Genomic DNA, 143,760 nt, shown 5'->3' on the forward strand with positions numbered 1-143,760 from the left:
ACGGCCAGAGAACCGGTGCATTGGTGCGCGCCCGGGATCCAAACCCGGGCCGCCAGCAGTGGAGTGCACGCACTTAACCACTAAGCCATGGGGCCAGCCCTGAAATGTTCCTTTTTGAGTGTCTGCAGAAAGCCACGGCCTTTCTGATATTTCCAGAGGTGAGGTTTAACCACGTCATTGTAACAGAGAATGAGGGAGACTGCAGAGCTCTAGAGAGGTGTAGCCTGAGGCGGGTGGGAAACTCAGTAGTGTTTAGGGATGGGTGTTAGGGATTAAAGGGGACCTTTGAGATGGTGCCTTAGTGGTAGGATCTGCCTGGACAAATGTGATCACGCTGTGCAGAACAAGTTTAGATTGAGACGTAGATTATTAGCCTGAAAGAAACTGGGTGAACTCTTGGGGTCTTGACCCAACATTGCCTGTGAAGCCCTGGACAGGTGACCATCCTGGTGCCATTTCCCCGTTGACAGGATGAGAGACTGAATTAAAACTTACAATAATGAGTTCACAAATTTGTGAGTTCTGGTGGTCTGTGTCCTTTTGTGGCTGGTCCCCTCTGCCCTCCGCTCCATCAGGTCAGCTTGAGACAGCCAGGCACAAGGACTGTGGATGAATGAGTCCGTGGAAAAACCATGAGGTCCCCTGTCCCCACAAGGGTGGCTTTGGAGGGCGGTGCTCTGAGATGCTGGGGTGGCGTGCAGGGTTGTAGGGACCTCAGAAGGCATCTCTGCAGGGGGAGGACGGCTGGAGATCAGACAGGAGCATGCTCTGGTCCTGTTACGCCTCCCAGCGTGAGATTCGGGTAGGTCATCTCGTTCCAAGCCCTCCCTCTAGACAGAGGGCAGATTATTGGGGGATATAAGCTGTGGGAGCTAAGGTTTCCCGAGCACGTGGTCTGTGTCTGGTGGTGGGCTCCTGGCTGCACACAGACCTCTGGCTTTTCTTTCCTTCTGTGAGTTCGTCTCCTTGCTGTCCTGGCTGGGTCACCAGCGCTGTCCCCCGAGCTGGCCTTCCCGGCAGTTTCTAGGGGTGGGTGGGTAATGAAGCAGCAAGGATTAACATTCCTGATAATGAGGTGCATGTTTTACTGCTTTATTATTAATAATATGTCATATGGCTGCTAATAGAGGGTGGATGGTTTGCTCCCGTCAGTCAGAATCCTAACACCTTACCTAAATGAAAATCCAGACCTCCATGGAGGCTACTCAGCAGGCAGCCGTGGAATGTCTACCGTTTATTATAAATGCGTAGATGCTGGTGTTACAATGACGATGAGGCTACAGGAGGAACCTGGGAAAGAGATGGAAACACGTGATAGCTGCACAATGTAGTTGGTGCTATGACAGCTGTACAGACTATGCACGGGGACAGAAGGACTGCAGACCCAGCTTAGGAGAAACCCTGTAGTTTTGTGCTCGATTTTGAAAGTATTCTATTTCCTTGATTCCCAAATACCAGTGATTTTTAAGATGCATTGTTGATTTAATAACTTTTGCCAAAAAAAAGCAAAACCCAAGCTATTAAAGATTCTCTGGGGTGGTAGGATGTTTCCTGATTTCAGAAACACAAAAACGTGAACAATTGTGCATCTTGGAATCAAGGAAAACGGGTAATTTACCTGTCTACCTTCACAAGCATTAGAAAATGCATGACTTTGATATTGTACCTTCTGTCCTCTTGGTCATTTCTGATTTCTTTTCATTGTCTGACTTTTGTAACTTTCTTCCCTCTACTGACAAAAATTTCACAATGTCTAATGGTGGACTATGTATTGAAAATCCCCAGTGTTTGGAATTGTCTGTACCCATGAGAACGAGTTAATGAGTGAGTTGAGGGTGGCTGTGTCATTACGTGGTTTACCGGTTCAAGGGCTTCATTTAGCGATTTGACTTTCCTCGTGTCTTAGTGGAAAGTCAGGCGAAGATGTGATGAAACCAGTGTGTCTCAGAAGACGGTGGCCATGAGAGCGAGTCTGTAAATTCTTAGAGAATTTGAGATGATGAGAATCTGCCCAAGCTTATATACGTTTGCTACTTGGGCTGTAAAATGCATTTTTCCCTCTAAGGGAAAAAAGTGACATATTCGTGTAGATAATTAGAAGGTACAGAAAAGAACATAGAAGGAAATGAAAATCACTTATAATTGGACTATGCAGAGATTACTATTAAGACTTTGGTATAGGGCCGGCCCTGTGGCTTGGTGGTTAAGTGCGCGCACTGCAATGCTGGTGGCCCGGGTTCGGATCCCGGGTGCACATCGAGGCACCACTTCTCCGTCCATCCTGAGGCCGAGTCCCACATACAGCAACTAGAAGGATGTGCAGCTATGACATACAACTATCTACTGGGGCTTTGGGGGGAAAAAATTAAATAAATAAAATCTTTAAAAAAAAAAAAAAGACTTTGGTATATATTCCTCCAGTTCTTTTTATATACACACACGCATATGTGTGTATATGTGTGTGCTTATCTGTGTATACACACACGTGTTTGTATATATTTCAAAATTTTATGAAAAATGGATATTTGTGTATATATTGTATCATATTGTATATATATTGTTTTATAAAGTTTTTAACTTGAAAGGTTTCCTGAATATACTGTCGGTCAGTATATAGCTGTGTATTTATTGCACACTGTATACTTATTGGCTGCATAGAGTGAGATCCAATGGGTAGTTTGTAATTGATTTAATCCCTGTGTTAATTGGGTTTATATGTATTCATAGGCATGTGACTGTAATGCAGTGAGATTACTGTTTTCTAGTCTCTCCTCATGCATTTCATCATGAAAATAAATAGCAGCCCGACTGTAATTTGGATAGCTGCACTGAAGAAATCACCAGAATATAGAGGAGTTGCTAATTTTGGCCTTAAACCCGAGTAAGAACCTTGTACGTTGGTTCAGTGACGCACAGCCGGGCGGATGGTCAGGCTGCAGCTTCCTCTGGCTCTGAAGTTCTGTGATGCGGGAGGAGATGAATTCCGGGGGAATCAGGGCGGGAGGAGTGCAGATGCCATCAGAGGCACGTCTTGAGGATGAGCTGACAGTAGCGTCCTTCCCTGTGCGTAGACACAGATTTTCCTCTCAGGCTGCGCTTCATTCTTTTCCCTCTCGGTCCTGCTCCTTCCAACAACTCCCTCTTCCTCCTCCAAGTGGACGTAACGTGCTCCCCTTCTGAATTTCATTTGTGCCTCTCACAGAGGATCAAGCTCGTTCATTGTTTTAAACGACTCTCGTTGATGTGGAGTAAACTGCACGTGCGGTTGACACACGTGTGCACCGTGACACCACCGCCACCTTCAGGACAACGGACCCCTCCACGTCCTCTCCTGCTCTTGTCAGCCTTTTTGATGTTAGCCGTTCTGATAGTTGTGAAGTGCTGTTTCATTGTGGTTTTAGTCTCTGTTTCGTTAATGCCTAATGACGTTGAGCATCTTTTATGTGCTTAGTTTCCCGTCTGTATATGTTCTTTGGTGAATCTTTTGTGGGTCTTTTTTTATTGAGTTCTTTCCTTTTTGTTGAGTTTTGAGCGCTCTTTATAAACTCTTGATCAAGGTCCTTTATTGGATATGTGCTTTGCAGATATTTTCTACCGGATTGCGGCTTGTCTTTTCATTCTCTTAACAGTGTCTTTTATGGAGCGAAAGTTTTGAATTTTGATCAAGTCCAATTTATCAATTGTTTCTTGTGTGGATTATGTTTTTGGTGATGGATCTAAACATTTTAACCCTAGATTGCAAAATTTTTCTCTGATGTTTTCTTCTAAAAGTTTTAAAGGTTTTACACCTTCCCTTTAGGTCCATGACCCATTTTGCGTTAGTTTTTGTATGAGGTGAAAGACGTAGGTGGAAGGTTTTTGTTTTGCATGTGGATGTCCAGCTGTTCAGGACTGTTTTTTGAGCAGATGATCCTTTCTCCATTGAGTTGCCCTTGCAAATTTATAAAAACCAGTTGACCGTATTGTGCAGGCCTACTTCTGGACTCTGCTCTGTCCCATTGATCTGTGTGACTATCCTCTTGCCGATTCCACGGTCTTGATTACTGTAGCTTTAGACTAAGGCTTGAAATCAGATGCTGTGCATCCTCCAGCTTTGTTCTTTTCCAAAATGGTTTTGGCTGTTCTAGTCCCTTTCCCTTTCCGTGTAAATTTTAGAATCAGCTTGTTAATATCTACAAAAAATTATGCTGAGACTTTGATTGGGATTCGTTGAATTTATAGATCAATTTGGGAAGAATTAACATCTTAACAATGTAGTATCTTCCAGGCCATGAACTGGGTATATCTCATGGTTTCCTTTTGTTTCTCAATTTTTTTTGTGGTATAATACACATAACATAAAATTTACCGTCATAACCATCTTTAAGTGCACAGTTCAGTGGTATTAAATACATTCACACTGCTGTGCAGCGATTATCACCATCTGTCTCCATAGCTCTTTTCCTCTTGCAAACCCCAATCTGTGACCCCATTAAACACTAACTCCCCATCCCCTCCCCCAGCCCCTGGCACCCACCATCCTATTCTCTGTCTCTATGATTATAAATACTCTAAGTACTCAGAATCATGCAGTATTTGTCTTTTTGTGAGTGGCTCATTTCACTGACCATAATGTCCTCAAGGTTCATTCATGCTGTAGCATATTGCAGGATTTCTTCCCTTTTTAAAGCCGAGTAATATTCCGTTGTATGGATGGACCACATTTTGCTTATTCCTTCATCTGTTGATGGACAGTTGGGTTCTTCTATGTTTTAGCTACTGTAAATAATGGCACTATGAACACGGGTGTGCAAATATCTCTTCAAGGCCCTGCCTTCAATTCTTTGAGGAATATACCCAGAAGAATTGTTGGATCATATGGCACTTCTACTTTTAATTTTTTGAGGAACTGCCAGTCTGCTTTCCACAGTGGCTGTACAATTTTACATTCCCACCAACAGTGTACAAGGGCCCCACTTTCTCCACATCCTCATCAACACTTGTTATTTTCTGTTCTTTTGTTTGTTCGTTTTAATAGTAGCCATCGTATTGGGTATGAGGTGGTATTTCATTGTAGTTTTGATTTACATTTCCCTAGTAATTAGTGATGTTGAGCATCTTTCCATGTGCTTATTGGTTACTCATATATCTGCTTTGGAGAAATGTCTATTTAAGTCCTTTGCCCTTTTTTGAATCAGATTGTTTTTTTTGTTGTTGAGTTGAGGAGTTCTCCATATTTTCTGGATGTTAATCCCTTATCAGATGTATGATTTGCAAATATTTTCTCCCATTCCGTAGGTTGCCTTTTCACTCTGTGGATAGTGTCTCTTGGTGAGCAAAATGTTTCAATTTTCATGAAGTCCAGTTTGTCTATATTTTCTTTTGTTGCCTGTGCCTTTGGTTACGTATCCAAGAAATCTTTCCCAAGTCAAATGTTGTGAAGCTTTTGTCTTCTGTTTTCTTGTAAGAGTTTTATTGTTTTAGGTCTTCCATTTATGTCATTGATCCATTTTGAGTTAATTTTTGTACATGGTGTTAGGTAAGAGTCCAACTTCATTCTTTTGCATGTGGATTTCCAGTTTTCCCAGCACCATTGGTTGAAAAGACTGTCATTGTCCCATTGAATGGTCTTGGCACCCTTATAAAAAATCATTTGACCATATATGCGAGGGTTTGTTTCTGGGGTGTCTGTTCTATTCCCTTCATCTATATGTCTCTCTTTATATCAATACCACACTGCTGTGATTACTGTAGCTTTGTAGTAAGTTTTGAAATCAGGAAGTGTGAGTCCTCCAGCTTTGTTTTTCTTTTTCAAGGTAGTCTTAGCTATTTGGGGTCCCTTGAGATTCCATATGAATTTTAGGATGAGTTTTTTCTATTTCTGCAAAAAACGTGATTGGGATGTTGGTGGGGATTGCATTGAATCTGCAGATTGCTTTGGGTAGTATTGACATTTTAACAATGTTAAGTCTTCTGAACTATGAATATACGGTGTATTGCCACTTATTTATGTCTTTTTTAATTTCTTTCTGAAATGTTTTGTAGTTTCCATTGTACAAGTCTTTCACCACCTTGGTTAAGTTAATTCCTAAGTATTTTACTCTTTTTGATGCTATTGTAAATGGAATTGTTTTTGTAATTTCCTTTTCAGAGATTTCATGGTTTGTGTATAGAAATGCAACTGATTTTTGTGTGTTGACTTTGTATCCTGCTACTTTGCTGAACCCAGTTCTTCGTTCCAGTAGTTTTTTTTGTGGAATCTTTAGGGTTTTCTACATATAAGATCATATCATCTGCAAACAGATAATTTTATTTCTCCCTTTCCAGTTTGGATGATTATTTCTTTTTCTTGCCTAGTTGCTTTGGCCAGGACTTCCAGTACTGTGCTGAATAGAAGTGGTGAAGGTGGGCATCCTTGTCCTGTTCCTGATCTCAGAGGAAAAGCCTTCAGCCTTCCACCTCTGAGGATGATGTTCGCTGTGGGTTTTTCGTGTATGGCTTTTATCATGTGGAGGTAGTTTCCTTCTATTCCTAGTTTCTTTTAGTGTTTTTATCATGAAAGGGTGTTGAATTTTGTCAAATGCTTTTTCTGCATCAATTGACATGATCTTGTGTTTTTTTCCCTAATTTTGTTGATGTGGCATATTACATTGATTGATTTCATGTGTTGAAACATTCTTGCGTTCCAGGAATAAATCCCACTTGGTCATGGTGTATAATCCTTCGATATGCTGCTGAATCCTGTTTGCTAGTATTTTATTGAGGATATTGCATAGATGTTCATAAAGTTTATTGGTCTATAGTTTTCTTGTAGTGCCTTTGGCTTTAGTGTCAGGGTAATGCTGGCTTCATAGAATGAGTTAGGAAGTTTCTCCGCCTCTTCACTTTTTGGAAAAGTTTGAGTATTGGTATTACTTCTTCTTTAAATGTTTGCTGGAATTCATCCGTGAAGCCATCAGGTCCGGGGCTTCTCTTTTTGGGAGATTTTTGATTACTAATTCAATATCCTGCTACTTCTAGGCCTATTCAGATTTTCTGCTTCTTTGTGATTTAGTCTTGTAGGTTTTGTGTTTCTAGGAATTTGTCCATTTCATCTAAGTTATCCCATTTGTTCGCGTACAGTTAGTTCATAGTACTCTCTTATAATCGTTTTACTTCTGTAGAATTGGTACTAATGTCTCCACTTTCATTTCTGATTTTAGTAATTTGAGTCTTCCCTCTTTTGTCTTTTGTCCATCTCGCTAAAGGTTTGTCAACTTTGTTGATCTTTTCAAAGAACCAACTTTTGGTTTTGTTGATTTTTCTCTATTGTTTTTCTGTTCTCTGTTTCGTCTATCTCTGCTCTAATCTTTATTATTTCTTTCTTTTTGCTAGCTTTGGACTTAGTTTGGATTTAGTGCCCAGTGCAGGGACGCAGGGATGTGGTGCTGCAGACCACAGAGACGGCCCTTGTGGACACACGGCGTCAGTGACTCCAGATGGCGGGCAGGGAGTGTTGGGTCAGAGGGCACGTGGCCCCGGTTCTTCTGCTGTGTGCTTGCTGGCCCTCACACACGAGCTGCAGGCTGCTGGGGAAGGTCACGTTCCCATCAGGCGTGACCCTGGTTTCTGCCGGGTCTGACCCTAGCTTTCACTGTGACCCCCAGTTCTGCTATCTCCTCACATGACCCCTGGTTCTGGTGTCTCTGCTGTGACCCCCCTAGTTCCGCCATCTCTGTGCATGACCCTCGGTTCTGCCCCGGGGGTGGTTGCACAACTCTGACTAGACAGAGCACCACGGAGTTTTGTACTTTAACTGGGTGAATTGTATGGTGTGTGAATTACTCTGAGTAAAGCTGTCGTCAAAGGTAAAAGCCGGCGGCTCGCAGGCCCGCCGGCAGAGCCTGACCCGGGGTGTGGGCTGCGCAGGACCTGCGTGTCCAGGCCTGCTGTGCCCTCCGAGGGCGCCTCACGCAGTTCTCCTGGGGGCCTTGGTCACGTGGGGGCCGTGCTGTGTAGACCTCAGCCAGCGAGGCTGGACGGCGGCCTTGCCGTCCTCTCTCAGGGGCGACGGCATCGTCCCCATGGGGGGAGGTCACTCGCTGAGCCCGTCTTTCTTCACGTTTCTTCTTGCTCCCCCAGGGCTGGTGACGGCCGAGTGGTACCCGGGCGGCCACGGTGAGAGCACGGTGCACAGAGTGACCAGGGGTTCCACCAGGTGGGGGCTCTGCGAGTCGGGGGCCCAGGGGCTCTCCTGAGCGCCGCCGCCCTGGGGCCTGCCGCGGGAGTTTGGTGTGGGTCGTGGGGGTGCAGGCAGCTCAGGGGCCCCTCTTGGTAGAGACCGTTCTCCTTGCCTCCGTGGGAGAAGGGCCTTCTCATACGTGGTGGGAAGACCCCTTATTTTATAAAGAAAAGTTGTAAACTGTAATTATTATTAGAAATTATATTGTATAGACGTAAAGAATAGTTATAAAGGAGTAATTGCACAGCCGTCGTCCGGGTCAAGAGACGGGACGTGACTAGTGAGCCCCTGGAAGGGCACCTCCCTCGAGGAGCCTCCTCCCGCCATGAGATACCGTCCTCCTGTTCGTGTGGTAACCGTCTCCTCGCCCTCGTGGGCCCCCACGAACGCATCCTTCAGTAACGTGGCCCGGCCATGCCTGGTTGTGACCTCCGCACACGGACGTCCCGGTGCGTTCTGGTTGGCTCATTATCTGTGTGAGATTCTCCCATTCTGTACATATACTTTTGTAAAATAACGTTTTAATGTCTAATAATTTTGAACACCAGTCTGTTGTGTTGCCGTGGAATGTTGCGTCGTGTGAGTGTGCACGGTTCATTCCTCTGTTCTGCTCTTCATGGCATTCGGCTTGATTTCAGGTTTTGGCTCCTTGTGGGTGTGAGTCTCCTTGTCCGCACGTCTGGTGCACGTGTTCACGCACATGTGTGACGGGGGTCAGAGTAGGTGCACCTTTCACGTCGCTGTTGACGCCAGTTGTTTCCAGCAGCAGTTGTAGCCCCACCCGTGTATTAGACTGTGTATTGCTGTGCATCCCGCTAGTATTTGATGCTGTGTTTTCAATTGTTGCCAGTTGGGTAGGCGTGTGCATGGTATTTCCTTGCAGTTTTAGTTCCCCGGGATTATTGGTGAAGTCGAGCACCTTATTGCATTTATGGACTATTTATTTCCTCCTGTTCAAAAAAAATTTGTCTTACATTGTCGTGAAATACATGTAACATAAAATTTACCATCTTAGCCATTTTCAAGTGCACAGTTTGGTGACATTAAGCACATTCACATTGTTGTGCAACCATCCCATCCATCCGTCTCAGAACTTTCCATCTTCCCAAACTGAAACTCTGTCCCCGTTAAACACTAACTCCCCATCCCCTCCCCCAGCCCCGGGGCCCCACCATCTACTTTCTGTCTCTACGGATCTGACTCCTCTAGGGACCCCACAGAAGTGGAATCATAATATTTGTGCTTTTGTGACTGGCTTATTTCATTGAGCACCACCACGTCTAGGTCCATCACGTTATAGCAGGTGTCAGAATTTCCTTCCTTTTCAAGGCTGAATAATAATCCATTGTATGGATGGACCACATTTTCTTTGTTCATTGGTGGACAGATGTAATATCTACATTAATTTCTCACATCTTAAAATATTTATGGAATATCTTCAGAAAGTCCTATGAATAAAAAGTCATTTACTTTTACTTTCTATTTTGAAAAACATCAAACCTAAGAAAAAGGGAAAAATACATAGAACCTTCACCCGTGTTTTACCATTAATGCTTTGTGGTGCTCACTTTATTCCCTGTGTGTGTGCATATGTGTGCAGTGCGTGCGTGTGTGTGTGCATGTGCATATGTTGGTGTGTGTACTCTGTGTGTTTGCTGGAACCACTGGCACACGTTGGTTGCAGTCTGAATCAGGTGCTAGAAACATCCCCGCGCACCCCCTACAGATCGTCCTATGTAGCCACATCACCGTCATCGACTGTGGGCATCTACACGGATGGAGTGCGATGTCCTCGCGTGGGGTCTGTGCTCTGTCGCCATCACTGTGTCAGACACGTCCCTCACGCTTTGTCTGAGCCCCATTCAGGGTGCAGCCAGGGACCCCGTTACATTTAGTCGTCCTGTCCCGGGTTCCCTTCACGCGACAGGGTTGGCGGTTTGGAGGGCCCAGGCCTGTGGTTGTGGGGGCCCCTCCCTTTCCGTGCCCCCGAACACTCTGTGTGGCCCCGACTCTCGGATCGGGCTGGTGTCCCTTTCTGCAGAGGGTCCTGTCACCCGGTAGGGCCTCCTGTTCACTGTCCCCCGACCTCAGCAGCAGGAGTCGGGGTTGCCAGCCTCCCACCCTGCCTGCCTCGTGGGAGACCCTGCGCTTCTCACAGAGCGGGTGCCGACACGTCGGGGTGTGGTAGAGCGCGGCCCGCAGTGGGCAGGTGGGCACGCACGGCACGGCAGGTAGCCTCGTGGAGGAGGGTCTAGGAGAGTGAGAGGCGTCTAGAAGGAGCCGTCAGCCCCCGCGGACGCGGAGTGAAGGTGCACGTGGTCCTGTCGTATGGAGAGCGCTGCTCTCGGCAGCCCCGAGCGGGACGGCCTATGGTGGCCTGAGTCCGGCTCTCGACACCCTGGACGGTGCAGTCTCTCCCGCCCATCCAGTGTGGCCGCCTCCCACGAGGAGCCTGGATGCACGGCGGGTGCGGGGACGCTGGACTTCACTGGACTTCTCGTCCAGCAGTGCAGGAGACCGGGCTGCACTACGGGAAGTCCCTGGCTGACCCCTGGATCTGGACCATCGCAGGGCCGGAGAAACGGGTAACGTCTTGTTTTGCATCTTGAGTGTTTCAACGACGGGACCATCTTGTTTAGTTTCGTGACGTGGGTAGAGGGTGGACGCTGATTTATTCTCAAGTGCGGTTGACGTGCTGGTCTCTGCACAGGGGAGAGCCCTCTGCTCATGGGGGAGGGACCCCCGAGTGTGACCTGGGGCCCCAGGGAAGCGGCGCTGAGTTTAAACCTGACCGAGTTCTGTCTACACAGGGCAGATTTAGACCTCACTGTGTCCTGTCTACACTGAGTACATGTAGACCTGACACTGTTCTGTCTACACTGGGAGCTTTAGACCGTGACCCTTGTTCTCTCTACACTGAGTACTTTACCTAACTGAGGTGTCTACACTGGGACATTTACACATGAACATGGTTATCTACATTGGATATATGTAGACCTGACCTTGTTCTGTCTACACTGAGTACATTTAGATCTGACCATAATCTGTCTACACTGGGACACATAGACCTGAGAGTGTTCTGTTTATACTGAGTACAGAAGACTCGACAGTATTATGGCTACACTGAGCACATTTATACCTGGCTACATTCGGTTTACACTGGAATGTTTAGACCTGACCGTGTTCTGGCTACACTGAGTACGTGTAGACCTGACACTGTTCTGTCTACACTGGGTGTATTTAAACCTGACCATGTTCTGTCTACACTTGGACATTTAGACCTGACCATGTCTTTCTACAGTGAGCACAATTAGACTGTACTGTTTCTGTGTACACTGGGACATTTAGACCTGATTGTGTCCTATCTATACTGAGTACATTTATACTGGACTGTCCTGTCTACTCTGAATCCGTTTATACTTGACGGTGTCTGCTTTACATTGAGTAAATTTACCTGACTGTGATCTGTCTACAGTGGGACATTTAGACCTGACCCTGTTGTATCCTGGTTAGACCTGGCCCATCCTCAGTGTTGGGATCTTCAGGATTGATCTTGGGGACCTGGGTGGAGACCTGGCCCATCCTCAATGTTGGGATCTTCAGGATGGACCTTGGGGACCTGGGTGGAGACCTGGCCCAGCCTCAGTGTTGGGATCTTCAGGATGGACCTTGGGGACCTGGGTGGAGACCTGGCCCATCCTCAGTCTTGGGATCTTCAGTATGGACCTTGGGGACCTGGGTGGAGACCTGGCCCATCCTCAGTGTTGGGATCTTCAGGATGGGTCTTGGGGACCTGGGTGGAGACCTGGCCCATCCTCAGTCTTGGGATCTTCAGTATGGACCCAGGGGACCTGGGTGGGGACCTGGGTAGAGACCTGTCCCAGCCTCAGTGTTGGGATCTTCAGGATGGACCTTGGGGACCTGGGTGGAGACATGGCACAGCCTCCGTGTTGGGATCTTCAGGATGGACCTTGGGGACCTGGGTGGAGACATGGCACAGCCTCCGTGTTGGGATCTTCAGGATGGACCTTGGGGACCTGGGTGGAGACCTGGCCCAGCCTAAGTGTTGGGATCTTCAGGATGGGTCTTGGGGACCTGGGTGGAGACCTGGCCCAGCCTCAGTGTTGGGATCTTCAGGATGGATCCTGGGGACCTGGGTGGAGACCTGGCCCAGCCTAAGTGTTGGGATCTTCAGGATGGGTCTTGGGGACCTGAGTGGAGACCTGACCCATCCTCAGTGTTGGAATCTTCAGGATGGGTCTTGGGGACCTGAGTGGAGACCTGGCCCATCCTCAGTCTTGGGATCTTCAGGATGGGTCTTGGGGACCTGAGTGGAGACCTGGCCCATCCTCAGTGTTGGAATCTTCAGGCTGCGTCTTGGGGACCTGAGTGGAGACCTGACCCATCCTCAGTGTTGGAATCTTCAGGATGGGTCTTGGGGACCTGAGTGGAGACCTGACCCATCCTCAGTGTTGGAATCTTCAGGATGGGTCTTGGGGACCTGAGTGGAGACCTGGCCCATCCTCAGTCTTGGGATCTTCAGGATGGGTCTTGGGGACCTGAGTGGAGACCTGGCCCATCCTCAGTGTTGGAATCTTCAGGCTGCGTCTTGGGGACCTGAGTGGAGACCTGACCCATCCTCAGTGTTGGAATCTTCAGGATGGGTCTTGGGGACCTGAGTGGAGACCTGGCCCATCCTCAGTGTTGGAATCTTCAGGATGAGTCTTGGGGTCCTGGGTGGAGACCTGGCCCATCCTCAGTCTTGGGATCTTCAGGATGGGTCTTGGGGACCTGAGTGGAGACCTGGCCCAGCCTCAGTGTTGGAATCTTCAGGATGGGTCTTGGGGACCTGAGTGGAGACCTGGCCCATCCTCAGTCTTGGGATCTTCAGGATGGGTCTTGGGGACCTGAGTGGAGACCTGGCCCATCCTCAGTGTTGGAATCTTCAGGATGAGTCTTGGGGACCTGAGTGGAGACCTGGCCCAGCCTCAGTGTTGGGATCTTCATGATGAGTCTTGGGGACCTGAGTGGAGACCTGGCCCAGCTTCAGTGTTGGGATCTTCAGGATAGGTCTTGGGGGCCTGGGTGGAGACCTGGCCCATCCTCAGTGTTGGGATCTTCAGGATGGGTCTTGGGGACCTGGGTGGAGACCTGGCCCATCCTCAGTGTTGGAATCTTCAGGATGAGTCTTGGGGACCTGAGTGGAGATTGGTCCAGCCTCAGTGTTGGTTTCTTCCAGGATGAGTCTTGGGGGCCTGGGTGGAGACCTGGCCCAGCCTCAGTGTTGGGAGCTTCAGGATGGACCCTGGGGACCTGGTGAGAGACGTGGTCCTGGTTCCCTGCTGGCATCCCCATGGGGATCCTTCCCAGTGTTTCCTGGGGTCAGACAGTTGGACCTCCACCCTGAGTGGCTCAGTTCAGTCTGCATTCCTATTTTTATTCTGTTCGATTTCTTTTAATATGTAGACAGTTATTTTATGAGACGCATCTACCTCTTCATCCACGATGCTTCTAAGCGCCCCGCCTCCTTAGTTTCCTGGTTGCTGGGGACGTGTGCTCACAGTGGCCGCCTGGGCTTGGTTGTCCCCTCGGTTTCTGGGGTTGAAATGCTCTTGGAGAGAGAGAAGCGTGCCCAGATGCAAAGTCCCCGTGCCCGCCGGGGCTCTCGCCTCCTGATGAACTGCCTTTCACCCCTCACCCCTCACTCGTCACCTCTCACCCCTCACCCGCCCCTTGTGGTACCTCGTGGACAGAAGAGGAAAGAGGTCCAGGGATCCCAGGGACGTGCAGCCTTGTGGATGTGCATCCCACACACGTGTGTGCTTGGGCATGTGGTGTGTGCACTGTGGGTGTGTGCTTGCACATGTGTTTGTGCATGCAAGTCTGTGTGCACGCACATGTGTGTCTGTGTGCTCACACTGTGCATTGCACGAGCGTGTGTGTTTATACACTTGTGTGGACTCGCAGATTGTGGGTGTGTGTGCATGTGTGTGGGTGTGTGCACAGGTGTGTGGTGCATGTGCCCGTGTGTGTGTAACAACACGGTGCGCTGAGGTCAGCACAGACAGGAGGTCCGGCAGCCGCCGTGGTAGCAGCGTCCTCAGCGTGGGGGCCGTGGACGGGCAGGAAGCCGTGAGCTCCCGGGAGCTGTGTCTGGGCCTCCGCGCACCCCCGGCTGCGGCCTCGGGGCCCCAGCACCCGCCCCTAACGCCCTGTGCCTTGTCGTCTTGCCGCTCCAGGACGAGCCGCTGGCCGTCGACAGCATCATCTGTGAGCTCTTCACAAGGACGTTTCTGCCTCGCTGCCGGGAAGGCCTTGTCGTCGATGCCGAACGCTTTCCCAAGTTTATCTCCCGACTTGGTTGCGTCTCACTCTCCTTAGTTGTGCTTTGCTGCTCGCCCCCGGTCATGTTGATGATGGTGCTCGGCTGTTGTTTGACGTCCCCCGTCATTTTCTCAGGGACGAAAGCTCGGACGTCTGGGTGATCTGCGTGGGGGCGCTCGGCTGCTGGATACAGCTGTACCTGAACCTGTTCCCAGAGCCCAGAGAAACTTTTATGTTTGTCCCTTTGCCTAATTTTCACTTTCGATTCCCTGAGGTTCTTTGAGAACCATAAACGTGAGAGATACGAGTGTCTGTGTGCCCGCAGGATCCTGAAAGCGCTCACCACACCCCTCATTTGCCTCATTCCTTCCTGTTGTATAGTTTGTGGTGGCCTCATTCTCCTGTCACTGTGGGGAAATGGGGACCCTGCTCTCACGCCTTCCCCGACCCTTACACCATGAGGCCCCGTCCGCGGGTCCCGAGTCCCCGAGACCCCATGCGGCTCAACACGATGCCGAGCTCTCGAGTCGCGTGGCTGTAAATCTCACTCCTCAGACCCCAGCGCAGTAAACGTCGGACGCCGGGGGTGCCGACGCCTGCAGTTCCCATCAGCTGTGACAGGCGTAAACGGATAAAAGTCAGGTCTCCCAAACAGACGTGTTCATTGAAACTGAACGTGACGACACCCTCAGGCTGGTTGTGACGGCCCCGCGGCCACGTTTCACGTTTTGGGAGCTGATGGTCACGTTTTCCCTTCCTCCTGATTCCGAGCAGGGGCTGTGGGCTTCCTCGTGACCCGGCACTGAAGCGAACGGTGTGGGGGCAGCGAAATCACGCCCTCGCTCTGTCCCGCGGAGCCGCGGGGTTGCTTAAAGCCCCGAGTGAGGCTTCAGATCGTCTGGATTTCTAGAACTTGGCGTCGTGTCTCCTGCTGTTAAGACAGACGGTGCGTTTGCGGGAGACACGTCGTCTGGGGGGATGTGGGTCACGGGACGGCGGTTGTCGCCTTTCGTCGTCGGTCTTGGGTTGTGAGTGAAGATGGGGGTCTTTCCCCCAACAAGGGGTGAGAGGGTTGGGACTCTCAATCATGTTTTAGCCCATTGGGGGTTGTCGCAGGCCATCGGGGGCTGATAAACAGCAGACATTGATTTCCGCCGGTTCTGAGGCTGGAATCTGAGATCTGGGTGCTGCCGTGCCGGGTTCTGGAGAGAAGTCTTCCTGGTTCACAGACGGCATCTTCTCGCTGTGTCCTCACGTGGTGGAGGGGACGAGGGGGCTCTCTGGCGTGTCTTTATCAGGACACTGTTCCCATCCCTGGGGCTCCACCCTCGTGACCTGATCGCCCCCAAAGGCCCCACCTCCCAACACCATGCCACTGAGGGCCAAGATTCAACATGTGCGTTGGGGGCAGAGGCGTCGGTGATAGCAGAGGTTTCCTGCTTGTCCCTTGTAGGGGAGGGAAGAGCCGGCACAGCGACCTCCTGGGGTCTCGGGGTCTGCTCTGCGCTTGGCCGGGGGAGCCCCTGTGCCCGAGGGAGGGGAGACGGGTCTGGGCACCTGCGGCGGGTCTGGGGCCTCGGGGGTCTGCAGTCGTGGGCAGACGTGAGAAGGAGACGGGGCCCCATAAGGCCGCGTGCCCGCCTGGGGTCTGGATATGGTTTTCCCTATTATAAAAAGGAGAGCGTTGCTGTAAACGCGGGACAAGGTCCCTGAGAAGATATGTAGGTCGCTAACTCCACGTGTGTGGAGGCTGGAACCCGAGTCCCGGGTGTCACAGGGCTGGTTCCTCCTGAGGCCTCTCTCCTTGGCGTGTAGACGCCGTCTTCTCCCCGTGTCCTCACGTGGTCGTCCCTCTGTGTGTCTGTGTCCTCATCTCCTCTTCTCATAAGGACCCCAGTCCTATTGTCCTTATGACCTCATGTTACCTTCCTCACCTCCTTAATGACCCATCTCCACATACAGCCCCATCCTGAGGTCCTGGGGTTCAGGGCTCCAACAGGTGAATTTGGGGGACACCGTTTGGTCCATAACGGGCGTTTTTCTGAAAAGGATGGGAGTTGTAAAACCCCGTGTCCCACCTACAGTGTTTTAGATGCTGGTTGGTCATGGGACGAGGCTGACTTGGGTCGTCCTGGACACAGAGGCCGTTTCTGCCCACTTGCCGGGAGGCTGGACGCGGGCGGGGAGGCCACCCTGGCCTGCGGTAACGCGCGCCCCGTTTCTCTGTCCGACAGGATGCGAGCGTGCAGGTGAGGTGCCTCCTGGCCCCGGAGGCTCCCCGAGAAGAGGGGGTCCGCTCTGAAGTTGGGTCTTATCTTCTATAAATTTGAGGTGAGTGCATTCTCGTGTTTCAGCCATGGCCCGTCCGTGGGCCGCTGTCCGGCCTCGGTGTCCTCGAAGCTTCCGTGGACTCGTGGAAGTCGGGCTGGGTCAGTGTTGGCCCCAGGTCGCTGGTCACCTCTTGGCCTGGCGCTCAGGGCTGCTGTGCATCTGAAGGTGAACTGGAACCTTCTCTGAGTGTCCGACCCCAGTGCCGAGCCGCCCCAGCCGCCCCACCTCGGCCACGGCATTCTCCACAGGAGAACCCCCTTCCAGCTTCCGTGTCCACAAGGGGTCAGGGTGGAGGGCAGGGGTGCCCCACGGTCAGTCAGTCTAGGACATGGACCCAGTACCCTCGGTCAGCCAGGAGCAGGGGCCGGGCCACGGAGGTGCTGTACAAACGTGGTTGAGGTCAGGCCGTCCTGGTTGTAGGGGGGGAAGAGTGGTCCTCGACCCTCTTAGATCCGAACAGTAAACTGACAGATGACGGACAGAAGAGCAGACACGGTTATTTAATGAAAGTTGTACGTGACACGGGGGCCTCTGTAAGAAGGTGAAGACTCCACAGGATGGTTACACCGAGGGCTTTCCCACCAGGGCTGATGAGCGGGCGGCCATGGAAAGATTTGAGAGGACGGGCTGTGTGTGTGCACGTGTGTGTGTGCACATGTGTGCACGTGTGTGTGCATCTCCTTCCCTGGACGGCGGCTCCTCGGGTGGCCAAGCAGCCCCCTGTCCCAGGCCCCCGCACAGTGCATCCGTGTCCGAGCCGTATGCCCCCTCTCCGCGGCGCCGGTGAGCATCGCGCTCTCCGTGACTTTGCGTGACCAGCAGGGCTGGTGGGGTGACCCAATGGTTGACGCACCAGACCCGGGAGATTTAAGGGGCACCGGGCCCTCCAGCCTCACCCGGGGCGCCCCCAGGAATGGAGCTCTTTCTCATGACCTGTCTAGACCAGTGGCTCTCCCCTGGGGACACCGGGCAGTGTCTGGGGACAGTTGTGGTCGTCATAATTGGGGGGCTACAGCCTCTGGTGGGTGCAGACCAGGGATGCTGCTCCACACCCCACGGTGCACGGGGCAGCCCCCAGAGTCACCCGGCCCCGAATGTCCGTGGTGCCGAGGGGGAGCCTGCCCGGCCTGAGGGGGACTCGAACTGGGGACTGGCTGTGCTCGGGGGTGGCAGGGAGGGGCCGGAGCCTGGTCTGCCTGGGGTCCTGGCGCTCACCGCCCCGAGCCTCGAGGGGCAGACTCAGCACGGGCCGCGGCTGTTGGACCCGCGATGGGGCTGTGGGGCCGCGCGTGGGCCGACGGACGTGGGACGCCGTGTCGCCTCCGAGAGGTTGCCGTCAATTCTGCTGCCATCAGAGGCACGCACCGGCCTGTTATTCAAATGACGACTGGAACGAAGCACGTTCGTTTTTAACTGTTGCTTTGCTTCCACCAGAAACGAGTTTTGTCGGGGCCCCGGGACAGGCAGCCGGAAGCCGCGTCCGAGTGTGTGCCTCCCGAGCCTCGTGTCTGAGTGAGTGACCTCGCTCCCAGGAACGCACCTCAGGCTCCAGTGGCCCCGGGCCGCGTGTACGTGGAGTCAACCTCGTGTGGCTGGACACGGGCCGCGGTGACATGGGAGACGCGGACGAGTTGTGTGTCGCTGGGTCGGTTCCCGAGGGTCTCTGTGCTGAACTGGACAACGCGAACGTCAGGTGAACGCTCGCGGTCGACCTCCACTCTGTCGTGTGGTCGTGAGAGCTCTCGCACGGCTTTGGTCCTCACGGTTCGAGGCGCGGTGCTCGTCGGGGTCACGGGGTCCCCGCTGCAGCCAGAACGTCGTGCACGAGTCCCCCCTCCTTTCTCTCACGCACCCCAGGTTTGGAATTCCCTCCGGGGTCCTTGGTCTCACCGCGTCCCCATGCAGTAAACTCAGAGATGCTGAAAACGAGAAGGTTCTGCAGGGGCCGGAGAGTGCGGGGTCAGGGGGCGGCTGCCGCCCGGCCGGCCAGCAGAACCTTCTGGAAGCCAGGGGTCCCTGTGACCATTTGGGCCAGGATGAGGGGCTCTCGTTCACCGGGATGACTGCTCACGTTGGGGATGCGGCCTCCTCGTTACATTGAGTCGAGTGTTGGTGTCGACGTGAACACGTCACTGGAGCTGGAGCCGATGACGCGGGCGACGTGACGGCCCGGGGCCCCGTTAATGCTCCTTCCTGCTCCGGGCGCCGTCGGGCATCTCGTGCCCCCGAAGGCCGGGTGTCTGCGTGGTGACGCTCGCAGCTCTGCGGCTCTGACACACGGGGTGGGAGCCACCCAGGCAGGCATGTGGCCAGGGTGTCCAGTCCCCCACGGCCGCCGCCCCTGCAGAGACCCCGGGACACGCCAGGAGCTGACCGGTGGGCAGCAGGAGGGGGTGCTCGCACCGGGGCGTGAGAGGGGCTGGTGCAGTGGTTAGGGATTGCCCAACCCCAGCCGAGTTGCCCTGGGGTGGGTGCCGTCGGGAGGTGGGGGTTGTTCTGTGATGGGTGGGGTCTTTCGTGGCGGTGGGGGGTCTCCTCTGTGCTCAGCCTGCATTCTGAGGCGGCCTCGCCATGTCTCATGTACCCGGGTCTCTGAGTGCCCCACCGAGGTCTGTGTCCTCCAAGGGGAGTGTCGACCAATCGAGCAGCGGGCCTGGCTGTGGGGTCCAGCCAGCCCCAGGGCAGGGGCCTCTGCTGTCCTGCTCCCCGTGGAGGCCAGGGTGCTCCAGGGAAACAGGACCAAGAGGAGACGTGTATGTACACGTATCTAGAAAGAGATTTATTGCAGAAGTGGCTCATGTGCTCACGGAGGCTGAGAAGTTCCAGGATTTCCCATCTGTAAGTGGGAGATCCAGGAGAGCCAGTGCTGTACTCTGAAGGTCTGGGAGCTGGAGGGCCGAGAGCAGGAGAAGACGGATGTCCCAGCTCAAACAGTCAGGCAGAGAGCAAATTCTGCCTTCCCCCACCTTTTGTTTCACTCTATGCTTCAACTGATTAGACCAGGCCCACCCACACTGGGGAGGGCAATCTGCTTTACTCAGTCCATTACTTCAAATGCTAATCTCCCGTGGAGACGCCCTCACAGACACTCCCAGAATCCTGTTAAATCTGGGTGCCCTGTGGCCAGTCAGGTCGACACAGAATCAACCATTGCCGCTTCTTTATGCAAGTGTCTGGCCTCCCACCACTGGCTTGTCATAGTCACTGACGTGAGTGAGCTGGAGACGTCGTTTCACCAAATGAAAGTAGACTGCTGCTTGTGCTCTGCAGCCCCGAGCGTCTCTGGGTCTCCCGTTGCAGTGGAGCTGTCCGATCTGTGAGGAGAAGAGATGTCTGAACCCCACACCCCAAACCCAGCCATGTCATCTCCCAGATGCTTTGGTAACCCTGGAGCGTCTGTGGGGACTGACGGGGAGAACTGGGCACGTGTGGGCTGCCTTGGGTTTGGACCACCTTCCTGTGTGGGCTCTGCCGTCCCGCTCACAGACTTTCTGAGGCGACGGGCCCTGCTGACATGGCGTCTTTCCGTGTCCCCTGGTCTGAGGTGGCCGTGTGGCGGGTGAGTTGATCACTGTTCGTGTCCTGGGGGCTCCCGCTCCCGTGGCAGTTCTGGTTGAGCACCGGCAGGTGCTCCCTGAGTGTCCATCGAAGGGGCATTAGCGGTGGGTGCTGCTGGTCACATCAGGGGAGGTCGCCGGTGCAGGTACGGGGTGCAGTTGTAGGTGTGGGTACAGCTGTAGGTGCAGGTGCACATACACGTGCAGGTACAGGTGCAGCTGTAGATGGGAGTACAGGTGTAGGTGCAGGTGCAGGTGTAGGTGTGGGTACAGCTGTAGGTGCAGGTGCACGTACACGTGCAGGTACAGCTGTAGATGAGAGTATAGGTGCAGGTGTAGGTGCAGGCGCAGGTGCAGGTACAGGTGTAGGTGCAGGTGCAGGTGTATTTACAGGTAGGCACGAGTCTGCGTGCACCCACCCTGCTTCGCGCTGCTTCACGCAGCTCTCTCATGTCCCTGCTCCAGCCTGTAGCCTCCAAGGCTCCCTGGGCTCCTGTAGGACTGCAGTGAGAGGTGACGGTACACAGGCGTTTACTACCTGTCACTTGTCACGGCTTCGGTGTCGCCATGTGTGGCGATGGTCCAGCACATGGGTGCGCCCACAGCACACGCGTGTCGTCAGCACACGCAACAGGTACGCACAAGTCCAGGGCAGCTTGTGTTCCTCTGTGTCTCAGTGCTGGGTCCATCCCCATGTTGGGGCTGCCTCGTGACCCCTGACCTGGCCAGGCTCGACCCAGGCACCCTGAGGGCCGGGGGGACAGAACCTGCTGGTGAGGAGGTGGGTCGCAGAGGTGAAACCGCCACCTGCTCGGGAGCCGTGTGAGCTGCCAGGACGTAGAGAGGTGTCCTCCGCCCCCAGCCCCGTGGGAGGTCTGTGTGCCTCTCACTGGCCCCCGTGCGGTGGGCCGGGCCCCTGAGTAAGACCCAGGCTCACGGACGGACGGGAGAAACGGGGCCAAGAAGCCAAAATGGACGGTCCCTGAACCCAGCGTGGGAGCCGTGGCCGCGTGTGGGGCAAGTGCGTTTCTGATGGGACTTCTGTTTCTCCAGCCCTTGAGAACGGTCCTCAGGGTGACCGTGGAACCACAGAGCCAGGGAGGGTGGGTGCTGGGGCCCACGGGCAGTGCTGGGACCAGTGAGAATTCACGCAGAAATGTCGCTCCTACGTGCAGACTTTATTTCCCCCACCACCAGGGCTCACCCACAAATTTCCTGCCCCGATGGCCTACTGCACATTGTAAACCCTGTCTCGAGTGGTCACTGTGCCCTGCTCCTCACCTGACCCCACGGAAAGACCCAGGAGTCTTGTACAACCACGGTCCTGGGGGCTGTGGCTACCTGGTTAAATTGACCTTCTGCAAGAGTTATGAGAAAAACCAGTTTATTTAGAGACTGACCCAACACACACTACACCCTCTGCACGTTGATTCCGGCTTTTATACCATCACAGGATCGGGACAGGATGAAACGTGGAATTCCGGGGGGGGGTCTTCTTAATGTGGAGGATCCACCACGAGGAGCCTTATATACACAATGGAAAATCTCTGCAGTGGTCGAGGGGCTTCATGTCAGGCCCGTAATCTCTATTCAGGTGGGTTCCACCCCCTAACTATGCCAAAATCCCACCATAAGAGGAGCCAGAGCTGATAGACAGGACCCCTCTCTCAGGTCAGATCCCTCCCCACACTCCCAGGACAGTGATAATGGACAGGACCCCTCTCTCAGGTCAGACCCCTCCCCACACTCACAGGACAGAGCTCATGGAGAGGACCCCTCCTGTGGGGTCGGGGTGGCTGGTGGTCGTCCTGAACCGTTGCTTTCCCGGCATCTGCCCCGGCAGAGGAGGCTGTGACGTTGACCCCAGAGGAGAGGATCCAGGAGCGGAGAGCACAGCGTGGCCCCTCCACATGCCCACCGTGCCTGCAATCCCTCCCAGTGTAGGGGACTTGGCCCTAAATCCCACGTGCTGGTCTTTAGACTGTGCCTCGGCCTGGGCAGGGCGCAGGCGGTGTCCCCGAGACCCTAGAGGCCTGGCTGGTGTGGCACACCGTTGTTGGCCTCACCCCACAACCCAGGCGGCTCTCACAGTGCGGCCCGCTGGGTCGTCTTGGACTTGGGAAGCTTATTGTGAAGGTCCTTTATTTCCCCGGAAAGTTCTTCTGCCCCCGAGGGGTTAGTGGGGCCGTGTGGACACCACGTGCTCACCTCTCGGTTGGAGTTGGCGTGTCTGGTGTTTAGGGTCTGCGGTCCGCTGTGCTCTGGGCTACAGAGGGAGGGACGTGGTCGTCCTCCCCTTGGTGGATTTAACACCGGGGCCTGTGGTCTGTGGTGTGTGTAGCCCACTGCTCTCTCCCTCCACGCGGCCTGAGCGGCAGGGACACAGGGGACTGTTGAGGGCGTTGTCCCCTTCTCCTCTGGGTCGGATCGTCATCCCCAGGGGCTGTTCGCAAGGGTCCCTTCCTCTAGGTTGGACTCGGGCAGGGGGCCGGGCAGCCCATGTGGACGTGTGTCAGGGGGGTCAGGACGCATGGACCTGTGTCCCTCACGAGCAGGTGGGACCTCACAGGGTCCCCGGGAAGACACACGGAGACCTCACTGCCTCTCAGGCTCCTGCAGAGTCTACACGGAGGAAGACGCACGCGGGCGAGCTGGACGAGCTGGTCGGGAGGAGGGCCATGCCAGCCGTATTCTGTAAGCTGACTGCCAGGCGCTGCAGATGCAGGTGGCTGAGATAGTCCAGCTCTACCTGGACGTCCCCGCTCAGCCCTCAGCCTCCCTCCAGTCCTGACTTCACCCCTCCTTCTGTGTCATCTCTCCCCTGCATAAAATACAGACTCGTGGTCAAAGGTTCCACAAGGACGGTGAACGTGAATTAGCCGCAGTCTCACAGGGTCACCTGCTGTCAAACCTGTTCTCCTCTGTCTGTTCTCGTCACGCCTCCCCTGAGGACGAAGGCCCTCTGTGTTCTCGTGAACTGCGTCTCCCGTTAAACCTCCTCCCAAACTTAACTCCTCATGCACATTTCCATTTAGGACATCACATCCGTCATTTGTGCCATCTTGTGAAGGGGACAGGGTCGTCGTCTCAGTTTCATCCTTTCATTACTATTGGAATTGAATGCAAGGTCTGTGAGGGCAGGAACTGGATTTTTGGGGTCTGATTTGATCCTTGTTTAGGTCAGTGCCAGGCATTGACAGGAGCTCAAAAAAGTTTTAATGGATGATGGGGTGGTGGGAGAGGGGGATGGATGGGTGGGTGGACTAGTGGGTGTGTATGTGGGTGGATGGATGCATGGGTGGGTGGATGAGTGGACAGATAGACGGGTGGGTGGGCAGATGGGTGGATGGGTGGACAGATGGGTGGACTGATGGGTGGACGGATGTGTGGACAGGTGGGTGGATAGATAGATGGATGGGTGCATAGGTGGGTGGATGAGTGGACAGATGGATGGGTGGGTGGGTAGATGGATGGATGGATGGGTGCATGGGTGGGCAGATGGGTGGATGGGTGGGTGGGTAGGTGGGTGGATGGATGGATGGATGGATGGGTGGACGGACAGATGGGTGGATGGCTGGAGGATGGATAGATGGATGGGTGCATGGGTGGGTGGATGAGTGGACAGATGGACGGGTGGGTGGGCAGATGGGTGGATGGGTGGACTGATGGGCAGACGGATGTGTGGATAGGTGGGTGGATGGATGGATGGATGGATGGGTGCATGGGTGGGTGGATGAGTGGACAGATGGACGGGTGGGTGGGCAGATGGGTGGATGGGTGGACTGATGGGTGGACGGATGTGTGGACAGGTGGGTGGATGGATAGATGGATGGGTGCGTGGGTGGGTGGATGAGTGGACAGATGGGTGGGTGGGTAGATGGATGGATGGATACGTGCATGGGTGGGCAGAAGGGTGGATGGGTAGACTGATGGGTGGACGGATGTGTGGATAGGTGGGTGGGTGGATGGATGGATGGATGGGTGGACAGATGGGTGGATGGATGGATGGGTGGGTGGATGAATGGGTGGACGGGTGGGTGGATGGGTGGACAGATGGACGGGTGGGTGGGCAGATGGGTGGATGGGTGGACTGATGGGTGGACGGATGTGCGGATAGGTGGGTGGATGGATGGATGGGTGGGTGCAGGGGTGGACAGGTGGATAGATAGACGGACAGGTGGATGGGGGGACAGATGGTGTCCTTTCCTCTCCTAGGAAGGGGCATGTGAAGACTCCTCTTGGTGTGTCCCCGTCTCGTAATACAAGGAAGATGTTAGTCCTTTATCTGTTGCCAATACTTTCCCTCGACTGCCTTTTGGGTGTTTATTTTTATGATGTGTTCTTTTGTCTTTTCTTTTTTTGACCTTAACCCCCCTGAACTTTTCAGCGTGGCTGTAAGGGCACCGTCTCACCTGGTTTTCTCTCCACCCCCTGTTCCCCAGGTCGGTCCTCTCATAGGACACGACTGCCTTTTAAACAGCTGTGCACTGAGCCTCTGTACATCCTGGAGGCCGCGTCTGGGACCCGCTTGTCGTCTGACACGTGGCCGGCTCTCGCGGCTCTGCGCTCCCTCCCACCCTCCCTCCCTCGGCCCCAAGGCAGAACGACAGGCTCCAATACGCCCTGTCTCGTCTCCTCTGCCTGCAGCAGGTGAGTGGGCTGTTCCGGAAGGTCTGACGATGCCCCGCGGCTGCTCCCCTGCGACACTGAGCCTGGGTCACGGGCACTGCTGTTCCTCTGCCTTCTCCTTCGAAAGTACGCCCCCGCGTTAGCGCTGTGTCTGCAGTTGCTCATGACGACAGCGCGTCCTGGCGTCTCGGCTCTGGCGGCCGTAACAACGGAACAGACGGGGCGGCTTAAACAACAGACCTGTGTTTCTCCCAGTTCTGTCCCCCAGGCCTCACTGGGGGGGATTCAGCATATGGATTTGGGGGGACACACACATTCAGTCCCTCACACCTGGCCAGGGAGCGGCCGTGGTTCTGTGCTGGGCTGGATCATCCCGTGGGGCGGCTTTTCTAGCTGAGCCCAGGGACGTTCGTGCCCCCTGAGCCGCTGTGTGGACCCGGGTGAATCACACGCATTCTGTACGTGGCTGGGGGTGGGTCCCACTTAGCTGCAGGTGTTTCTGCCCACGGGGCCGTGTCTGCCCGTGTTGGCAACGGGCGTCCCTCACCCTGTGTGTCTGTGCAGGTTCCCGCACCCTCTCTGTTCTGTTTAAACTGCAGACGATCCACAGACCTGCCCCGCACTTCTGACGGTGGCCCGTCCTGTCATAGGGATCCCCCGGGTGCCAGTGTGGACTCCATGCGTGTCCTTCATTGGTGAGGTGGGCGTCACGCACCCCACAGCGACTTGAGGGCGTCTCTCCCCTGGTCTCTCAGGGCGGATGTTTCCAAAAGGAGAGATTGTATATAATCCTCGTGGAAGACAGCTTATCCCGACACGTGGAGTCCACGACAGTGACACGTGGTGTCCACGGCTGGGAGGCGTGGCCGGTGTTCTGCTCTGTGTGGTGCCTTGTTCTGTTTTCCAGACGGATCTGTCTGCCCTCAGTATCACAAGTGGTTACTTAGAGGGCTCGGGAGACTCGCATAAGCCCCCATTGAATCGGGCACCAACGTGGTCCTGGAACTGAACAGTGTCTGTTGGAGGAGGTGGCGCTCTCCCTTCTCTCCCCCTTGTCCTGGCTTTGTCACCCCGTCTGGGGCCACACACCGTCTTGAGCTCTCTGGAAGACCCGCCTTCAGCCCTCTGTGCTGCGGGTCCGTCCACGCCCACCTGCAGACTCACCACTTCCAGGACTGCATCCTCATGAGGCCAAACGAGGGGGCCCAGGGGGAGGAGGAGCCCACTGCCAACCCGTTTCACACCACGAGCAAACAGAGCAAGCATCTGTTTGCAAGCAAGCTTCATCCTGAAGGTGGGGGATGGGCCCCCTACGTGGGGGGTGTCCTGGGGTAGGAGGTGTCCTGGGCTGAGGGAGGTTCATCCTCAAGGTGGGGGAGGGGCCCCCTAGGTGGGGGGTGTCCTGGGGTAGGAGGTGTCCTGGGCTGAGGGAGCTTCATCCTCAAGGTGGGAGAGGGGCCTCCTAGGTGGGGGGTGTCCTGGGGTAGGCGGTGTCCTGGGCTGAGGGAGCTTCATTCTCAAGGTGGGGGAGGAGCCCCCAAGGTGGGGGAGGGGCCTCGGTGTGGCCCCATGGCTGACTGCTCCTGGCCCTGCAGACTTGCCCACGGGGACATGCTCCGCCTGGACACCCTGGCCAGCTCTGCACGGCTCACAGAGAACCGAGAAACCCGTCCAGGGGCTGTAAGTCCAAGAGGCAAGGCTGTCTCCTTCATGTTGGGCACAGGGTCCGCGTTCGGGGACAGCCTGTCCAGAATCTGCCGGCCCATCTCTGCATTGTCAGCCTCACGGGTTTTTCCAACCACCTCTCAAAGATCGAGCTTGAGGGTGGCCGCAGTCCCCGAGTTGGGCTGGCTGTTCAGGGACGCTGGTCAGATGGGGTCCTGCCTGGGTCTGGGAGGTGGAGGGGCTGCACCACCGGTGGCCAGATGTGCAGAGACCGTGCTGTCCTGGTGGAATGTGCTTCAGGGGCAGCGAGGGGGCACTTCCCACCTCCCCTGACGGCCCAGGACTGCCTGTGGCTCAAGAGGGGACGTGACGGAGTGTCAGAGATGCCACTGGGTGCTCACGTCCTGGGGCTGAGCCTACTCCATCTGTCTCCACCAGTCTCATCTCCTTCTCCATCTGTCTCCGCGTCCTCCTCCATGAGACTCTATCTCCTCCTCTGTCTCCATCTCCTCCTCCATCAGACTCCATGTCCTCCTCCATGAGACTCCATCTCCTCCTCCGTCTCCATCTCCTCCTCCATCAGACTCCCATCTCCTCCTCCATGAGACTCCATCTCCTCCTCCGTCTCCATCTCCTCCTCCATCAGACTCCATGTCCTCCTCCATCAGACTCCATCTCCTCCTCCATCAGACTCCATGTCCTCCTCCATCAGACTCCATCTCCTCCTCCATCAGACTCCATTTCCTCCTCCATGAGACTCCATCTCCTCCTCCGTCTCCATCTCCTCCTCCATCAGACTCCCATCTCCTCCTCCATGAGACTCCATCTCCTCCTCCGTCTCCATCTCCTCCTCCATGAGACTCCATCTCCTCCTCCATCAGACTCCATGTCCTCCTCCATCAGACTCCATGTCCTCCTCCATGAGACTCCATCTCCTCCTCCATCAGGCCCCATCTCCTCCTCCATCAGACTCCATGTCCTCCTCCATGAGGCTCCATCTCCTCCTCCATCAGACTCCATCTCCTCCTCCATGAGACTCCATCTTCTCCGTCTCCACGTCCTCCTCCATGAGACTCCATGTCCTCCTCCATGAGACTCCATCTCCTCCACGAGACTCCATCTCCTCCTCCATCAGGCTCCATCTCCTCCTCCATGAGACTCCATCTCGTCCTCCATCAGACTCCATGTCCTCCTCCATCTGACTCCATCTCCTCCGTCTCCATATCCTCCTCCATTAGACTCCATCAGACTCCGTCTTCTCCTCCACGAGACTCCATCTCTCCTTCTGTCTCCATTTTTTTCTTCAGACTCCATCTCCTCCTCCATGAGGCTCCATCTCCTCCTCCATGAGGCTCCATCTCCTCCTCCATGAGGCTCCATCTCCTCCTCCATGAGACTCCATCTTCTCCTCCGTCTCCGTCTCCTCCTCCATGAGGCTCCATCTCCTCCTCCATGCGACTCCATCTCCTCCTCTGTCTCCGTCTCCTCCTCCATGAGATTCCATCTCCTTTCCATCTGCCTCCATCTTCTTCTTCAGACTCCATCCCTCCTCCATGAGACTCCATCTCTTCTTTCATTTTCCCACGGCCGTCCAGGCCTGTCCCCTCCAGGGCTCCTGCCCACCTGGTCTCCCACCTCAGTCTCTCAACAAGGATCAAGGCTCTAGACGAGGCTGGGTCCCTCAGGGAACTGCTGGGGGTGTGTCCTGCTCCTGGCTTGCTGGTGGCTGACAGAGAGTGGAGGACTGACTGGCCGCCCTCTCTCCTCTGCAGGGACATCTTTGATGTTAACACCCTATCTTCTGAGGACGCTTCCAGTGAAGACATCGATGTGGAGTGTGTCCCTGCCCAGGGGGTATGTCCCAGGCTAGGCCTTTGGGTGGTGGCCACGTGGGGCATTGATGGGGCTGGAGAGGATGCTGACTGGGCCGTGTAGGGCATTGACTGGGTGCCACGTGGGAGCTGCCTTCTCCTGCCCCTGCCCCCAGGCCCTGGGTCAGGGAGAAGCAGGAGACCCCATCTGATGGGGTCTCCCCGGGGACATCACAACCTCTGTGCCCAGTGTGGGGTATGGGAGCAGGGTCCTTTGCAGGTCCAGTACCAGGGATTCTGGCCCTAGTCAGAGTGACCCGGGGCTGCCCTGTGGGTGGATTACATGGGGCTCCCTGTGTGAACAGAACACCCAGGTGCCTGCCGTGCAGACGGGTCGCTGGGTGCCTGCTGTGTGGATGATCACCTGGGGGGCTGGCCCGACTGTCTGGGGGCCCAGGCCCTGAGTCATCCCGGGGGCTCTGACTAGGGTGTGGCCTCTAGGCTCGTGCGGGGTGCTCGGGTGCCCAAGGCTGGCAGGGTGTGGTCCCCATGCCCCAGCCTGTGTGGCTCAGGACACTAGGTTTCGGAGGGCCCTGGCACCCTCGGTGTCTCTCTTGGCTCCTGCCTGGCTGCCCCCGATCCCGGAGGCATAGATCCCAAACTGACCGGTGACTGCCGTGGAGGGCGCCCAGGCCATACCACGTGTCCGTGTATTTGTCCATCTGTCCTGTGCCCATCCATCGGGTCCTGAGTGTCCTGTCTGTCCCCAGGAGGTGTCTGACTGAAGATGGCCCACACCCCGGGTGGGACCCACGTCCAGAGCTCCTCCTGCATCACCACGTTGTGTCCATAGCCGGCTGGTCCCGGGTTGGGTGGCCTGTGGCCTCCGACTGCGGATGACCTGGGCCCTCGGGGCCTCCAGGCTGCGGGTGGATGGTGGTGACCCTGCCATCTGCTCCCACAGAGCCGGCCCCCTGTACACGGGGCAGGGCCACGCAACCCTCGACTGGGGACCCTCAGGGTGCCCACCTACCCAGGTGTCTACCTGCCCGCGGCTTCCTCGCAGGGCCCCGGCTGAGCACTGTGCTCAGCTCGGCTGGCAGGTCCCAGAACCAGCTTTGCTCCCCTGTAGAGCTTGGTGCCGGCTCCCTTGTCTGGGTGGTCCCGCTCTGCATGGGCCGCTGGCTCCTCCTCTCACGGCCCAGGGCCCTGTTGGCGCGTTTCGTGGTGTCCAGTGCCTTGGGCCCAGCTGCAGGAGAAGGAGAGTGCGGCACGGTCTGGGCAGCACCAAGATGCTTTAAACTGGCTGCACCTGACGTGGTGGAGGTGGGAGCGGCCTGAGGCCCGCAGCCCGGGTGGGGGATGCCCGTGGGGTGTCCCTGAGGGCCACTCATTGGCACTGCTCCCCACGGACACCTGGGGTGTGGCCACTCCCACCCTTGAAATCTCGTGTTGGTGCCAAACCACAGAGGCTCCCGGACACCAGAGGGGGACGACCCCGTACAGCCGACCCCCGTGCACACGTGGAGAGTGGATTTCGGGGGGGTCTCCCCATTTCTGTCTGTAGGGAAGGATTCCCCTCCCTCTGTTGTGCACACACAAGAACAAGTCTGCACGTCCCGGCATGGGCCTTGGCCTGGGCGCTCAGGGTCCAGGCCCCTGGAACAGCCTGCCCCCACACGAGGCCACGTTCTGCAAGCCTCTCCGCAAATGGTGGGCTTGGAGGTCGAGGCCTCAGGCGGAGCATCTGTGCAGTCGAGTCGTCTCTCCTCCCCTCTCCAGACTTTGGAAGCCACCCGTGGGGGAAAACCCCCTGGGCATGGTGTCAAGACCAGCCGAGGGGGGTCAGAGGAGGGACACGCTGCTGGGAGCTGTCAATCCCCAGGACCTGTGACCCGTGCTGACCCAGCTTCCTGCCCCCGAGGGCCATCCCCACCCGGCAATGTGGCCACGTCTCCCCTTGGTGACATTCCTGTGTGTCCCCAGTAGCGCTGCTGTCACCTTTGCAGACTGGGTATCACGGGCTGGGTGAGCTGAGCCCTTGATTGAAAATCTTTAAATTCTTTATTTGAAAATACAAACGTGATCTCATAAAACATTTTTAAACCGTTCTACACAGCAAATAAAAGTTAACTTTACATACTTTGTACATTTACAACATGAAAACATTCAAATAACTCGAGTGGGCCCTCCGTCCCGCACCCTGCGGGGAGGGCTGTGCCCGGGGACACTTGTTCCGGAAGGTTCCAGTGCTGCTGCAGCGCCGGGGTCCTGGAATGCTCCGACTACTTGAGAAGAACAACACACGGCCATCCGACGCCCAGAAGTCAGTGCCTGCCACGCGACACTGAGGCAGATCCCTTTGGAGCAGAAACCGGTTGCCGGCCAGGACCGGGTAAGTCTCGAAACGCCTGGACCCTGAAGCTAGAGGGAGGCCGTCCCGATTTTCCTGGATGCCCTAGAGCATTTCTCCCGGGGTGTGCGTGTCTTCCCGCCAGGCCCGGCCAGGGGTTCCTGGACATGCGCTGGCCCCTCCAGGAGGGGTGGGCACACACGCGTCAATGACCATCTCCGACCAGCTTCCGTGCTGAATAAATAAAAGTGTATCATTCCATACAAACGCACTTCATTTTCTGTAAAAGACAGCTCAACCATCAAACACAGTTTTGTTGTTTTTTACACAAAAGCCGCTGCATCCAGCAGGCCACCACAGACAGTCCCTCCCGGGCACGGTCACGAGGGCTGCAGGTCATCGTCCCCGCACTCGTACTCGTAGAGGTCGACCGCGCCCAGGGAGGAGGGTGCCTCGAAGAAGGGCCTCTGGGCCAGGGGAGACCGCAGCGCACACAGCTTCTGGTCCACGGGGCTGAGCTCGGCCTCGTACCTGCAAGGAGGGGCTGAGTGAAGACACAGGAGGGGCCCCGACACGGCGGCCCAGAGCAGTCAGACCCGCGGGCTTGGTTTCTGACATGGCCTGCGAGGCACCGCCGGCTGCTCCCCTGACGAGTGCACCTCGGGCGGCTGCAAACTCTGGGCACACAAAACTCCAGGCCCAGAGGCATCAGGGTGAGTTCCACCAAAGGGAAGAAATAGCGCGTCGTCTACACAAACGCTCCCAGAGAACAGAAGGAAGAGGCACGCTCTCCACTATTCTACGAGGCCAGCATTACCCCAATACCGAAACAAGATTGTGTCACAAGATAAAAAACTACAAATAATCCTTGCAGATGGAAGCCGGATAAATAAAAAGGATAACACATCATGACCACATAGGGTTATCCTGGGAATGCAAGGCTGGTTCAACCATCGAAAATCAATATAACTCACTATGTCCACAGACCACAGAAGAGAAACCATTTTACCAAAAGCATCTGACAGAATTCAGAGTCTCAGCACATGGCAGTAAAAGGGCATTTGCTCCAGGTGATAAAGGATGTCTACAAAAAACCCCACAGCTAACACGCTTCATGGTGCACGATGCCTACTTTGCACCTCAGACTGGGAACAAGGCAAGGGCGTCTCCCCTCACCACGTCTATGCAGCATTGTACTGGACATTCTAGGAGCTGCAACAGACGAGGAGAAGAAAGGAAATAAAACTGTCCTATTCACAGACAGAGTGACCGTCACTGTAGAAAATCCCAAAGAACCTATAGGAAAGCTTACAGAATCAGTGCATTTATAAAGTTGCCAAATACAAGATCAACAATATGTCTATATTCTACCAATGAACAACTGAAACTTTACCTTTTTAATACCAAAGATTATGAAGTACAAATCTCAAAATATGCATAGGATCCGTACACTGAAAACTGCAAAATACTGATGAAGAAAATCAGAGAAGACCTAAATAAATGGAGAGAGAAAGCGTGTTTGTGGATTAGGAAACTATATCATTAAGATATCGACTGTGGCCACGATGATTATTCATTCATCAAAATCTCAAAGTTTCAGCAGAATATTTTGCAAAAGCAGGGACGCTTACTCTTAAATTTACACGTGAAGGCAGAGGAACCAGAATACCCAAGGCAATGTCGAAAAAGAAGGAAAATGTTGGTGGATGTTAGCACACAGCCCCAGAAATCCAGACAAGGTGGGTGGGGGAGGACAGTCACAGATCAGGGGACAGACAGTCCTGAAATCCATCCTTGCAGACAGACAGCGTGGCCACGGTGTCGACTCTGACCGTGCAGAGACGGCACAGTCAATCAACGTCCCCGCAGGACTGTTCGTGGGGAGCGACAGGCTGATTCTACAATACACCCGGGCAGGCAGAGCAACTCAAGTGGCCCAAACAATCTGAACAAGACCACAGATGGAGGCCTCGTGCCCCATGATTCCAGCGCCCACCCTGAAGCTACAGTGGTCGAAACAGTGTCGTAGTGGTGAATGGACAGAGAGATATACAGAACAGAATAAGGTTCAGAACGAGACCACGTACACGGTCAGTTGATTTTCAGGAAAGACGCCAACTGGATGGCTTTGCATAAAAATGGTGTTGGAGGAACCGGACACCCCCATGCATAAAAGAACCTGGATCCAGACCTCACACCCCACGGGGAAATTTACTCAGAACGGCTCACAGACCTAAATGTAAAACAGGAAAACTTCCAGCAGAAAACCTTTATGGGTTTGGGTTAGGCAATGGTTTTGTAGATCTGACACCAAAAGCATAGTCTTTAAAAACAACAAATCGATAAATCATCAAAATTAAGAACCTCTCCTCTCTGAGACACACACTTTAGGAGAATGAAAAGATATGCCACAAATTGGAAGAAAATGTTAAGAAATCATGTATCTAATAAATGAATTGTATCCAGAAGATATAAAGAGCCCTGAAGACTCAATAATAAGAGAAGAAATAATCCAAAATGGAGAATGGGCAAAAGATAAGGCCCTGCACCCAAAAGGACACATGGAGGGCCGACGAGGACAGAGCGATGAAAACCACGATGCGACAGTATTACATGGCTCACAGAATGGCTAAACCTAAAAAAGAAACCCCCAACCGTCACCGCGTGGGCGAGGGTGTGGAGCAGGGGGAACTCTCCTCCCCCGCTGGTGGGCGCGCAACGTGGGGCAGCTTCTCACACAGGAAAACGTACGTCTACCGCGGGACCCGGAACCTCGCTCCCGGTATGGAGCCGAGAGAATGAAGCTGCCGTCCACACGAACACCAGCGGGAGAGCTTACGGTGGCCTCACTCTCACTTGCCCAAAACTGGAGCTGACAGAGACGGCCAGACGCCCATCACCTGTGAGTGAGCACACCGCGGTCACCGGAACCACGGGACAGCGCTCAGCGCTCACGGAACAGACTCCTGAGGCGCCCAGAGATGGGCATGGATCTCAGGTGCCTGGGGCTCAGTGAAGAGGCCAGTCTGAGAGAAGGGCGGCAGTCCATTTCTGGAACATTCTGGAAAGTCCTGGACCAAAAACAGCAGCACGTGCCCAGGGCCGCAGGGTGGGGGGGCTCAGGGGTGAAGGAAGTGCTGACCCTCCTGCCCACTTTGAAACTCCCTGGGGGGTGGTCTGAGGACCCCCGAGCAGGCAGCGCTGTTGTCACCGCCGGGAGGTCCCCCCTCCCCAGAGGCGGACGGTGACTCAAACCACATGTGGAAACACGCCTGACCCTGCACCTGGGGACCGAGCAGGTGTGACGGGGGGGGATGGGAACACGCATGTGTGCATGCTTGAGCCCATGAGGGGTGCACGCATGGATGCCTGACCCTCCACACCGACTGGCCACTTCCCAGCCCCGCCGTCCAGCCCGCTGTTGGCCATGGGACAGAGAGGCAAACCTGCCTTGATGCCAGTCTCCCCTCTTGTCAGCCTGACTTCCCAACCAAACCACAACGAGGTCTGCAGACGGGAGTGACCCCACGAGGGTCTATCGGGTCCTGGCTCCTGAGCCGGGCTCTCTAGGCCCCCCTCTCCCACGTCCAGGACCCCGGCCCTGTGGTGTCTGCAGCCCCTGAAGCCCCTCGCTAGGTCTCCACCCAGCCGTACGGGGACGCGGCCAGGACCCTCTGCAGTGTGAGGGGAGGGACTGTCTCAGCAGGAAGACTTCCCCGGGTTTCTGGTGGAGACCAAGGGTCAGGGCAGAGTGAAGTCAGAGCAGATGGGCCTGGGCCGTTGTGAGGGGCAGCGTGGGGTGAAGGGGTGTGGGGTGAGGAGAGGGCCTGCTCTGGGCTGCGGGCCTGGGTCACACGCGTACCTGGCACGGCCTGCTCCAAGGCCTCCAGGGGTGGAGCAGCAGGATGGGGAAGGGGAGCCCGGCCTGCCTGCGCTGACACCCCGGGGGTGTCCTGACCATGGTCACGGGGGCTCGGCCTGGGGTCTCAGGACCCTGGGCCCTGCACGCTCCGTGGCCCACGTGACACTGGGGGAAGCCTGATCACAGGCCTGCAGGGTTCCTTTGGGGCTGTGTGTGCAGGTAGCAGGCCCCCGGCGGCCAGCGCGTGTCCAGCCTGGCACAGACCTGAAACCTCCGGCGCAGCTCCAGGCAGAGACGTGAGACTCTCCTGAGAGTCTGAGAGCTGCCTTGTGCACTCAGGACACTCACCACCGTCTTTTCGTCCCCACCTGGGGGCGGGGGGGTCCCACACACTTGTCGCTCAAATGTCGCAGACGTCCCCAGGAAGTGGGAGAGCAGCCCCACGTGCTGTCTGTGGCCCAGACCCCGTCCGAGGGGCTTTCAGGGTCAGCCAGACACAGCAAAGGAGGCGCCCATGGGCCATCCCTGTGCCCCTTGTCCCCACACTCACCCGTCCTCCCACGGCTCCCCCGCAGCCTCCTCGGCCACCAGGATGTCGTACTCCTCGGCAGCGTACTTCTCCCAGTCGGAGAGCTCGGGGCCTTCGCTCTCGCTCTCCTAGAGGACACACGCGCGTCACCCGGGGTGGACACGGCCGGCGGCCAGCCTGCCCGCCCACGTGCTGCCCGCCCCACTCACCCGCAGCAGGGAGACCTGCTCTCTCTGCTCGTGGTCGAGGTACTTCTCGACGTTGAAGAACGTGTCGAAGAAGACGTTGGCGAGTTTGCACTTCTTGAGATCGTGGAGTGTGATTTTCCCTGCAGGAAGATGAAGCGCGTTCAAGACAGAATTAGTCCTGGGGGCACCTTCAGAAGCCTGTCGTTGTGTGTGTGCCTAAAAACATGCCTTGAAAAACGGCACAATGCTAAGGTTTCTCATGCAATTTGACTGATGTAGAAAAACACCTATGAGATAATTCCAGGCATGGAGGGAAGACTGGAAGGGGATTCGGTGGTGGGGAAAGGGGCTGAGCAGCCCTGCAGTCCTGTGCGCCTGGGGGTATGGAAGCGGATGCCGAGTGCATGAATGGATAGAAACTCTGGCCGCCAGGGGGCACCCGCGCACATGTCATCTGAGCGGCCAGGCACAGGAACACACTGAGCACGAGGAAACCCCGCGGTCGGGGAGAGCCGGGCCCCGGCCACAGTGGCCCCAGGACGATCCAAAGTCACAATACCCTGAGACCAGGATTATAAACCATGGGAACACAACACTAATTGAGGAGTCACTTTGACCTTGGAAGGGGTCCTGGGGTCCCTCTGTGGGCCAATGTCAGCCTCCCCTTAGACAAAGCCTTCTCAGGTGAGGAGGGTCAGGTCGCCTCCGGTGGGTCCCCTGGCTCCCAGGTCAACCAAACACACCCCTGGGGGTCATGGCACTGGGAGGAGGGATGGCACGGGGCTGGGACTCAAGCTGCTTGGGGACGAGGGGGAGAGTGGAGGGGCAGGTGAGCCTCAGCACTGCCCACAGCAGGGGTCCTGGGCTAGGTCTCCCCAAGTTGGGAAATCGTGGAGCACAGGCAGAGGGACACGCATGTGGGGTCGGGACATTCACCTTCCTGACCCTGGGGGAATATGTATGCTCACCCAACAGGACAGGGCCCGTCACAGGTGAGGGCTCAGGGGGACCTCGAAAACTGAGGGGAAACTTGGGGGATGAGGGGAGGGCCAGACACACCTGCACTGTGTTGACACTTAGTGACCGGCCACTGGACAAAGGTGCTGATGTCACACGTGAGGACACTCACTTGCCCTGCCCTGCACACTGTCTCTAGTGACACATGGTTGGTACCGGCTCTCCCCAGGGCCCTGCTCACCCTTGTCACCAACTTAGAGCGGGGACGGCCATTCCCTGAGTGAGCGTCACTTCACACAGCGATGTCCTATCACACAAGAGTTGTCACATCTCACACTGGGGCATCCCTTCACACTGGGATGTCACGTCTTATAGGGGGATATCACCTCACACTAGGGTGTCCTCACACAGGGCAATCACATCTCACAGGAGGGAATGTCCCCTCACATAGGGACATCACATCTCACACTGGAGCGTCCCGTCACACAGGGACATCACTTCTCACAGGAATTGTCGCATCTCACACTAGGGCATCCTCACACACGGCCATGTCACATCTCACAGTTGTCACATCTCATAGGAGGGAATCTCCCCTGACACAGAGACGTCACTTCTTACAGGAATTGTCACATCTCACATTGGGGCGTCCCCTCACACGGGGACATCACATCTCACAAGAGTTGTGCCATCTCACACTGGGGCGTCCCCTCACACAGAGATGTCACATCTCATAGGAGTTGTCCCATGTCACACAGGGTGTCCCCTCACACGAGGATGTCACATCTCACAGGAGATGTCCCATCTCACATGGGGCGTCCCCTCACACCGGAACGTCCCATGTCCCTGGGCGTCCCCTCGCACGGGGCATTACCTTCATTCTGGGGCTTCACCAGGTCCAGCATCTGGCAGAGGCAGTCCTCGAAGGGCAGGGCCTCGATGGCCATGCTGTCCAGCCTGCGGCACTGCTCCTCATAGAAGTACTCAAGCTCGAACATGGACAGTGCCCCGTCGCCATCGAGGTCCATGCAGCGGAACCAGTACTCGATGCTGCGGTCACGGTGGGTCAGGGTGGGCCTCGGTCAGCCTGGCCGCCTGGGACAGACCCCACCTGGGATGGACCCTGCTCAGCATCGACCCCACCCGGGACGGACCCCACGAGGACGACCTTGCCCAGCGTGGACCCTGCCTGGGAAGGACCTCCCCCAGCATGGACCCCGGGTGGTGCTCTTGCTCAGGGATGACCACTAGGCTTCCAACTGCCCCACCAGGTGCAGCACAGAATAGCTGCTCAACACCCACCTGGTCGGCGTTTTCTTGTCTTCTTCCGAGATCAAGAACCAGACAAAGTCAGCGTAGCTGATTTTCCCCTCCTTCTGGACCTTTCTGCCTCTGGGTTCAGGGCCAGAGTGAGAGACAAAGTCTGTGTCAGGGAGAAGCAGCACAAGGAGGGAGCTCCCTACCCCTCCCGCTGGGGAGCGGAGCCCTGGGTTTGGCCCAGCCCGACACTGGGTTCCCACTAGGGAGGGGCCTCCGAGATCACGCGATGGCCAAGTCCCCCTAGGACCCAGGTGGAGCTGCTTCGGCCTTCATCACAGCTGCCCCGTGGCCTCAGACGCCTCAACTCCACGGCTCGCTCAGATGCCCAGGGCCTAACACGGACCACTGATACGGGGCGTGTCCCCCCTTATTTATGTCCTCAGGTGACAATGGCACGTGTCCCCCTTATGACCTCAGGGGACAAGGCGTGTGTCCCCCTTACTTATGCCCTCATGTGGCAACGGCACTCGTTCTCAAAACACAACAAGCTCACATGAGGGAGTGAATGAGGCAGAACTGGACTCACACATGGAAAACTGGCCAAAATCATCAGGAGAAAAACGGAGAAGCAACGAGTGTGAGACGTACCTCGTCACTGCTCCTGAGAAGATCCTCTCAATCATCTTGGTGGATATGGCTGCAAAAGAAGAACTGGATGTGAGCTGCCCTCACAGCAGTCGCCACCCAATGTCGGGCCCCTCTGAGTGAGCCAGGCGGGGTCCCGAATCTCCCGCACAGGCCCTCCCCGCGTCCTGTCCAGCGCCTTCCAGCCTCAGTGGCCTGAGCCCAAATCCAAGCCACAGGAGTGAAAAGCTGACCCAGAGGCTGCAAGACAGAAGTGGATTCTAAAGAGCAGAACACATTTATATTCACACTCGCATCCTGATTGTGATTAGAAGTCAAGTGCATTTAACTAAACTCGATTGATAAGAAGTAAAATTGAACAGCACTGTATGAGTCTGCGTGGGCTGCCCTAACAAAGGACCTCAGACGGGGCGGCTTAAACCACAGACACTTATCGTCTCCCAGTCCTGGAGGCTGGAGTCTGAGATCCAGGTGTCACAGGGCTGGTTCCTCCTGAGGCCTCTCTCCTTGGCGTGTAGACGCCGTCTTCTCCCCGTGTCCTCACGTGGTCGTCCCTCTGTGTGTCTGTGTGCTCATCTCCTCTTCTCATAAGGACGCCAGTCCTACTGGATCAGGACCCACCCTCATGACCTCACGTTACCTTCATCACCTCTTTAGACCCATCTCCACATACAGCCCCATCCTGAGGTCCTGGGGGTCAGGGCTCCAACATGTGGATTTGGGGGGGACACAATTCAGCTCGTACCAAACAAGCACTACACCCACAGATGGAGAAGTGAAGTCAAAGTCTCTCCCATCCCCCAATTTATCCTGCCTCAATGACAGTCACCCCCGATGCGGAATGACAGGATGGTGTTATATGCTGAATTGTGTCTCCAAAATAGACATCCACATCCTGACTCATGGAACCTAGGAACAGGACCTTATTTGGAAATAGGGTCTTTACAGATGTGATTAGGTGAAGGATGGACATGAGGCCATCCTGGATGAGGGTGGCCCTAAATCCAATGACAGTGTCCTCATCAGAGACAGAAGAGGAGACACAGACACAGAGGAGAAGCCACGTGGAGACAGAGGCAGAGATGGAGGGAGGCGGCCACCAGCCCAGGGACGCCTGGAGCCCCAGAAGCTGGAAGAGGCAGGAAGGACCCTCCCCCGGAGCCTCCGGAGGGAGCGCAGCCCTGTGACCCCTTCATCTCAGACGTCTGGTCTCCAGGACTGGGGGAGGAGGAATTTTAAGCCCCTGGTTTGTGGTTATTTGTCACGGCTGCCTCAGGAAACTCCTCCACACCCTGCCTGGGTGGTGGTCCTGTATCAACTCCTTGATTTTGGACTTCTGGCCTCCAGAACAGAGAGAGGATAATTTCCTGTTGTTTTCAGCCCCCAGTCTGTAGCCCTGTGTTACGGCAGCCCCAGGGGACACTCGGACCCTCAAATCCAGCAATCTGAAGACATGACGCATCAACGGAAACCCACTTCTGTGGGCTGCAGGGCGCAGGGTCAGCTTGGACCCCCTCCGCCCGCTCCTTTTCACGACATAAGGATGATCCCTGCTGCTGCTCACTGAGAAACCCCTTTTAGGTTTTGAAAGTGGCACATGAAAGGGAAGGACTCGATGGACAGACAGGAGGCCAACTCCCAACCTGGACACGTGCTGGCCACCACGAGCCCACCCTGGACCCTAGGCCCACCGAATTTACAGCAGTGGGGGCAGAGTTGAGACGACGCCTTGAATTTAGGACTGGAGCTGAGAAAGACCCTACGTCCACTCAGCTGTCCATGCACCAGCATTTGCAGGACAGAGGCCATCACAAGTGAGCAGGGCAGACAGCATCCAGGGGACCCTCCCGTCCCCGCAACCACAAACAAAACAGACACCGAGAGAATTCAGAAATACTCTCACGCACGTAGTTATCTGAAAAAACTATTATGTTAAAAGGGATGAAGGGCTCCCACACGCTGCACAGCTGCAGGACCCACATGTCCCGTGTGTGTCCCTGTCTCCCCGTGTGTCACGTGTGTCACGCTGCGGGGAGCTGTGTGTCCCATACACCCTGTGTGTGTCCCATGTGTGTCCATCTCCCTGTGTCCCATGTGTGTCACGCTGCAGGGAGCTGTGTGTTCCATACACCCTGTGTGTGTCCCGTGTATGTCCCTGTCTCCCCGTGTCCCATGTGTGTCACGCTGCAGGGAGCTGTGTGCCCCATACACTGTGCGTGTCCCTGTCTCCCCCTGTCCCACGTGTGTCACGTTGCAGGGAGCTGTGTGCCCCATACACCGTGTGTGTCCCTGTCTCTCCGTGTGTCACGCTGCAGGGAGCTATGTGCCCCATACACCGTGTGTGTCCCTGTCTCCCCGTGTGTCATGTGTGTTACGCTGCAGGGAGCTATGTGTCCCATACACCCTGTGTGTGTCCCATGTGTGTCCTTGTCTCCCCATGTGTCACGGTGCAGGGAGCTGTGTGTCCCATACACCCTGTGTCTCATGTGTGTCCCCGTGTGTCACGCTGCAGGGAGCTGTGTGTCCCATACACCTTGTGTATGTCCCGTGTGTGTCCTTGTCTCCCCGTGTGTCATGTGTGTCACACTGCAGGGAGCTGTGTGTCCCATACACCCTGTGTGTGTCCCGTGTATGTCCTTGTCTCCCCATGTGTCACGGTGCAGGGAGCTGTGTGTCCCATACACCCTGTGTGTGTCCCGTGTGTGTCCTTGTCTCCCCGTGTGTCACGGTGCAGGGAGCTGTCTGTCCCATACACCCTGTGTCTCATGTGTGTCCCCATGTGTCACACTGCAGGGAACTGTGTGTCCCATACACCTTGTGTATGTCCCGTGTGTGTCCCTGTGTCCCCGTGTGTCATGTGTGTCACACTGCAGGGAGCTGTGTGTCCCATACACCCTGTGTCTCATGTGTGTCCCCGTGTGTCACACTGCAGGGAGCTGTGTGTCCCATACACCCTGTGTGTGTCACATGTGTGTCCTCAATGAAAGGCCACTCTTGGAGGGGGCGTGAAGGGGGAGACAGGGAGGGGTGCGAGGGATCAGGCCACCAGGCTCAAGGAGGCAGTCGTGGCTGGTTACAGTGGAGAGGGCGGGGCGCCTGAGGGGCTGCCCAGCACGTGTGTCCCCCAACGGGCCGCGTCCTCACCGTGGTCGTTGTGCCGGGCCAGGTCCTGTGGGTCGATGAGGAGGTCGTGGTCCGTGTCGAGCTCCCAGAACTTGCAGTAAATCACGTAGAAGTGTTCGTAGGAGAAGTACTCTGTCAGCTGGTTGATGTCCACCTCCTCCTCCAGGAGCGCCACGTTCTGCCAAGACAAACCGGGAGAAACCGCTGCACGACGGGCGGGCAGTTTCCATAGGAGACGGCCTCCAGGGGGCCCCTACAGCAGGCTCACATTATGAGGGTGGAGGGCTCAGAGCTGGTCGAGACTGGCTCGAGGGTCGGGAGCACAGCGCCCGGGTCAGGGGTGCACCCAGGTCAGGGCTGTGCCTGAGACCCGGCCTGCCCACCCGCCAGCAATGCGGAGCAGCACAGTGAGCACAAACGCTCTCACAGGAGGGCCTCCTGACGTGGGCAGGTCAGCACCCCCGGTGCCCAGATGGATGGATGGTGGATGGTGGACGGTGGATGAGTGGATGGAAGGATGGGTGGATGGAAGGATGTGTGCTGGATGGATGGAGGGCTGGGTGGATGGGTGAGTAGATGGTGGGTGGTGGGTGGTGGATGGTGGATGGAAGGATGGGTGGATGGGTGAGTAGATGGCGGATGGTGCACAGAAGGATGGATGGAAGATGGATGGACAGGTGGATGTTGGATGGATGGATGGAAGTATGATGGATGGGTGGGTGGATGGCAGATGACGGGTGGATGGAAAGACGGTGGGTGCATAGGTAGGTGGATGGCTGGGTGGTAAATGGATGGGCAGGTGCATGTTCAGAGGTCCTGTGCCCCACCAGCCGGCCGCCTACCTGCAGGAACGTGCTTCTCCGTAGCTCTGCACAGGTGATCCTCCCCGACCAGGACCTGTTGACCGTGTAGAAGATCCTCTGTATGACCTGTGGGAGGAGGACTGTCAACCGAGCCCCAGGATGCCGGGGGCTGCAGGTCCTCAAATGTGACCCCACATGTGAGCCCGCCCGTGACCCCTCCTGGGACCTGTGTCTGACCTCAAGTCTGCACTCCCAAGGGACTCAGGATGCCTGGGCTGCAGAAGCCCTCGTCGCCAGCAGAGGGCGCCCGCCCCACACACATCAGACAGTGGCTCAGGGACAAGGTCCAGCCTCGGGCAGCAGGGAGGCCCCCAGGTGACCGGGAGGGGCTACCTGTCTGCCCAGTAGGAGTATCTGCGTCTGCCACACTCAGGTGGGCCTGTGCACAAGATGGACACACCTGAGCTGGGATGGGGCCGTGGACAGGAGTTCCCAAAAGGCTGGAAGTCCATGTCACGGTGCGGTTTGGTGAGAAAAACCCGGCTCTGAACACTTCCACACACACTTAACCCACCACTGGAGGGAAAGCAACAACTTAAGGCTGGAGAGGGACACTTCCTCTAAACAGTGAGGCTGACCGTGCACACAGGGCTCGGCTCGGGTTCCATTCGAGGACGGCCCCTCACCTGTCCTCCTCCTAGGATGTCCCCTCACCTGTCCTCCTCCCGGGACATCGCCTCACCTGTCCCCGTCCTAAGATGTCCCCTCACCTGTCCTCCTCCCGGGACATCGCCTCACCTGTCCCCGTTCTATGATGTCCCCTCACCTGTCCTCCTCCTGGGACATCGCCTCACCTGTCCTCCTCCCGGGACATCGCCTCACCTGTCCCCGTCCTAAGATGTCCCCTCACCTGTCCTCCTCCCGGGACATCGCCTCACCTGTCCCTGTCCTAAGATGTCCCCTCACCTGTCCTCCTCCCGGGACATCGCCTCACCTGTCCCCGTCCTATGATGTCCCCTCACCTGTCCTCCTCCCGGGACATCACCTCACCTGTCCTCCTCCCGGGACATCGCCTCACCTGTCCCTGTCCTAAGATGTCCCCTTACCTGTCCTCCTCCTAGAACATCCCTTCACCTGTCCCTGCACAGTGGGGACAGGATGTATGTGAGGAGCACCCCCCATGAAGCCCTGCTGATGTTCAGCACTCAATGTTCTTCGTATAAACACACGATCCTGATCATCATTCCTCCTAACGCCCCCTGTGAAGGTGACCATGGCCCTGATGAGGAGGCTGTGGCATACACCAGCCCACACGGAATCCACGCACGTGCACTGCATGTACAGGACCAACGCCGGCTCCCTGCAGGCGTGCTCAGAGCAGACATGTGGGGGCCAAGGCCATTTCCCCTCAGTCTGGAGCTGGGGCGGAGACGGACGCCCCCGGGGAGGAGAGGGCGGGCGGGAGAGACCCGTCCTCCTCAGGCTGCTCTCTGAGAGTGTTGGAGGGTGAGGGGCAGGGCTGGGGCCGTGCCGTCCACTGATCCCGGGGCTGGCCGGCACCCAGGTCACGATGCTGCGGGAATGCCATGCTTCAAGGACGGGGCGCATCCGCTCTCCTAAAGCTAAGACGCTGTCTCAGGGGAGCAGCCCAAGGCCCACCCTTTCCTGCTGGGGGAGGGTGAACACAGGGGACTTTGGAACGTGAACCTGAGTGCACCCGACTGGGGCTGGAGTCTGAGTGCTGGACAGCTGACCAGAACCGACCGCTCTCGCAGAGCTCGCGTGCTTCCTGCCCGGGTACGAGGCGCCCACCTCCCACCGAGCCCTCGCAGGAGCCCCACAGAGCAGCAACTACTGAGACCTCATTCACGGGGGAGGAGCCAGGATCTGCGAGGGCGATCCTCGCACTCCTCTATGGTCGGGACTGGAGCCCAGGTGCCCACGGGAGGCAGGGAGGCCACCGGCCGCGCTGGGTACTCACGGTGGTGATGTAGCGGGAGTGGAACTCCGACGCCTCCTTCAGGAAGGCCAGCCCGGGGTGCGTGTTCACCACGTCCTGCACACGGACACAAGATACTGCCCTGGGACCCGCGGTCAGCCCGCCTGCGCGCGATGCCCACTTCTCTCATAAACCACCGCACGCACCTGCTTCTGCACCGAGCGGGCCACTGGTTACGAAACACCCAACCACACGGCCGCTCGCGTAAAATCCCATCAGATATGCGACCATGTAAATCATCTGTCCACAAGCCAAGAGGCCACAGGACAGGTCAAACGAAAGCTATCGGTGTCACATCTCACCATCCAATGCCATTCAACACATACAGACATACGGGGAACGACATGTAAGTCCGCTGGACATCTTGAGAAAGAATTTTGAAATATCCTCGTTTTACGAAGAACTACAAGCATATGAACGCTTTAAACCACATCTAGTCCAATTGTTCTGGTCATTCAGTTACTCAGAACGTTCACACGGACCATCCAGGAACGTGTAACTACGATTCATCTCTGTCTTCCACAGTCTGTAAAATGAGCACCAAACTGTTTTAAAGGAACTAGCACGGCATCCGGGAAACAAACGTCCTGCAACAGCGTGGCCTGCCTCACACAGAGACACCCAACGGTGCTATCCCCTCGTCTCCGTGACTCCGCTTCACAGGCTCAGGGCGAGGGAAATGTCTGCACCGTCCCGCACGCACACAGGACTGAAGTGGTGCTCTCAGAACCAGCTTTGTGGGAGGAGGAAGTACCCCGAGGGAAGGGAGACAGACTCCAAGCTCGTGTGCAGTGTAGACACAGGGCTGCATCTGTGACAAGGGGTGAGGGTGTGTGTGGTGTGGACACACCTGTGAGGGGGTGAGGGTGCATGTGGTGTGGACACGCCTGTGAGGGGGTGAGGGTGCATGTGGTGTGGACACACCTGTGAGGGGGTGAGGGTGCATGTGGTGTGGACACGCCTGTGAGGGGGTGAGGGTGCGTGCGGTGTGGACACGCCTGTGAGGGGGTGAGGGTGTGTGCGGTGTAGACACACCTGTGAGGGGTGAGGGTGTGTGTGGTGTGGACACACCTGTGAGGGGGTGAGGGTGCCTGTGGTGTGGACACACCTGTGAGGGGGTGAGGGTGTATGTGGTGTGGACACGCCTGTGAGGGGGTGAGGGTGTGTGTGGTGTGGACACGCCTGTGAGGGGGGGAGGGTGTAAGTGGTGTGGACACACCTGTGAGAGATGAGGGTGCATGTGGTGTGGACACACCTGTGAGGGGGTGAGGGTGTGTGCAGTGTGGACACACCTGTGAGGGGGTGAGGGTGTGTGCAGTGTAGACACCCCTGTGAGGGGGTGAGGGTGCCTGCGGTGTGGACACGCCTGTGAGGTGGTGAGGGTGCGTGTGGTGTGGACACGCCTGTGAGAGGGTGAGGGTGCCTGTGAGAGGGTGAGGGTGCATGTGGTGTGGACACGCCTGTGAGGGGGTGAGGGTGCGCGCGGTGTGGACACGCCTGTGAGGGGGTGAGGGTGCGCGCGGTGTGGACACGCCTGTGAGGGGGTGAGGGTGCGCGCGGTGTGGACACGCCTGTGAGGGGGTGAGGGTGCGCGCGGTGTGGACACGCCTGTGAGGGGGTGAGGGTGCGCATGTGTGGACACGCCTGTGAGGGGGTGAGGGTGCGCTGTGTGGACACGCCTGTGAGGGGGTGAGGGTGCGCGGTGTGGACACGCCTGTGAGGGGTGAGGGTGCCTGTGGTGTGGACACACCTGTGAGGGGTGAGGGTGTGTGTGGTGTGGACACGCCTGTGAGGGGGTGAGGGTGTGTGTGGTGTGGACACGCCTGTGAGGGGGTGAGGGTGTGTGCGGTGTGGACACGCCTGTGAGGGGGTGAGGGTGCATGTGGTGTGGACACGCCTGTGAGGGGGTGAGGGTGCGTGTGGTGTGGACACGCCTGTGAGGGGGTGAGGGTGTGTGCGGTGTGGACGCAGGGCGGTACCTGCAGGAAGGGGATGAAGTCCTCCTGCACCAGGTAATTGCAGCCAGGGTTCATGAGCAGGTGGACGAACTTGGCCGCGTCGTCGTGACAGTTCTGGAGGATCCTGGAAGACAGAGCACGTCCGAGCGCCCTCCGCGGACGCGGGGGCGGGGGGCTCTGCCGGGACGGGTGTGAACAGGACGCGGCCCGAGGGGACAGGACGGCCCGCCAGGCGCCCCGCACGTCAGCTTCCTTGTGTTGCTGTCACGGCCGCAGAAGGACGAGCGGGGACAGAGGGACGGCCCTGGCACTGACAGGACCCAGGACGCCCTCCCCTCCCCTCCTGCCCACTCCCTGTGCCCGGCCCGGACTCACTTTCTCCACATGGCGACGAACTTGTGGACGGAGACGGAGCCCGTGCGCTCTCCCCCGGCCCCGCAGAAAAGCGGCCCCTTCCAGTACAGCGGGCAGCCGCAGGCCTGCAGCAGAGAGGGCACAACCAGGCAGTTAGCGCGTCCCGGGCACCCACCGAGCTCCCCGGGACGCGGCAAAGGGCTGCTGCAGAAAGACGACCTGACTCAAAACCAGTCAGTACTGCAGGGGAGTGTGCCAGTGTTCCTGCAAAATGTGGGTTCATGCCCTGCACCTGCTCACCCCGCTGTCACAGGGGCTGAGGGAACAGGGCTCAGGAGGACGGGGGACACACCGCCGCCCCTGACTGGGCCACCACCAGGCACAACTGTCACAGCGGACAACCAGCAGGTCCCCCAACTCCAGAAATTAACCAGCACACTTCCGATAACCCACGACGGAGAGGATAAACGACCACGTAAATTAGGAGATAGCTTGAAAGAGACAATAAGGAAAATATTACATTTCAAAACTGAGGAGGCAGCAGTGACCAGGGGTAACATTTACAGCTTCAAATACACGTACCAGGAATGTGGCTGAAAATCATCCATCTAAGCTTCTGTCTCAAGACAGAAGGAAGAAACCTTCTGTCTTGTAAACCTCAAGTAAAAACAGAAGGAAGAAAACCATAAAGGGCAGAGATGAAGGAAAAAGAAAGCAAATATCCAGTAGAGAAAATCAACAAAACCAAAACTCAGTTCTTCGAAAAGATTTTAAACAATTAATCACCCCTTTGCAAAACTCCTCAAGAACAAAAGAGAGAAAACACAAATTACCGATGTCGGGGGTCACTACAGTCCCACAGCATGACAAGGACAGGCAGTGCACACGAGGAATAATTTTGTGCCAATAAACACGACCACTGAGCTGAAACAGACAAGTGATGTGACTGAGGCATCTAACCAAACGTGACATGACAGCAAATCTGAACAGTCCTACACTTCTTCAAGAAGGTGAAGCTTAAACTTAAAATTTCCCACGAAGAAAATTCCAGACCCAGAGGGCTCTGCCGGTGAATCCTTCCAGACACTCAGGGAAGAAACCCTACCGATCGTATGCAAAGTGTTGCAGAGAATAAAACTCAGGGACATGTCCCCTTCTTGTTATGAGGCCGGCACATTCCGGATACTGAAACCCCTCAAGGACACAGGGAAATTGGAGGCCAGTCATCTCTCCTGAACACAGATGCAAATCCTACACAAAATCCACGTTAGCAAGTTGAACTCAGCAACAAAAATCACAGACCAGGACACTAAGAACAGACAGGAACATCCTATTGCTAGGAAGGGTGCCAGAGAAAACCCACAGCTCACACCAGACGCGATGGTGACACATGAAGGCTCCCCCCTGAGCTGGGACAGGAGGAGGGCACCACCACCACACCACATCACGAGAGGGGGCCCAGCCAGTGTGGCAGGTGTGAGAAGAGTAACAGACACAGAGGTCGGAAAGGAAGACGCAAAAACTGATGGAATTCACAAACATGACACAGCACGCAGAAAACCAAAAAGATGTACAAAATAGTAGAATTAGCAAGTAACTTTCACAAAGTTGCTGGATCCAAGCACAATATACAAAAAGCAATTGTATTTCAATATACTAACGACAAACAATTAGCAAATGAAATTCTTAACAGCGCCATCTATCAAAAGCATTAAAAAAATCAACCTATAAGTAAATCAAATGAAAACCATGTGAGATCTCTACAGAGCAAACTACAGAACGTTGTTGGGAGGAATTAAAGACCCGCAAAATGGAGGGACATCCCGTATTCCTGGACTGGAGGACTTGTTGTTAAAACGTCAGGTGTCCCCCAAATGACCCACAGATTCAACACAAAGCCAGTCAACATGGAAGAGGGTGTTTGTGTGCAGAAATAGACAAGCTCGTTCTACAGCTCATGGAAACGCAGGACTCCGCAGACTCGCTGTAGAATCACATCAGTGCAGACTGGGTGACGGCAGGAGGGACGGACCCATCGGGGGAGGGAGCAGAGCTGAGGAACAGACCCCACACACTGTGAGCTGACTCGGGACACAGGCCTGCCCGCAGCTCAGGGGGAAACGGGAGTCCTCAGTGAGGGCCCCGGGTCGACGGGAACCCCACTTCACACCGCGCACAATTAACATGTGATGGCTCACCGCCCTAAAGGGAACAGGAAACCAGTAAACTTGCTGGAGGAAAATATGAGGGAAGAGCCCCCCGATTTGGGAGTAGCAAAGACTCCTTAAGCAGGACACAAAACACCGTTAACCCTGAAAAAAAAGACCAGAAACGGAACTGCTTCACCATTAACTACTGCTCATCGGAAGACGCTGTTAAGAGAATGAAAACACAGCCACGGCCCGGGAAAGATATCTGCAATGCCCGTGTCTGATGAAGGACTCACACAGAATTCTAAAGAACTGCCGTCAACAAGTGAGAGGCAAACACCACGGAGCAACAGCCGTGGATGGCACTCCAGAGAAAAGAGCACACGAGGCCAGTGAGCCGTAAACACATGCCCACCACCAGTGCTTGGGAGGGAGGGAGATGTAAATTCTAAGTATAACGAGGTATCAACAGAAACGCTCACGTGAAGGGCTCACACCAAGAGGACTGAAAATACCAGGCTGGCAAGGACGCCCACGGCCGGTGGAACGGAAGTGGTGCAGAGCCCAGGAGAACGGTCTGGCAAGACCTACTGAGAGCGGACCCCGCACACCCTCCACGGCCATGAGCTGTCGTCCAGGGAGTAAACCCAGAGATGACAGTACACCAACAACAGTAAACCAACCGAGACGAGGTCACGCCCACAAAGACTCGACTAGAATGTTCCCAGGGGCTTTATTCATATGCCCCCAGACGGAAACACCCAGCTGTCCGTGGGCACCAGGCTGCAGGAACAAACTGCGGGAGACTCACGACAGCGGGGTGCTGACATAAACGGGGGCCTGAGGCGACTGCTGGGGGAAGGCTCAAGCCATCTCAGCAGACTGAGATGCAGCGATGGGAAGCACAGTCTGTCGCTGCACGCAGGTGTGGATGAGTCTCATGGCAGGACACGGGGCTGGGGACGCCGGGCCAGAGTCCTGATGCCCGAGTCCACGAGATGTTCAGAACATGGGCTGGTGACCTGGAGGGGCTGACCTGGCAGTGGGCAAAGGCGAACTACTGGGTGCCAGAAACATCTCACTCGGGGTGATGGCACGTGGGTGTGTAAAAGCCCACTTTTCACTAGGACTAGGACTTGGGGGTGACGACTCTGGTGTCCACACCCAGCGGTCTGTGCACGTTAAGGTCTGTGCACTTGCCTGTACGGGGCGACCCTCCAGTGATGAGTTCCCAGAACGTGTGGTAAGCCTACAATTCCAAACCCATCCACCCCACAGGCCAGCTGAAAGGTTAGTCCTAATGCTTTAATGGTGACCTAAAGTACCTGTCACGTCTTTCTGTTCATATTCTGAAGTGAACGGGAAACACTAACTCTAAAATGCAAAACAAATAAAAAAATTTTTAAATATTATAAGACTGTCACTCCAAAGGAAAAACTACACCACACAATAAGCTTGTACTTTTTTTATCAATTTTATGTACTGTACACACAGGAAGACTCACTCTTCGTAGGGTGCAGACAGGGGCCCAGAGCCCGCATCCACCCCGCAGTCGGGGACAGCCGTGCTGTCACCCACTTCCCACAGGCACCCCGTTACATGTCTGTCCCCCACACCCTCCGTGCTCTCCTCGGTCCCTGTGGCTTTGCTTTTCCAGAAGGTCATGAGGATGGAATCATGCCACCTGCGGCCTTTCAGGTCTGGCTTCTTCCACTCAAAAGAATGCACCTGAGATTCATCTACAGTGTTCTGTGTGTGAAATAATAAGAAATCTACACATTTGGTTCCTGCCCCAGGTTCCTGACACAGAGCTTCTAAAACTTTGTAATTCCCCAAGAGACAGGGATGCTCGGAGTATCTTTTGTCCTAATGTTTGGTCTCTGCCCCCTGGTTCCTGACACCAGCTCCTAAATTCCTCGGAATTTCCTGGGTGATGGCAGCGTCTTGTCCTAAGGAGGCGACTGTTGGTGGCTCCTGGATGGGGCTGGTCACCAGAAAGACCATGTCATGACTAGAAGCTTGAACTTTCCACCCCACCCCCTCCTCTGGGGAAGGAGAAGGGCTAGAGATGGGGGTAATGATGTCATACTTGCAGGATGAAGCCGCCATAAAAATAAAGAACGGGATCTGGGGAGCTTCTGGGTTGGTGAGCACATCCACATGTCAGCAGGGCGGTGCACCCCAACTCTACGGGGACAGAGGCTCCTGCACTCAGGACCCCCCCAGACCTCACTCTACGTGCCTCTTCAGTTGTCTGTTCCTCTCTACCCTTTATCATGTACTTTATTATGTAATAAACCAGTAATGAAAGTGAGTGCATCCCTGAGTTCTGTGAGCAGTCACAGCAAATGATCGCACGTGAGGAGGGGTCACGGGGACCCCCAAATCTACAGGGGGTCGGTCAGAAGCACAGGTGACAACCAGGACTTGGTTCTGGCATCGGAAGGGGGCACTCCTGTGGGGCTGAGCCCTCACTCCATGGGATCTCATGGGAGCTCCAAGTAGAGGGTGTCAGAACTGGACTGCACTGCAGGATGGCAGCTGGTGCCTGGAAAGCTCCCAGACATCTGGTCACATGGGGATTCAGTGTAGAGAAGGAAACAGTCTTCCTCCTCACTTGTAGCAGCAGCTCATGATTTCTGTGGTTTACGGCATGCTCCCTTGTGGGTCAACTGATCCCAGACAAAGGAGCTTCCTGAGCATGAGAGTGACCAGAGATAAGACGGGCTGTGTGACGATGACAGAACGCGCAATGCACAAGGAGGGGAGTGAGACCCTCAGAAGACACAGTCACCACAGAGGACCACAGCGCACGAGGAGGAGAGAAATCCCTCAGATGACACACTCACCACAGAGGATCACAATGCACAAGGAGGACAGAAATCCCTCAGACGACACACTCACCACAGAGGATCACAGTGCACGAGGAGGACAGAAATCCCTCAGATGACACACTCACCACAGAGGATCACAGTAATCCCTCAGATGACACACTCACCACAGAGGATCACAGTGCACGAGGAGGAGAGAAATCCCTCAGATGACACACTCACCACAGAGGATCACAGCGCACGAGGAGGAGAGAAATCCCTCAGATGACACACTCACCACAGAGGATCACAGTGCACGAGGAGAACAGAAATCCCTCAGATGACACACTCACCACAGAGGATCACAGTGCACGAGGAGGAGAGAAATCCCTCAGATGACACACTCACCACAGAGGATCACAGCGCACGAGGAGGAGAGAAATCCCTCAGATGACACACTCACCACAGAGGATCACAGTGCACGAGGAGGAGAGAAATCCCTCAGATGACACACTCACCACAGAGGATCACAGTGCACGTGGAGGAGAGAAATCCCTCAGATGACACACTCACCACAGAGGACCACAGTGCACGAGGAGGAGAGAAATCCCTCAGATGACACACTCACCACAGAGGATCACAGTGCACGAGGAGGACAGAAATCCCTCAGATGACACACTCACCACAGAGGATCACAGTGCACGTGGAGGAGAGAAATCCCTCAGATGACACACTCACCACAGAGGATCACAGTGCACGTGGAGGAGAGAAATCCCTCAGATGACACACTCACCACAGAGGACCACAGTGCACGAGGAGGACAGAAATCCCTCAGATGACACACTCACCACAGAGGATCACAGTAATCCCTCAGATGACACACTCACCACAGAGGATCACAGTGCACGAGGAGGAGAGAAATCCCTCAGATGACACACTCACCACAGAGGATCACAGTGCACGAGGAGGAGAGAAATCCCTCAGATGACACACTCACCACAGAGGATCACAGTGCACGTGGAGGAGAGAAATCCCTCAGATGACACACTCACCACAGAGGATCACAGTGCACGAGGAGGAGAGAAATCCCTCAGATGAGACACTCACCACAGAGGATCACAGTGCATGTGGAGGAGAGAAATCCCTCAGATGACACACTCACCACAGAGGACCACAGTGCACGAGGAGGAGAGAAATCCCTCAGATGACACACTCACCACAGAGGATCACAGTGCACGTGGAGGAGAGAAATCCCTCAGATGACACACTCACCACAGAGGATCACAGTGCACGTGGAGGAGAGAAATCCCTCAGATGACACACTCACCACAGAGGATCACAGTAATCCCTCAGATGACACACTCACCACAGAGGATCACAGTGCACGAGGAGGAGAGAAATCCCTCAGATGACACACTCACCACAGAGGACCACAGTGCACGAGGAGGACAGAAATCCCTCAGATGACACACTCACCACAGAGGATCACAGTGCACGAGGACAGAAAACCCGCAGCATGACACGCTCACTGACAGGGATCAATGTGCAGGAAGTCAACCAACAGTTCTGAAAGACGAAAATCCACATTTACCACTCGTGAGCAGAGAACCACTGTGGATAACTCACACGATGTTGCTTTAACACTCGATCTTCAGTCAGTATAATCACGTCCTTACAGACTGAAGGAGAAAGGCCACGCAATCACCTCCACACACGTGGAAAAGCACTGGACCAGTGTCAACACACAGTCACAAAGTTCCAAGTAAGAGAGCGCCCAGCACGCTAGACATGGTCGGGAGCTGCCTGGACCCGACGGAGATACCTACGCCAGCCTGCAGCCTCCACCCCACCCTGTGGAGGGCGAGCGCCGCTCCCAGGACGGGAGGGGAGATGATGTGCGTGCTCTCACCTCCTCCATCGACGTCACACCAGAGGTCCCGCCCGTGTGACAAGGCCAGAAAGGGAAATACCAGACAGATTGGAAAGGAACTGCTAAACTGTCTTTATCTGAAGAGGACGTGAGCATCTGTTAGAAACTCTTAATCAACCTGAGACAAGTGACCCAATGAGTGAGTTTGGTCAGCTCACAAGCTACGAAGGCAACACATGAAAATCAGGAGTATTTCTACAGACTTGCAAGGAACAACCATAAACTGAAGTAAGACAATGCTATTTACAGTGTCATCAGAAACAGAAATATCTGGTTATGCCCGAGTACTTATACATTTGATAAAAGACCAACGAGACCTGTACAATAAAAACCACAAAACGGTTCTGAGAGAGATGAAAGAAGACTTGGATAAAGGGAGAGAAATGCCGTGTCCGTAAGCTGGAAGACGCGACGTCGTCAAGATGGCGATTCTCCCAAATTCATCTGCACTCAAAACCATCCCAGCGCAAAGCCCAGGAGGCTTTTTCCGCAGACACGCGGAGATGATTCTGAAACTCACGTGGGAAGGCAAAGAAACTAGAACAGTCACAGCACTCTCGGAAAAGAAGACAGAGGGAGGAGGACTCCACTGCCCAAAATGTGCACGTATCACGAAGCTCCTGTCGTGAAGACAGCGCTGAGCTGGTGTGACAGACACACACTTCCCTGACGCACAGCAGAGTCCAGAAACAGACACACACATGTGGTCAACTCATGTGGGAGAAGGGCCAAGGCAGCTCACTTCACACGCTTTTCAACAAATGGCTCTGGAACCACGGAGCGCCACGTGCAAAAAATACTTTTATTCTTACCTCACACCATGTGCAAACAATTAACTCAAAATTATGGAAGGAAGAGTTAAATGTATCAACTTCTAGAAGGAAACGGGGGAGAAAATCTTAGTGGCCTTGGGTTTGCCAAGATTTCCTATATAGGAAACAAATGCATGAACTACACAAGAAAAAATCTGAAAACACAACGTTATCAAAATTAAAAACTTTTGCAATTCCAGAGACACTGTTAAGAGAATGAAAAGACAAGCCACACACTGGAGGAAACATGTGCAACACACATCTCAGACAAAGGACTTGTATCTGGAATATATAAAATGCACATACAACTCAACCGTAAGAAAACAGCCCATTTTAAAAACAGGCAAATGACTTGAACAGGCATGTCATCAAAGCAGTTACACGCTGACAAACGAGCACACGGAGAGATGCTCAATGTTGTCAGTCATTAGAAAAATGCAAATTAAAACAACAATGTGGTATCTCTACATACCCCTCAGAAAGCTGCTCTGCTCTGAATGTGTGTCCCCCAAACTCTTATGTTGGAGCCCTAACCCCCAATGGGATGGTGTTAGGAGGTGGGGCCTTTGGGGGTGATGAGGTCATGAGGGTGGAGCCCCCATGGATGGGATTAGTGCCCTTACAAAAGAGACCCCCGAGAGCCCCCTCGTCCCCTCCACCATGTGAGGACACGGAGAAGATGCCGTCTATGAACCAGGAAGACTTCTCTCCAGAAGCCGGCACGGCAGCACCCAGATCTCAGGCTTCCAGACTCCACAACTGTGAGCAATACATGTTTGTTGTTTATGAGCCCCCAGTCTGTGGGATTTTGTCACAGCAGCCTGCACTAAGACAAATGGCTACATTAAAGAGTGACCACACCAAGTGTGGTGAGGACATGGAGCCACTGGAACCCTCACACACGGCCGGAGGGAACAGAAATGGTGCAGCCACCACGGAAATCAGCTGGGCAGCTCCCCAATAAGTTAAACTGAGAATCACCATACAACCCAGCAATTCCACTCCTCAGTATGTGTACACACACACACACACACAAACAACCCCTGAAAACAAATGAACACAGGGACTCATAGAAATAATCGTATTCAAATGTCCACAGCAGCACTACTCACAGCAGCCAAGAGGTGGAAACAACCCAAACATCCATCTGTGGATGAGTGGATAGGCAGAATGTGGTCCATCCGTATAATGGAATGTTATTTGGTCATAAAAATGGAATGACACACTGACACGGCTACAACATGGATGATCCTTCAAAACACAATGCTCAGTGAGAGCCAGACACAAGAGGCCACACAGTGTGTGATTCATTCATAGGAAACGTCCAGAACAGGCAAATCCACAGACAGAAATTGGATGAATGGTTGTCAGTGACTGGGGAGGAGGATGGGGAGTGACTGCTAAAGAGCCCAGGGTTTCCTTCCGGAGTGAGAGAATATTCTGGAACCAGATACTGGTAATGGTTGTGCAACGCTGTATATGTAACAAAGGCCTCTGAACTGTCCATTTTAAACGGTTAAAATGCTGATGGAATTTTATGTGAATTTTACCACACTAAAAACAAAAAAACGTACCTATGGTATGATTCAGTTTATGTAAAATTCTAGAAAACTTCATTTAGAGAGAGAAAACGTAGACCAGTGGGAGGCTGGGGCTGGGGGCGGGACGGATGAGAAATGAGCAGAATTTAGGGGATGCTGGAAATGCTCATCACCCTGATGGTGTTGATGGTTTCATGGGGATACACTAAAGCTCACAAAATGTACACAGCAACCACGTGCTGTTTATGGTACATCCATTATACCTCGGGAAAGCCACCAAAAATGGAAAAAAGATACACGGATGAAAAACAAACACATAAAACGGTGTTTGACATCATCACGAGGGAAATAAAAATAAAGGCACAGTAAGTGACCTCTCCACACGCGCTGGGACGGCTACAATCAAGACGTGTCAACACCAAGTGTGGGCAAGATGACAGAAGCAGCGGCATCTCACACACGGCTGGCTGAGGCGCACAGCGATGGCCTCTGTGGAGAACACCGCCGCAGCTTCTCATAGAGTTAAAGTCAGTCACCAGATGAGCCAGCACCACCTGAGGTACTTGTCGCCTCAGAGGAGTGCACACGTGCACACAAGTCTCACGTGCAAACATACACAGCAGCTTTCTTCACAGAGACAACAGCAGAAACAACCAGACGCTCGCCCACCAGTAAAAGGATAAACCACGGCACATGAACACGGAATGCTGGTCAGCGGCAGGAAGGAGCGGGCTCCCGACGTGACCAACGGTGTGGAGCAACAGCACGGTAATCACGCTACCTGAAAGAAGCCAGAAACTGAAGACAACGCGCTGCGTGATCCCATTCCCGTGAAATTCCAGAAAAGGCAAACCATGGCGCCAGAGCAGACCCATGGCTGACCTGGGCCGTGGGCAGAGGGGAGGGGCTGACTAGGAGAGGAGGCGCAAGGGGAATTCGGGGTGATCACCGTGCTCCCGACCTCGACTGTGGCGCTGGATACACAGGGGCACACACCTACCAAAACATATCAAATTGTGTACTGACACTGGGGAGCCTACTGTACGTAAATTACACACCAACAAAGCTGACACCAAGAATTAACTCTCCAATTCAAGAAGCCAATAAAGAACAGAAAACAGTACAAAAAAGTAATAAAGATGAGAGCACAAATTCATGAGATAAAATAAACTTAGAGAAGTAATCCATGAAGCCACCAGATGCTTATCTGAAAAATGTAATGTAATTAACCTCGAGTACCACTAACCAAGAAAGGAAGCAGAAATTAACAACCCTACAAAGATAACGGCCATACGTGCAGATTTGGGAGATGTAAAAAATCATACAAGATGACAAGGAAACGCTTTAGAGTAGTCAACTTATAAGGCATGCAAAAGTTGTTTTAGATAAAATATTAATGATCAAAATTGATACCAGAAATTAAAATCCTAAATAAAGCAATAACGTTTAAAGGAAATTAATCGTCAAAGACAAAAACATTCTGTAGAAGACAGCATGCCCAGTGAGGGGCTGGTTTTGGTGTAGGTTAGGAAATGGATAATCCTGTCTCTCTCAACGGTTTCAGAGAAAACAATGAGGATGAAAATGAGGAAAGACGCAGAATAACTCACGTAGTTAACCTTGAGTCACCAACTGCACGAGAACAATTGGATGAACAGGGACCATATACACGTTGCACTTAACCGTGCTTAAAATTTCACAAATAAAATATTAGCAAGTCAAGAGAAACGCACACCAGATGTCCCCTGAGAGACCATCTCCCGCCTACAGGACGGGCCAAACCCAGAAGCCTGACAGCACATCCTGGGGGAGACCAGTCAGGAGTCACTCACTCACACGCTGACAGTGACAACTCGAGACGGCACAACCCTCGTGGAGGGAATTTGATGATGCCTAACAAAACCGCATATGCATTCACTGTGTGACCTAGTGACCTTGCTTACAGAAGTCGGTCCCAAAGACACACAGACAAAGTGTGAAATGACGCACACACAAGGCTGTTTACTGCAGCGCTTCTGCAACAAGCCAACAGCTCCTCCGTGGGGGAGAGGTGAATTTAAACTATGGCTTATCCACGCAGTGGAGTGCCACGCAGCTATAAAAAGGAGAGAGATTCACTATACACAGTCCTCACTGTGCACCAAGTTCAGTCACCGCAGCTCAGTGAAATCACACCAGGGCCCCAGAGCACGGTTCTAACTTCAGTTACGTTGCCATAGGAAGTGTGATTAATGGTATAAAGTACAGATGTCGATGCCAGCTCTTCAGTCCACGAATCATGAAAAGAAAGCATGACAGACACATGTCACTTCTTTCCAAGTCTGTTGGGGACCTGTCACTGTATGTCTTGTTCAGTCCATGCACAGACTGCAGAGTGTGTGGCTGTGTTGCCCCTGTCTCCCAGCAGGAGACAGAGACCATAAGTAATAATTTAACTTTCCAAGCACTCCCCTGGCAGGATAATGCTCAGGTCACCCGGTTCTCTTGGGAGCTTCAGTGAAAATGCGAAAGTCTGCTTTTCACCACCAAACCCCATTTCTTCATGCAGCCAATGGGCTAAGGAGCTATTCCAGCTTTTAAAGCCTTCCATCTTAGACGGACGTGCAGACAGGTTACTGACTCCGCAAGCAGACATCGGGAGGTCCTGCTGGCTGAGTTCTGGAAGAAGTATGACACGGAGCACGCAGGATTTGAGTGGAACGTAAACGGACTGAAGGAGAAACAGCTGAGCGGAGATGCTGCTGCTGTTGCAGAGCGAGAGGCTGTGAGGAGGAGCCAGAGGGACTTAGTGAGAGCACATCATGGACACCAGTGAGGTTGTGACGGAAAGACGTCCCAGGGGAAGTGAAGCCAGGAAGACCTTCATGGTAAAGGAGCTCTCAGAGACATGCCACAACACGGACAGGCAGAGGGTCAAATGCTGGAAGCAGACCATGTTCAGAAAGCAGTGTGACAACTCGGCAAGGCCCTGGGAAGATGCTCACTCTGTACCCTAAGATATGTGACAAGGAGACAAGCTCTTCAAAATACTTCTAAGTTTTTCACAAAGAAATAAAACACTTTGATTCTCAATGTTTCTAATGTTTTAAATTACAGTGTACTAAATATTAGTTGTACTATTTTTTTCTATTTCCCTATACATTTATAACTAAAACAGAGTTTTTAACATTCTGACAAAAATTTTTTAAAGCTTATGAAATACTCATAATTTTTCTCACCGAATAAGATTGTTCTGCATGGTTTCAGCTCACATGGTCGTTTTTATGGTTCCAAAGTACCATGCAAAGGGAGGACCACCCAGGCTGATATGAAGTGATCTCCACAAAATAATGTTTAGTGAAAAAACACCCAAGCGTACAACTGTATGCTACCTTTCATCTAAGAAAGGGAAGACATTAAATATGCATGTACATACACATAAGTGTATTTGTATGTACTCATATTAAAAAATAAAACAACAATAAAGGGTAAACCAAAGCTATGAAAACTACTACTTATGGGGGAGGAAGGGACCAGAGCTGAATAGACAGGGGCAGACTCTGGGCTCATCTGAATATATCTGCTTTGTGACTTTTGACCTTGCAACCATGTATATTTTTACATACTTACAAAACAAAATTTAGAAAATACTTTAAAAAGGCAATCTCTAAGCAAAGAGAAGGGAACACTTCCCAACGTATCCTCTACGACCAGTGTTACCCTAACACCAAAACCAGACAAAGGAATCATAACGAAACAACCAGCCAGTATCTCTTATGAATAGAAATACAAAAATCATCAACAAAACAGTAGCAAACGAAATCCAGCAACATAAAAAGAGGACTATACACCATGACCAAGTGGGATTCGTTCCAGGAATGCAAGGTTGGTTTAACATTGGAAAAATCAGCTCGTGTAATGTCAATAGAATAAAAACCCCAAACCACACAATCATCGCATCAAACAAGTCCAAAAAAATCATCCAACAAATTCAACACCCTTTACTCAAAAAACTAGGAAAGGAATGTCCTCAACCAGATAAAGGGTTTCTATGAAAACCCACAGCTCACATCATGCTTACTGGTGACAGACCAGATGCTTTCCCCACAAGATCAGGAACAACACAAGAATCTCCACTCTCCACATCTATCCAGCACTGCACTGGAGGCTCTAACCAGAGCAATTCAGCAGCACGAAGAAACAAAAGACATCCACACTGGAAGGAAAAACTGAAACTGTTTCTACGTGCAGGTGACGTGACCACATACGTACAAAATCCTAATGAATACACTAAAAAATGTTAGAACTAATAAATGAGTTCAGAAGGACAGCAGGATACAAGATCGATACACAAGAATCAATTTTATTTTTATACATTTGCAATAAACAACCTGAAAACAAAATTCAGAAAACAATTCCATTTATAATAGCTTCAAAAAAAACAAAATACTTTAGAAAATATTTAACGAAAGTGCAAAACTTACATTTGAAAACTACAAAACATTTTTATTTTTTTGCTGAGGAAGATTCGCCCTGAGCTAACATCTGTTGCCAATCTTCCTTTTATGGTGAGGAAGATTTGCCCTGAGCTAACATCTGTGCCCATCTTCCTCTATTTGGTACGTGGGTCGCTGCCACAGCATGGACAGCAAGGAGTGGTGTAAGTCCATGCCCAGGAACAGAACCTGGGCCGCCAACGCGGAGTGTGCCAAACTTAACCATTAGGCTATGGGGCCAGCCCCTAAAACATTTTTTAAAGATATTAAAGATCTAGGTATATGAAAAGACATCCCATGTACATGATCAGAAGACTTAATATTAAGATGGCAATACTCCCCAAACTGATCTGTAGATTTAACGCAGTCCCTATCAGAATACCAGCCAGCATCTCTGGAGAAACTAACAAGCTGATCCCAATTCATATGGAATTGTAAGGGACCACAAAGTGCCAAGACAACCTCGAAAAAGAACCAAGTCGGAGGACTCACATGTGCCCCTCTCAAAACTTACTACAGAGCAGCAGTCATCAAGACAGCGTGGTGCTGGCATAAAGACAAACATGTGGAATCAGAATCCAGCAGTAAACCCTCACACGTATGGTCAATTATTTTCAAAAAAGGTGCCACGACCACTCGACACGGGAAAACAGTCTCTTCACCATTGGTACCAGGACAACTGGATTTCCACACGCAAAAAAATGAAGTTGGACCCTACGTCACTATACACAAACATTAACTCAAAATGGAGCAAAGACCTAGACACAAGAGCCAAACTATCAACTCTTAGAAAAACAAGTAAATCTTCATGGCCTTGGATTTGGTCATCATTTCTCGGATGCGACACCAAACGCACAGGCAACAAATGAAAAAATAGATAAAATGAACTTTATCAAAATCAAAAACTTTTTTGCATCAATGGACAGTATCAAAAAAGTGAAAAAACAACCCAGAAAATGGTAGAAGATATCTGCACACCATGTATCAGAGAAGGGACTTGAATCTAGAATATCTAAAGAACCCTTACAGTTCAACAAAATGACAACCCAACTAAAAAATGGGCAAAGGATCTGAACAGACATTTCTCCAAAGACACACAAATGCCCAAACGAGCAGATGAAAAATGCTCAACATCGTAGTCACCAGGGAAAGCACCTCAAAACCACAAGGAGACACCACCTGAGGCACGCTGGGACACGACTTCTACAATCCAAAAGACCACAAGTGTCGGCGAGGCCGTGAGAAATCGGAACCGTCACACTGCTGGCGGGAATGTAAAACGGGGCAGCTGCTTTGGGAAACAGTTTGTGGTTCCGCAAAAAGTTAAACATAGCGTCACCATCTGCCCGAGCAACGCCACTCCTGCGTGCCCGTATCCAGGAGAAATGCACACATGTGCACACAAAACCTGTACATGCACGTGCACAGCAGCACCATTCACAACAGCCCAAAGGTAGGCCACCCAATGTCCATCCCAACCCAATGTCCACCTGTGGATGAACGGATAAATACACAGGATGGAATCCTGAGAGGACGCAGCAGTGACACACGCTAAAACGCAGGTGAACCCTGAAAACACAGGATACCTCGCTTCATCGTGCTTTACTTGATCGTGTTTTTTACAAGACCTTCCCCCAGCAAAAAGATTTTCACTTGCTGAAGGCTCAGGTGGTGGTTAGCAGTTTTTAGCAATAAAGTATGTTTTAATTAAGGTGTGTACATTGTGTTTTTAGACACAATGTTATTGCACACGTAACAGGCTACAGTACAGTGTCAACATAACTTCTACATGCACTGGGGAAACCAAACAATTCGTGACGCACTTTATTGCGATATTCGCTTTATTGCGGTGGTCTGGAACTAGACCCACAACGTCTCCCAGGTCTGCCTGTATGTTGAGTGAGAGAAGGCAGACCCAAAAAGCCAAGTGGTGTGATTCCACGTATATGAAATGTCCAGGATACGCGCATCTATAGAGACAGAAAATAGATCAATAGTTTCCTAAGGATGGGGAAGGGAGACTGGGGGAGGACAGCTAAAGTGGACGGGGTTTCTTTTTGGGGTGACAAAAATATCCTACAATCCACTGTAGTGGGGCTGCACAACTCTGTGAACACACTAAGCTGTATTGAGCTGTACACCTCAAATGGGTGGTATGTGAATTATGTCAATAAAGCTGTCCCACAAAGAAAAAAAGGCAACCCTAAAGGTTGAAAGCGAAAGGCAGCACGTGAGGTTATTCAGCATGTGGACCAGGAGAACCTTTTCATAATGCACATATGGACAGAGGATTAGCATCCAGAACATGAAGAGAAACTCCACAGGACGGAGGAGACGGGAGGGGAGGGGAGGGGAGGCAAAGAGAAAGACCAAGCCCCCCGTGGCACAGGAGGCAAAGAAGAGGCATAGCGGTGCCCTGACAAGACGTGAAGGCTGAATTCAGGGCACACCCTGAGGCAGGCCGACCCACGGGGGATCGGGACACACCAACTCCAACACCCAGGGGTGCCCGTGCACAGCTACCGGGGACACACCAAGGGCCGGGAGGGCCGGGCCTGGGGGCCCCCTCACACGCTGCGGGCCCGCACGTTGGTGCAACACCGTGGAGGCAATCTGGCGCTGTCTAACCAAGGGGAGGGTGAGAATGTCCTCTGTCCCGGCAATCCCACCCGTAGGGCGAGGCGCCAGAGAAACCGGCACGAACACAGGCCCCAGAAACACAGAGATCCGTCGGGGGGAACGCATAAGGAAACCGTGGTAAATTCCCACAACACGACAGTGTACAGAAAGTGAAATGACTGTGCTACGCCTACACGCGCCAGCACGGACAGTCTTGAAACATACCACTGAAATGCAAAACCAAATTGCCACATGATGCACCCAGGATGGCAGCATTGAGGGTAAGTTTAAAATCACACGACGTGTTGCCACACATGAGTCCATGTGCACAGGGAGAGACACGGGGTCGGGAAGGGGTGGAAGAAGGCCTGCGATGAACCTCGGGGGATGGGTTTCCTGAAAGACGCAAACGTTAACAGTCGCTAAATCTCGGAGGGCGATGCACAGACGCGTCTGCGTTCTTCAACGTTCAGGACAGAATTAGTACAAACTCCCCACGTGTGTCTCAGGTTTAAGAACCGAAGCAGGAACCGGATGAGCAAACCTGCGCACGTGGTCGCACCTCAGAGGCTCACACGCGGGGGCACCCACCTTGGCCACTCTGCCCATGTCCTCCATCGTGGCTCTCTCGTGCGGGAAGCGGGCGAAGGTCCTCTCGATCTCGGTGATGACGGCATCTACGTTCACCGTCTGCTGCGGACGGCCTCTGGGGAAGTAGAACGCGGGAATGCTGTGGCTGGTGGCCGGCGGCAGGGGCTGCTCCTTCTTCGTCTGAACCTGAGCAAGGAAACAGGCGACACCTCAGTTAGAACTCGGGAACATGAAACATCTTCTTTGCACTAACGTAACGGACGGATGTGGAACACCTCCAGAAGTGAGCACACCGAGCCCATCTAACCCGAATTTGGACAGAACTCCAGACAATCCCAGCGGGCCAACTCCAGTCACGAGGACGCCCACACACGGGAGGGCACAACCTGCGAGTGAGCGTCACAGGACCTCTGATCTGCACTGCTGAGCCTCCTCCAACCCTGCCTCAGCGTGACCCGAGGGGACAGGACAGCTGACTGCCCAGGCTGCCCGAGAGGCCGGCGTGGGTCCTCGTAGGGAACCTGCCCCGTGGTCCTCCGGGAGGTCAGGGTCAGCCCAGCTGGGCTGTCGACAGGCAGTCGCTCAGGGCCAGGACAGGGGGTGTCCTCTCGCTTGGAGCCTGCACCTGTAATCACTTGTTCTCACAGGTGTACGTCCTGGAGAAGGAGATGCATGTCCACCCTCCAACCTGGGATGGCCGTCCCAGAAAGAATCTCGGCCCTGCAGTCTTATCCTCGCCAGAAAGTGCAACAGCAGACGAGCCCTCCCAAAACCAAGCCGACACCTTTAGCAGCATCTAACTTCAAGAAGTTCAACCTCCTGATGCCCCTTCCAGGACAAAGCTGTGTCAGGACGGCCCCCTCGGTGAGGCAGTGAGCTGACCTGCTGTCAGGCTATAGTTACAGGTCAGAAGAGTGTACCTTGTGTACAGAATAGGGTTGCGTTTTAAAACCCCCCGAAGTAGAAATAATTGTTCAGTGGAACCATTTAAGAAACGCCTGCAGAAAGCCGGCCATGAACCGGGCACCAGGCCGGGTCTGGGGGTTCCCAGAGGGTGAGAGGCACCAAGACGCCTTTGTGGCCAGGCTCAATGAATCTCAGTGTCCCCGTCACTGTAGGGCACTGTCTCCCAGCAGGACTCCACGGTGTGTCTCTATGCTGACCCAGGAGAGGCTTCTCGGGGCCAGAAGCAGCTGGCCTAAGCCCAGGCTCATCGATGGCCACCGAGAACCAGGCGTCCAGTCCCTCTCAACGGGCAGTGACGGGGAAGCACAGTCCAGCCTGCAGACGCATCTCCAGTCCACACTCTGCTTTGTATGGTTGGGGCTACACACTGATGCAGCAGGAACAACACAGCCTCCGAGCGGGGAAGGACCGGAGCGAGAGGTGAACACTCGACTCCTGAGGCCACTGGGGACTGACAGGGGCTGGGGGTCAGCAGACTCCAGAGAAGCGGTGTGAGGGGCACCCAACTCAGCAAGGTCTGGGGAACTCAGAGCACATGGGGCACTACGGGACCACACGGAACCCACAGAGCCTGACACACACACTGCAAGACACACACACTAAAGAACACGACAGGCAGAGGAAAACGCCTAGCGCCTAGACGCAGTGCGATTCACAGCCTGAGGGACGGTACCGCACAGCAGGCCCCGCAGAGCTGACTGAGGGGGTCTCGTCTATGCGCCACAGGGCACTCACACATCTCAGCCACCCTTCCCCCTCGCTGAGTCGCTGAGCACGGCGCATGCACCCCTGCCTCACACCCACAGGGACCAGGAGCTGGACCCAGCAGGACACCGATAATACCACCAAGTTACCACCGGGATATGACACAGTCTATTGGGCTCTACCCCTCCCAGTGTTTCTGAAACCTGTGAGGTGGACTACATTTCTCATCCTGCAGTGGGGGACCACTTCCCGACCCCGTCACAGCCTCTGGGACCAGCCTGTGTTCTCACAGGCCACAAGCAGGGACGGCCCCACACCCCTCTCGGTGGCGTCTCGGGACGGCCCCGCGCCCCCCTCGGTCGCGTCTCAGGACGGCACCGCGCCCCCCTCGGTCGCGTCTCGGGACTGTCCTGTGTCCTCCTCCGTTACATCTCTGGACTGTCCTGTGTCTCCTGACTGTTTTTCTGAGGTACCAGGAGGAGGAGACACTTGGTCAATGCTTGCTGTCCCAACACCACTGCAGTGACCCGCCGATGGTGGCCACATATCCAGAGGAGGTGAATGCCGCCACGAGTCAGCTGTGCTGGGCAGGCAAGGCGGAGAGCCTGGAGACACAGGGCACCAAGCCAGGTGATCACAATGGATCAAATAAAATAGTCAGGGCCTCCACGTAGGGTCACCTCAGTCGTGAGAGGTGAGAGGCGAGGTGCAGAAGGCACGGTGATTGGAAGGGAGCGGCTGCAGAGGGCGGACCCTGAGGTCCAGGCACCAGTCGCGGCAGGCTGCGGTGAGTGAGGTGGATTTGGAGTGGACGGCAGGAAGGAGGACGACGTTGTGGGCTGAGCCCCAGACCAGAGGAGAGGCTGTACGAGGACCTGGGGCCCACCCCTCATCCAGACTCGGCCTGTGTAGGCACCCAAGGACACAGGTTGACCCCCCTCCCAGCCCTAGGATGTCCTGTTCCACGGGGATTTGGTTACAGCATCAGAATTGCTAAGTCCTGATGTGACAGCCCCACAAACCAGCACTGTGCCAAAATGACACCCATGATGGCCACGGAACAGCCCCGAGGGGAAGCCAGACGCCGAGAGCTACCTCTTTAGGAAGGAGAGGACTCAACTCAGCAGACCTGCTGGGGATGCCCAGGATCTGCTCTGAGGAAAGTAACTTTTCCCCCAATTTCTGAAACAACTACCAAGAGCATGTTTTTAATTCCTCTGTGGCGCTTGATCAACTTTTCCCAGTGTTTTTCTTTTTCTCTTTTTTTTTTTTGCTGAGGAAGATCGTCCCTGAGCTAACATCTGTGCCACTCTTCCTCCTTTCTGTATGCGGGTCGCTGCCACAGCACGGCCGCAGAGGAGTAGCGTAGGTCCACACCCAGGAACTGAACCCACAAGCCCGGGCCACTACAGCAGAGTGTGCTGGACCTAACCACTAGGCCACGGGGCCGGCCCTCTTCCTCTCTTTCTGGCGAGGCAGAAGGACTTGCGAGCTCAGTGCCCTGGGCTGTCGGTTGTGGCAGCTGATCTTTCACATTCGTGGAAAGACGGTGCTGGTGTTTACTGGGCCCCGACCGCATCCTCCCAGGCGCGACCTCCCTCAACTGCAGTGTCCAGGACAATCTGTGACAGAGGCGCCACCACCGCCCCCTCCGAGGTGGGGAAACTGAGGCACGGGGGCAGGACGCACTCCAGGCACATGCGGGGTGGCCGCACGGTGGTGTGGCTGGTCCTGGGCTGGTCCGAGAGCAGCTCTTAACCACTTGCCTCCTCCCCTGCTCACGGCAGGACTACCACGGACACCCGTCTTGCTCGGTAACAGGAACTTCTGTTCTCTGCTGTTCAGACTAGGAGACCGTCCACACCAGCCCCCCCAGGGAAGGAAGAGAAGAGGCAGGACGTCACAGCTACTCCTCCACACAAAGTGGAGCTCCATTTCCTCAGGACGAGCTTTCTCACCCGTGTCACCGGCTCCCACCAGACCTGTCTCACGGTTAACATTCAGGCTGGTCCTGGAAACCTCGGACTTTGAGAAAATGGACATAATGTGACAAGGAATTTAAATGAAACGAAACACCCCTTTGCCAGAGCGAATGTTTCTGCCTCTCCTAGCACACGTTGATGCCACCCCGGGGCTGGTCCGAGCGTCCCTATGGGTGCCTTGCGGTCCCTCCCCCACCTGGATGACCACAGGCAAACTACGACTGCAACAGTGTGAGGCTGACGCCACCACGGGAAGCCCAGAAAGCAGGGGCGGGCTCTCCGGGGGACGTCCTGGACGCACCGTGTCGGGGCCCCTGTGTCACTCACGCCCGCTATCCGTCACCCTCCCCTTCCGTGGAGATGTATGGACATTTCCTGCTCAGTGACTGCTTTGGAAACGCACTCTACACTCACGAATTCTACATTCACCTGCACACACCACGCCCGGCTAGCAGACCTCTCCATAAATCCGCCCGGATCTACCCGATGAGACACAGTCTGTGAAGTGTACGGTGAAAGGCCGAGCCCCGGGGCAGGGGCCTGGGCTGCAGCCCACTCTGCCTTGGGAAGTGACGAGTGGTCTTGTGCCTTGGTGACCTTGCAGTGAACAGGCCACTAGCACGGGCAGGGGGAGGGGAGGGAGGCCTGGCAAGGCCCCTCTGTGGAGCACCGGCACGAGCGAGCGCGTGGCTGCCGTCCTGGCGCGCTAGGACATACTCGCCAGCACCTCCTGAGAGGGGCTTCAGGCGGCCTGGTGTCCCCGGGGCTGGCGCCTGCACAGATCACAGTCCTAAAGGGGAGCTGTCCTGACAACAGGGTGGGTGCCTGCTGTGCGTTATCTAAAGAGGAGTGAGGGCAAGAAGCCTTACAAACGCCCCGATCTGAACCGGAGCGCAGGGATGCCGGCCCCGCACGTCCTCAGCCCCGTGTGAGTGTGGAGCTCGGCCACGTGCGTCCCGGCGGGAGCTCTGGGGGTGACCTTCCTGCCAGCATCCACGCGAGTGCCTCTCCTCTCCGGGCCCCGTCGGCAGAGTGTGCTGTCAGACTGGGAGACTACGGTCTGGGGGCGGACAAAGACATCTAACGGTCCTCTCACTCTGCCCCTACCTGACTGTGACTGAGGTGGAGCATCTTCTCATGTGCGTAAACACAGTAATACTTTCTTTCCTGTGACTTCTCTGCCCAGAAGCTTTGCCGTTATTTCTGGTCTTTTTCTGACCAATTTCTGGGACAGCACGTATATTAGGCTTTCAGAGTTTAGTCCTCTGTCCCCAGTCACCATGTCTTTTTATTTGGTTTGTGATGTTTGTTACCATGTGGGAGTTTTTTTAAATTCTCGTGTCACCCTTACTCTCTCGTCTGTCTGAAAGACGGTCCACACCAATGCTGGGAGCTACGGATAAGCTAAATCTGGTCATGTGCTCCTTGCTCGCAAACGTAGGACGACGGGCACCGCCGGGGACAGGGTCTGAACTCCGTTCATAGCTGATCGGCCCTGCCACGGCTCTGCGGGGCTGGGAGAGGCCTCGGAGATGAAGAGAGGCCCGCGGAACAGACAGAGACACAGAGGGAGGGCCGGCTCCAAGGAGGACGCCAGGCTCTAGTCTCACAGGTCCGGCCACATTTCAGGAGGAGGGAAGCTGACGGTGACAGCCCAGACCAAGGGCACACGAAGCCCAATGTCCCGTCTGGGCACAGCGAGCATCTCAGAGAAGGAGACCCAGACACGTGGAGGAGAAGGGGACGTGAAGACCTGAGAGGCCACGACGCCCTCATGAGGCCTTCACCACGTCATGTCTCACCACTGTCAACACTACAGCGAGGACCCCTAGACAGCAAGGAACAGGGCTCAGAGGGCAGGGTCCAAAAGAAAGAACTGAAATCCGTTCGCCAGACACCTGAGAAAGCCACTGAAAGGGAGGGAGGGACGGAGGCAGGCAGGCCTGCAGTTCAGCTGGAGGCAAAGGTGTAACTGCCCGACCACGGGGCCACGGGGGCCACAGCCAACCACATCCCTGTCCACTCTGAACAGAGCTGATCATAGAAAGTGCTAGAAGCCATGCGTAAGGAGCTACCAGCAAGCTCACCAAATCTTCTGTGAATGGAGACCATCTTTTGTCTTCTCACAGTCCAAAGACTCAGAAGGCAACTACAGGAAGCAGTATCTGAACAGCACAGAACGTAACTACATCCTTGACAGTTTACCATTTGCTTCCAGAGCAGACGGGGTAGAGATTCCTGTGACACGTCACAGCACTGGCTGCTCGTCACCTGTCCCTCTTCAACTATCCTCCGCTGTCGGCTTGTCTGGTGGAGACGTCTCCACCAGGGAGTAGGAACAAGAAGGGAATGGAGCCCAACATCCCAACGGGCCTCCCTGACGACGCTGACAGGGAGGGGCCCCCTTAGTCGCGAGGCGAACACAGAGACGCACGACGCCCCTGCCTGCGTCCCCAGGCCCCAGAGCTGCCGCGGCAGGGGCCTCTCACTGCACCTGCTGGTCCGTCTCTTCCTGGGGTGGACGTGCTGCTCACCACTCTCCACAAAACCCTCACCTCGCGCGGCTGGCCAGGTCTTTCCCACCCATGAGCAGAGCAGAGCTCATGTCTTCCACTTATCCGGGCCCTGAGGTCTCACCTCGAAAGTGCACACGTGGCTTCATGAGACACATCCTTCTGACAGCCTCGTGGGGACAGACAAAGCTGGACACAAACAAGCTTTCTGCCTCCAGGAGCGTGAACCGCGGTGGAGGAATGATGCACATATAAGCAGCACACCAGAGAGATGCCCGCCTGTGATCAGAGCCAAAGGGACTGTGGGAATTTGGCAGAGGGAGGGACGGGGGAGGGTGGAAAGGAGGCGGCTACAAACTTAGGGGCAAAGACACAACCACGGGAGGTTTTCCGAGCTCTAAACAATGCTCAGCGAGCACCCCCTTGGCCACACGGGCTGCCGCCCACAGGAAGGCTTCCCTTGATGGGTGCCACACGTCCTGCCCACTAAGACAATGGTGTGGGAGAAGGGTCCCCTGGGTCAGGGAGAATGAGAACCACTGCGCCACAGCTCCCTGGGAGAGGGCAGGGGTGAGGGGGCTCCAGTGGGTGCCCGTCACTGCCCACCTCAGGGCCACTGCACCCACAGTCCCCAGACATGCCACAGGCCCCGCCTCCTCTCATCTAAGAACATGATCAGATCTCACATGCCAGAAGCTCGTCATTGACAGGCAACACAACACCCCCCAACCTGAGCCCACCCCCACCCTGCTGCCCCTTAACAGGAACTGTCACCCCAGGTCAGAAGGTCATCCTCTCACACATCACACCCCCCCCCCCACCCAGCTGCCCCTTCACAGGAATTGTCACCCCAGGTCACAAGGTTGTCCTTGACAGGCCACACATCCCCACCCCCACCCTGCTGCCCCTTGACAGGAATGGTCACCCCAGGTCACAAGGTCATCCTTGACAGACCACACAACACCACTCCTGCCAGAACCCACTACACCGCCATCTGTCGCCTCCCCCACCCATCCCCACCTTCCCCCTACTGCCCCTTCACAGGCCTCGTCACCCGTGTCAAGCTCAGTAGGCTTTTCTGTCGTCCCAACTGGAAGGAACAGCACCCCCCACTCCAGTGCCTGGCACAGAGCAGGCCCCTAACAATATGCAATGACGGATTGCACATCCCACAGAGCTTCACCTGAAAGGAAATCACCTTTCCCTTGGTTTAGAAAGCTGCTACCTCAGAGGACTCTGGCAATGTGACACTGCACTTCCCTCTGTCCACAATGAGTCTTTCCTACCCTGGAACCTTCCATGTCTCTCATGCTCGTGGGGACCCGAGAGTTGAGCCTCTCACCGCCAACTCGCCCCCTTAGGAAAGACGTCATGCTGGACGACACCGTTCTGGTGTTCGGTTTACAGGATCTATTCAGGGAAAGGCAAATTCTAACGTGTGCTCTCTCTGTGGCCACGTCATGACCCAGGTACCCAGACCAATCCCTCTTCAAAGAAACTAGAAATGTCTGAGAGAACACTACAAACATCTTGCAGAGTGCATCCATGGACGGGCAAGAGACTAAGGAATTCTCAGGCCACAATAGCCAGGAAGTGGGAGCCCAGCGAGGCGGGGGCAGCCTGAGCACGTTTTGCCATCAGGGGCGTGGGCCAAAGAGGTGACGTGACTATCACTTCACATACTTGCAGAGCTCGGGGGACATGAGGCACAATCCAGCGTCCTCGGAGGAGGCTGCCCCCTAAGGGGCATCCCAGAGGGCTGCACCTTCAGGGAGAAGGATGAACTAGAGATAAATTCCCACCCACCCCAGACCCCAGAAATGAAAGGAAAGTTGTCGGCCCCCAACCTGATGCTGTGTCAAGGAGCCGGCGGTGGGGGGACAACCTCCTGAGAACTCACAGCCCAGCAGACTCGCACTCAAGTTTGCAAACCAAATTTACACCATCTGGACGGTGCCAAATCCTCGAGCCAAAAACGGCAAGTTGCCCCAGACTGGCAGTGCCTGGAAGCACCAAGAGCTTCTCAGGGGAAAGCCACCCTCATCTCAGACTCAAAGAACTCCCCAAGTTCCAAGCAAAATGAGCAGTTCCTGGTCAAAACTCACCAAACACACATGGAAATAAGGCACCAGGAGGGAGAGCCGGCAGAAAGGAGAGGACTGAACCCAGGAAGGCTCTGGACTCCGGCATCATCACAATGTACAGCCACTATGCTTCATACAGCTCAAGAAATAAAAGAGGCTTGAAGACACAAGAGCGAGGAGATTCAAGACAGACCCAAATAAAACTTCTAGAAGAACAGAAAACACACTTGGCGACTGGGCTAAAGAGCAGATCAGCGCAGCTCAGGAGAGATTCGTGAACCGCGAGAGAGAAGAGAAGCAAGTGTTCAGAACGCAGCCCGCGGAGCTGGAGACACGTCCAAAGACCTGAGGACCCAATGGACCCCGAGCCAGAATCCTAAAAGACCGCACTGGACAGCTGACGACGAGAGAGGAGAACACCAGAGACAGTGGCAGATCTTCAAAAGCCGCCACAAGAAAACGAAACGAAACAAAAAGCGGATCGTCTTCAAAGGAGCGAACAGTGAGCCCTGCAGTCAGCTTCTCGACAGAAACAACAGACACCAGAGCTGGAGGAGAACAGTGCCAACCCACACTCCGCCTCCTGTGAGGGTGTCTGTGATGAGACTAACACAGAGACAATTTCAGACCAGAAGGAAACAAAAAGCAGAAGTGAGTTTGCCATCAGCAGACACTCGTTCAAGGAAACGCTGAGGATTGTCCGTCTGGTAGAAGCAATGTGCTCGCGACAGGAGGTCTGAACTGTGAGGAAGTGGTGTCTGTGGGGGTAAATCTCAACACGCTGACCACAGAAATCAGTAATGAGAACGGCATTTTATTTCTCTCTACAAACCCTCTCAAGGCAACAATAGAGTAAAATGAAACGGGTCAGGGAACTGAGGTGTCTGAGGGTTTTGAGCTGGAGGCTGAAGATATTAACTTTGCACCTAGAAAAATTAAGTAATTGACATGTCTAGGATAAGCAGTCACCTAGTAGCAAGGGTATACTCCCAACTAGAAGAGGAAAAGAGAAAAGGGAGGCAAGAAAGGAGAGAATAAAGAGAAACACAAAGTAAGATAGTGCCAATAAATCCAGACGGATTAAGAGTCACAATAAATGTAAATGGACTAAATGCTCCAGTTAAAAGTCAAAGATCAGATTGGAAAAAGAGCAAAATATCTATTTATAAGAGACACATATAAGACTTAAGGACGCAGAGTTGAAAATCTTTTTATAAGATGGAAAAGGAGAGACCAGGCCATATTGACGGCCATACAGTAGATGGAAGGTCTGGACACTACTAGAGAGACAGGGTGACCAGGTCATGCCGGAGGGCGATCCCGGGAAGCGACGACCACTCTGAGCTGGCCGGTGCCGTCCCTCGGAGCCCCTGCACAGACAAGGCACACGCTGCTGGGGAAACGCAGAGATCCAGCCCCCAGGGAGGCCGGGCCCAGCCGACGGAGCTGACCGGACAACGAGAAACAAAACAGCCCGGTGCGGACACGGAAGATTTACAAGTTTAATCTCCAGGACAGAAATAGCCCACGGCCCCAGCACAGCTGCAGAACACACATTCTTTTCCAACACGCAGGGCACACTCGGGTGCCGGCCACCTCCCGGGCCACAGAACAGGCCTCAGCAGATTCTGAAGGAACTGTGGGGAGCATGCCCTGACCTCCAGGAGATGAGGTGGACATCAAGGATGAACAAAAGTAGCAACAACATATACGTGTGTGTGTGTGTGTGTGTGTGTGTATGAGAGAGAGAGAGAGAGAGGGAGGGAGGGAGGGAGAGAAGAATTCTGAAGTAGGGCTCAGGCCTCTTAAATAATGACACCAGACAAGGGGGCATTTGGTCCCCAAAGCCTTGCACCTCAGATCCCACTCAACATGCCCCCGATGCGTGCCTCCTGCAGCGTGTCTCCCCCAGAGCGCTGATAAAGACGGCACCGGCCTCACAGAGAGCTATTTCTGTAGAGGGCACCGAGACACTCACTCCCTGACTCATCACAACTCCTGAGACTGCAGACATGCCCCTCGGCCTTCCAGAACACAGTGGCGGAAAACAGTCCACGTTCCACTAAAAACAAGCCTTGGTATAAAACAAATGCTGTCTCTTTTTGCATAGAAGTCGGTGCCCTGAGGGTGTAGGTAAATCCCACCAGAAATCAGTGGAGGCGTGTGTCTTTGGGGACACATCTGTAGCCTCAGACGGTCAGATCTCAGAGGGGTCAGAGGGCGTGTGCTGGGACGTTGGACGTGACCCTCCAACTCCAATCAGCCAGGATGGGCAGTAAAACCTGGGAGTCAGAGCACGGCAAGGGAACAAGAGCAGGCCAGGGAGAGGTACGCTGGGCTGGGGCAGCAAAGCGGATCAGCATCCTAGGTGGACCCAGTCTCAGACCAGATGCAGCAGCCAGGCCCGGGGACGATGCTCTGGGACGAGGCCCTGGGATGATGCTCTGGGACCAGGCCCTGGGACCGGGCTGCGGAGCTCGGCGGGGGGGGCACGTGGATTCCAGGCGAGCTCAGGCCCACAAAGACGCTGCCCCTAGATGGGAGCCCCCTGCAGGCCGTGAGCTTTCTTCTCCGCTCCCGTGGACCCCTCCATGCCAGCTGGCAGGAGGCTTGCCAAATAAATGTGCAAATGACATACTGCACGGACAGATGGTAGCCAAAGGTCAGAGTTTAAAACAGAGAAGCCAAAAATGAAGATGAGAAAGCCAGGCCGTACACAGGGGTTTGTGTAATTACAGGTCCTCTCTCCACCACAGGAGGGGCACTGGCTTAGAGGGGAGGCCTCCAGGGGTGTCTGGGTCCACAGGAGTGAACAGGGCTGGATTGCAAACGCTGAGACAGACAAGGGAGCCGGGCTGAGCAGGCGGGGCCGACGGGCTACAACAAGGCCAGGGCTCCCTGGCACTGCCAGAGACTTCAGGTCGGCTCTGCAGCCTCAGCTATAGGATGGGCTCCCACGGGAGCGTGCATGTGTCTGGGTCTGGAGTGGCCTGCGAGAAGAGCTTGCGTCCACAGCCTCACAGAAGTGGGGCCACTTCCGACTCCTGGGACCCCGGCAATGTGATGTCTGGGACAGGCAGAGCCCGGAGGCCAGGCTGTCCCCACAGGGAGGGGAAGTGAGCTCAAAGTGCAGGCTGTCACCTGGGGGATGGCCATGCTGGGGTCTGGAATGGCGCTCTGTGGGGTCTGCGCCCACCTGAAGGACCCTGCAGGGAGGCTGGACGGGCATGGACGGGACCACAGCGAGGTGACAGAGTGGAGGAGCGTGGGGAGCAGAGGCATCGGTCAAGCACGCCCTGAGCCTGTGTGTGGAGAGCGGGCAATTCCATTCCCCGGGGAACGAGACAGTCAGCACCCAGCTCGGGCTGGACAGCTGAGCAGCCGTCCTGGGCCATTCTGGCCCGGGACAAGGTCTAAGGGGCACTGCACTGGACCATCTAGGGCTCTCGGTGCTGCTCAACGTGCGGAGGCCCGAGAACCCCCAGGCGGGGCGGGGGCGCAGACGCGCACTACGGAGCGGGAGAGCTCCGGCTCTGGATAACACAACCACGCTCCAACCGTCCTCCGCTCCACTCCAGCGGGGACATCCCGAGCCGCAGTGTGCTGTCATGCCTGAAGCATCTCCCTCCATGCACCACCCTCTCCCTGCACACTCCGCTATCTCCCTCACCCCCACCCTCTCCCACAGCCCCCCACCATCTCCCTCACTCCCCACCATGTCCCACAGCCCCCCACCCTCTCCCACAGCCCACCATCTCCCTCACTCCCCACCATGTCCCACAGCCCCCACCCTCTCCCACAGCCCCCACCATCTCCCTCACTCCCCACCATCTCCCTCACTCCCCACCATGTCCCACAGCCCCCACCCTCTCCCACAGCCCCCACCATCTCCCTCACTCCCCACCATGTCCCACAGCCCCCATCCTCTCCCACAGCCCCCCACCATCTCCCTCACTCCCCACCATGTCCCACAGCCCCCTCTCCCACAGCCCTCCACCATCTCCCTCACTCCCCACCATGTCGCACAGCCCCCACCCTCTCCCACAGCCCCCACCATCTTCCTCACTCCCCACCATGTCCCACAGCCCCCACCCTCTCCCACAGCCCCCACCATCTCCCTCACTCCCCACCATGTCCCACAGCCCCCATCCTCTCCCCACAGCCCCCACCCTCTCCCTCACTCCCCACCACGTCCCACAGCCCCCCACCCTCTCCCACAGCCCCCCACCATCTCCCTCACTCCCCACCATGTCCCACAGCCCCCCACCCTCTCCCACAGCCCCTACTCTACTGAGGACATGTGCTGACCCACCCACGGCTATGTCCCGAAACCACTCTCACATCCTGAGGTAACAGAAGCCAGGCAGCTTCTCCTGCTTCCCCAGCACTCCCCCAACACAAAGACACTCCAGGGGCCGGCCCGGTGGTGCAGCGGTTAAGTGTGCGTGCTCTGCTTTGGCGGCCTGGGGCTCGCAGGTTCGGATCCCGTGCGCAGACCTACGCACCGCTCGTCAAGCCACGCTGTGGCGGTGTCCCACACACAAGGTGGAGGAGGACGGGCACCTCTGTCAGCTCAGGGCTGACCTTCCACAGCAAAAAAAGAGGAGGATTGGCACAGACGTTAGCTAATCTTCCTCACACACACACACACACAGAGGCTCTGATTCGCGCCCTGCACCTCGGGGAACACTCACATCACACAACAACAACATATGCTGTCACTGCTGAAAAACAACGTCGAAACACGTTTTCTGTAACATGAAACAACTTCCTGTCAAAGGAATTCACAGAGTTTGATTCCCAAAAAGCGATTTTAAGATAAACAGCCATCCTAAAACAAGGCAGACTTCCATGAACGGGCTCTGCCCGCAGCCGGGAGCCCTGGACATCAAGTCACAAGCATCCTGCTGGAAGCTGGAAAGACTTCCGAGTCTCGCAAACATCCCAGCCAACCATTCAGGGGAAACGTTAACTACCAGACACCCGCTCTCCTGTCGTCTAAAACAAGATCACTGGGCGGCTCATTCCACTCTCAAGGTCTCCAAGTTAACATGATTTTAAACACATTTTCCTTAAAAACAAGACTTACAGCCATCACCTAGCTGCAGACAAGATTTCAGAAGTTGGAAAACAGAAGTCAGAAAGGCTGTGTAAAAGTTCAGATGTGATCCTAGAAAAAATTCCAATTAAACTATCACCAGAAAGCAGGTCTTTTTTTTCCCCCAAACAGCCCGGTTTGATTCGATGTCATTTTTTTTTTTAGGCCACAACATGACATTAACTCCCGGCCCGAAGGGAAAATGCAAATGTTTAACCGCAAGATGCGTGGCGTTTGGGCGAGCAGCATGAGCAGAGGCCGTGCCCCCACGCCAAGGTCCTGTCCCCCGGCACCCCTGTCCTGTCCCCCGGCACCCCTGTCCTGTCCCCCGGCACCCCTGCCCCCACGCCCTGTGGTCCTGTCCCCCAGCACCCCTGCCCCCACGCCCTGCGGTCCTGTCCCCCAGCACCCCTGCCCCCACGCCCTGTGGTCCTGTCCCCCAGCACCCCTGCCCCCGTGCCCTGCGGTCCTGTCCCCCGACACCCCTGCCCTCAGGCCCCACAGTCCTGTCCCCCGGCACCCCTGTCCCCCGGCACCCCTGTCCTGTCCCCCAGCACCCCGCACCAGAGGGCGAGGCGAGGACGAGATACGGCCACGGAGAAAACTTCACGTTACAAGCTGATTCCGGGTGGTCACGGGAAGCCTCACGCTTCTAAATTACGTGGTCGCCTTACGCTAACTCATAAAACAACCCCAAGGTAGAGACATCAAGGCAGGTTTTACTCTCGGAACGTTATGAGCAGCGAGAGGAAGTTGAAAAGCCCATTAGTTACTAAAAACACTGAACTGCGCACCGGAGCGGGTGTGGTACAGGAATGTCTCTAGAAGCCCTCTGAAAACGCAAAGCAAAGAGGGCCGTGCGTGCCAACACTGCCGCACCCTCACAGACGCGCCAGTACCCACGGGGAAGGCTTCACCAGGCATCCAGCAGGTGAAGCCACTACCCGCAGCTGAAACCTGTCCACACGGCCCCGGCCCACACCACTCCACCGTCCTGACTGCGCAGCGGGTGTGCGCTGCTGAACTCCAGGACAGGAGCTGGTGGTCTTTCTCAGGAGCTCTGCCCAGCAGACCTCACAGGGGACACCGGGTTCTCTGCGTGGACCGATGCGGGCTGTCCCGGGAGGTACAGGCACGGCCGCTACAAGCAGCGCCCGGCCCCGACCTCATGCGGGCCCAGTGAGGGGCTGGTGGGGGGCTGGTAAGGGGCCGAGACAAGGCGCACGGCAGACCTGGATCTGCTGGAAGGCCTTGAGCCTCTTCTTGAACCGCGAGGGCAGCACGAAGTCGCAGCCGCGGGCCAGCGAAGCCAGCTCCTGCCTCAGGTCGGGGTCCTGGCGCAGCGACAGCTCCCGGACCCGCATGTCCACGCGCGCGGGCCACCGCGGCCCGGGCGGGGCGCCGCGCTCTCGGGGCTGGGCCTGGCCGGGGCCGGGGGGCTCGGGACGGCAGCTGTGCCCGGCGGGACGGTCCGGGCGGCCGGGCTCAGCGCGCTCCATGCGTCGCCGGCCAGGCGCTCTGGGGGCCGGCCCCGGGCCGCGCGCATTCCACAGGCTGAGGAGGACACATGGCGGGAGGGTGGGGGAAGGCGGCCTCGAGCCACCCCTCCCGGCAGGCAGGCGGGCTGTGCAGGAGGGAGCAGACAGGCGCGCAGCTCCCGGAGCTGTTCCTGCCGAGTGGCTGCTGGGCGCGGGAGGCAGGGCGGGGGGCAGCTCTCTGCACAGAGACCCGGTCCACAGCTCAGCCCGGATGGACAGGGACATAAACAGGTCAGCAAGGACAGAGGATCTGCGGATGCCGCCTCCTGGTTCTCGGGAGGCAGGGAGGAGGCGCTCTCCGGAGAAGCAAAGCCTGCCCGAGACAGAGCGGAACCCGTTACAGAGCTCGCTGGCGGTGCGAGTTCCGTGCTGACACCCCCAGATGCAGACAAGGCAGCTGTTCCCTCCCCCAAAACACGCCAAAAACACAGGGGGTCTGCATGCACCGCCCCCTCTCCCTGTACTTTAAGGGTCCAGAAAACACACTTATACTGCAAAGGACACTTGAAAGTTTTCTTTTCAAAAATCGAGATGGGAGGTGTCTTCAGGATTCTATAGTTTTCATGCCCCTCTACGAGATTATGCAGAATGTAACAGCAATAAAGAATGTAAGGACAGTGTAGAATGTAACCACGCTGTAGAATGTAACAATAATGTAGCATGTCACGACAGTGTAGAGTGTAACCACAACAGAAGGTAACAATGTGGAATGTCACGTAAGGGCTGGTGATGTAAATGTAAACCGGGCAGAGGGAGCAGGTGGACGCAGAACCTGGAATGCGGATGCACTAACACCCCAGGGCGCCCCCTTCCGCCCACGAGCAAGGGAAGAGGTGCTGTGGAAGCTGACTCCCAGGCCCACGGCAGGTGCTACCAGCACAAAGCCTGGGGGCGGTCCCGCCTCCTGAACCCGAGACAGTTCTGGAAGAACCTCTCAGAAGTAACACAGACATTAACCAGCAGCAAAGCAGAGCCTCAGGACCCGGCCCACACCCACTGACACAGAACCAAAATGCTGGAGGATATGAAACGGGTGAGGACACAGTGAACTTAGGGGATCCCCCTCCTGCCCTCCAAGAAGCCCTTTAGACGGGACGTGCACTGTGTGCGTATGGCTCTGCTCTGGACGGCAGGACACCAGGACTGCCGTGTGCCGGCACACAAACACCCGGGTCTCAAGTGAGGACTAGGTTCCGGCAACCAGCCGTCTACAGAAATCTCTCGCAGGCCCTCCTACCTCCCAAGCACAGGATGGCCCGATTTCCGTGAGGAAGCGCGGCCTGGCCGGGGCAGTGCCTCACTGGGGGCCCCGACGGCCTGCGCCCCGAGACCCCATCTGGGGCCTGCTCACCCCGCTGCCCTTCGGCCCCAGCCCCTGGGCAGGTGCCTGGCTGCGTCCTGGCCCACAAGGCAGGGTCTTCCCTACAGATCAGAACCGAGCAAGTGCGCTGGCTCCCCTCCCCACTCTGTCTCCACTTTCTTCCCCCGCCCCAAGAGGAAGAGGGCGGGATTTCATTTGTCTCTGCCTCTCCCTGTCCTCGTCCCCCCTCCTTCCCTCCCTCACTCCCTCTCTCCTTCCTTCCACCAAGGTTGATGGAGCGTCCACTACAAGCCAGGCACAGCGGCCACACGCAGAGAAAACAGTCCAGCTCCCTGCGCTCATGGAGAGCTCAGCCCAACACACAGTAGGGAGTTTGTGCTTGTGTAGAAAAGCAAACCCAGAAACACGGGAGTCCTGAAAACAAGCACCCGCAGACCCCACTGGCCTGAGGCCGCAGGCTCCAGACTCTGGCCCCTTCTGAAGCAGCCCCACACGGCAGGACGGGTGGAGCTGCGTCCCCCCAGACGTCACAGGGCCCCAGGGACGCCTCCTGGCCCGCAGCTCTCCTGGTGGCCCCCCAGGTGGACACAGCCTGTCTTTCCCCACCCCAGGGGACGAAGGTGTCCAGGAGATGACCCTGGTGGTGGCGAGGCCCCTCCAAGGATGAAGAGGCTTCGTAGTCCACGTCCCCTCCCCCTTTCTCTCTAGAGACATCATCTTTTCCTGAGCAGTGTTAGGTTTACAGACACGGAGCAGAAGGTACACAGCTCCCGGGTACCATCTCAACCACCCCCTGCGCACAGTTCCCCCAGCATTAACATCCTGCGTCAGTGTGGTTCATCTGTAACAACTGATGAGCCAGCGTGGACACACTGTTACTCACTGAGGCCCACAGTTTCCACGAGGGCTCATCCTGGTGTTGCACACTCTGTGGGTTTGGACAGGTGCGTAATGATGTGTATCCACCACCATGGTCTCGTACAGAGTCCTTCCACTGCCCTAAAATCCCCTGTGCTCCGTCTCTTCCCCCACCCTTCCCCCGCCCGGCCCCACAACGCTCGTCCTCTCCCTGTACCCCAGCTCTTCCTCTCCAGCATGTCATCTGTGGGGTCACACAGCACAGAGCCTTTCCCTTCCCATCCCCTCTTCCGCACCCCCCATTCCTCTCAAACTCCTGTAGGGAGCGGCCCCTCTCATTTCTTCCTCTTTGCCTGTCTCCCATCTCTCCGCCCCGTTCCATCCTTCTTCCCCACTCGTCCAACGTCCTCGAGGACTCAGAAGTCTGCCGCTGACCCCCTCCCAGTTCCCCAAGCAGACAGACAGAGCAATGTATAAAACCACAAGGCGATAGTAAAACGAGGTGTCATGTGACCCACAGGGGTGCAAGGCTGCAGGGCAGGAGTTCTGGGTGCTTTGAGACCCAGAGGCCACACGCAGGACGGCCATGCAGCACCACGCTCCCGGGACAGACCAGACTCAGGAGCAGACCTCTGCTATCAGGACAGGAGCCTCGCATCAGGTCAGCCCTGGGGCAGCGGGGGCCCAGGACACTTCCCAGACAGGCACGGTCCTGTCGCTGGGCGCTGGGCTTCTGCCCATGACAGGCCACACCTGCTCATGTATTCTTCTTCCCTCCTTCCCTACAAACCCTTGAGAAGAGAGGCCATTCGTGTAGCTTGAAAAAACGGCCAGGTCCTCCCCTGCCAGCTCGCCACGCCCTGCGACGTCACGTTGCAGCTGATCCCACGAGGAGGCGGAGCGTGTGTCCCCCACTCAGAGCTGGGCTTGGCATGTGACTGGCCTTGGCTGACCGGGCGGCCTCACGTCCTGGTGCTGGCACAGACTGGAGGGTGCTCATGCATCAGCACCCCCTCACGGCTCTTGGAGAGCCCCTGCCATGACACACGGGGCTGGTGGGCTGGGGACAGAGCCCACGCTCAGCAGACGAGCTGTTCCGCTGACCACAGAGGCAGAACCGCCCAGCTGAGCCCGGCCCACACCGCCCAACACGGGTTTGTGAGCTCAGAGAAGGCGTTCAGTTCTAAATGGGGGTGGGCTGTCTACGTGGCACAGCTAACCGATACACCACTGGGCAGTGAGTGACCAGAGCACGGGAGGCAGAGGGTGATCCAGAAGAAACCCATGGGACTGGCTGGTTCACGGCTGGTGGTGTGGCCAGGTTACGCAAAGTCTACCGTTCAGATTCAGTGTCCCTAGTGGTTGTTTGTTTTAAATTCTGTAGTTGATACAAGTACTCACGTGCCAAGGACAGTAGTGAGGGGTGTACAGAAAGTGAGACCTAACTGGTTCAATTAAAAAATGGCTACAAACCAGAAATTTTAATCCAAATAGAGAAAAGAAATCTTTTCCTCATTTGTCCACTTCTAAATAAACTTTGGGGAAAGACGAATAGTTCATCAAAGTCTCAAAGGCCATTTATGGGGGCGGAGAGGGAGAGAGGGAGGGAGGGAGAGGCAGAGAGATCCCCAGACCCCACCTTCTGACTAATTTTTATTTTTTTATATTTATTTATTTTTTATTTTTTGTGAGGAAGATCGGCCCTGAGCTAACATCTGCCAATCCTCCTCTTTTTGCTGAGGAAGACTGGCCCTGCGCTAACATCCGTGCCCATCTTCCTCTACTTTATATGAGACGCCGCCACAGCATAGCTTGGCAAACAGTGCGTCGGTGCACGCCCGGGATCTGAACCGTCAAACCCCAGGCCACCACAGCGGAGCGCGCACACTTAACCACTTGCACCACTGGGCCAGCCCCCTGACTAATTTTTAAACAAGTCTTTCCCCAAGAGCCAGTGCAAACCCTCCCAACAGCCCAGGAGGTGGGTTAGACAGCCATTTACAAATGGGGAGACTGAGGCACGGAGGTGAAGTGCCCAGGTCACAAGGCTAGTAGGGATGGAACAGGCCTGAGACGGGCAGGCAGGAGAACGTAGGCCTGGGTTGACCGCTGAATTCAGGCCACTTCCCAGATGGAGAACATTTGTCCCCACAGCAGTGACGGTTCTGAAAGCCACACACTATGGGAGCTTTTAGGAACATAAGTCACTCAGCACGTGCAGAGACAACACATCCCCCATTTTTGTGACCTTGTTAAAGCAGCCCAGGCCCTTGCGTTTCAGACGCCTGTCAGGGCCAGTCTGAAGACACCCTCAAGAGAAGCGGACAGAGCCCACTGCCATGGGGCGAGGGGGCAGCTGCTCTCTGGGAAAACGCTTGTGAAAAACTACCATGAACCTGGACGTGCACAGCGCCCACCAGCTCCGTGCGGGGCCCTGGGGTGGGCAACGGGCCAAGGGCATCTCTGTGGCCTGGCGTCTCCTTCCTGGCTGTGACGCCCTGCGTCCAATGGGGACAAGATGACTCCCCTCCCCCGTGCTCATCCCATAATTCTCTCAGCACCGAGCCAAATGTTGGCCAGAAAAACAGAGGTGATTTATTTTCCACAATTTAGTGTAAATAACACAGAATAAGTATTCCCGAAAATGAGCTCCGAGAGCCGTCTGCAGAGCACCGTATTTAGTCAGCTGCCGTGTGGGAGGAAGAGGCACCAACCCCGGGCTCTGGTCGCATCTCCTGTCTCCCAGGCTCCTAAAAAGGACAAGAAGGCGGCCGCGCACGCTCTCCAAGACAGGACGGAAATACGTGAGGAGCGGGGAAACATCTGCATTCTCGTGCGCCTCTGAGCAATCTGTTATAACGCCCACAACGACTTCTCCTCTGACCGACAGTTATTTCAGAAGTCTGTTCTTACGTTTCCAGACCTGATCTCTGAACTGCACTGTGATTAGAGCATGTGGTGAGCAGGACGGGGAGTTTCTGACACTCGTTCAGACTTGCTCTGTGGTCTGGAATCTGACACCCAGGAGAGTATCTCTCAAAAATGAAGGTCAGACTTCTGCCTTCAGACCAAACGGAGGAATAGAGACCAGAATTACCACCCTGCCTACATTTTATAAAGCATTTTAAGAAAGAAATGATAGCAATCTTGCACACAATCTTGCAGAAAACAGAGAGAGGGGAAACAGTTTCCAACCCATTTCATGAGGCCAGTGTTACCACGACACCAAAGCCAAGGACATCACAGGAGAAGAGACTGGACGGATGTCCCCCTGACCACAGACACACAGATCGCACACAAAACATCAGTAGGCAGAACCCAGCAACACATAACAGGAACTATTAATTACGACAAAATGGGGTTTATCCAAAGAAGCGAGGTTGGTTTCACATCCAAAAATCAATTGACAAAACACCGTATTACTAATCACGAGGTTATAAAGAACGTGACAAGAGTTAACACCCATTCATGTTAATGACGGACTAGGAATATCAGGAGACTTCCTCAACCCTGTAAAGGGCATCTAGAAAACATCCGTAACTAACACCATCCTGGAGGAAGACTGGATGCTTTCCACCCAGGACAGGACGGGGTGGGGGTGTCCACTCTCGGCATGTCCGGGAACGATGCACTGGACAGCCCAGCCACAGCACTCAGGCAAGGAAGACATTACAGGCATACGGCCTGGGAGGGAAGAAGTGGGAGGGTGTGTATTCACAGACAACGTGAGCCCGTATGTGGAAAAGCGTCAGGCGTCTCTGACTACGAGAGCTAAGAATCGAGGTCAACAAGTTCACAGGAGACAGGACCAAAAGGAAAAATCACTACTGTTTCTATAAACAGGAAGACAATTCCATTCACAATAGGATAAAAAGAATAAAACCCTTCAGGAAGGCTGTACACCAAACTAGCACACACTGCTGAGAAGAAGTCAAGAGCTCAGTAAACGAGAGACGCTCTTGCTCGTGGCCCGGAGGACCCCGCACTGCAGGACGGCAGTGCTCCCAGTGACCTGCAGGTCGAGACAACCGTCACCAAAACCTCAGCAGGCTTTTTACGTAAAGACTGACAACAGCATCCTAAAAAGTCTACGGAATGCAAAGGACGTCCGCTTGAGGTATCCACCTAAGAGAAATGAAAACACAGGTGCACACACAGACTTACATGCGAACGTCCTTGGCAGGATTAATCATGACAGCTCACAACCGGAAGCAAGCCCAGACCCATCAACAGAGAGACATCCGGGGACCTCCATCTGTGGAGCACTCCTGGGCGAGGAGAAGGAAAGAAAACGTTGCACTGAAAGTCGGTGAGCTTTACGGCATGTCACTTACACGTGGTGCGGCTGTTACAAACCTGCCTGCAGCTGCAGAAGACTTCTCTGGAAACACACTACATTCTAACAACACTGGCTGCTCGGGGAACATGGTGGAAGCCACGAGTCAGCACCAGAGGAGAGTTTTGAACACACCCTTGAATGTCTTTTGAATCCTAAATGGGAAGGCAGTAGATCCTCAAAAATAAACTCTATAATTGTTCCAACAGCCGGCATCACGACATTGTACCTGCCGAGGGGCTGCACTGCTGTGTCTCTGCACACTGCAGAGCTGGGACAGACCCCCCAACAGACGAGCTCACTGACCAGGCAGGCCCACTGCAAAGCGGGAGAGACGGCTAGCGGCCCAGGACGGCACCCTCACCAGCTTCACGGTTGCTGGAGAGCACCCAGGTATCCGGTCACACCCGAGCCTGGGCCCGGGGCGCAGGCCTCAGGGGGGCATCAGAGCTCTGCGGGCAGCAGGCCTGAGGAGGAGACCCCGCAGTCAGCGGCCTCCCCCTGAAGGTCTAAGGAACAGAGGAGACGCTGACGTGAATAAAGCCGTCTGAAAGGATCAACTAATCTGCAACACTGATTTTGTATTCTGTGCATTTAGGAAGGAGAACTGCCTTAAATGTGCGTGGAGGCACACATGCCAAGATGCTGACTGACCTGCCTCCGACCCGGACCCTCAAACATCACCTCCTCACGGAGCCCATACCCTACCTCCTGACAGAGCCCCTAATGCCACCTCCGGAAGCAGCCAACGCACACCCTCATCTCTGGATGGTGCCCCCGCGCCCCACACCTCCCGACCCCTCACCTCCCGACACAGCCCCCGTGACCCCACCTCCCGACATGGCCCCCGCGCCCCCACCTCCCGCAACTCTCACCTCCCAACAGGACCCCAGTGCCCCCTACCTCCCACACCCTTCACCTCCCGATGCGGCCCCCGTGCCCACCTCCCGACGCGGCCCCTGCCCCTTCATGTCCCGACATGGCCCCTGCGCCCCTCACCTCACGACATGGCCCCTGCGCCCTCACCTCCTGGCACAGCCCCCTGTATGCTGCCTTCACTCCCCTCCGCCCAGACTGGCCCAGGTGGTCCTGTGGTACCTGGCAGCTGCTCCGGTGTCCACCTGCCCAGGATCCCAAGTGCCCGCACCTCCCCCACCACTGCCTCCCTCCTGTGGAAGCTTCCTAGGGGGCTGCCCGCCCCTCCTCTCTCTGCTGCTCCACATCTTGCTCTCCTGTGTCCCTACTTCCTCCCTCCACTCGGCCTCACAAAGCTGGTTCACTCCTCCTTCCAGGAGCTTTAGGACGCAGCGACCTCACTCAGGTCAGCAGGAAAGGCCCAGCGCACCTCCTCCCAGAGCCTGCAGCGCGGCGGGGGAAACAGCCTGGAGAGCAGGCAGGTCCACGAGGCAGAGAGCAAGCACACTGCAGTGACCAAACTCATGTGACGGGGAGCTCGGAGTCTGTGAGGGCTGCCCCGAGGCCCACCGTCTCCCCCAGTTCTTCATGTAGGGGTCAAAACTCTACCCCTGCCCGGTGAGGGCGAGAACGTCACTGCTCCCCTCCTCCCGCGGGGACACAGAGCAAGGCACCGTCGCCCTCCAGGCTCTGAAGCTGCCCCGAGACTTTTTTTTTTTTTAAATAATTTTATTTCTTTCTTTTCCCCCAAAGCCCCAGTAGATAGTTGTATGTCATAGCTGCACATCCCTCTAGTTGCTGTATGTGGGACGTGGCCTCAGCATGGCCGGAGAAGCAGTGCGTCAGTGCGCGCCTGGGATCTGAACCTGGGCCGCCAGCAGCGGAGCGCGCGCTTAACCGCTAAGCCACAGGGCCAGCCCTGCCCCAAGACTTTCATGCAGTTTCCACAAAAGTCTCCTCGCTTTTCACACTTCCCTAACTAAACGTGCATTTGTTTAAACAGCCCGTTTTAGAATAAAAATTCGTGTATGGCGCACAGACTGATGCTCCTTGGAACGCATGTCTAGACTTCAAAGGCTTATCGTGGGGGTCCCTTTGTGTGAGAAAATGTTTTCCTGAAGCCCAACCTAGCAGTGTAAATAGGGCAGGTAGACCCGTGAACTCTGAAGATGACACTCTGAGTACGTGACCAGTACGTGTCCTGACACCGTTCCCTCTGAGACCAGCACAGCCTGGGAGTGTGAACGTGGAAGTCACACAAAGCACGCAGGAGCAGGCCCTTTGGGGGCGTCCTGTGCACTGTAGGTGTTGAGCACCATCCCTGGGATCCACCCTCCAGGTGCCAGCGGTACCCCACACCCCCTGTGTGAACCCGACACTGCCCATGTCTCCCGGGGGACGAAGTCGCCCAGCTGAGAACCGCTGCTGTAGAGTGACATGCTTGTTTCAACCTCCATGAGAAGGTCTGTCCTCACGGCTGGGCTCTGAGCCACAGGAACTGAGTTTCTATCTAATCCTTTAAAAACAGAAACCCAGACATCGGATCGGGTTGTTTAAACCAGAAAACGATCGTAAAGAGGAACAACGTGGACTTAGAAAGCACAGACATCCTGCTGCACGTGGTCTTCTCTCACGAAACCCAGCACGATGGTTCAACTTCGGTTGCGGCTGAGTGCACGGGCAAGGCCACCAGCCTAACTCCTGCTTTCTGTGGCTGTCACCAGCAGCGAGCCAGCAAGAAAAGGTCCTTCAGACGCTCCTGTCCTGACGGCACATGGATACAACCGCGGTGCCCGATGGGAGGCCACCTCGGAGCGCTGCAGGAACGCACTGCCCAGGCCTCTCCGGCCGGCACTCCCTACGGCATCCCCACTCCGGGGGCAAAACGAAGAGTGTGCGTCAACAGGCAGGCCCGGGTCCCTGTGGGTCACGAGTCCTCTGCCACAGCCTCCCGCTCCTGAGAAGAGGGGTCCCCCTCGTGGGGTCCCCGCCAGCAGGAGACCCTGAGAACACGGTAGAGATGCAAATTCCGCACCTAACACCCCAGACCCTGAACCTGAAAATCTGGAAAGGGGCTCAGCCAACTGTTTTCAAAGCCCTCCCATCCATCTGTCCTAATAGCCCTCATGTCCATCTGTCCATCCATACTAAAGGCCCTCCCGTCCACCTGTCCATCTGTCCTCAGGGCTCTCCCGTCCATCTGTCCCAATAGCCCTCACGTCCATCTATCTATCTATAGTCAAGGCCCTCCCATCCACCTGTCCATCCATCCTCAGGGTCCGTCCATCTGTCCATCTGTCCTCAGGGCTCTCCCACCCATCCATCTTCGGGGCCCTCCCGTCCGTCTGTCCTAACAGCCCTCATGCCCATTCTGTACACCCGTCCTCAGGGCCCTCCTGTCCATCCGTCCGAATAGCCCTTACATCCATCTGTCCATCCATACTCAAGGCCCTTCCGTCAGTCTGTCCTAACAGCCCTCATGCTCATCTGTCCACCCGTCCTCAGGGCCCTCCCGTCCATCTGTCCTAATAGCCCTCACACCTGTCTGTCCATCCATCCTCAGGGCTGTCCCATCCATCTGTCTGTCCGTCTTCAGGGCCCTCCCATCCATCTGTCCTAACAGCCCTCACACCTGTCTGTCCATCCATCCTCAGGGCTGTCCCATCCATCTGTCCACCCATCCTCAGGGCACTCCCGTCCATCTGTCCTAATAGCCCTTACGTCCATCTGCCCATCTATACTCAAGGCCCTCCTGTCGGTCTGTCCTAACAGCCGTCACATCCGTCTGTCCATTCATCCTCACGGTCCTCCCATCCATCCGTCCAACTGTCCTCAGGGCCCTCCAGGGGATTCTGACGCTTGCCCAGGTGGAGAGCCGCTGGGCAGGCCCTGGGGTGGTCACGAGGATCTCATCACATGTCCCCAAGCACCTCACACGGACACAACACACCACAGGACCCTACAGCTCTCTCTGCTGGGGACCTTTTCCAAAAATGCTCTTTTTCTAGGCACTGACAACAAACTAGCAAAAAGAGAAGTCAGGAATACAATCCCACTTACAATCACAACAAAATGTATACCATACCTAGGAATAAATTCAACCTAGGAGGTGAAAGACCTGTACAGTGAAAACTACAAGACATTGTTGAAAGAAATCAAAGAAGACATAAAGAAATGGAAAGATATTCCATGCTCATGAATGGGAAGAATAAACAGTTAAAATGTCCTTATTATCTAAAGCAATCAACAGATTCAATGCAATCCCAATCAGAATCCCAATGACATTCTTCACAGAAATAGAACAAAGAATCCTAAAATTTATATGGTGCAACAAAAGACCCTGAATAGCCAAAGCAATCCTGAGAAAAAACAACAAAGCTGGAGGCATCACAATCCTTGACTTCAAAATATACTACCAAGCAATAGTAATCAAAACAGCATGGTTCTGGCACAAAAACAGACACACAGATCAAGGGAACAGAACTGAAAGCCCAGAAATAAAACCACACATCTGTGGACAGCTAATCTTTGACAAAGGAGCTAAGAACATACAGTGGAGAAAGGAAAGTCTCTTCAATAAACGGTGTTGGGAACATGGGACAGCCACATGCAAAAGAATGAAAGTAGACCATTACCTTACACCACACACAAAAATTAACTCAAAATGGATTAAAGACTTGAATGCAAGACCCGAAACCACAAAACTCCTAGAAGAAAAGATAGGCAGTACACTCTTTGACACTGGTCTTAGCAGCATCTTTTGGAATACCAAGTCTACTCAAGCAAGAGACACAAAAGAGAAAATAAACAAATGGGACTACATCAGACTGAAAAACCTCTGCAAGGCAAAGGAAACCATCAACAAAACGAAAAAACAGCCCACCAACTGAGAGAAAAGATTGGCAAATCATATATCCAACAAGAGGTTAATTTCCAAAATATACAAAGAACTCATACAACTCAACAACAGAAAAACTAACAACCTGACCAAAAAATGGGCAGAGGAACAAATAGACATTTTTCTAAGGAAGATACACAGATGGCCAACAGGCACATGAAAAGATGGTGAACATCATTAATTATGAGGGATATGCAGATCAAACTACACATGAGATATCACTTCACACCCGTCAGAATGGCTATAATTAACAAGACAAAAAATAATTCTTGGCGAGGATGTGGTGAAAAGGGAACCCTCATACACTGCCGGTAGGAGTACAAACTGGTGCGGCCGCTATGGAAAACAGAATGGAAATTCCTGAAAAAACTAAAAATAGAAATACCATATGATCCAGCTATCCCACTATTGGGTATTTATCTAAAGAACATGAAATCAACAATACAAAAAGATTTATGCACCCCTGTGTTCATTGCAGCATTATTCACAATAGCCAAGACATGGAAGCAACCCAAGTGTCCATCCACTGATGAATGGATAAAGAAGATGTGGTATATATACACCATGGAATACTACTCGGCCATAAAAAAAGATGAAATCATCCCATGTGTGACAACATGGATGGACCTTGAGGGTATGATGTTAAGTGAAATAAGTCAGAGGGAGAAAGACAAACACCATGTGATTTCACTCATCTGTGTAAGATAAACTAACACAGGGACAGAGAGAACAGATTGATGGTTACCAGAGGGGAAGGGGGTGGAGGGGTAGGTGAAAGGAGTAAAGGGGCACATATGTATGGTGAAGGATGGAAACTAGACTACTGGGGGTGAGCAAGGTGCTGTCGATACAGAAACTGATACGTGATAATGTACACCTAAAATCACACAATGTTGTAAGCCAGTATTACCCCAATAAAATAATTTTTAAAGAAAAGTAATAGGGGCCAGCCCGGTGGTGCAGTGGTTAAGTTCACATGCTCTGCTTTGGTGGCCTGGGGTTCGCAGGTTCGGACCCTTGGCATGGACCTACGCACCGCTCATCAAGGCACGCTGTGGCGGCGTCCCATATAAAGTAGAGGAAGACGGGCACAGATGTTAGCCCAGGGCCAGTCTTCCTCAGCAAAAAGAGGAGGATTGGCAATGGATATTAGCTCAAGGCTGATCTTCCTCGCCAAAAAAAAAAGAAAAAAAGAAATTAAAAAAAAAAAGCTCCTCAAAGGTTATGAAAGCCCCTGCTACTCTGGCCCCAACCTGAGCCCTTCCCACAGTACTGCCTTGACTACTGATAAAACTGAAGCAAAAACCAGTAAAACGAACTTAAATCTTAGGCAACCATATCAGAAAGCGAGGGTGGCGGGGGGTGTCTACAGTTTTATCTAAACAAAACAGTCATTAAAATCTTTCATACACAGAATTTGCTGAAAGACGGCGGAATCTGAGTAACCACCTACGGAGACCTCCACCTCCCGCACGCACACCACCAGGGGTCTCTGCTGGTGACCTTCCTCTGGGATGGGGAAAGCCTGGATTGAGACCCCCTCCTCTGCTCTGTTCAGATGGCCCCCTCACCCATCATGGGGGGACCTAGAGGGATCACGGACCCCATCTCTGGGCCATGGCGACAAGACCAGCCTGTGGGATATGTCAAGGTTAGGGAGCCCACAGGTCTCTCCAGCCATGCCTTCACCTCCCCTGTAGACCAGGACCAACCACGTGAACCAGAGAAACCAGGACTCGTAAACCAGAGACAGACCAGAACTAACCCAGGGCTGAGTCAGGCGTCCTGAACTAACCCAGAGCTCGGTCAGGCCTCCCGAACTGAGGATAGACCAGAACTAACCCAGAACTTAGTCAGGACTCCCGAACCAGGGACGGACCAGAACTAACCCAGAGCTCAGTCAGGACTCCCGAACTAACCCAGAGCTCGGTCAGGCCTCCCAAACCAGGGACGGACCAGAACTAACCCAGAGCTCAGTCAGGACTCCCGAACCGAGGATGGACCAGAACTAACCCAGAGCTGAGTCAAGCCTCCCGAACCAGGGACGGACCAGAACTAACCCAGAGCTGGGTCAGGACTCCCGAACCAGGGACGGACCAGAACTAACCCAGAGCTGGGTCAGGACTCCCGAACTGGGGACAGACCAGAACTAACCCAGAGCTGGGTCAGGACTCCCGAACCGGGGATGGACAAGATCTAACCCAGAGCTCGGTCAGGACTACCGAACCAGGACTCCTGAATCAGAGAAAGACCAAAACTAACCCAGAACTAAGTCAGGACTCCCGAACCAGAACTCCTGAACCAGGGCTCCCAAATCAGGGATCCAGGACCAGGGCTTCTGAACCAGGCAGGACTCTGGAACCAGGGATAGACCAGAAGCATCCCAGAGTAAGTCAGGACTCCTGAACAAGGGCTCCTAAATCAGAGCTCCAGGACCAGGGTTCTGGAACCAGGATAGCTGAGAACTAAGCCAGAGCTAAGTCAGGACTCCCGGACCAGGACTTCCTGAAGGACGCACATGCTCTTTTGAGCTGGAAACAAGTGAAAGTACTTGTGGGGACGAGATACAGCAAAGAGGACCTGGCTTCTCCACACTCCGCTCATCCCCACGGTCCTGGGGGCTGCACGGGGCAGGGAGGAGACACTGGCTGGGTCTGCTCCCAGGTGGACCTGAGGGCTGGGTCCAGGACCCTGCCCCCTCCCGCCACCTCAGCAGGTGTGGCCTCACATGACTCTTACCCACTTCCTATTCTTAAAAAAACCAATTCAGGACTTTCTCCTAGCATTTTATGTATGAACACTATTCTGAAACTAATGATGCATTTCTTGGAGCAAAATACTTACATGGAAGTGTACAAGAGAATGTGGCAGAAACTGTATTTGTCAAGAAGCCTCCTAAATATTTCCGGAATGCCAGATTTCACAGCCAAAACGTTGTTTACTGATGCTTACAATCAAAGAAAGCGTCCTGATGCCTATACGCATTAGCGCAGCTCTTAACAAAGTCCTCAAAGGATAAGAAGTCGCCCCTGTCTCAAACGTGCGAACTGAAAATGCTCTGAAACTCTGAAGACTAACAGAAATTTAAGAATTCTTATTAGTTTTGTCACCTGATGTAGCTGCCCCATACTGACTCCCATCACAGAGCTATAGCTACATGTTCATTCTACTTAATGACTAAAGATTGAGGTTAAATTATTAGTAAATTAATTAAAATTAATTTTTATATACATATATTCTGTGTGTGTGTGAGAAAGATCGGCCCTGTGCTAATAACTGCCAATCCTCCTCTTTTTGCTGAGGAAGACTGGCCCTGGGCTAATGTCTGTGCCCGTCTTCCTCCACTTTATATGGGACACCACCACAGCATGGCCTGACAAGTGGTGCATCAGTCCATGCCCGGGATCCGAACGTGTGAACCGCAGACCACCGAAGCAGAGCGCACGCACTTAACCACTACACCACTGGTCCGGCCCCAGAAATTAATTTATATTTTAATAAGCTAGTATTAAATAAAAATATATTTGCATTACAAAAAGACTTACATTTCTTCAAAAAAGCCCCCAAAATCCCACACTGCACATTTAAGTATGTATGAAATTGCTTTCCCATCAGATGTCTCTGAAGCATGAATTCATCTAAAGGAGAAGGTTGCTGGGGCTTACACAACTGGAGGGGAATCGGGTTCCCTCCCTGCCAGGGTTCTGAACCAGTCACTGGGCGTGTTAAGACCCGAGTTAAGAAACTGCATTTCATTAGAGCATCCTTTTTCATTCTCCTTTAAACATGAAAGTCGCATCCCACCAGCTCAAGGGAACCCAGGGCTGAGTCCTGGGATGTGGTCAAAGAGAAGGAAATGTGCAGGGTCAACTGAGGCGCCCCTGGCCTGAACCTTGACCTCCTCCCGAGTCGTCCCTGGGTTATTAGGCATGTGGAGAAACAGCTCATCCACATTAAGCTCTCCTTTCCCTTCGCAAGGACTTACTCTAGAAGCACGCTAAGGGTTCTGCCGGTAGTAGCATCCTGGTTGGCACCATCGGCACAGACACACTGGGTGTGCACTCTCTGCCCCGAGCACCATTGTCCCTCCATAAGGATGGGAAGGGGACCTTCCTAGTGCCCCTTCACATAGGATGTTTGCCAAACACAGAATGCCACGTCCCTACTGTGACATCCTGGGGCGGGTAACACCACACAGCAACCCCAGCCCGAATCACGCGTCGTTCTGGGACGCACCGTGCACTGTCTCCACGGGGAGCGTACCTCTTCTTACTATTACCCGGGGAACTAGACGGGCCGATGGTGACAAGGAACGGCCAGGCGCCTCACGCTCAGTCTTGGACGCGTCTGTGCACTTGAGGAAAGATCTATTACCTATGAAAACCTCGTCCTGGGGCCCCTGGGCATCGCCCCGCCCCTCCCAGGGTCTGTGGTTGGGAATCAGGTTTTGTTAACGCTGCCTCGCACGCCGCATTTAGGGAGAGTACAGGAATGAGCTCTTCTCATTTTGTCCCGATAGACAGATAGGTCCCTTTGGGTTATTCAGCTAAAGCAGTCCACAAATTCTGAATACATTCAGACATGTTTCAGGGTAACTTCAGGTCCCAGAGGAGATCAAGTGCTGCTTATCGAAACCTCTGGGGACGTTTAAGGGAAAATCATTCTGGTCTCGCTCCAAACTGGTTCCTCGTGCTGATTTACTCTGTCTGGTGTGGTGCACAGCAAAGCAGAGGGATCTTTAAATTCGCCCTGCCTCCGTCAGCAATTCCCGCCGCCTCTCTGTCATCCACACGCTTCTGCTCCCTGCACCCCTGGCCAGGCCAAGCCTCTTCACTCCTGGCTCAGGCTGCTCTATCTCAGTGGCTCCATGCACTGAAGTCGTCACCCTTCAGAAGCCTGAGCAGCCAGCCGTGGAACCAAGCGCAGACTCCTCAGCCCCGAATTCTGTACCCCTCCCATTCCGGCCATCCCGGCACGGTCCGGGCTCGGCAGCCTGCCTTCCGCTGTCAGACTGCTCTGGTCTGAGCAGGACTCAACATCCGATCTTCACACTCTGAACTACCTTCCTGGAATATCCTCCCTTTGCCCCCTGCCCCCCCCAATTCAGTGCACTCCCCAAACCCCACAAGTCACTCCCTCTCTCCAAGCAGAAACGACCTCTCCCTGCTTTGAACACTTAGGGAACTTAATTCTCACTTGTTTGCAGCTTATCACTGTGCAGAAGTATATTCCTTTCACGTGCATCCAAGTTGCCCTCTTTGCACAGCACTGACCTGTATATTCTTTCAGTCCTAGATGATTCACACAAAGTCACGGGGTCACGGAATTCAAGAATTTACCTTAGAGAAGTGTGGGGCTCTGTCCCTGAGACATATTTAACGACACAGAGAGCAGCTCGCTAAGTAAGACGTGGGCACTGCCAGTAAGAATGCCTCCTGGGGCAGGGAGAGAACTGCCACCACTGGAGGAAGCTCTCTCAACCCAGCCCTCCTCACAGATCCCGTGGCCTCAGTAAAATGAGGATTCAGACAAGACAAGGGAAAGCGCACGGAAGCGGTGGGTGCCGGGGGCCACCCGCTGCCGCAGGCCCACACCAGCCTCTTTCTGGGCACGTGTAGGGGGGGTCTCACCCAGGTGGTCTGTGAAGCTGCCTCTGGTCTACTTCCCATTCTCCTTGGGGACTTACTTCCCTGAAAATGTGCTACATCCCTTGGAGCGTGTCAGAAAACCACCAATAACTTAGAGCAAAACGTGTTCTCTTTGGCTGGACATCCGGCTTTCACCGTCCCCTTAGTGGCCGGTCCATTTTGGTTGGAAAACTGTTGCACTGACAGACAGTGAAGTCTCACTTCACGACGTGCTTAGTGCTGCTGATGGGACACTGGTTCCAACTGGAAAACTTTAAATGTTATCAACAAGTTCCACTATTTCAGACTTTAGGACAAATTCTATGATTCTCCTACATTCACTATGAACCAACCACCTGGAGGCCACGTTTCCTTACTTTACGCGGACACAGTATTCCACGTCAGAAAGCACCTTTTCTGTAACACACCGCTGTCCAGCTGTAATTATCGGAGACAAATGAGGGATAAAACCAGACCAATCTGGGGCAAAACCGCTCGGTTCAAGCCGAGTAGGGGAAATCGCTAAGCGGGTAACTAACACCGACCTAGAAAACTTGAAACAAACTCCAAATTGCCACCGACGGGGGACCGGGCCAACGACAGCATTTTGCAGAATCTGGGGGACCAGACTGTCTGTGAACGCGCCGTCACGGCTGCCGTGCGTCCTCCGCGCGCCCCACGCCGCACGCGGCCCGACTCACCGTCGCAGGCGCGAGCGGAAGGAAGGGGCACTCACCACTCTCGGGCTAGCGGACCTGCGGGCCCCGCGAGCGTGCGGCGCGACCCTGGGGCCCGAGGCGGCGCCCAGCGGCAGCGCGGCGGACGCGGGGGCCGGGGCTGCCCGCGGGGGCCCGGGCTGGCCGGCGTCCCCGGCGCCCCGCTCGGCGCCCGCGGGCGTCTGGATGCTCTGCAGGCAGCCCCGGAGCATGCTCTGCGTGCTGGACTCGCTCAGCCAGCGCAGGAACAGCTCGTCCACCTTCATCTTCAGCACCGGCTGCAGCACCTTGCCGGGCGGCATCTCCGAGGCTCGCCCTCCTCCCCGCGGGCCCTCCTGCGGCACGGGCGCCCGACGCCGGCGGCCAAGTCCGGCCCGGAGGGACCTCGGCGGTGCAGACCACGGCCGCGGAGGGGAACGAGCCCGGGGGCGCGGGCCCGGGGTCACGGGAGGGGGCGGGGCGCGGGCCCGGGGTCACGGGAGGGGGCGGGGCGCGGGCCCGGGGTCACGGGAGGGGGCGGGGCGCGGGCCCGGGGTCACGGGAGGGGGCGGGGCGCGGGCCCGGGGTCAGGGGAAGGGGTGCAGGTCTGGGATTTGAGGTCCAGGTTGGAAGCGGCGGCCCGGCCCGGTGGGGTTCAGGTCTGGGGAGAAGACGGCGGCCCGGCGGAGTTGCAGGTCTGGGATCTGGGGTCCGGGGAGGAGGCGGCGGCCCGGCCGGCGGGGTTTGGCTTCGGGTCCGGGGAGGAGACGGCGGCCCGGCCGGTGGGGTTCGGGTTCGGGTTCGGGTCCGGGGAGGAGGCGGCGGCCCGGCCGGGGGGCTCAGGAAGCCGGCGCCCTCCCTGAGGCGCTGCGCGGACACTCGGGCCGGACGGCGGACAGGCCGGCGCCGCTCAGGACAGCTTCAAAACGGGCGCGTCCGCCGCGCTCCCAAAGAAGGTCGCGTACGTCGCGCGTCACCGCGACGCGTGGCGTCATCACGCACGCCTCCTTGCCTTGAGAGGCGGCGGGCTGCTGTGGCCTCGCCGGGGGGGACCTTTGTGGAGACGGGGGGTGTTCAGGAGCTGGGGTCCGGACGGGGGCGGGAGAGGACGCCTGCCCCACTCGAAGACATTCCGCTTTTAGGCTTTTTAGGGGTGCAGCCCACACCGGCGAGGCGACTCTAGGGCCGCAGAGGTGCGAGCATGCGCGGTGCGTGCTCGCCGCGGTAGGGGGCGCCTGGCCGGTGGGTCGAGCATGCGCAGTTCGTGTCCGCGGTAGCGGCGTCCGGGAGACCAGTCGGTGGAGCATGCGCGGTGCTTGTCTGGCGAGAGCGAGCCGGAAGCCCGGCGGTGTGGAAGGGGCACGGCAAGGGGACATGCGCAGTGCGTGCCCACCGGGAGCGGGCGGGCATGTGCAGTGTGTGCCCGCTGAGCGCGGGAGCGAGCATGCCCTACGGAAGTCGGGAGCGCGCGCTAAGCCGGGGAAGCAGTTTTTAGTTAAAAAACAGGCGACTTCGGACCTCAAGGGCCCCGCAGACATTAATTTTGTTTATCAACCAATAATGATGGCTTGGGAGTGTGCAACTACTTTAACCGCTGGCCTTTTAGGATGACAATGAGCTGCATTTGTAATTGCAAAAATAATAAATCTATTTTGGTGGAGGTGAAATTACTTAAAGGACCTTTGACCCCATGGCTAGCTTGTTTCAGTGTATACTTTTAATAGGATCGATAAATCGTCCACACTGCACACATGCACGTCTTTCCTTGACATCTTGACCTTTCTTTTTTTGGTAACATTTTCTTAATATAATTTTATAAAAAAAATTTTCAGTTGTGTTTGCTCCCTTTTGGGGGTAATTTCGAGGTCTTATGAGGGAAGGTTCTCCTACTTGCCTGCAGTATAAATATAGCTGGACTCACTAGATAACTTTTTTTATTTTATTTTTTAGACTTTCAGTTACTAGGTAACTTGCTTAAACTATGGTTTTATTTTGTGCATGCAGTGATTTCAAGCTGAGTTTGTGTTTCGTGACTGGAGATAAAAATCCGCGTATACTCAGTGGTGAAAGCACCGTCAGGCAGGAATTCTGCAAAATTATGTCCATTAATTGGGAAGCAAATGCTTGTGTGTGCGGTGCTGTTCTTGCTGGAGAGCAGTAAATATTCATACAGATCTCGGTTTATCACATACAGACGTCTTGTCAAAGAACAAATGGGCTTTTCAGTCGGGGTCTTTGAATGAGCAGCCAGGCACAGCTCCATTCATCCGTGTGGTTTTAGGGGGGAAAGGGGTTTTTTGATCGCCTGCACAAGACAGCTTTATACGCCCATGCACAGCGGGGAGGCCAAAGGTAGATGTTGTGCGGTTGCCAACGGGACGGAAATAAACTGCAGGACGGACACAGAACACACCTTCAGTCTGTGCCGGCCGGGCGCTGGGAACACAAAGCGTTGCTGTGAGGCTGGCGGGGCCTGGGACGTGCATGGCACGCCCTCAAACAGGAGCAGGAGTCTGCTGATTGCAGGAACGGGAGCTCTGCCGGTGCCGTCCGTCTTCCAGGGGTGGCTGGAGGGCCTCAGGGTGGAAGGGCGGGGTGGGAGGGTGTAAGTGAAGAAGATTCTGCAGGACTGTGCACGAGGTGAGGGCCGGGGAAAGGGAAGGTGAGCGGGCTTCCCCGGGTGTTATCCAGGAAGGGTAGGAGAGGAGGGCGCAGGATGGTTGGGGACGGAGGGCTGCTCCCTCTTGAGTCCACCTGAGCCAAGGTGCCTTCTGTGGCTGCAGCCCACGAGGCCCCTGAAAGCTGGTCACACACCTGCAGCTGCTGGGAAATGTGTATGTCACCCCATCCCATCGCTGAATCAGTCTGCCTTTCGCCAGAGCCCCGGGTGGCTGTCTGCACACTCAGACTTGAGAAGTGAGGACACCCCAGAGAACGTGTCCTAGGAGGTCGGACCTCACTGGTCCCGGGCTGACCCTAAGTTCCAAAGATACACTGGCTCGTGCAGCTAGAGATCAGGGAGCGATTAAGTTTCTATCCACCGCATGTGTTCAACCTAAGTGGGTTTCTTTCTTCTTTCTTTAATCTGTGTTTCTCTCATGAAAACGGACTCCAGAATAGCCACAAATAGTGCACGTGTTTGATTTCAAGTCATTTCCTCTCCGCGTAGCAGACTTAAGAGGAGTTCAATAAAGGATCGTGTCCAGGTTCTTTTCGGATTGGCCTGTCTCCATGCTATTTATGAATTCCGCCTTTCTGACCTCTCCCTCCCTCATTTTTATTAGCTTCTCTTTATTGCTGATGGATTTCCTTTGCAACATTTGGTTTCATTTGTTGCTCATTGAGACTCGCTTTCGCACAATTTTGAAGTGGGGGAATTTGCTCTTCTCCCCTGCCGAACCTTGGACATCTCATAATGTGAGACGGGCGTGCGGAGCCGACCGGCCGTCGAGTTCCGTTATTGAAGGTTGCATACTTCATTACTGTCGCTGAAACGTTTCCTTGTGAACCACAGTCACCCCGCACCCCCTTCCTTCCGGGACTCAGGCAACCCAGGAGCCAGCGCCACTGTTCTCCCCTCGATGAAAAGCAGAGTGGTTTTCCGCGATGGGTTTCCAGAGACGGCACAGTGGATCAAATGGCCTTTGAAGGTTTTTCAGCAAAGACAGTTTTATGGTCATTCCTCATGTGTCAGGGTTTCACTGCAACCCGGACAGAAATGGGGGGAAAACCCATTAAAAGTTTTCCATCTAAGCTGTAGTGTCTTAGGTAAAATGCCATACAGACCTAGCAATCAAGAACAATAGTTTTATTTGTTAGCTCCCATTTTGATAAGCTTTAGAAGAGTAATAGTGTTGGACAAAGGAGAAATATGAAACTGATTTATAGCAGTTTTAAGCAAACTAAAAAAGTCTAAATGATGAAAAAAATGATTGAGGAGTGTTCATATTTTCCCTTTTACAGAAGTTGTGTCTGTGCGTGGTTTTTTACTATTTACGATTAACGTTTTCAGACGTCACTTATTTTCTTGGTTCAATATCCCAGTTTTAATCACTGGCTTGTGGGGGCTCGGGAGCTTGGAGGTCGTGGGGCTGTGTGGCCCCCCGTCCTCTAAGTTCTGCACCTTTTTAGGTTCTGGGTCTGCTTTTTGTTGCTTTTGTCCAGCTATGGTCTGAATGCTTGTGAGGAGCTGTAACTTCTTTCTCTATCCATCTCTTTTCATTTATTTACAATTTGTTTATTACGCTGCAATGCAGCATAATTAAACTGGTGAGTATTGGATCTTCTGAGTATGTGTTACAAGCCGGGGGACGTAGATGAATAACAGACAGTTCATGATCTCAAAGATATCGTAGTCTAATGGCATGGGAGGGGGGAAGTATATAATTAGATAATTCAATGTGCAATTATACAGTACGACATGGAAATGTTATGATTGAACAACAAATATGGGAAGAAGTGACTGGCTGAGGGAGGGAATAGCCTCGCAGAAGCGATGCTATTGAAGCAGAGCTGTTAAGGATGGTTAATTCTGGAAAGCAGAATGCATGGAAGGGACACCCAGGGAAGGAAGCTGGGAAGATCTCTGAGTTTGTCAGGCAAAGACATGTAGACTTTCTTGTGTACAATAAACTAAATCAGGAGGCTGCAAAAATAGAGATCCGTGTTACGTTGGGGTGAGACATTTGGTAAAATTTGTTTGCAATAAATTGGGAGGCGGGAAATGTGCCTCGTACAGCTGTAGCTTTCGGAAAAGGTCAGAAAACCCAGCCACAGGCTGGTCGTTACAAACGGCATTTGATAACTTGCTCCATGAAAAGGGTGAGTTCAGAAAAGATGGGCCAGTTTGCAAGCAGAATTTAGAGAGAATACGGACAGCCCAGAAATTGCATGGTTGGAAAATGAATGGCAGGGTTTTCATCCCATCAGAAGTGTGTCCATTACGACACAACCGTGGGGGAAAGACCCAATGCAGTTTTAATCTGCTCTGTGAAGATGTGCCAAAGAATTAAGATGGGCAAATGGGCTCCTGGAAGGAGCCCAGAGTCCCTCAGTTTACAGAGAAGCCCAGATCAGCCAACTCCCAGCCATGGTGTAGATACACAAGGGAGAATAAATGATTGTTTTTAACTGCTGTGTTTGGGGGTGGTTGTTATGCACTGCTAGCTGACTGATGCATAAAAAAGAGTTGTTGAAGGTTTTCAAGGCGAGGGTGGAAATGTTCAAATGTGTTGGAGGCATTTAACTCTGGTGTGAAGAAGATCAGTCACAGGCACGAGACCCTAGACAGCAGTTAGGAGGCTGTCGGGATTTTAGAGGGTGTGTTAGGTGCCTGGGGCTGCTGTAAGCAATTGCCAGAAACTCAGGGTCTTAAAACAATGCACACGTGTCCTCTTGCAGCTGTGGGTGTCAGAAGTCCAGAGCCGGTCTCCCTGGGCTAAAGTCAGGGTGTGGGCATGGCTGGTTCCTTCTCGGGGCTCAAGCAGAGGACCCCTTCACTTGCCCTTTCCAGCCTCTAGAGGCCGTCTGCGTTCCTTGGCTCGTGGCCCCTTCCTCCATCTTCAAAGCTCGTCGCTCTAGCCTCTGCATCCATCACCACGTGGCCGTCTCTTCTGTCCTCAAATCTCCCTCTGCCTCCCTCGTATAAGGAGCCTTGAGATGATGTGGGGGCTTCCCCAGATAATCCAGGATCATCTATCATCTCGACACCCTGGATTTGGTGACATCTGTAAAGTCTCTTTTACCTTTGGTGTTGGTTTGCCATAACAAAGGACCCCAGACTGGGGGGCTCAAACAACAGACATTTATTTGTCCCAGTCCCGGAGGCTGGAATCCGAGATCCAGGTGCGGGCAGGGCTGGTTCCTCCTGAGGCCTCTCTCCTTGGTGTGTAGACGCCGTCTTCTCCCCGTGTCCTCACGTGGTCGTCCCTCTCTGCGTGTCTGTGTCCTCATCTCCTCTTCTCATTAGGACACCAGTCCTATTGCATCAGGACCTACCCCAGTGACCTCATTTTACCTTAATGATGTCTTTAAATGTCCATCTCCAAATACAGCCACACTCTGAGGTCCTGGGGGTCAGGGCTTCAACATAAGAATTGGGGGGAGGCCCAATTTAGCCCATGACAACCCAGCACCTGTGAATATGGCCTTATTTGAAAACAGGGTCTTTGCAGATGTGATTGAGTGAAGGATGGAGAGGAGGTCGTCCTGGAGGAGGGTGGCCCTAAATCCAATGACAGTGTCCTCATCAGAGACAGAAGAGGAGACACAGACACAGAGGAGAAGCCACATGGAGACGGAGGCAGAGACGGGAGGGAGGTGGCCACCAGCCCAGGGACGCCTGGAGCCCCAGACGCTGGAAGAGGCAGGAAGGACACTCCCCTGGAGCTTCCGGAGGGAGCGCGGCCCTGCGACCCCTTCATCTCAGACGTCTGGTCTCCAGGACTGCGGGGAGGAGGAATTCCTGTGGTTTTAAGCCCCTGTGTGTGGTCATTTGTCACTGCAGCCCCAGGATGCTAACACCCTGCATATTTGTTAAAATGCGGAGGTTCTGGTGGGATAGGTCCAGGAACGTGTGCTTTGATCCAGCCTGGCAGAGGCGGCCCTCCAAGGATGCTCTGAGAAACTCGAATGAGTCCATTTTGTGTGTTTTCAACATGCAGGACGAGTCAAAGGAGATTAATCCTTCTCCCAAAGACAGCTGAGGACGCCTGGAGCCTGGGCTCATGAGAGACCACTGGGCTTTTTTAGAAGTAGCCGTGGCCGTGCGCCCCGCCAGTTTCTACTTTTGCACTGATTGGAGCATATTTGAAACGTATTTCTGTGGCCTCGAGAGTGAATATTTGAGCTGGGGCGGGAGTGGAGGAAAAGGCTGGCCACATTCCGTCCGAGCTGCTGCCACATCTAAGACGCTAATAATTGCAGTGGGACCAGCGGTGGGGTCCCGTGTGCCTCCTCCAGGCACCCCAAATGACAGGATTGCAGATGTGTGCTCTGTCTGTCCCGGGGTCTGCGAGGGGGACTCGTGGCTCCCTGGAGGGAGAGCCCAGTCTGGCCTGTGCTCACGGCGTCCCGTGAGCACATTACCTCCTCTGATAACAACACGACTTCATCCTCATCCGTCGGAAGAAAACCTCCAGCCTTGACAAACACCCCTTTGTCCCGTGCGCTCGCTGCTGCCACTTGTTCCGAGAAATAAAAGGTAAGCTGAAAAATGCCCCTTTTTCCGTTTTCATGTGTAATTGAATTCTCTCCTGACCCCCCAGCTCCCCACGGCGGTGTTTCGGGTTTTGATGATCAGGAAAAGAATTTTGTGTTTGGGTAATAAAATTTTCTTACTTGCCTTCAGCAACCTTCAACTCAATTTCCCGTCCCCAGAGACGGTGTCTGTTAGAGAATAGAATCGAATTCCTTATTCATAGGGAAAAAGTTCCAATTTAATCTGAATATTCAGCGCTCCGCGCCAGTCAGGGTGATGGATGGCATATGGAAATGCTCCTGGTTCAGGAATCAACTGGCAGCCTGCACTCCGGTATTGAAAGAAATAATGAAGTCTATTCAATATTCTCATAAGGTGCAGAAATGCACATTACGCCGCGGAGACCTCGCGTTCTCTTATTACCTCACCAATTGCAAAAGGGAAAAAAGGTGCTTGCAAATTAAGAATTAATGCACATGAGCGCATGTAAAATGCAACAGCTGCACGGGGCAGAGGCGGCCGCGTGCCACCGTTTCCATGAAAAAATGGGCATCGCGGAGACAGGCGGGTCTCTCTCCTTGTAAGGACTGAGGAGAGGCTGCTGGGTCTCACTCGTTTCCTAAAAGGATTTGGGAAAGGGGAAGATTAATCCCTTCGAGGTGACGGAGAATTAGAAGCACCTTGTTATAGAAAAATCCTGCTGCAGGGTGGAAATCCTCGACAACCTGGAAGCTTAGCTTCTGGCCGAACTCGACAGAAGTCAGAGGTGTGTGCAAGACCGGGCGTTGGGCGTGAAAATGTATCGGGGACGAGGATTGGCAGCTGAAATGGAAAGATTTGGAGCTGAGAGGGAGCAGCCCGGGATTCCAGGCTGCTGTACTCGGCAGCTTAATTATTCTGAGAGACATTAGGGAGAATTTGGAAAAGCACATACAGGGGCATTTCCATCTGTGGATCCCCTGTAACGCAATCTGCTTTGGTGTCGTTATTGATCAGAATAACCGTCGTCTATGTTTCTGATGAAATGTGCCCACTAAGAGCGTGTGGGGAATGTGTTTTCCCAGTGCAGTCTTTTATGTACGCGGTGAGTGCTGGGTGTTCAAGTTTGTTTCTTTTTTCTCACCAACGGGAGACATTTGAGAGGGAAAATAAGAGGGGACAGGCTGCCTTCGGGAGGGAAGCATGGCTTTCTGGGCGGTACTATGGGAAGGAAGACTGTGGTTTTCTCTCAAAGCTCCATTGAGGAACATGGGGTTTCCACAACGTCCCAGATACAAAAGCGGTCAGCCCCGTACTTGTATGGACGGGACGGGAGAGCAGACCCTTAGATGCTCAGACATGGGGCTGGACCATCGGGGTGCAGGTGACCTAGATGTCAGGGTGACCTCTGTGACCTCTCCACACCTTGTCTGTTCTCAGATGGGACCTCACAGTGATCTGGATGTGGTGTGGTCCTGGGTGACTTCTGTGACCTAACCATTCCTGGTCTGATCACAGACATGACCTCACAGTTACCTGGACGTGGACTTGGTCCTGGGTGACCTCTGTGATCCCACCACCCCTCAACTGCTCTCAGAAGTGACTTCACAGTGACCTGGACATGAGTGTGGTCCTGGGTGACCTCTGTGACTCCACCACCCCTGATCTGATCACAGACGTGACCTCACAGTGACCTGGACATGGACTTGGTCCTGGGTGACCTCTGTGACCTCACAGTGACCTGGACACGGGTGTGGTCCTGGGTGACCTCTGTGACCTCTCAGTGACCTGGACACGGGTGTGGTCCTGGGTGACCTCTGTGACTCCACCACCCCTGATCTGATCACAGACGTGACCTCTCAGTGACCTGGACATGGGTGTGGTCCTGGGTGACCTCTGTGACCCCACCACGCCTTGGCTGCTGTCAGACATGAGCTCACAGTGACCTGGAGGTGGCCGTGGCCCTGGGTGACCTCTGACCTCACAGTGACCTGGACGTGGACCCTTGTGAACCCCCAGCTGCATGCACTTTTTTCTTTCAGTTCAGTCTGCTGGCCCTTCCTCACCTGGGCACAGGTGGGAATCCAGGTGGCCGAGCCCCCGCCCGTCACGCTTCACCCTGGGCTGCTTCCAGGTGAAGGACACCAGGAGGGGGCTGTGTGCAGGCCCCCGGGGTGGGTGGCTTTGTGGGGGGCCCTGACAGTCCTCCCAGCCTCACTCTTGGGGGTGTCAGGTTGTCTCCCCAATGGGCCAGCCTCACAGTGCCGGGTGTTCCCCTCCCGTGGTTTCCCTGGCTACTGAAACCCCTTCCTGCCGTCTACGACCCAGAACTGCTCTTTCTGCTCACAACCGTTGGACATTTGTATATTTTATACTTTATTTGTTTATTCAGGTAAAATTCACATAACAGAAACTTAACCATTTTAAAGGGGACAATTCAGTGACATTTAGCACATCCACAATGTTGTGAAGCCACTACCTCTGTCTACTTCTGGAACATTCTCATCACCCCAGAAGACCTCGTACCCGTTAGTCTGTCACTCCCCATTCCCTCTCCCAGCCCCTGGCAACCACTACTCCACTTTCTGTCTCTGCAGATTTGCCTGTTCTGGACACTTTGTATAAATGGGATCAGGCACTCTGTGGCCTTCTGTGTCAGGCTTCTCCCACTGAGCATCGTGTTTTCAAGGTCCGTGCATGTTATAGCCTGTGTCAGTGCTTGTCTCCTCTTCATGGCTGCATAATATTCCACTGTGTGGATGGACCACATTCCGTTGATCCATTCGTCCATCGATGGACACTTCGGTCATTTCTGCTTTGGGCCTTTTGTGAATCGTGCTGCTATGAAACCCTTCATGTTTTACAGGAGGAGCTCATCCCCCTGTGTCACTGCCTTCTACCTGGTGGCCAGGGCCCTGACTCACCTGCTCTGAGACTCAGTTTCCTCCTTGGCAACATTGCCTCTGTCGTAGCCCTCACCTAGTGGATTCTGATGAGCATAGATGGAGATGAGGGCGTCCTGGAGGAGGGTGGCCCTAAATCTAGTGACAGTGTCCTCATCAGAGACAGAAGAGGAGACACAGACACAGAGGAGAAGCCACGTGGAGACGGAGGCAGAGACGGGAGGGAGGTGGCCACCAGCCCAGGGACGCCTGGAGCCCCAGAAGCTGGAAGAGGCGGGAAGGACCCTCCCCTGGAGCCTCCGGAGGGAGCGCGGCCCTGCGACCCCTTCTTCTCAGACGTCTGGCCTCCAGGCCTGGGGGGTTAAATCCGTGATGGTTTAAGCCAGTGATGTGTGGTCCTTTGTTGTGGCCGCCCCAGGAGGCTCCCACGGCACCATCCCCAGTGTGGCCACGGGGCCTGCAGACCCACAAGCTGTCACTCCCCATCCCCAACACCTTCCTATCCTCCTTAGAAGGTAAAAGATGCTCCTCTGTAACCCCTGGGGGTCATTTGGTAAAGGCTTTAAGTCATGGTTGTAAGGAATGGGGGAAAATATCTCTTTTATTTGATTACTTTGCACCAAATAAAAAAACGCAATGGAAGCACGTAAGGAAACCTACCCACTTTGAGAACGATAAGATCTGAGCCATCGATTCAGATGTGAGCACAGTGACAAGCCCAAATGCTCTGGACGCCTTTCTCCTGAGGAGTCCAGGTTGGGTGGGTCGTGCTGCGCTGGCAGAGGGGCTGTAGGAATGGCCCAACCCCGGGTAGCAAAATCCTCCTCCTGTCTGGTGCAGCGTCTCCCTCTGTTTTAATTGAATGAACACATCGTATCTCTTTGGTGTTCCCTTAGCTCCTCTTCAGAAGCAACATTGTAATACGTTCCCAGAGCTGCCCGATGTTTATGCTCAGAGGTTCCAAACGCCTCACTCTGCAAAACTCGCTTACGAACACAGCCCCCCAAAGCAAGCACAGACCTTCATCACCGTGAGACCCAAAATAATGAAAGATCGAGAGCAATTGAAATGACCAAGAATGGAAGGTGGTAGTAAGTCACAGTATATTTACTCAAGATATCCGGCAGCGTTGCACATGGTAAGAATGAGGATTATGAGGAGTGAAGACCTTGGAAAATGTGCCTGTTATATAAAGCAGAAAAGAAAATTGCATAGTCTATAAAAATACCCTCTGAAAAAGACTGAGAAGGAATACACAAAATGAAACTCTCTTTTGTTCAAGTGATAGAGATAATAAGTGATTGAAATAACATTATCTTCCAAATTTCGCATAGTGATGCTCTCCTGCGTTAAAAATAAATCCATGTCAAAATTATTTTGGAAAAGTTTAGACTATAAATAACGTTCAGAAATAAAAGGAAAGAAGGCAGTTTCTCTGTCCTCAGGAATGAGTGGCCCTAGAAAATAGTTTACAATTTTTTTCTTTAAGGAAAAAGGATGTTTTCTACATAATACTTTAGTTAACTAAACCCTTAGACATAGGACTTCTGCTGTGGCATACATCTCCCCCTGAACTTAAATGAGGTGGAAACTCTTAGGGTCTCGGATGCGATGTTTTCTCTGTCAGCACGATTTTAAGCACGTTGTCACTCAATGCAATAGAAGGTGCTTTTTCGTAAGTCCTACATTTGATGCGGAGCGTAGAATGCACGTTTTTCTTAATGAACGGGGCTGTATTCCTGATAGCCAAGGTTAGTGATTTCCTTCACTGTGTTATAGAAAACTTATTTTTTTTTTCTGGTTGTAAAAGTAATAGGTATTCAATGGACAAAATTTGGGAAATAATGACAAAGTATGAAGAAAACGGAAATGGAAGTCATGATCCCACCCAGAGAGAATACAGTGAATGCAAGTGTTTCTTCTCACAGGTGTGAGTGATGGCAGTGACTAAGGACCCGTCACTGCTCACGGGGTGAAGGCAGAAAGGGGGCTCTCCTTTTCGTAGGGAGAAGGGACGATGAGCAGATGTGTGGTGACCTGAGTCCCGCAGAGACCTCCGTGTTGTGTTTGAGAGGGTCTGCTGGCTCCTCTCAGCTGGGTGGTCCGGAGATACAAAGCACTAGGAGTCAGCCCCCAAAATGTGGGGAAGGTTCCCAGGCAGAGAAAACAGCCGGAGTGAGGGGCCGAGGCAGGAAGGAGCTACGTGTGTCTGGGCAGAACCAAGGCCCATGGGAGGTGAGGTAAGATGAGGCCGTTGGTTGGGCCATGGCCGGTCAGCAGGGCCTGGTAGTAATGGGACAAGAAGCCACTGGGATGTCTTACACAACGGGGGACACCATCTGGTTTGTACTCTTAAGAGGGAACGAGAAACATCCTGGCAGTTCCTCAAAGGTGAAACATGGAGGTACCATATGACCCAGCAATTCTGCTCCTGGGCATGTGCCCAAGAGAAACGAAAACCCATGTCCACACAAAACCTTGAACACGCATGTGCTCAGCAGTACTATTCACAGTAGCCAAAAAGTGGAAGCAACCCAAGTGTCCATCAATGGATGATGAATAGATGTAGAAAATGTGGTCCATCCACACAATGGAATATTACTCAGCCATGAACAGGAGTGGAGCACTGACATAGCTGCAACGTCGATGGACCTCGAGGACATGATGCTTGGTGAGACAAGCCAGACACAAAAGACCACATCGTGTGTGATTCCATTTATGTGAAATGTCCAGAACAGGCAAATCCATAGAGACAGAGAGCAGATGTGTGGTTTCTTGGGGTTGGGGAAACAGAGGTGTGATTGCTAAAGAGTGTGGGGGTTCTTTTTGGGGTGATGAAACGTTCTGAAATGGACTCCGGTGGTGGTTGCACAACGCTGTGAACACACTAACAACCACCGGATTGTGCACTTTAATAAATAGGTGAATTGTGGTATGTGAATTACATCTCAGTAAAGCTGTTAAAGAAAGGATCCTAAAAAAGGGAGGAGATGAGAGATGCTGCTCAGAGAAGGGGGGACAGGAGACAGGCAAGAGGGCAGCTGAGGGGTCCCGAGAAGGTGACAGGGCCTGGAACACGGTGGTGGCAGGCAGAGGGGAGCAGGGGACGGGGTGTGCTGGGTTCAGAGGGAAGGTCTCAGGGTCAGGAAAGCAGGTGAAACAGGAATCCCGGCTCCCCCCAAACTTGGGGTTTGAGCTGTGGTGTGGGGTTCCGTGAATATCGCCTGAACAAATGTTTGCAAGTTACTCAGGCTCATGGATGGTGAGCAGGACTAAATTTAAATACTTGAGTCATTGGTGGGGTCACTCAGCTGTGTGTGTGTGTGTGTGTGTGTGTGTAAATCTCTCAACGTCTTTACCCGGGCAGGAAGCAATTAGTGGAAAGTAAGTGGATGTAGTGCGTTGAGCTGTCTCCCGAAAGATACGTCCATGTCCTCATCCCTAGACCCCAGGAAAGGGACCTCATTTGGAAATAGAGTCTTCGCAGACGAGATTAAGTGAAGGATGGAGATGAGGTCGTCCTGGAGGAGGGTGGCCCTAAATCCAATGACAGTGTCCTCATCAGAGACAGAAGAGGAGACACAGACACAGAGGAGAAGCCACGTGGAGACGGAGGCAGAGATGGAGGGAGGCGGCCACCAGCCCAGGGACGCCTGGAGCCCCAGAAGCTGGAAGAGGCAGGAAGGACCCTCCCCTGGAGCCTGTGGAGGGAGCACGGCCCTGTGACCCCTTCATCTCAGACGTCTGGTCTCCAGGACTGGGGGAGGGTGAATTCCTGGGGTTTAAGCCCCTGGTTTGGGGCTGTCTGGAAACTCACACAGTGGGGAGTGAGCCTGACCGCTCTGCGTGAGCATAAGTCCAGGATGACGTTCTTAAACAGCATGATTCGGTGTCTTGGGAGAAACTGGTCAGAGGAGGCCGCCGGAGCCCCGGTCCTGTCCTTGCCGCCGTCCCCAGGTTCCAGAGCACGCCCCGACTCAGCCGGCCCCGGCCGTCTGCTGTGTCCTCCTCAGAAGCCGTGTGGAAAGAATGTCCTTGCAGGGGACAGCTGAACTGGAGTCTCCTTCTGGCCGCACATAACTCGGGTTATTTTAAGGGCCGTCGTTCATGCCCCAGAGGTTACGTCCCAGAAGATTTCAGGAAATCGCAGCCATGCGTGGCATGCGGGCTGCATTACTGTCTGGCTCCAAAATCTGAACTATGTAATTAATTCCTAATCCTCAGTGTCCCAACCCCGTCAGGAGCTTCCCCGGCAGAAACGCACCGATTTATGAGACTTTCCCCGGGTCTCGGGGGACACGGTGCTTTTCTGGGTACGGGGGACGTCGTGCCTGGCTTTGTCTGTACTGCGTCTACACCATCGCAGATGGGACAGGGTGGAGTTAGGTGAGGGAGCAGGGGACGAGGCCCACCTCCCGCCAGCCTTTCCCGGTGACAAGCTCTCAAAGGGTTGGGGGCGTTTCTAGCCGTTCCATACAGCAAACGCTTCCGGCAGGAGCAGAACTTTGCCACCACCTCACGTTCCGCTCTTGTTACTGGTCCGAACGGCTCACGACGCCTCTCGCCTCTGCAGTTTCTGACCTTTTCTGTCGAATCGCTGTCTTCTGACGGCCGGGGAGGGTGGGGGAGTCAGAACTGGGTGATATGAGAGAAGTGGGTTATTAACTTCCGATTCCTTTCTCACCCACTTTAGACCCAAACCTGATGGCACCGCCCAGACCAATTTGAGTTCTTTCTTGGAAAATGCACTGAGGTGGTCAACACTCGAATCCTGGAGAAGTAACCCAAATATTGAGGTTGATTTTCCTTCCAGACACGGGGATGAAAGGGATATACATGCTAGATAGATGGATAGATAGATAGATGGATGGATAGATAGATAGATGATAGACAATTGATGGATGAATAGATGATAGATGATAAAGATATACAGATGACAGATACATAGTAGATAGATAGATGCTAGATAGATAGATAGATGATAGATAAATGATAAATAATAGATGATACATAGATAGGTGATAGATGATAGATTAGATAGATGATAAATGAGATGGACAGATAGAAGACAGGTAGATAGGCGATAGATAAATGGAGGATAGATCTATAGGTAGAAATTAGGTACATGTGTTTTTTAAGATAAATACACGTATGTCACTTGTTTATAGAGTGGATATGTGCACAGAGAAAGATCTGGAAGAACATATGGGAGGCTATAACAGGTTTTCATTAGCGTGGAAATAAAGACTTTCTGAGATACATATATGTGTAGATATAAAAACAATACGTATTATAATACATAATATGTGTATCATATAATTATATAATACATAATTGTATATTACATACATAGGTTACATACGTATACTTGTCATATAATACATATACGTATCGTATAACAATATATTTTATGCTTCATATATCACATAGTATATTATGTAATTAGTATAATATAATAATACTATATAACATTCATATTATATACACATGCAGATATTATCATACAAGAGTATGCTATATTGTACATAACTTGATTTCTTTTTTTGCATCATTTTTATAATCTCACGGATTATCAAGCTGGCGTCAAAGTTTCTCATACGGAATACGGATTTCGACCCCAAAATCCGATTTATCGCCCCACGGGGCGAATTCTCCAGAGCCTCCCCAGGTGGCTGTGGGGTCTGGAGGGGACAGGCGGTGTCTGTCCCACAGGGGTCGGGGCTGTGTCCGGCCCATCAGACATTTCCTGAGCCTGGAGGTTCTGGGATTTAGGAACATCCCTGCCCGAGTGGCCTTGCCCCCGAAGGGCAGAGTCCCCAGCTGCACTTCTCGTCACCCTCACGCTAGACAGTAGATAGATATATGGATACATAGATGCTAGATAGATAGATAGATAGATAGATAGATAGATAGATAGATAGATAGATGATGGATGGATAGGTTTAGAGGGAAAGAGAAAGATAGGAACCCGTCCTGCAGACACAGAGGCGTTCATCTGCTCGTGCTCCCAGCAGGTTTTCCCCACAAGCGTCTGGCGATCCCCGTCTTTGTGCCCTGAGTTTACAGGGAGGACAGTGCGTCCCTTCCCGTGGCGGCGGATACAAGCACCTCTGTCTGGATAGTTACGGTGCCTCGTGATAAACGCCAAAATCGATGCATTTACAAACCAAATGGCCCTGCGGCTCAGGGCTCCTCGTCTTGCCGGGGCTATGGGTGTGATCATGCGCGATGATGGTGCAATTAAGTGTGCAAGCAAAGCCTGAAGATGTTGGAGGCTGAGAGCCAAGCGGATGCTGAGCTGTGTCTTAGGCTGTTGAGTAAAAGACTGCGGTGGAGACAGATAAATGACCACAAATAGGTAGAGAGGCGGCTATTTATTTTTAAAAAAGGAGAACTTCTCCGTGAATCCTCAGGGCCGACCAGCTAACATCAGGGCACGGCCGGAGACGGGATCCGACATTAAGGGCGGGAGGCCGCGGGACTGGGGTGCCTCCTCCGCGCCCGGCCGCCACCTGTGCAGACTGAGAGGGTCGCCGAGAGGTGGCCAGGCCCCGGGCTCCTGGACGCCTGATGCATCCGAGTGGGAGAGTTTATTTCTGGCCGCAGTGCAAGTGGACTGGGTTTCAGCGCTCTAAAAACATCCCCTGCAAAGCCTGCAGACGGCATCTGTCGGGCATTCCTGGGTGCCCGTCACCCGATACTGGGCGTGCTGAGTGGCTCTATTTTTGGAGGGCAGCTGGAGGAAGGATGGAACCGTGCGGTTTTGCTGTTACGGGTGGGAAGACTGAGGGGTTCCTACCCACCCTTGTTAACCTTTTTTCTCAGCCTTCCTCCGCTCGCCTTGCGGGACAGTGCACGATTTCAGGGTTTGGGAGGTGGGAGGGAATTACAGCCCGACTTGGCTTTCTGCAGAAGCAACTCTTCTTCTTGTGACCGAAGATGACATTTTTCCCGCCTGGTTGCAAAGGGCCCGTTATGTCTTCCCGCTGCCCCGTGAGGTGGCTGGTTCCCCCACTTTTCCTGGGGTGTCAGCTCACTTTGGGGGGGGTCCCCTTTTGAGCATTCAGTCAATCTGGTGGGGCTTGACCCAGTGTTCAGTTAAATCTCTCCTTCCCACCCGGCAAGCTTATCGCTCTGCAGGATCTCATGGTGCAGATTCACCTCCTGAGTTAATAACACAGCGTCGCTTCTGATGCCCAAGAATTCACAAACGATGCGCCCTCTCTGGGTCTCGGTTCTGGTCCTGGCCCTCCCCGCAGCACGGCTGTGGTGGTGTCAGAATTTCATGGATTTCCCGCAGGACCTTATATCCGCGACTGGACCCCAGGAAAAGCTAGTTCTGGCAAAAGCAGGTCAACAGCTTCTCTGGCAAGACAGGGCAGCGTGGAACATCTTTCTTCTGTTTTTCCTTTTCCTGCAGAAGTGTATTTTGTGTGTGTGTGTGTGAGGAAGATCACCTCTGAGCTAACCTCCATGCCAATCCTCCTCTTTTTGCTGAGGAAGACTGGCCCTGGGCTAACATCCATGCCCATCTTCCTCTACTTTATATGGGACGCCTCCACAGCATGGCCTGACAAGCGGTGCACTAGTGCGTGCCCGGGATCCGAACCCGGGCCTCCAGAAGCTGAGCGTGTGCACTTAACCGCTACGCATCCTCCATCCTTGCTTCTTGAATCAGCCCCCCCGGAAGCTGGGTTCTCAGACAGGCTGGCTTGTTTAACTGAAGCATGCACAAACGTGACTCCTCGTCTTAAAGGAATAAAATGACCCCGTGGCGAATTGTGGTCTCAGAGCATCTGGACGGTCCTGTGGGCCTCGTGCTCTGGACCGAGTCCTGGGGATGAAGACGCCGATGGAACGTGCCTGCACGGAGCTCACAGCTTGTGGGAGACAGAGGAGAAGGTGAGCGGGGTGCTGGGGGTCTGTTAGTGATGTGGGAAGGTGGACGGGGAGGAGCGGGTGGGACGAGGGCATCCCAGGTGGGAGCGACAGAGTGTGCAGAGGGAAGGAGGAGCAGGAAACAGCAGACGTGTGCAGCTGGCAACCCCCACGGGCTGAACTGCGTCCCCCCGACATCCGTATGTTGCAGCCCTGACCCCCAGGACCTCAGAATGGGACTGAATTTGGAGATGGGTCTTTACAGACATAACCCAGGTAAAATGAGGTCATTCTCGTGGGCCCTGATCCGATAGGACTGGGGTCCCTCTCCAAAGGGAAGATTTGGACACAGACACACAGAGGAGAAGGTCGTGCAAAGACCGGAGGCAGAGATTGCAAATGGTTTGACCCTTTCGGGTCTTGCATTTAAGATTTCTTGGGTGGAACGAGAACGGTGTTCCCTCTGGGGCTGGTTGTTCCCCTCCACAGAGGCAAGACCTTCCTGACGATTCTGTCCCGGGCCTGTGAGTTAGGGGGTTTTCTAGTATGGCCCATGGACCATGCACGGTTCCCAGCCTGAGTGACCCCCAGCCCGTTCCTCGTAACCCCTCTGGTGCATCTCCCCCCGAGTCTTGCTCGGTCCTCAGCATCATGCGTCATCAACACCCAGCTGGAGGCTCACGGACCCTCTGCAGGTCTCTCTCTGGACGCCTGTCTCCTCTCTGGAACCCAGGGATCTCACTCCTTGGTCTCCCCGACTCTCGGCTCTGGCTCCTTGACTCAGGGGTCCGCCTGGGACCCCTCCCTGTGCTTTGGGTGACTGCGTGTGTGCGTGTGTTGCTGAGGCTGGCGAGGAGGTGACACAGACGGAGTGAATTCACAGCCCGCCCCGTCTTCTCTCCCTGCACACTGAGGAGGGGGCGTGAACGGGGAGTGCCTGCCGAGGGCCGAGAGGCAGAGGGGCAGCACGCTTTTCTGTGCCTGGTGGGCACCTGACACTCGAATGGGTGATGCATTCCTGCAGGTGGGCATCATCCTTCCTACATCACAGTGGAGGGAGCTGGGGGGCAGAGAGGTCATGGTGTGTGCGGTGAAGCTGAGATCGAAACCCGGCCCCGTGATGGGCGGGCAGATGGATGCTCCCCTGTTACACCTTCCAAGCTCCCACTCACCCCACGCCCAACAGCAGCCACCTGCACGGCTGGTGGAGGGAGGACGGCCACACAGGGTGATTGTCACCATATATCCAGGCCCATCTGATGCTTGAGCGGTTTCCCAATGCTGGCCCCACTCTAGGGGACAGGAGCCTTCGGCCACATTGAAAAATGCACGTTGAGCATCCTCCACTTGGAGAATCAGGGCCCCGTTTGGAGAGCCTGGCCTGCAGGCTTCCAGCTCAGCCATCGAATCCCTGTTATTAAAGCTCTTAGTTATTCTCGTACAGGTGAGAAATGGAAATTGTCCTAAATCACAGCCCTGCGATTTCACACCAGAAATGATGCGTTTTGGATAGGGCAGGATTCCGACCCCGGGCACCTGTGTTTCCCTGTGCCATTTCTCCCTCTTCCTCCGGGGACAGTAAAGGGTGATGAAATTAGGAGATAAACTTGGGCCGTTCCGGTCCTTAAAGTTGCGTTGGGGGAAGGAATGTGGAAACGCGGGAAGGTCGTGCAGAACGCCGACTGTTCTCAGAATAAAAGGGACCTGACATCCACTGCAGCTGTTTCATTACAGCTCAAAATGATGTGGACTTATTTAATAAATAGAAGAATTTTTTAATCAAGTCATAAGACAGGATGTATAAACTTTATTATTGATTACACGTTCGTAAAACCTCTCTCAATAAAGCCAACTTGCTTCCCTCTCTCAGGTTTCTATGAGGTAATTTAATCTGTCTCGTACTTTATACCGTTTTTTTTCTTTTTTATGACTTCATATTACAGTACATCTTTGTAGCCACAAATTGAATAGCATAATTGTTTTTTTTTTCTTCCCGAGACAAAAATGTGCTTTTGGTTCGAGGATGTAATAATTCTCGACAAAACTTAACCATTTTAATGGGGGGAAAAAAAAAACCAAACCCACAACGCTTCACTGACATTTACGTCCCTCTTTTGATCTAAAACTGGGCAGTGTTTGTGACATCTGTTTTTCAAAGTAACAAAAAAGTGCTCGGTTGAAAATAGTCTGTTGCAACAGTTGCTTTCTTACATATTTTAAATGAAACATTGTTCACTTCCTTCAGGAAATTTTAATTTCATTCTCAGTCACAAAGTTGCCTTTTTTATCTTTGAGGCAGTGGTAAAGTCAGTTCGGGGGCATCTACATTTATTTTGCAGGCGCCACAAACGGGGTGGCAGGCTGGTCAGATCGCCCTGCTTTCCGGCTGGTCCCTGATGCGTCCTGCGTCTCTTGAGACTTCTCGAAGTTTCTTGGCGTCAACTGCTTGCAGACTTGTCTTTCTGTTCCCGCGTCGGTCTTGGGAGAAAGGCTTGTGTTACTGTCACTCCACGTAAAGGCGTGAGCATGGAGAACAGGGGAGCGGCTTAGGCAAGGTCTTGGGGTCTGGGCCGGGGGTCTGGTTCGTCCCCATCCTCCTTCTCTGTCCCAGGTCACCTCGTCCCCTCTCTGGGCGCTCGGCTGGCCGGGGCTGAGCTGACCGTCGTAGCCGAGGCTCAGACGGACACGGAGGTGGTCCTTCCATCCACAGCTATTGTGACGCCTCTGAGAGCCCCTCGCCTCGGACCCCATTCTGACAAGGAAGGGGTCCTGCAATCTCACTGACCGAGGACAGAGTGACCTTCATCAAGGTCGCTGCCTGTGCCGTCTCCTTTGTCTATTCTGTCTGCTATTTCAGGGGCTGATGGATGCTCCCCGGGTCGGTCCCCAGGGACCCCCAGGGACCCCAAATCTCCTCGTCCTGCTGGGTCTCCGTGGCATCCCTCTCGTCCCTTGGTCCAGGGCCGACTCCACTGCCCTCCCCTCCTCCCTCTTTCCCTGGTTTCTGACGATGGTGGACGCCCAACGCCTGTTGCACCCCAAGTTTGTGCACCCGTCGGCCGTGAGATGAGAGCTGGCGGAGAGCGCCGGCCAGCCAGCTTTATTTTTTCAAATCGAGGTGAAGTTCACGTAAACTTAAGTCTGACGTTAACTGTGGGTGATTCGTAGATGCCTTTACCAGATTGACGACGCTCCTTTCTCTTTCTTGTTTCTTGCGTTTTTATCATGAAAGTGTTGGATTATTTTTTCAGATGCTTTTTCTGCATTGACTGTGATGATCATGTGGCTTTAGACCTTTATGCTGTTTGTGTGGCGTGTAACATGGGTCGATTTTGTAAAAAAGAGGTTTATGGAGATACAATTCACGTAACACAGTTTGCCCTTTTAAAGCGTCCGGTTCAGCGGCGTTTTAACGTATTCACAGAGTTGGGCAGCTATCATCGCAGTCAACCTCAGAACATTTTCATCACCCCAGGAAGGAACCCCGCATCCCTTTGCTGCCACCCTCAAAACCCTGCTGCACCATCCCAGCCCCAGGCAACTAGTGTTCTGGCTTCTATCTTTGTGGACTTGCCTGTTCTGGGCATTTCATATAAATGGGAGCACACGCTATGTGGCCTTTTGTGTCTGGTTCTCTCACCGAGCATCATGTGTTCAAGGTCCATCCATGTTGCACCCTGTGTCAGTGCTTCACTGCTGTTCGTGGCTGAGTAATATTCCTCTGTGTGGACGGACCACATTCTGTTCATCTGTTCTTCCATCACTGGACACTTGGGCTGTTTCCACCTTTTGATGACTGTGGTGAGTGCTGCTATGGACACACGTGTACCAGTATTTGTTTGATCCCCTGGTTTCAATTATTTTGGTACCAGCCAGCGTCTAGGCAGGGCTCCGAGTGAGGGTCTCCAGACTGTTGAGGAGAAGGTACCTGATGATGATGGTGGAGGTGACATTGGAGGGGACAATAGCAGTGATGGTGGCCAAGGAAGAGGTGATGAGGTTGGTGATGGCAGAATTATCCTGAGATTCTGAGGAGGACGAGGGCTCCACACAGCATGCGGGGACCACCGATTAGCTCGCTCATTGAAAACAAAGGCATCTTCCCCTTGATTCCAGAAGATTCTAGAAGATTCCAGAAGGATCTTTGCTCAGGATAGAAAAACAAGAGAGAGGAGATAAGAGCTGAAATAGCTGTGGTTTTATTTAGCCCTTTTGGGAGGAAATTGGCTTGTTCCCACTGGTTGAAAAGATTGTGAAAAGGGTATCTTCAGAAGAAGCCGTCACCCTGAGGACCTCTCAGAGGCGCGTGATGGCTGCCTCGGTTTCTCAGAAAGGCTTCAACCCGCCGGCCTGGATGGGCAATGTGTATGCACTCCAGTCCCCGAACTCTACAGTTGGCAAATCTTGAAAACAAGCCCTCAGAGGGTAGATTCCTAATTCTCGGCACCAGTGACCCGTCCCGAAGCCGGGACGGAGAGATTTTTCTCTCTTCCCTCCCCGTAAACTGTCTCTTCCCGCTCCAGTTAACCGAGATTTTTCATCCATGTTGTAGCATGTGTCAGAATTTCCTTCCTTTTTCAGGTTGAGTAATATTCCACTGTGTGGATGGACCACATTTTGTTTATCCATTCATCCATCAGTGGACACTTGGGTTGCAACCACCCTTTGGCTACTATGAATAATGCTGCTAAGAACACGGGTGTGCAAACCTCTCTTTGAGATCCTGCTTTCAATTCTTTTCGGTCTACACCTAGATGGGGAATTACTGGATCATATGGCCACTATATTTTAAGTTTCTGAGGAAGCTTCATACTGTTTTCCACAGCGGCTGCAGCATTTTACATTCCCACCCACAGTGCACGATAAACTTTACCTTTTAAAAGTTCAGTTAAATATTGTTGGACTGCAAGCCTATTTCTTGCACAAATAACTACATTTGTGTTTATGGCACTTGGTGTTTTAACTCATAAATTATCACGTTTGATTTTTCCTGGCAGCTTCGGGGCTGTGGGGTGTGCTGGGCGTGGAAACCTGCCACCCAAGCTCACGCCTACGTTGGGAGTAAACGCATCTAAGGGACCGCACGGCTGAGGTGGGGGTGGGCGCCCCCTGGTGGGCAAGCGGGGAATGACGACTGCGGCCGAGTCTGTCCAGCCTCTGGGACCAGCCAGCATCTTCTGGGCCTCGGCCTGAACGCCTCCTCGGAAGCCGAGCCCCGTCCCGCGGCTTTCTGAGACAAAGCCTCGCCACGACCCGCACAGAAATGCGCTCACGCCCGCGCTGGTCTCTGCACGCCCTGGCTCTGCCAGCCCTGCCCGCCCATCGGTTTGTTCCAGGACCGTGGCCTGGACGTGGCCCCGACTCAGGTGCGTCTGCTCCGCCGTCACAGAGCCATTCTTCACCCGGGAGAGGCGAGGGCCGGGGCGGGGGCGAGCAGCTGCTGGCCGGGGACAGCTGGCCTGTCCTCCTGGCGGGCGGGGTGGACACGCGGCCTCCTTGCTGTCCTCAGGGCGGGCGGCTCTGTTTACCCGACTCCGTGAGCGTCGCTGTGCCCGCCCAGGGTGACATTTCCTGCTCATCCTCCCAGCGGCAGCCCCTCTGTCCTGCGAGGGTGACTCGGATGTCCTGCCTCTCCCAGGAAAGCTGCCCACTTTGGACCCGCTGGAGGAGAGGGATGCCCGGGTGGACGGGTTGAGGGACCCTCAGTGAGGGCGTCTGGGGAAAGCTTTGAATGTGGGACAGGGTGGCGGGGATAACGAGCCAGCTGTCCCAGGCTGTGGGCTGTCGGGGCCAGACATCCATCCATCACCCATCTGTCTATCCATCTGTCTATCTACTCTCTTATCTATCTATCTATCTATCTATCTATCTATCTATCTATCTATCTATCTAAGTATCTATCAATCATCTATCTATCTATCTATATCTATCATCTATCTATCATCTATCAATCTATGTGTCTATCTATCTACCTATGTATCAATCATCTATTTGTGTATCTGTCTGTCTGGTTATCTATCTGTCTATCTATCCATCTATCTATTTCTCTATCAATCATCTATCTGTCTGTTTATCTATCTATCTATCTATCTATCTATCTATCTGTCTATCTATCTATCTGTCCGTCATCCATTCCATCTATCCATCCACGTGGACATTCACTCTATGAAAAAAAGGAAAGCAGGACGCATGGATATCAAGATGGTGGTGTGCGTGTGTGCATGTGTGCATGTGTCCGTGTGTGTGTGTGCATGTGTGTTGGGGCATGTGGTCAGGGGGTGTGTGAGGAGAGCTCTGCAGGATGTGAGAGGTGCCGTGTGGACATCTGGAGGAAAAGTGTTGTGGGGCCAGGACCAGCCCTACAGGGCGTGTGACGAAAGGTGTCAGGTGATGGGGCCGAGGTGGACAGGTCCAGCAGGGATGGGGACAGGTCGTGGGGTCTTGCAGGGCTGCTGCAGACTTGGGCTGTTTCTCTGAGTGACGTGGGGGCCATGGGAAATATTTCTTTTTGTATTTTCAGCCTATTTATTTTTATTGAGGGGAAGGTGACATAACATAAAATTTATCCTTTTAAAGTGAACAATTCTGTGGCATTTAGCACCTTCACAATATCATGCAACCATCACCACTATCTAGCTCCAGAGCATTCTCATTGTCCCCAAAGAAAACTGTGTACCCATTATCAGTCACTTTCCAGTGCCCCCAAAACTTCCCACAGGCAACCACAAATCCACTTTCTGTCTGTGGATTCGCCTGTTGTGGACATTTCATATAAATGGAATCACACACTATGTGGCCTTCTGTGTCTGGTTCTCTCACCGAGCATCATGTGTTCAAGGTCCATCCACATTGTAGCTGTGTCAGTGCTTCTCTCCTGTTCATGGCTGAGTAATATTCCACTGTGTAGATGGACCTCATTTATTTATCCATTCATCCATCAATGGGCACTTGAGTTGCTTCCACCATTTGGCTCCCCTAACTGGGTAGGATTTTGACAGTGGATTTGAGAGTGGATCTGCCTCTGGGTCCAGCTGAGAACAGACTGTCATGGGGAGGCAGGACCAGAGAGCGGGGCCACGGCCCAGAGCAGAGACCACGGTGGCTCACACCTGGCTGATGGTGGTGGGGGTGAGACGCAGCTGGACGCGGGGTGTGTTTTGGAGACAGAACCCCCAGACTTTCCTTGCGGGCTGGATGTGGGTGTGAGGAAAAAGGTGACCCCATCCCGAACACTGGGGCGCACGGGGTGGCCTTTTCCCCTTTGAGAGGGAGCCAGGAATTCGCTCATTCACGTCGAGTCTTAGATGCCTCGATCATGAGACGTGAACTAGGGGCGGTTTCAGCGGAAGGAAGTGGACGTGTGTTCTTACAGACACACAGATTTGGGATCTCCAGGCGTCCCGGGATTAAGATCGAAATAAAAATGGAAACGCAGCAGCCGGGGACAGCTGTGGCTGTCTGCTTCTGTCCCAGGCCGGCCCCGCGGCCCCCGCCCGAAATTCCAAAGCTGTGGCTTTCATGAGGCTCCAAGGGGCTGGCCCGGCGGGGAGAACTTTCTGGAAGCTGGTGGCTATGAGTAGGGGTGGAGGAGGGACGGAGACGGCTCACCTGGTGAAGGCATTTCCCTCACACGTTCCCGTGGGCCCAGAGAGCAGCCTGCACAGAGGGACGAGGAGGTCAAGATGACCAGGGGGCTCGCCAGTGTCCAGTGGGTCACCTGTCTTTTAAAGCCACACGGAGCCGGCCCAGCGAGGGAGGCACGGGGTCACAGCCCCACCCACGCCACACCACACCCAGGCCGCTGGGCACGATGACCCGGGACCTGCCACCACCCTCGGGCCAGCGTTGACCTCAGCCTCAGGGAATGTGCCACCCTCTGCATCCGAGAGGAGCTGGATCCGCCCACGGGGGACGGTCACCAGCCTCCCATCAGACCTCCCGTCCTGGCCTCTGCCCGGCTCCCTCGGAGCATACGGCTGCCCCCGAGCTGGGGCGTGGGGTCAAGGGGGGGACGCCCCGGGGACGGGTCTTTTTAGGGTCCCTCTAAAGAAAGAGGATCTGGGCATCTGAGACCTCAGGTCCGTCCCCCACCTCGCCTCCCAGCTGTCGCAGCCAATTGCCGTGTTTGTGTCGTCGCCGGGAGACGCCGGGCTATAAATAGGAGGGGTCAGCCAGGGCCAGAGCCGGGGCGGCCGCCAGGGACCGGCTGTTGTAAACATGACATGGCTGGTTACAGAGGAAACGAGTGCTTAGTAAACCACATAGGGGCTTTGTGATGCGTCCCGTGCCAGCAACGCTGCAGACCCCCAGGGCGGTGAGACGCCACCCCAGAGGATGTCGGCTCTCAACGTTCAAGCACATGGACCAGTGGCTGGTGGACGGGGAACGAGAGAGTAGGGGACACACGGCTGCGTGTTGTGAACAAGTGGTTTAGGAGACGGGGACGACCCCAAAGGTCAGGTTCTGTTCTTGGGAACGGCCCATGCAGATCCTGTGCCAGCCTCCACCCCTGTGCCCCCCGGGACCCTGAGCTCCATCCCGGGCGTGGGTCAGCCGTCACCATCGTCTGATGCCGCAGGACCATGGGCTCCCGGCTCGGGGAACGGTGCCAGGTTATTCAGGGAGGAAGAAAGCAGAACCAGGGCGCAGGGCTGTTGGCACCACAGAGCGGCATTGAGACCCCATGTCAGGAATTCATTTGTGCTGCCTGATTTCCAGGGAGATCTCAACCAGCCCAGAATTGATGGCTTTTCCTCCAAAGGGAGACAGTACCCGAGGCCTCAGGGGCACAGAGGCCACTGGGCTTGGTCAGGATTAAACGGGGGTGAATGTTTCCTGGGCTTTCAAAACAAATGACCACCAGCGGGGGGCTTAGAAGAACAGGATTCACCCTCCCCCCGTCCTGGAGACCAGACGTCTGAGATGAAGGGGTCGCAGGGCCGCGCTCCCTGTGGAGCCTCCAGGGGAGGGTCCTTCCCGCCTCTTCCAGCTTCTGGGGCTCCAGGCGTCCCTGGGCTGGTGGCCGCGTCCCTCCATCTCTGCCTCCGTCTCCACGTGGCTTCTCCTCTGTGCCTGTGTCTCCTCTTCTGTCTCTGATGAGGACACTGTCATTGGGTTTAGGGCCACCCTCCTCCAGGACGCCCTCATCTCCACCCTTCACTTAATCACACCTGCAAAGACCCTGTTTCCTAATAAAGTCCCGTTCCCAGGTCACAGGGATCAGGACGTGGACACTTGGAGGCCATCATTGAGCCGTCACATCCACCTTCTGGTTCCTGGTGCCTCCCGGCTCTCTCTCATAGGAATTCCGAGAGAATGCAGCTCTGTCTTCTCCGTTACACCATCTTCTTCAGTTTCGTTAACGTGAAATGGAAATCTAAGGACTCACTCAACCTGCCCTGAGGGTCCAAGGCCGGCTGGCAGCTCCCGGAACTGAGTGCCGTCTTCCATTTTCTCCTCCAGAAACGCTGGTGCCGTCTTGGGAAAAGAGATGATGGGGTTCCATGCCAACGGCTCCCCTTTCAATGTCAGACAACATAAAAGTCGTGCAGTGAACTCTGAGCGTGGCAGCCAGCCCCCAGGTCTGCTGTGTTTATAAAGCCCCTAGCGTTCTGCACACGAGCTGCGAATCTTTGTTCTCCCAACGCTTCTCCTGTGAGTCTCCCCTGTGCCAATAAAGGCTTGCAGCTCCCTGCGCCCATGAGGCATTGGAACGTGGGATTAGTTTATGAGGTCATGTCTGAGCGAGCAGCGTGGCGCTCCGGACGGCTGCCTGGCTCCCGGGACGAGAGCTGGCTGCAGAAGGACGTGAGCGTGGGCTGGAGGTGCTGACCGGCTAGGGAGCTTCCGTTGCTGACGACAGATGAGGTGGGACTGAGGACTCCGCACCTTGAGCCAGGCATTGGGCAGGTCAGCGTAGGTCTCGCAGTTCCTGGGGGTGAGGGGTGCGTTGAGTGAATGCAAGATTGCCACGTGGGAGGAGGAAATTCATCGCCACCGTGATGGAGACGTGGCGGATGGACGGGGACCACCAGGATGGACTTCCTCTGTCCCAGGTTGGCCAGGGGTGAGGTCCACGGTGTTGTCTCTGCTTCAGGATATGGAACCACAAGGATTCAGGCAAATAGGGCCCTTTCCTCCTGTGGGCTCTGAGAACTGCCGCTTGAGATTCAGATTTTGCCCATCACCTTTGTGACGGTGGACGAGTCTCTCCTCTGATCCAAGAGTTGGTGTTAAAATGAGTTCTCCCCAAGAATTCTATGGTGCGGCTTCAAGAAAGTGAAGGAAGCAGAGCAGAAAAGGGTGTCATCCGCAGACAGAGTGGAGTCGGGTTGGGGCCCACGCACGGGCAGCTCTCCCACCCCGCTCCAAGCTCGCAGGGCTGGACGGGCCGCTTCCCAGTTCCATTGTTGCATGCTCTGCATTTTCCATGCCGAAGGGTCCAATTCCTCACCTTTCTCTGATTGTGCTGAGAGTAGAGGTAGGAAGGGTGGAGTGTTCAATCATCTGAGGTGGTGAGAGTCTCTTTCCTAAATAGGGTCACGGCTTGTGGGGGCCACTCTCCCTGCCCAGTGGACACTGAGCATGGGTTTAACTGTACACGTAAATGGATGTGTTATCAATATGAAGTGCTTTCCAGCAAGGAAAGGGCATCGTCTAGGATTCCAGGTAAAAAGTTGAAATCCCGTCGGCCCACATGGCTACTGATGGGCTGCGACACCATATTCTTTTAGTACACACAACACGACCACCACACCATCTCACTACACCCCACCATCACCACCACATCATCTCAGCACACCCCACCTCACCATCACATCAGCTCAGTACACCCAGCATCACCACCACATCATCTCAGCACACCCCACCTCACCATCACATCAGCTGAGTACACCCCACCTCACCACCACATCATCTCAGCACACCCAGCATCCCCACCACATCAGCTGAGTACACCCAACATCACCACCACATCATCTCAGCACACCCAGCATCACCACCACATCAACTGACTACACCCAACATCACCACCACATCAGCTCAGCACACCCAGCATCACCACCACATCATCTCAGCACACCCAGCATCACCACCACATCATCTCAGCACACCCCACCTCACCATCACATCAGCTGAGTACACCCCCCCTCACCCCCACATCATCTCAGCACACCCAGCATCACCACCACATCAGCTGAGTACACCCAACATCACCACCACATCAGCTCAGCACACCCAGCATCACCACCACATCATCTCAGCACACCCAGCATCACCACCACATCATCTCAGCACACCCAGCATCACCACCACATCAACTGACTACACCCAACATCACCACCACATCAGCTCAGCACACCCAGCATCACCACCATATCATCTCAGTACACCCACCTCACCATCACATCATCTCAGTACACCCAACATCACCATCACATCATCTCAGCACACCCAGCATCACCACCACATCAGCTCAGCACACCCAGCATCACCACCACATCATCTCAGCACACCCAGCATCACCACCACATCATCTCAGCACACCCAGCATCACCACCACATCATCTCAGTACACCCAGCATCACCACCATATCATCTCAGCACACCCAGCATCACCACCATATCATCTCAGCACACCCAGCATCACCACCACATCATCTCAGCACACCCAGCATCACCACCACATCAGCTCAGTACACCCAGCATCACCACCACATCATCTCAGCACACCCAGCATCACCACCACCTCATCTCAGTACACCCAGCGTCACCACCACATCATCTCCGTACAGCCAGCATCACCACCACATCAACTGACTACACCGAACATCAGCACCATGTTTTTTTAGTATCCTTTAATGTAAAATGGGGCTACACTTTTATTCAGGGGTTGTAAACGTTGGGAATTAACCAACTTGTAGAATCTGCAATCCTGACTGTTGGGAAAATCCATCTGCCTTTGATCCTTTTCACCGTGATCCACGTGTTACCTTTAATAAAGAACCGTTATTTCTATTCTAGAAGGCTCTGGCCAAGGGCATCTGGGCTGATCCTGCCTCCTGTGTCCCCAAGTGCCTGTGGGATCTTTCAGTCACCGCTGTGCCTCCATAATCCAGCTACCACGGTCTTTGACAAAAGATCAGTAATTAACAAACGGCAAGGCAAAGAGAAATTTATTCTGTAATAACTCTGCCGGTCAGAGGTCTGAGATGAAGGTGTGGCAGGGCCGCGCTCCCTCCGGAGTCTCCAGGGGAGGGTCCCTCCCACCTCTTCCAGCTCCTGGTGGTGGCCGGAGGTCCTGGCATCCCTTGGCTGGTAGCTGGACCACTCCATTCACACGATGTCTCCCCCTGCGTCTTCCCACGGCCTCCCCTGTGCTCGTGTGTGTTTGCGTCCAAATATTTCCTCTTTTTATAAGGACACCAGTCCTATAGGGTTAGAGTCCACCCCAATGACCTCATCTTAATCACCTCTATTTCCAAATAAAGTCCATTCTGAGGTCCTGGGGTTAGGACTTCAATGTACCTTATTTGGGGGACACAGTTCAACCCATAACAACTCTTTTTTTCCTACAAAACATGACAATGGACTCAAGAGCTCTGGGCGTTCCCGCTGACGTTTGCGTGGTTTGGAGTTTGGATTTATAGATTCCACGGGTCTCTGCCTTCGTTCCAGGGTGGTGTGGAATACACTTCATTTTACCTTTTCAGAGAATTGCCTCGAGTTCACTGATTTTTTTGTTTGGACCGGAGATTTTTTATTGCACAATTTTGGAAATGCAAAAAGATAGTCACCATAAAAAATTGCTTTCTGTTGAGAGTTAACTTTCTCAAAGCGGTTAGCATTGGTTTGGGGTTCCCACGGGTTCTCAAACGTTGCATTAGCTGATGCCACAGAATTAACCAGAGCTGGCAAAGAAACATCCAGAGTTACCCATTTACACATCATTCAAAGGTAAAATGATTTTTTTCCCCTACAGTTCCATTTTCTGTTCCCCCCGTTTCTAGAAGCAAAAGTACGTGATTCTTTTTTACATACACACTCTCTTAATTGTGTACAACCTTCTGGAACATTCTGCCAGTTTTGTGGTTTTATTAATTTTTTTGCATGTACTACAGGTAAAAATAAAATTGCCACCCAATGGTACTTATTTCTGTATAAATTGCCCAGTAATTAAAGGGAAGGGCTTTTTAAAAGCATTTAATTGAAAGAAATGAAATTTCCCTTATTAAATTTAAAAAAGCCAAATGTTAGAAAAGACTCTGCCCGCTCTGTTTGCTGGAGCTCGGCAGCTGGATACAGAATATTGTCAGAAATAAAACCCGAAGCCCTCAGAGTCTATCTTTGACCCCAGGAGCGTCAGATCTTTCATTAAGATTCACGCAGATGAAGGAAGTCGCCGATTTTCCCTAATTAGTTTGCAGTTCAGAATGTGAACACCCCAGGTAGCGTGAACTCACGCAGATCTCAGACCCAGCACCTCGTTGTTCTGTTACCCAAAGCATTTGGCTGAAAGTAATTGTAGAAATGAGTTAACGTAGATAAGATGTGCCCAGTCCGTACGTGGGACTGGTTAACTCACGCTGCCTGTTTATCCTGTTTGTTTGTTCATTGTGGTAACATAGACACAACATAAAATTTACTATTTTAACACTTTTCAAGTGCACGGTTCAGTGGCATTAAGTACATTCACATTGTCGTGCAGCCATGCCCACCATCCATCTCCAGAACTTTCCATCTTCCCAAACTGAAACTCTGTCCCCATTAAACACTAACTCCTCATCCCCTGGACCCCACCATCTACTTTCTGTCTCTATGAAGTTGTGACTCTAGGTACCTCCTATAAGTGGAATCATATAGGATTTGTGCTTTTGTGACTGGATTATTTCACTGAGCGTCATGTCCTCAAGGTTCATCGCACATTGTAGCATGAGTCAGAATTTCCTTCTTTTTCCTGGCTGAGTAATATTCCACTGTCTGGATGGACCACATTCTGTTCATCCATCCATCCATCCACTTGGTTCTTTTTACCTCTTAGCCTGTGTGAACAACCCTTCTATGAACATGGGTGTAGAAATATCCCTTTGAGTCCCTGCTTTTGATGGTTTTGGGTAGAATTCCAGAAAAGCTTTGCTGGGTGATATGCTAATTCAACATTTAATTTTTTGAGGAGCCTCCCTCCTGTTTTCCACGCAGCTGCACCATTTTACATTCCCAGCCCCAGCGCATCTCTCCACGTCCTCGCCAACGCTTGGTTTCTGTTTTCTGATAATAGCCGTCTTAGGGGTGTGACGTGGTGTCTCCCTGTGGGCGCCATACGGGAACGCTCAGAGGAAGAACAGCCGAGTCCCCCCGAAGATGCTGAGGTTGGGACGTGAGTTTCTGGACCACGTGCGTTGGTGGGAACGTCTGATTCTACCCTTGTTCTCTTGTCTTCTGACCGTCCTTATCTTAAACTCTCCCCTTTGTCTCACCAACTGCTCCCTCCCGCGACGACGGCCGTCTCCCCAAACAGCAACGTTGATCCCAGTGGCCCCCTGGCTGGTTTTGAGAAGAAAGCTGTGAAAACACCAGGACTGAATTTGAACCTACGTCCTCCCGCGTCTGAGCATCTCTGGGCGGTCAGGGAGGCAGACGCGGGAGGAAACGACAAGAAGAGCTCGGAACGCCTGGCTCGCGGACGGCCGAGGGCTCCCCGTGGCCACCGTGGCTGTGGGGCCTCCGGGACGCCCTGCGACCACGCAGGGCCTGGACACGTGGCTGGACCCACGCCTCACCTGCTCTGAAGAAAACCGAGCCACGTTCCAGCAGCCGGCTTCCGCGGTCCTTCTTCAGTGGCCTCAGGGCCAGGCCCCCGGCGAGGCCTCCTCCTGGACACACATGGCCGGGCAGCCCTCCTCCCGCGCCGCAGGGCCGGGTGTGAGGAAACAGCCGCTTCCCGGGGTCGGGCCGCCTCGTCCGCCAGCATCTGCAGGCGCTAATCCCCTCGACGCCTCCCGGGCCACGTCCACACGCAGGACGCCCGGGCTTCCCGAGAGAAGGCATGTCCGTGGCCACTGGGCAGGGCCGGCCGGGCAGAGACGGAAGGCGAGGGGGGCTCACCTGTCACTCACCTGTGCGGGCGCGGAGCTGGGTGCCTGGGTTCTGACTGCGGCTCCGGGCGTGCGGGGTCGGCCGTGTGTGAAGGGGAATAATGGGGTTATTGTGTAGGGAGGGGGTGCAGGACATGGGCCTCCTTTTTGTGGGGTCTACCTCTGCCCACCTGTGCCCCCCAAAATCAAGGTCCTGGGGGGCTGAGGGGTGGAGACAGGTCATGACACCGCTGCCCTCGCAAGAAAGAAAAAAACCTCTCGGATTTTAAACATAACAGGGTGCTCTCCTCTGATGGCAGAAGCCATCCAGCAGCCTCCTTGTAGAACATTCCGGAAAAAAATAAAGGAAAAAGAAAATGGAGACAATCTTGAAAAACCTAAAGGTGAAAATCACCGCAGGACCACATCCGCAAAGACCCTGTTTCCAAATGAGGTCCCTTTTGCAGGCTCTAGGGGTCAGGACTTCAGCACATCCTTTTGGGGGACACGACTCAGCCCATTAATGTTCCTTTCTTGCTTTATTTTGCCTTTTTGGGAACCACCAGTGGGGTTAAACTTTCCCCCACGTTGCAGTGGGTGGTATTTCTGGGGAACGTCCGTACGGGTCTCTCTCTTTTCCTGCCTCGTCCCGAGGGTCCGCCCAGCAGGATCGGGGAGACGCAGGCCCCTCCGGCTGCACCGAACCCCGGTCAGGCTGTGGGTCCCGAGCCGGTGCCCTGAGGGGGGACATGTTCGCTCTGCAAACTCCCTTTGCAAACTGACTCTGGAAACTCCCGCGTCTCCGTCCCTCCTCTCCCAGTCCTTGGGGCCCCGGGGACATTCTCATTCCTGCCGGGAACCCCGATAAACCTGTTGGGGCGAAGGCGTTAATGGCCGGCCCTCGGTTAACGTGTTCACCACCCAGACAAGACGTGTGTTTTCACAGCTGCCCTTAATTCCTGCCCCGAAGAAGAAAGTGCAGCCTTTCGGGCACCTGTGGCCGGTCTGGGGGGACACGGCGGGCAGGGGGTGGCGTTCCCAGTGTACCCAGAGCCACACCATGTAGGTGGTTGCTAGGGCTTACGTGCACGGGGCTGGCCCTGGAGGCTGCAGAGCTGGCGAAAGATTTATCATGTGTGTGGCCTCGGGGACAGGGAAGGAAAACACAGTCTGGAAGTTGTTCTAGGTCTTTTCTCCTCTCCATGCCCGCCTGGTGGCCCTGCTGAGTGTGGTTCAGTAAATGCTTGTTGAGCATTCACGATGGAGGAGATGGACAGGCAGTGAGTAGACAAACAAAATAATGTATAACTGGACAGAGAGTAGGCAAACAAAATAATACATAACTGGACAGAGAGGGAGTAGGCAAAGAAAATAATATATAACTGAACAGAGAGTGAATAGACAAACAAAATAATATATAACTGTTGCTCTCGGGAAGTCCCTTGAGGGAAACGGACTTGCAGAGTGTGGGAAGGGAGGAACAAGGATGTGAGCCTGGGCTGGTGGTGGAGGTGCACAGGAAGAGTTGACCACATTTATATCAACACCTAAAGCACCAGGAGGAGCCAGCCGTGTGCAGGGAAAGGCAATCTAGGCAGAGACATCAGCCTGTGCAAAGACTCTGAGCACATTCTGAGAACTGAAGGCCGTCGGGGTCAGCCAATGACCACGGGAGAATTGCACGGTGGGTGGTTAGAGGCCATTAGAGACCAGACCATGGGGGCCTCGCAGGCGTGGTGAGGGGTCAGAGTTCATTAGAAGGACGAAGGGAAGGAGATGACATCGGTGCCCTGCTGTGTCCCATCCCTGTGACCCACTCAGGGCGTGTGGACCCGGATTCCGGCCTCCTGAGTCTGAGCAGGGTTCTTTCTGGGCCGTGGAGCCCCCTTGAGCGGTAGGTGGGGAGGACGTAGAATGAACCCCCATCCTCAGAGGTAGCTTTCAACCAACCCAGCCGTCCCTCCTCGCCCTGGCAATCCATTCCCTCTCCACGGATTTGCCTGTTTTGGACATTTCACATAAGTGGGATCACACACTGTGTGGCCTTTTGTGTCTGGTTCTGTCACTGAGCATCGTGTGTTCAAGGTCCATCCACACCGTAGCTGTGTCAGGGCTTCACTCCTGTTCATGAGTGTGTAATATTCCACTACATGGGTGGACCACATTCTGTTTATCAACTCATCCATCAAAGTCAGCCATACGGACAAGGTGGAAGAATACTGTAAGGAGGACTCACACACCCACCTGTATGTGCACATACGTGTAAGCGGACGTGCACGGGTGTGCTGCGGCTGTCAGGACAAAGGACCCAAACTTGGGGCTTAAACCACAGGAATTCCCCCTCCCCCAGTCCTGGAGACCAGACGTCTGAGTTGAAGGGGTCACAGGGCCGCGCTCCCTCCAGAGGCTCCAGAGGAGGGTCCTTCCTGCCTCTTCCAGCTTCTGGGGCTCCAGGCGTCCCTGGGCTGGTGGCCGCCTCCCTCCCGTCTCTGCCTCCGTCTCCACGTGGCTTCTCCTCTGTGTCTGTGTCTCCTCTTCTGTCTCTGATGAGGACACTGTCATTGGATTTAGGGCCACGCTCCTCCAGGACGCCCTCATCTCCATCCTTCACTCAATCACATCTGCAAAGACCCTGTTTCCAAATGAGGTCCTGTTCTGAGGTTCAGGGGTCAGGACGTGGACATGTTTTTTTTTAGGGGGACACAATTCAACCCATAACACGTATACTCACTCACTCTTCTCTCTGCCTTCCTTGCCTCCCCCATCCATCCATCTATCCATCTGTCTATCATCTATCTATCATCTATCTACCTATTATGTATCTATGTCTCTATCATCTGTCCGTCATCTGCACACATACATATACACACACATTATATGTAAATATGTACGTATCTCTGCACATATGCATCTGAATATATATGTGTTTGTGTATATTAATATATCTTTGAACCATTTGAAAATAGTTTCAATGGCCCAGAATGTTCCACCGTGCATCTCCTGAAAGTATGACCCCACCACATCTGAGAAAACTAACAATTCCCTAGACACAGAGCATCCAGTCTGTAGCCCAGTTTCCACGACCGCCCCCAAAATGTGTGGCCTGGGGTTTTCTCCCCGAGACAGGCTCATGCGTGTCCTGGACCACATTCCCTGGGGGGAGGAGGCGGGGTCGCCTCTGGCTCCGTGCATCGCAGGCCCATCAGAACCCGGGATCCTGAGACGGGGCAGCTGGCGGTCGCCCGTCCCCGTGCGGCCACACGGTGGCGGTGCGCCCCACAGAAACGCGGCCACCTCCGGGCGCCTGCCGAGTTCTGAAACTCTGATTTCCTTTACAATCGGTTTCTCTCCTTTTTTGCCCCGCTGCCCGGCGGGCACCTTCCCGAGTTTTACGAGGCCGGTGTTGGTGTAGTTTTGGAAATTCACTGCAGATCAGCCTCCCACATCCCGCTCCTGCCCCGGTTCCTAACTGGGTCCAGCTCAGGAATTGACCGACTAATTCAGAACCGCTGTCGAGAGCCCGCGGGCGTCTCTCACAAAACCATCACTTGGGCTGCCCGTCTGGGGTCTCCCCCACGACACAAGGGGGTCTGGAATGGACGGTCACCTCGCAGATCCGATTAAAACCCGCGGGGAGACGCTCGGCCACGGTTTGCGGTTCAGGATTCCCCGGGCGCCCCCGCCGATGATGCCAACGCAGAAAACTTCAGGCTCCCAGGTGCCAAGAACTCGCCAGGCAAATGTCTCTGTGCTTCCAGACTCGGGAGGGGCGGCCGTCCCCGTCTCCGTGTCCCCTCGGGTGAATCCGGCCGGCTGAGCGCCACGTGCACAGCCCGTTTTGCACGGATCCACTGGCGTCCCCCGTCAGAGACTTGCTGGCTCAGCGTCGCCGTGCAAATACCATTTTGTGCAAACTTTGCCCACAAAGTGCGTAGTCAGCTTTTAGGTGTTTCCTGAGAAACATAAAACAATTTTGTGTTTGCAGAATATTTTTTGCGTCTCCTGCTGCATCTGGACGGTGACCTCAGCGTGAAGTTTGGGGCTTGACAGGTGGGCTTTCGAGGGAGGCGGCCGGTCGCGGCGAGAACAGCAGGAGAGGGGACCTGCGTCCCGGCTGTCGGCAGACCCTCCAAACCTGTGAACAGGGGGTGTCAACAGCATCATCCTCACCCGGGTTAGTCTTGGCTGCACTTAGAAAATCGTGTTGTCAAACAAGTGGCTGTCAACACCGCTCGGAGAGACGACGTCACCGCGTCACTCTTACTTGGCATGAATACTCAGCCCCCCGGGAAAAGGAAAACAGACAAGAACCGGCTCAGATTAATAGGTCGACTTTTAAAAATAAGATGCCTTGAACAACTCAAGTGTCCACGGATGGATGAATGGTCAACAGGAAGTGGTCCATCCACAAACTGGAATATTACTCACCCATGAAAAGGAAGGAAATTCTGACACATGCTACGATGTGGACATTATGTTGAATGAAGTTAGCCAGACACAAAATGACAAATACTCTATGACTCCACTCATATGAGGTCCCTGGAGGAGTCAGATTCATGGACAGAAAGTAGAAGGTGGTGTTTTACTGCAACTTACAAAAACCCTATTAAACATTAAGATGCGTCATTTGCATCCCTCACCAGAGGCACCCAGGTAGCCGGCACCTCGACTGCCGGGTCACTTGTCCCCTCCCTGTCGTGGCGACAGCCGTGGAGTCCAGATCCAGCCCGGAGCAGCACACCCTGCCGGTTCATCCCCGAGTCGGTCTTGGACCTGGTCAGCAGGAGCGGCTCTCTGGGGCAGGTGAGTGACGGGGGCCAGAGCGGGGTATGCGGGGCAGGCGGGTGGGTGCCTTTCCCATCACGGCCTCCTTCACGTTCCTTCAGTCTCGGGGTGTTCGTAATGCTCCAGCTGCCCGAGTGTGCAAGGCTGCCAAAGTCCAGTCCAGCATTCCTTCTCTTATATTTTTAATTTCAGTCAAGATTTCTTTAGTTTTTTCTTTTTAATTGTGATAAAATATTCATAACAGAAAATGTGTATTTTTAACTGTTTTTAGTGCACACTTCAGTGGCATCAAATACATTCACGTTGTTGTGCAACCGTCCCCACAATGCGTCTCCATAACTGTTCCCATCTTGCAAAACTGAATCTTTGTCCCCATTGAACACTAACTCCTCATCCCCCTCCCAGCCCCTGGCACAACCGCCTACTTTCTGTCTCTATGAATATGACCCCTCTGGGGCCCTCCTATGAGTGGGATCACACAGTATTTGTCCCTTCTGTCACCCAGCACAACGTCCTCAAGGTTCATCCACATTGTAGGGTGTATTAGAATGTCATGCTTTTTCATGGCTGCGTAATATTTCATTGTATGTATAGACCACATGCTGTTCTCCATCCGTCCATCAATGGACACTGAGTTGTTTCCACCTCTTGGGGACTGTGAATAATGCTGTTGTGAACACGTATATACAAGATTTTATGTGCACATATGCTCAACTCTTTCAGTTCTATACCCAGAAGTGGACTTGCTGGATCATATTCTGGATTGTATTCTTCCGCATTTTAATCCAGCGCAAAATATTCCCGTTTTTGTCCGGGTGCAGCCAACACGGTGGACGGGGCCCATCACAGAGCCGCACGGCCTGGCTCCTCGTTAAGAGCAGGCCCCCTCCCTCCCTCCAGCTCTTATAAAACGTCCCCCATTTTCCTGTCTTTTTCATTTTAAATTTCAGCTACTGTGAAGAATAAGGATTAAAAAGGGAAGGAGAGACAACTGCTTCTTGGCGTCCTCTGTGTTTCCAAACCAGCTCCGAGATCGGACCCATAGGAGCTGCTGCTCCGCGGGGTGGGAGGGAGGTGCCGCCTGGAAGCACGGCCGCCGGGACTGCCACCTCGGCCACCATCACTGTCCTCGTCACCTCCGCCCGGGCCACGGCAGCCTCCTCGGGGTTGATTCCTGGTTGTTGTCTGCACCGTGCCCCCCCCCAGGTCTCACCTGTCCGCTCAGGTGTGCCTCCTGCCCTGGTGTGGACGGTGGTCCCCTCTCTCTGACCAGCAGGTGCTCCTCGAGGAGGCCAGCTGGTCTCGCTCCACAGCCCCCTCCACGCCCTGGCGCCCCACTTCCGTCCCCGAGAGTCACCCTCCTTCTGGCCCACATTCCCGGCGTCTCCCCAGTGTCTTCACCCGGACGTCTCCAGGGCCCCTGGACGTCAGCGTGGCCCAACGCCGAGCTCGTGGTTTCTCCGCACGGCCCTGGTCCTCCTCCCGGGTCTTGGCCTCCCAGGCGCCAGAACTAAGATGTCGCCCTGACATCGGTGCTCTGTCACCGCCCAGGGGCCATCCACCCCCAGGGCTCGGGGACTTTGTCCCGCAGGTCTCGAGGTTGTCACCTCTTCCTTGCACCCGCATCTCCACCAGCCCTGTCCAAGCCACCGTCCTCTCTTTCCTGGCCTCCACCCTAGTCGCCCAATAGCCCCGTTGACCCACTACAACGGACGCCATCTCTGCCGCCCAGTGTTTATCTGGAAAGCAGCCATCCACTTTCTGTCCCTGTGAATTTGCCTATTCTGGATGTCTCACAGAAACAGAATCATCCAGTATTTGTCCTTTAGTGTCTGGCTTCTCTCACAGAGCATCATGTGTTCCGGGGTCATCCATGTTGGAGCGTGTATCGATGCTTCACTCCTTTTCCTGGCTGCATAATATTCCACTGCATGGATGGAGCTCATTTTGCTCATCCATTTGCAGTCTGATTTATTCCTACTGCAAACAGTTCTCCCTTAAGCAGCTGGATCTTTATCCTTGTACACGGGCATCTTTTTTTGTGTGCTTTGGGCCCCGAGAAGACCACAGACCAGCGGAACGGAACAGAGAGCTCAGATGGAAGTGGGGATCCAGGGGGCCGCTTGGCACACGGCAAGGGGGTGACGTGGTTCAGTGTGTGGAGGAGGCTGCTGGCTGCCCCGGTGAATCATTTCTCCCTCCTCCCTGACGACGTCCCTGGACACGAATGTCCAGCCTGGGGCCACATTTCCCAGGCCCACTGTAGCCTGGCGGGGCCGACGGTCTACACCCCAGCCAACAGAATTGACCAGAAACCAGCTGACGAGGCAGCCTGACCCTGTTCTTGCCTCTTTACTGTTCCAGCCGGAACAGAGACAGCACAGGCCCTGGAAGGCTGGTCAGACTGCCTTCCCGAATGACCACCCGGCTGCCCGCTGACCTGGGAGGTGACCTCCGGCCGTGGTGTTTATTGAGCCACCGAAGTCTGGGGCCTCTTTATCAAAACGGCCGAGCCCACCGCAACCAACATGAGGGGGAGGGGACGGGTGCGTTTCAGAGATGGTGCTGGCGTGGCCGGTCCCCGCATCCAGGAGGCCAGACACGTCCTCCCTGGAGCCGTTTCCCGTCCTGACGCTTGATCGCTCCGAGGACCGAGCGTTGATTTTTGCAGACGGAGGAGACAAGCAAATGTGGGGACCCACTTTGCACTTTCTGGCGGCGGTTTCGAGGTTTCCAGGCAACGCTCCTCGGGAGTCGGTCTGTGAAGGCTGGTTTTGGTCTGTCGGCTCCTCGCGCGTCTGAAGGAAGGTGGTTTGACCTGGAAGATGATGGAGGCAGAGCCGCCTCAGGTTGTGGTCTCGCCTCCTCTGACCTTCCCGCCACCGGGCTCATCAAAGGGGAAACGTCTCTGCTCAGGACCCGACTGTTCCCTCTGGTCAGAGGTCAATTTTGATCCTGTCGTCTCCCGGAAGAAGCCAGACTCCGCCGTCGGGGGCCACACTGGGGATGTGCGTGTCTGGGTCCATCAGACATCGAGTCTCCCCTCCTTCTTCTCTTCCGATCGTCCTGTTTTCTCTCAGTCTAGAAACAAGAGCGGGTTCTCAGGTGTTTTGCGGAAAGAAAGGGGGAGACGGCGAGGGCACAGGGCATGCTGGTCATCTGTGATGAAGGGTCCGGTGGGAGGTTTGGACCATGTGACACACTTTCTCGGGACCAGAGTCTCCGTCCGCGGGGCAGGAGGGCGTCCGTCCACGGGGTGCAAGGTGGGATCAGGCTGACGGTGTGTCTGTCGCCTTGTGTGACGAGGGGAATGTCAAGACGCAGGGAGAGCGTTTCTGCCAAAGCGTGGAATCTCAGAGACGTGGAGACTCGTGTGGAGCGGACGTGTTTCTCCCAGCGGTGTCCAGTCTCGGAGGGACGTAGTCACTGGGTCACCTGGAAGTCTCGCTGGACCCCCGAGGGGAGAGCTCAGTCCCCGTTGTAGGGGCCGTGGTCACCAACCCTCAGGCACTGGACACTTGACTGGAATTGGGAGGATGTCTGGTGATGGCAGTGGTGAGAACAGGTACTATCCGTAGAGCACTTTACAGTTTATAAACTGTAAAGTGTGTCAAGTGCTCTCAGCAGTCTTGTGATATTCTTAGGATATAACATATTATATTCTTAGGGCTGATGTGGCTTTCAATTAGCTGCTCATGACTTTTTTTCCTTGAGGTGCAATTTATGTTACATAAAATTAACCTTTTAAAGTGAACAGTTCAGCAGCGTTGAGCACATTCACAATGTTGTGCAACCACAACCTCTATCTAGTCCCAGAACATTCTCATTACCCCTAAAGGAGACCTCATACCCATAAGCATTCACTCCTCAGCTCTGTCCCACAGCACCTACCAACCACTAATCCACTTTCTCTCTGTGGATTTGCCTGTTCTGGACGTTTCATATAAATAGAAGCACACACTATGTGGCCTTTTGTGTCTGCTTCTGTCACTGAGCATCACATGTTCAAGGTCCATCCATATTGTAGCTCTGTTAGAGCTTCACCCCTTTTCAGGGATGTATAATATTCCACTGTATGCACAGGCCGTATTCCATTTATCCATTGATGGATACTTGGGCTGTTTTCACCTTTTGACTATTGTGAACAGTGCTGCTGTGAACATGTGTTTGAATCCCTGTTTTCACCTCTTTTAGGCACACACCTAGGGGTGGAATTGCTGGGTCATGTGGTCATTCTGTGCTTAGCTGTTTGGCTCACAGTTTTCAGTAGAGGATGTAGACATACTATACATTGTTCCTATTACGGAATGTTCCCTCGAGTGCCTGCACAGAGGTCTCGAAGCTCATCGGACCCACAGAATTCCTCCCTCTACCCTCTGTCACGGGCCCGTCCGCTGTCAAAATCGCCCACGTGAGCCGCACAATTACAGATTCATTTGTCTCAATGCACAGTGGGCTGGTTAAAGATGTCTTATGTGCTGCATGCATTTCTCTCTTTGCTTTTTATTCCTTAACATGAGTTTTGTGGAAATCTAGATTTGCCTGTGGGGAACGAGGCAAAAATGGCAGACGTGGGGCCATACTCCAGCAAAATGGGGGAGAAGACAGAGATTTGCGTTGGGTCCAGGATGGGACATGGGACGTGCTCCGTGGACCGTCTCCCTGTCTGCCTCACGAGCTTCTTTGTCAAGGAGAGAGTCCACGGACGACACCGAGGTCCTGTGACTTATGTTTACCATATTACTGTAAATTACTCAATTACCCTATGACCACAAATAGGAAGAAATCTAAAAAAACTTTAAAATATTTATTTATCAGTGTGTTTCGCTACGTCAGTAACAAACCCATTCCACATTAACGTAAGTGACACGCTTTTTCGAATAATAGCCATGTTTCTCCAAATGAAAAATTTAGCAAGAAGACTGGCATCATTTTTCCCTTTTTGCAAGTGTCTTTAAAGTCTTTTTGCATCAGAGAAGGAAGGCGGATTCTCACGTCTGCTCCTGCGTTCCGTGGTTTTGGTGGAGGCACTGAAGACAATTTGGCCTCGTACAGACACGGGGTTGGAAACGGCAGGGGTGTTTTAGTAGGTTTTTCACATGATGTAGGACGCTGTTCTTGATGCAGTCCCAAGACTGGACGAGTGGTACTTGTTTAAAAGTCGGCGGTAATGTGGGCTCTGAAATGCCATCCCTGAACTTTTCATGCTCTGTTATGAAAATCCGTTGGTCTGTCTTGTAGGGCAAGAGACTGGCCGGGGAGCCCAGAGCCCATGTAGGGGGGTGACTGGTGTCCCCCCAAACTCACATCCACCGGGAACCAGGAATGGGACCTTATTAGGAAACAGGGTCTGTGCAGATGTGATTGAGTGAAGGATGGAGAGGAGGGTGTCCTGGATGAGGGTGGCCCTAAATCCAGTGACAGTGTCCTCATCAGAGACAGAAGAGGAGACACAGACACAGAGGAGAAGCCACGTGGAGACGGAGGCAGAGATGGAGGGAGGCGGCCACCAGCCCAGGGACGCCTGGAGCCCCAGAAGCTGGAAGAGGCAGGAAGGACCCTCCCCTGGAGCCTCCGGAGGGAGCACGGCCCTGCGACCCCTTCATCTCAACCAGCTCCAGGTCCTTCTCGGCCATCAGGTGCTCCCAGGATGGACAACCTTAATTATCCCCAGACGAGACTCGCTTGCGGGGAAACACCCATCATTTTCCCGCCACCTTGTGTCCTCAGCGTGTCTGACCCGCACGAATCGGCTGGGCTGGGCCTCGCCCACCGGGGCCCGTCCTGGATGGAGTCTGGAGACGTCCGTGTAAAGCTGACCCCGCTCCCCCGCGGACGGCTCTTTCCCAGAGCCTCTTGATTCACAGACGTGGACCCCGTGGGGCTTCCCGCCTGGGCGCCTCTGAGTGGCACCCCCGGATGCGTGTGCAAATGAGTGTTACCTGCTGCGTGGTCCGCCGGCCCTTTGATGTGCCGGCTGACACTCGGAGATGGTGAGGAAGAAAATAACTTTAAAAATATTAAGAAAGCTTAATTGAAGTTAACATAAAAGGAGATGCGCGGTGTTAATTGGTCTGTCTCCAGCATAATTCGGGCCCTGGAGACCCTGTCCCTTACCCCCTGCCAGAGTGTCAGGACTCACATCTTTAATTCAACAAGCTTTGTATTAATTACCTCTGGATAAGGTACGCTTGGCTTGGGAGCCCTTGATTATGGAATTACCGTGCATCGCCTGCCTTAAGATAAATAAATTAGGCCTGAGCTAGGGGGAGAAAGCTCTCCATCCGACTGAGAACGGGAAGGGCATTTGCTTATCAAATATCGGATGAAAGAGGGGTTTTTCTTGGACATTCTTAGTGGGGGGAAGTGTTTCCAGTCCCCCCATCCACCCGCCTATGATGCTGTGTGGAGCTCTTTGCTGGTTCACCTGGTACCTGCATCCTGCAAACGATGCTCTGGGGACACACGCCCGTGGCGGGGGGTGGAGGGCCGCACGGTCCACCCAGCAGCTGTCTGGTCTGCCAGGGCCCATCGAGGGCTAGAAATCAGGCTGTGGGTGGGATGAGGTCTGGGAAATGGGCACGGACAGGTGGGTTGGGGACTGGGTCTGGTGAGCCCCAGGTGAGGGGCAGCATTCATGGCGCGGATGGAGTCAGAACCACGGGAAGGAGGGTAAACGCAGAGGAGGTGCGTCAGAAATTAAAAACTGCCTTCCAAGGGAGGGATGGACGGCTCAGGAAAATGCAAGTGGCAGCCGCCAGCTGGACCCAATCCAGGTGCATTCGAGCTTCCTGCGGCTCCTGGACCAGGTGACCCCAATCTGGGCGGCTTAAACCACAGGAATTCATCCTCCCCAGTCCTGGAGACCAGACGTCTGAGATGAAGGGGTCGCAGGGCCGCGCTCCCTCCAGAGGCTTCAGGGGAGGGTCCTTCCTGCCTCTTCCAGCTTCTGGGGCTCCAGGCGTCCCTGGGCTGGTGGCCGCCTCCCTCCATCTCTGCCTCCGTCTCCACGTGGCTTCTCCTCTGTGTCTGTGTCTCCTCTTCTGTCTCTGATGAGGACACTGTCACTGGATTTAGAGAGCTGTGTTCCCATTGGATAAACCCCATTGGGATGAACCAATGCTTCTGCCCCCAGTGCATCCCCTCCCCACGGTCTCTGCTTCTCCACAGCCCTGAAGTTGGCATCTGAGGTTTTCTGTGCAGGGTTTGCTGAAATGTGACGTCTCAGCATTAAATGAAGTCTTGACATTTTCATACAGATTTTGCATGTTTATTCAAAAAGACATTTTCTGCATGAACAGTGTGAAGGCAAAAATACAAAGGCAGAGTCAATGCAGAACTTTGAGCACACATGTGTTTCTACCAAAGTCGACATCGAAACAACGTTGCCGGTCACCATGAACCAGTGTTTTAGGTTTGAATTGCAAGAGTGTGTTGTTTTGGTGGGATTCCGTTTATAAATTTGTTTTGGTTGTTACTTAGTTGACTTACTATACGTACTTAGTGTTACTTAGTATAAGAACGCTACACGTAAGGCATAGGTGGTTATCTTTGTGGTTAAGTAACGTTGCAGTAAAAATAATTTGCTCCCTCCGGAAGGGGGTGGGGGTTGATGGAAATGTCTTTCTTTCAATGGGTTTATCAGTTAACCAATTTGAGAAACAGTTGATTGTGTTGAAAATTTCCCCAAGGAAAGGTATAAGTAGGATGCCACGGTCACAGCGGCTGGGGCTACTGTCTTGTTGATCTGAATCCTCAGCCTGGGCACCCACCACCTGCCCCTTCGCCTCATTTGTTGATCCTGCTTAGCATCCTACACCCAGGTGATGGGTATAAGATCGTTTCTTCAGGTCTGGAAATTCTCTGATGGCCTAGGGCTCCTAGGCAGAGTGTGTGTTGGGTCTGGATGACCTGGACCCAACTTTGCGTGTTGGGTCCGCCATCTTGGTTTGGAATTGGCTTGGACCAAATGCGCCTTATATGGGAATCTAGCCTCTGTTTTCCTTTCCTCTGCCCATAGAGGCAGTCTGACCGCCTTATATGGAGTGTACCTAAAATACATCATGCACCGTTTACTCCTTTTATTTTGCTCGATGAGCATGGAGGGCTCCAAAACGCTCAGGGGCGTGGGTTCTGACATGGCCAGTCCAGTAAACACAGCACACATCTGGACATGGACAGATGGACCGGACATGGGCAGTGAAGACATGTCCCGGGGCATCGTGGGGACCACCTTCTCGGGAGCTGGAATCTCCCCAGTTGGGGGGACTGGCCTCTGAGCTCGGGGGAGGGGGGTGGGGGGAATGTGAATTTCAAGGCTTTTATGGTTGGGCTGGAATTTGATTTGAGAATTTGCTTTGGTTTTACCAATGTGTGAGAACCCTAGGCATGGGGCATATATAATTATGTTTTATGTCTGTGCTCATTTAGGTGACAGATAGTCAAATAATTTGCTGGTGGTAGTTTGGGATTATAATAGTATCCTGGGGCCCCGTAACAAAGCACCACAGACGAGGCGGCTTAGACAACAGACATTTATCTCTCCCAGTCCTGGAGGCTGGAGTCTGAGATCCAGGTGTCACAGGGCTGGTTCCTCCTGAGGCCTCTCTCCTTGGCGTGTAGACGCCGTCTTCTCCCTGTGTCCTCACGTGGTCGTCCCTCTGTGCGTGTCTGTGTCCTCATCTCCTCTTCTCATAAGGACACCAGTCTTATTGGATCAGGGCCCCCCAATGACCTCATTTTACCTGCATCATCTCTTTAAAGACCCATCTCCACATACAGCCCCATCCTGAGGTCCTGGGGGTCAGGGCTCCAATATGTGGATTTGGGGGGACACAGTTCAGCCCACAGCGGGGCCATGCGGTCCTCACAGCTTGTCTGAGGACTCGAGGACTAAAATGACAGTGGCAGCCCCTTGGGGACACCAGAAAGGGAAACACAGCCTCTACTTCAGTCCAAGGTGACTGCACCCTCGTCCGGCTGGGCGGAGGGAGCTGGAGGTCCCACTCTGGCCGGCCAGGCAGTGGCCTTGGCGAGTGTGGGGCTGGCAGAGACGCGAGCAGGTGCCACTGCTGGCATTTATCTTGGTTGTGATGAGCAGAGGGAGGATGCTCAGGGCGTCTCGGGCGGACGGGGTGGCAGGTGATGTGTGGGGGCTGCCGAGGGCCCCCTAGGCTGGACTCCTCCAGGGAAAATGGCAGACTGGACACCTGGACGTGCAGACCGGTGTGATCAGAAGGGCGGGGACCAGGTGTCCCCAGGATTCCTGCTTCCCGCCTGAGCCAGGGTGGGACCGCAGTCCCGTCCATCGGGTGGTGGTCTGGGGTCTGGAAGGGGTGACGGCTCCTGCCCCGTGTCTCTGGGCCGCGGGTGGCCACTGGCTCGGGGCCCATTAGCATATGTTCCCAGCGCGGCTCTGGTAATTAGTGCTCATTAGTATTCTCCGGCGCGGGCCTGTCTGGTCTGGGCTGCGGGTGCATCAGCGAGGCTGCGGCTGTTTGATGAGGGGAGACGGGGAGGTCAGCGAGCAGGCGCTAATTAGGCCGGGACGTCAGGAGCGATCGCTGGCGCTGGGCAGCTAGCTTCCTGTGCACGAGGCCGGCTCCTCTGAAGCAGAGAAGGACGTGCTAGGGACTGGCACCCTGTGGCCTGTCAGCGTGCCTGTGCTCCTGTCTGCAGCACGAGCGAGCTGTGGCCGATGACGAGGGAACCCGGGAGTTGTTTTCATAGGGTGTGATAAGACACGCAGACACAAAAATGATTGTCGTGGAGGAAGAAGTGTTTATTATGCTCAAGTTCCCCAGGCCACTCGGGGGAGCATCTGGGGAGCTGAGCTGCCGGAGCGAGAGGCTGTGCGGGCAGGGAGCGTATTGTGGTTCTGGGGAAGGAAGGGGCAGGTGAGACGAGAAAAGTCAGCGAAGAAGTTTAGGACGGGCCA

General features: G+C 54.1%; 1 protein-coding gene across 2 annotated transcripts; it reads right to left on the reverse strand.

The window, feature by feature from the left end:
* Positions 1-30,562: 30,562 nt before the first annotated feature.
* On the reverse strand, positions 30,563-96,615 carry LOC101403451 (serine/threonine-protein phosphatase 2A regulatory subunit B'' subunit beta). 2 transcript variants are annotated; one of them, XM_087427886.1, is made up of 13 exons: positions 96,051-96,615; positions 63,474-63,659; positions 46,567-46,670; positions 46,213-46,315; positions 44,216-44,290; positions 42,274-42,360; positions 41,453-41,609; positions 38,312-38,360; positions 37,706-37,795; positions 37,278-37,453; positions 35,471-35,589; positions 35,283-35,389; positions 30,563-31,401 (listed from the first exon to the last, which is right to left on the reverse strand). In XM_087427886.1, exons 1-13 carry the CDS (start codon positions 96,330-96,332, stop codon positions 31,251-31,253), a joined length of 1,686 nt encoding a protein of 561 aa, XP_087284012.1. In that variant the 5' UTR covers positions 96,333-96,615; the 3' UTR covers positions 30,563-31,250. The 2 variants fall into 2 exon arrangements, with proteins under 2 accessions (XP_087284012.1, XP_087284013.1); XM_087427887.1 differs by lacking the exons at positions 44,216-44,290; positions 46,213-46,315; positions 46,567-46,670.
* Between the last annotated feature and the right edge of the window lie 47,145 nt (positions 96,616-143,760).

Source organism: Ceratotherium simum, chromosome Y (genome assembly GCF_057802395.1).
Source record: "Ceratotherium simum simum isolate JZ-2026a chromosome Y, ASM5780239v1, whole genome shotgun sequence".
NCBI classification, from domain to species: Eukaryota; Metazoa; Chordata; class Mammalia; order Perissodactyla; family Rhinocerotidae; genus Ceratotherium; species Ceratotherium simum.

Coding starts and splice junctions, on each gene's coding strand:
- LOC101403451 (XM_087427886.1), bottom strand. CDS start 96,332: ATGCCGCCCGGCAAGGTGCTGCAGCCGGTGCTGAAGATGAAGGTGGAC. Junction 44,291..46,212: donor ACTTCATCCCCTTCCTGCAG/GTACCGCCCTGC, acceptor GTCCGTGTGCAG/GACGTGGTGAACACGCACCC. Junction 41,610..42,273: donor GGAGAAGCACGTTCCTGCAG/GTAGGCGGCCGG, acceptor TTGTCTTGGCAG/AACGTGGCGCTCCTGGAGGA.